Raw genomic sequence first — 124120 nt, forward strand, 5'->3', positions numbered from 1 at the left:
TAGGTTTTTCCCATTTTGTTTCTGTTTAAACATTCTGGCATGCGTCTTTTTTTTTTTTTTCTTTTTCTTTCTTTTTTTTGAGACAGAGTCTCACTCTGCTCCCAGGCTGGAGTGCAGTAGTGTGATCTCGGCTCACTGCAACCTCCGCCTCCCGGATTCAAGTGATTCTCCTGCCTCAGTCTCCCCAGTAGCTGGGACTACAGGCACACACCACCACGCTTGACTAATTTTTTGTATTTTTAGTAAAGACAGGGTTTCATTATATTGGTCAGGCTGGTCTCAAACTCCTTGCTTCAAGTGATCCGTCTGCCTTGGCCTCCCAAAGTGCTGGGATTACTTGCAAGAGCCACCACGCCTGGCCAGAGCTGGCTGTTTCAGAGCCACAAATCCAGTGCAGCCTGGTCCAGGTGTCAGTGCTTGATCTCTACTTGTAGCTTAAATGGAGGGGTCCTGACCTCTACTACATGATGGGAGAAGAGGCTGCACAGAGACAAGGGCTTGAATCCTAGCTCTTCTACCTCCTTGCTCTGTGACCTCAGGCAAATTGCTTCACCTTTCTGAATGTCACTTTCCTCCCCTATGAAACCCTCCAAGGAGGATCACTTGAGGCCAGGAGGTTGAGGCTGCAGTGGGCCATGATTGCACCACTGTACTCCAGCCTGGGCAACACAGCAAGACCCTGTCTCAAAAAAAAAAAGAAAGAAAAAAGGCCAGGCCAGGTGGCTCATATCTGTAATCCCAACCCTTTGGGACACCAAGGCAAGTTGATCACTTGAGCCCAGGAGTTCAAGACCAGACCAGCTGGGGCAACATGGTGAAACCCCATCTGTATAAAAAATACAAAAATTAGCTGGGCATGGTGATGGTGTGCACCTGTAGTACCAGCTACCTGAGAGGCTGAGGTAGGAAGATCACCTGAGACTGGGGAGGTCGAGGCTACAGTGAGCCGTGATTGTGCTACTGCACTCCAGCCTGGGTGACAGAGTAAGGCCTTGTCTCAAAAAAAGAAAGAAAGGGGCCCGGCTTGGTGGCTCATGCCTGTAATCCCAGCACTTTGGGAGACCGAGGTGGGCAGATCACTTGAGGTCAGGAGTTTGAGACCAGCTTGGCCAAAATGGAGAAACGCCATCTCTACTAAAAATACAAAAATTAGCCAAACGTGGTGGTGGGTGCCTGTAATCCCAGCTACTCAGGAGGCTGAGGCAGGAGAATCGCTTGAACCCAGGAGGCAGAGGTTGCAGTGTGCTGAGATTGTGCCACTGCACTCCAATCTGGGCGACAGAGCAAGTCTCCATCTCAAAAAAACAAAAGGAAGATAGGAAGAAAAGGAAGGAAGGAAGAAAAAGGGAAAGAAGGAAGGAGGGAGGGAGGGAGGAAGGACGGAAGGAAAGAGAGAAGGGAAGGGAGGGGAAGGGAAGGGAAGGGAAGGGAAGGAAAGGAAAGCAAGGAATAAAGAAAGAGAAAAAGAAAGAAACCATCTTTGGGAGGCCGGGTGCAGTGGCTCATGCCTGTAATCCCAGCACTTTGGGAGGCCGAGGCAGGCGTATCACCTGAGGTCAGGAGTTGGAGACCAGCCTGACCAACATGGTGAAACCCTGTCTCTACTAAAAATACAAAAATTAGCCGGGCATGGTGGCAGGAGCCTGTAATCCCAGCTACTCGGGTAGCTGAGGCAGGAGAATCGCTTGAACCTGGGAGGTGGAGGTTCCAGTGAGCTGAGATCGCGCCATTGCACTGCAGGCTGGGCAATAAGAGTGAAACTCTGTCTCAGAAAAAAAAAAAGAAAAGAAAAGAAAAAAGAAAAAGAAATCTTCTCCAGGACTATCGCAGGGGTTGAAATGAGCCCCCTGCTGGGCCTGGCTTGGGGCAGACCACTCTGCCTTAGAACAGCTGTGGTTCAGAGCCAAGTTCCGGCCGCATAGCCTTAGATCAGGGCCTTGCTCCTTCCTGCTTTGGTAAGGCTGGGAAGCGTTCCTGGGTCTCCTTGTCCCGCCAGCTCAGGCCTCAATTCCCAGGCCCCTAATAGGAACCACATGAGCTGGATGCCTGCCCTCCCCCTCCTTCCCTCCTCCTCCCCCAGAGAGGCCTCCTGAGTCATCCCCTCCACCTCACTCCCTCCTTGCAGCCTCATTCCCACGCTGCCCCGGCCTGGCGTCTGCGTGTCAGAGGGCTGTGTCGTGGGTCCCCGCGGGTCTGTTTGTGTGTGAACTCTGCCTCTACTGTGCCTTTGTGGGCGTGACTCCGTGTCTGAGTTATGGATCAGACACTGTGAGCGTGCTTTGTACAAATCCCGTGCTTCTGTATGCGTGTCTGTGCAAGAGTGTGTTGGCATGTGAACTGTCTGCCTGTTTGTGTGATTGTATTGTGAGTGTTTGAGTAAACGGATGTATAAATATGTCTGTGCTGGAGACCTGTGTGTGAGCTGTGTGTCTGAATTGTGGGTTTTGTGGAGTTGTGTGTGTGTCTATTTTCTTTCTCTCTCTTTCCTTCCTTCCTTCCCTCCCTCCCTCCCTTCCTTCCTCCCTTCCTTCCTTCTTTCCTTCCTCCCTTCCTTCCTCTTTCTTTTTCTCCTTCTTTCTTTCCTTCCTTCTTGCTTTCTTCCTTCTTTCTTTCTTTCTGTCTCTCTTTCTTTCTTTCTCTCTCTTTCTTTCTTTCTCTCGCTCTTTCTCTCTTTCTCTCTCTTTCTTTCTTTCTTTCTCTCGCTCTTTCTCTCTTTCTCGCTCTCTCTCTTTCTCTCTCTCATCTTATTCTGTCACCCAGGCTGGAGTGCAGTGATCTCAGCTTACTGCAACCTCCACCTCTCGGTTTCAAGCAATTCTCCTGCCTCAGCCTCCTGAGTAGCTGGGATTACAGGCATGCGCCACCATGCCAGGCTAATTTTTGTATTTTTAGTAGAGACGGGGTTTCATCATGTTGGCTCGGCTAGTCTCAAACTTCTGACCTCAAGTAATCCACCCACCTCGGCCTCCCAAAGTGCTGGGATTACAGTTGTGAACCACAGTGCCCGGCCCCTTTCTTTCTTTCCTTTTTGAGACAAGGTCTCACTCTGTTGCCTAGACTGGAGTGCAGTGGTGCAATCAGCTCATTGAAGCCTCAATCTCTCAGGCTCAAGCAATTCTCCTGCTTCATCCTCCAAAGTAGGTGAGACTACAGGCACAAGGCACCATGCTCAGACAACTTTTTTATTTTTAGTAGAGATGGGCTCTCGTTAATTAAAAGAATTACCTGGGCGAGGCTGGGCATGGTGGCTCACTCCTGTAATCCCAGCACTTTGGGAGGCCGAGGTGGGTGGATCACGAGGTCAGGAGATCGAGACCATCCTGGCTAACATGGTGAAACCCGTCTCTACTAAAAATACAAAAAAATTAGCTGGGCATGGTGGCAGGCGCCAGTAGTCCCAGCTACATGGGAGGCTGAGGCAGGAGAATGGCATGAACCCAGGGGGCAGAGCTTGCAGTGAGCCGAGGTCATGCCACTGCACTCCAGCCTGGGCCACTGAGCAAAACTCCATCTCACAAAAAAAAAAAAAAGGAAAAGAATTACCTGGGCGAGACCCCAACTACTTCCTTTTTTTTTTCTTCTTCTTTTGAAAAAATGAAAAGAGACAAGGTCTTACTCTGTCACCCAGGCTGGAGTACAGTGGCACCATCACAGGTCACTGCAGCCTAGAACTCCTGGGCTCAAGTGATCCTCCCACCTTGGTCTCCTAAAGTGCTGAGAATACAGGTGCCAGACACTGCACCCGGTCAACAGGTTGGCTTTGAGTCATATGGAACTGAGTCTGAATCCTATGTCTGCCCTTTATAGCTGGGTGACCTCGGGCAAATTACTTAACTTCTCTGAGCCTCAAACTTTTCATTTATTTGTTTATTAGAGACAGGGTCTCGCTCTGTCACCCAGGCTGGAGTGCAGTGGTGCAATCGCAGCTCACTGCAGCCTCGACCTCCTGGGCTCAAACGATCTTCCCTCCTCAGCCTCCCAAGTAGCTGGTACTACAGGCGCAAGCCACCATGCCTGGCTACTTTTTGTATTTATTGTAGAGATGGGGTTTTGCCATGTTGCCAGGCTGGTCTCAAACTCCTGGGCTCAAGTGATCTGCACTCCTCCGCCTCCCAAAGTGCTGGGATTATAGGTATGAGCCGCTGCACCTGGCCTGAATTTTTAAATGGAGGATAACAGTGCCTACCCTATAGGGCTGTTGTAAGAACTCAAGGAACTAATGTATGGAGAGGATGTATCCTAGTGTTGAGTGCTTCACTGGAGCTCAGTGAGGCAGGAAGGTTTCTGTTAAAGAGATGTTTCCAGCGTGGTCCAGGAGGGAGTACTGAGTAGGTAGGTCATGAATAGCTTGGAGTATTAGGGCTTCGTGAATTATGAGGTTCTCTTCAGACAGATAAAGGGAATGAATCTTCCAAGCACATATCAATCAAGGTTTAGTTGCAGGAAATGAGAACCAAAACCAGGGAACTTGGTGCTTACAGAACCAAGGCTGGAGAATAGGGATCTAGGGAAAGCCGATAGAATGACTTGCTACAAACCACCACCTCCCGGCTGGGCGCAATGGCTCACCCCTGTAATCCTATCCCTTTGGGAGGCCAAGGCAGGCAGATCACTTAAGGTCAGGAGTTCAAGACCAGCCTGGCCAACATAGTGAAACCCCGTCTCTACTAAAAATACAAAAAACTAGCTGGGCGTGATGGCACGCGCCTGTAATCCCAGTTACTCTGGAGGCTGAAGCAGGAGAATTGCTTGAATCCAGGAGGTGGAGGTTGTAGTGAGCTGAGATTGTACCACTGCACTCCAGCCTGGGCAACAGAGCGAGGCTCCATCTCAAACAAAAACAAAAACAAAACAAAAACCATCACCTCCCAACTCACCCATGCAGGAGCTTCTGCCTCTATTATTAGCAGAGAGGTGGGAAATTATCCCCTAGGGTGGGGATTTTTTACTTTAAGACTACATCACCATAATTAATGAAAAAAATGTGGGATACCCACACAATGGAATATTATTGAACCATAAAAAGGAACAGCATGGCCGGGCATGGTGACTCACGCCTGTAATCCTAGCACTTTGGGAGGCCAATGCGGGTGGATCCCTTGAGCCCAGGAGTTTGAGACAAGCCTAGGCAAATGGAGAGACTCCATCTCTACAGAAAATACAGAAAATTAGCAAGGTGTGATGGCATGCAACTGTAGTCTCACTTACTGGGATGGACTGAGGTGGAAGGATTGCTTGAGTCTGGAAGGTGGAGGTTGCAGTGAGCCAAGATCCCATAACTTCACTCCAGCCTGGGTGACACAGTGAGACTCTATCTCAAAAACAGCAACAACGACAACAACAACAACAACAGCAACAGGAACAGGAACAACAAAACAATGAAAACACCAGCAAAGTTGCAATTCAGAGATACCGAGGCAGTCATTGTTACTGCAACGGACTCTCAACAAAAACGGGTTGTTCTGACAATTGGAAACAGGAACATTCCTGCAGGAAAATCCAGTGTCTCCCAATTGTGCTTAGCAGTTGCCTCTACCAGCATAACAGGAAGATTAATTCCACCTTCTTCCACCACCCACTTCTCATGCTTCTAATGAATGAAACCTAATTGGCATACAGAAGTTTAGCTGCAAGGGAGTCTGAAAGTATTTTCGCTTTGCAGGCTCTATAATAAGGAATGCATGAAATGGTGCGAAGAACCACCCCCCTGCCCCAACACCATATATTTTGGTTTTGCTTGTATTGTGTCCTTTCTCTCTTTTAGTGGTCAACATTCTATATCCCCCTCTACCTCCCACTTCCTATCCAATGTAGGTTGAATAAGGCTAACTGCACTCTCTGGCTCCGTGGGGGTGATCTATGAGTCAGACCTAGCCAAGCCAAATAATGAATTCCTCTGAACACATAATTGGTTCAGAATGGGCACACAACTTGGGATGCATAATAAGAGACATTATTTTGCAAGCTCTCTTTTTGCTGATGCTGCTGAGCTTGGAAGAGAGAAGCTTCTGGAAACCATCTTTGTCATCTCTTGGCTAAAAGTGAATCCTTCCCAGAAGACAGCATGGAATGAGAAATGAGAGATGAGAAATGAGAGATGAGGAATGGAGAGAGACAGAATCCTGATGATGTAACAGAAACCCTGGATCCAGCCATGCCTGAATTCTGCTACCCTCATTTTTGTTTAAGTTATATGAGCCAATAGATTTTTTTTCTTAATCCAGTTCAAGTTGAGTTTCTGCTAAATTCTACCAAAGGACCTCTAAATAATATATTCAGGGATTAGCAAGAGCAAAGGCATGTGTTGGCAGGCATTCACTTCATGATCATTTTCTCTATGAAGGGGGTGGTGCAGGGTGTGAGGAAACAGATGTGGGCTGTGAGAGGGTGACAGAAACCCATGGCTGTCCAAGTGCCAATTAGAAAAACCCAGTGGCCAGATGGCAAGATCCAATGCCCTGCCTCCCTGCTTCCTACATGTCATGGAGAATGACCTGTGCCCAGTGCCAGACCCTGAGTCCCCAGTTCATCCATTTTGCCACAATAGATCCTTGAGAAGCGGATCCTGATGTCTCTTCAATGATGGCCCACAATTCTGACCACTACACCATAGACACTGCACTCTTCTTAACATTAACCCCAGTGCTGACCTTGAAGCTGATATCAGTGCAACTAGGATGCAGCGTGTGACTTTGACCTCAGTATGACTCAATCATAATTTTGACCATAGCTTGGCCAGGTCATTATCCACAGCAAGCTCAGGACAAGGACCATAGCACTAGGACAGAGCACAGCATAACCAGGAAACTGACTGTAGTACTAATCACCACACTGACCACAACACAACCAAGAATGACCAGGAGTGACCACAATGCTGACCACAATGCTGACCCTGGCAGAACCAGGATGTTGATGGCAGCACAGATCCCGGTTCAACAGGACACAAACCACAACGCCATCAGGACACCCAGAGGGCCGCTAGCCATACCAGTCGATGACCAACAGCATTGAATGCATTGGCTAAGGTCCAGTCAGAAAAACAGCCCATCCCTGGAAATTCAATAGAAAGAATTTAATATGGGGACTTTAATTAGCCACACACAGAGATATTAGGTAGGTAGGTAGGTTGGTTGGTTTGTTTGTTTTTGTGGGTTTTTTTGAGACAGGGTCTCACTCTGTTGCCCAGGCTGGAGTGCAGTGGAATAATCAGAGCTCACTGCAGTCTCGACCTTCTCAGGCTCAGGTGATCCTCCAACCTCAGCCTCCTGAGTAGCTGAGACTACAGGTGTGCACAACCATGCCTGGCTTATTTTTGTATTTTTGGTAGAGAATCTCTACGGAGGTGTTGGCCAGGCTGGTCTTGAACTCCTTGGCTCAAACAATCCACCCGCCTCAGCCTCCCAAAGTGTTGGGATTAGAAGTGTTAGCCATGGCACCCAGCCGATAGGTAGGTTTTGTTTTTGTTTTTGTTTTTTTCTTTTTTGAGACAGAGTTTCACTATTGTTGCCAGGCTGGAGTGCAGTGGCATGATCTCGGCTCACTGCAATCTCTACCTCCTGCCTCAGCCTCCTCAGTAGCTGGCATTACAGACACTCGCTATCATGCCTGGCTAATTTTTTGTATTTTTAGTAGAGACAGGGTTTTGCCATGTTGGGCAGGCCGGTCTCAAACACCTGACCTCAGGTGATCCACCCGCTTCGGCCTCCCAAAGTGCTGGGATTACAGGCATGAGCCACTGCACCTGGCCCTATTAGGTAGGTTTTAAGAGCAAACTGGAGAAGGTGAATCAACTCTAGTTGCTAGCTATCATCTTTGCAAGGACTGAAACAACAAAGGGAGGTGGTAGTTACCTGAATCCAGGAGCTGCAGTCACCTGGCCAGTCACCTGCCCCCACCCCCTACCATGGTGGGGAATACCTAATGGGACTGAGACCACAGAGGAGGCACAGCAGCCATGGCTAGAGACACTCAAAGTGGATGGGGGGAAATTCTCTGGCTTCTCCTTTCTTGGCACCCTCCAATCTCCCTGTAGACCTCCCATTGGCTGAGCCTAACCAGATGCAAAGAAGCCTGGGAAATGTAGTGTGTGGAGAACCTGAGAAAGATAATTTGCAGAAGCCATTGCCCCAATACAGAGGAGAGCAGGGGAAAAGTGGGGAATAGATCTAAGTGCATATTGACTAAATTCGAACCATATAACACAGGCTGTAGCTTAGTTGTAACTGTGATCATCTCAGTGACCAGAGCCCAAGGAGGACACTGTTCATGGTCCTGAAATGCAGCATTCGTGAGTCAAGAGTGCTGACTCTTGACCGTGAGACCCACTCTTGGTCACGAGCTTGTGGGTCCTACCAACCAATGTCCTCCTTTTATGCAATGCCAACTGCAGGCTTGGCCTGAAGGGCCCACAAAGGACCGTCTCCCATTTGGGAAAAGGAGATAGAAGAATAGGCTGGGTGCGGTGGCTCATGCCTGTAATCCCAGCACTTTGGGAAGCTGAGGCAGGTGGATCACGTAAGGTCGAGAGTTCGTGACCAGCCTGGCCAATATGGTGAAACCCCATCTCTACTAAAAATATGAAAAATTAGACAGGTGTGGTGGCAGGCGCCTGTAATCCCAGATACTTGGAAGGCTGAGGTGGGAGAAACCCTTGAACTCGGAAGGCAGAGGTTGTAAGCCGAGATCAAGCCACTGCACTCCAGCCTGGGTGTGACAGAGTGAGACTCCATCTCAAAAAAAAAAAAAAAAAAAAAAAAAAATAGATAGAAGAATAAACGGGATGTCTTCCCAGGCTCAGACTCTATTTTGTGTCCACATCCCATGATGAGTGTCCTCAACCCAGCACGTGGTTGGTTGTTGCAAGGCGTGCTGGGGAGTGAGCGCTAGCTAGGTGCTCTCTTTGCTTAGAGTCACAGATTTCTCCCAATAACTCTGCAAAAAACGGGTCTTCTAAGAGAGGGAAAGCTTTTTCCCTAAGGTCACATGGCCAAGAAGTGGCAGCACCAGGGTTGAACCCAGGTCTGTGGGTCACCAAGCTCTTTCTCATTGACCTGACAAAACCATCATCGACATGTTTTATCCCCAGTAGGGTTGAGACAGGAATGATCCAGGGTGGTCACAGGCAGCCGTTTCACGTGACTAGAGGCTATGGGCTGCTAAGATCCTGAAAACCAGGGTGTGGACCAATCTGGCTAAGACCTACTGGACCCAACATGGTGTTATGCTCTACCTAGGTTTCACCTAGGATCTCATTATGCACTCATTAAAATACTAAAATTACCCACCCACCAGCGCCCGTGACAGTTCCAGGGACACCCAAATTTGGTGTAAAAATGGGTGGCACCACAGTCCACCTTTTTCCAGTTTTCATGAATATTCCATCCCTTGGTTAAAGAGACACATAGTGGCCTGGTGTGGTGGCTCACGCCTGTAATCTCAGCACTTTGGGGGGCCAAGGTGGGTGGATCACGAGGTCAGGAGTTCGAAACCAGCCTGGCCAATATGGTGAAACCCCATCTCTACTAAAAACACAAAAAATTAGCTGGCTGTGATGGCGCACACCTGTAATCCCAGCTACTCAAGAGGCTGAGGCAGGAGAATCGCTTGAATCCGGGAGGCGGAGGTTGCAGTGAGCTGAGATCACACCACTGCACTCCAGCCTGGGTGACAGAGCAAGACTTCATCTCAAAAAAAAAAAAGAGACACATAAAGGTAGCAGTCCCAAACCACCTTGCCTATCTCTCTCTTAAGTACGCCCACTCCCTTTTCTGAAGTGTGGACTTTTCCCTTAACAAAAAAATCTCCAAACTTTTCATTATTTTCTGATTCATCCTTGAATTCATTCTTGCGATGGTGTTAACAGCCTGGACACCAGCTGGGGTCGAGGCCCCACCAGCGTCTGGGGAGACCCCTCCTAGCCCATCAGTATCAGGGTCACAAAAATGACAGACTTCCTGGCCTCGCATATTTTATGCCCGATTTCTTTCTAATCTGACTTATTTGCCCACCCCCCTCCTCCACCTCTCCCTACATATATCCGAATCCCTGGAGGGGCTGTGGGGAGGAAAGACCACTAGGGGCACTTTTTTTTTTTTGAGACAAGTTTTGCTCCTGTTGCCCAGGCTGGAGTGCAATGGCACGATCTCGCTCACTGCAACCTTTGCCTCCTGGGTTCAAGCGATTCTCCTGTCTCAGCCTCCCGAGTAGCTGGGATTCCAGGCATGCACCACCACGCCCGGCTAATTTTTGTATGTTTTAGTAGAGTTGGGGTTTTTGCCATGTTGGCCAGGCTGGTCTTGAACTCCTGACCTCAGATGATCCGCCCTCCTCAGCCTCCCAAAGTGCTGGGATTACAGGCGTGAGCCACCGCGCCCGGCCTAGGGACACTTTTGGAGGAGTGAGAGGCAGAGAAAGGCTGGAAAGCCACCCGAAAGTGAGGCTAGACAAGGACGCCCTTCATATGCAAATGGTTGCGCGTGGAGGCGGTGTTAATATTTTGATTCTCTCGGGGGATGTGGTCTTTCATCTTGGGCTATTGAAACAGGAACGAAGAGAAACTCTTCCAGGTGTGGCGGAGGCGGGGAGGCTTCCAGCGGGAGGACTGGTGGGGAAATGGGGCGCCCGGGAAGAGTGAAAACGAGACGCCCCTTTTTGAGGCCAAGCCCACCCACGTGGCCATTTCCACTGGCCTCTTGCCTGATTCTCTGTCTCCTGTCCCCCCAGCCCCAATTTTTTCCTCTTATTCCCCGTCTCCATCTGTGCCTCACCCCTCTTGTCCTGGCATTGACCCCTCCTCCAACTTCCAATTTCAGACTCTGCCTCAGTTTCCCTGTTGACTCGAGTTTTTAGGGAGGGGGCGTTCATCATTTCTCTTCTCTGCTACCAGGCCTTCCTCCTACTCCTCTCCCCCAACCATTCATCCCCCTCCCACCTGCAACGTGGGAAATGCCCCCTGGAGGGTGAAATTTACAAACACGTGACGGGCACCCCTCCCCCACCTCCGCGACCCGCTCCCGGAATGGCCTGGGGGTTGGGGGGCGCTGCCGAGTCCTGTCCTCAGGTCCCCTCGCCGGTCTTGGCTCCCCCACTTCCTCGCCCCCCACCCGACCCTGCTCGAGCTGCTCCCGAAGAGGAGCTGGGGGCGGGGCGGGGGGCGGAGCCCGCAACAAAGACTCGGAGCGAGCGAGGGGGCGGGGGTGGGGCGGAATCCCGGCCGCCGACGAGGCGGGGGAGGCGGCGGCGCAGGGTCGCCCCGGCCGGGCGGGCGGGGTCGCCCCTGGTGGCGGTCCCCGCGCCGAGGCGCCGCTAGGGCGGGCGGGGGTCTGGACGCCGGGCTGGGGGCGCGTCATGTGGCCGCTCACGGTCCCGCCGCCGCTGCTGCTGCTGCTGCTGCTGTGCTCAGGCCTGGCCGGACAGGTAGGGGCCCGGCGGGCAGGTGCGGGCGCGGGTGGCTCCGGGAGAGGAGGGGGGCGCGGAGGGTTCCCGGAGAAACGGGGTTGGGAGGCTCCACAAGCCCCCCAAGCTGCAGGGCGGCGAGGGGCGGGGGTCGCAGCGGGGGAGGGGCCGGGACGTGCACTCTCTGGCTTGGGAGAGGACAAGGGGGGCTTCAAATCCAGCCTCAAGCCGGGCTGGTTTGGGGGGTGGCGTCTTTGGGGTTCTCAACCCCTCCGTGGCACCGAGCCCCCACCCCGCCATCTCGCCGGAGCTGAGTGGGGTTGGGAGGGAAACTTCAGGGGGCATTGGAGGGGGGTGGTTGCTTACCCTTGACTTCCTCTTCGGGGCCGAGATGCCCAGTTTCTGAAGCCCCCCACTCCTCGCCTGCAGCCCCCAGTGTGGGGCAGGGGGCGGGACTCACGTGAGAGTGACTGACGGGGACGCGTGTGAAATGCTGTGGGGGTGCAGGGTAAACGTGTGTGTCTTTGTGTCGTGGTTGGGTGTGACCGGGGGGAGTTTGTGTGTGTGGCGGTTGGGGGGCTTGTCCAACTAGTGCCTGAGTTGGGGTGTGATCGGTACGTGAGATAGAGTCTGTGTGTGACCGTGTCCTCATTACTGGCTCCAGATGACTGGGTGTTGTACAATACGTGTGTGGCCAGGTGTGTGGCCGTGTGAGAGCCTTGGAGTGAGCGTGTGCTATTCTGTACCTTTGGGTAAATCACTCTAAAAGGGTGTGTGTGTGTGTGTGTGTGTGTGTGTGTGCAAGCGCAGTGTGTGCAAACGTGCCCATCCATGCACGTGTGTGTGTGTGTGTGTCTTTGGTGCGTTGCTCACAACCGCACACGCCATTCATGCCCTTACAGAAGCAGGTCTCCCTCCCCATGGCACCCTTCTCTTGGGCAGGCTCAGGGAGCCTTGCAAAATGTGGGGCGTCCATGCCCTCTTTTGCTATTGGAAAGCCCCTCTCTTCCTCCATCTTGGGGGTGAGAGCACCCCCAAGTTCTCAGATCTGTAGGATTTCACAGGGAAGCTCGGATCAAAAATAATAAAATAGTCATTATAACAGTGATCATTCATTACGTGCTAATTTGAGAGGTGCTCTTTCAATCACACAGCACAGATTAAGGCATTTAACCCCCTCTGCCTCCTCCCTACTAGGGCATGGTATTGTTACATTTTATGGATGGGGAAACTGAGGCACAGAAAAGTTAAATCACTTGCTCAAGCTCGAGAGTGACAGAGGTGGGACTGAACCGAGGCAGTCTGGCTCCTGAGCCCACACGGTTACCCTCTTGTTAAATAATCCGCCCCATGGGTGTGGACAGCGTCCGTGAAGACATTGCTAGGTGGGTTTTTTAGGTAGATACGCAGGGGAGAAAAAATTTGGGCACCTTCCCCTTCCTCATCAAGAAAAGAATCAGACCCTTGTACTCACCCCGAGGGGGGTGTTGGGAGGAATGGAGGTTAGACTCCAGATAGAAGGATTTCCAGGCCACGAGGAGAGGTTGTGGGGTCCCCTCCCTCGCTCCTCCATTTCCCCACGCATCTCAGCACCCACGCGCTGGGTGGGATAGGGAGTGTGCCCAGCGCCAGGCATCAGGCCATACACAATAGGTACTCAGTGGATGTGTGAGCCGGAGAGAAGCAAAGAGACACACCTGGGAGAGACAAGAGACCAAAAGAGGCACACGCTTGAGAAACCGGTGGAAATAAAATGAGCCAGGAATCAAGTTGAATTATCCTTGACCTAGCGGAGGAGACAGAGAGCCACCCCCTGTGGCTTCTCCTCCACCCCGTGCTAGGGGAGGACCCTAGATTTTCTGGCTTCTCACCAAGATTGGCTAGGATGCCAGAGTTTGCTGCCAGAGTTGCAATTGGAGGGTGACTCCTACAGCCCCCAGGGCTGGGAGGGAGTTGCTTTGGGGGCGGGACTAACGAGGTCAGTGGAGGCGGGGCTAAAGGACAACGGGGGCGTGGCCAAATGAGGTAATCAGTTAGGGCGGGGCTGGTGGAATCCTGCCGCGGGCTGCAGTGCCCCCAGGCGGCCACTGCGGGAACTACATGGTTGTGAAACAGTCTTCGGCCCCCCATACACCCCCTTGGCGTTGGCCCACCCAGCCTGGCACCCCAGGGAAGGGAGGGGTCTGCAGAGAGGATGCTCTACCCACTCTTCGCTCTCTCCATCACTTTCCAAAGACTTCTTCCCTGTCCCTGATGGGCCCGGGGGTCCTTCCTAGAAATCATTGGTTAATCCATTCAATGATCAGATATGATTATGCACCGGGGGTACAGCCACCAACTGAGTCATCAAATCCCTGCTCTCCTGGAGTTGACCTAGCAGAGGAGACAGAAAAGAACCGAATAACCATGTAATACAGTGTCGGCAACTAAATATACATATAATACAATGCAAGTAGCATAAAGAATAACAGATAAAGTATAGAAGATTAGAGTGGAGCCGGGTGCAGTGGCTCATGCCTGTAATCCCAGCACTTTGGGAAGCTGAGGCAAGTGGATCGCCTGTGGTCAGGAGTTCGAGACCAGCCTGGCCAACATAGTGAAACCCTGTCTCTACTAAAAATACAAAAAATTATCTGGGTGTGGTGGCGAGTGCCTGTAATCCCAGCTACTAGGGAGGCTGAGGCAGGAGAATTGCTCGAATCCGGGAGGCAGAGGTTGCGGTGAGCTGAGATCACCATTGCACTCCAGCCTGGACAACAAGAGTGAAACTCTGTCTCAAAAAAAAAAAAAAAAAAAAAGATTAGAGTGATAGCAGTCGGGCACAGAGGCTCGTGCCTGTAATCGCAGCATGTTGGGAGGCCAGGGTGAGTGGATCACTTGAGGTCAGGAGTTTGAGACCAGCCCAGCCAACATGGTGAAACCCCGTCTCTACTAAAAATACAAAAAATTAGCCAGGTGTGGTGGTGCACACCTGTAGTCCCAGCTATTAAGGAGGCTGAGGCAGAATTGCTTGAACCTGGGAGGCGGAGGTTGCAGTGAGCCAAGGTCATGCCACTGCACTCCAGCCTAGGCAACAGAACAAGACTGTCTCAAAGCAAAAAACAAAAAAAGATGAGAAGGTGGGGGCTATTTGAGCCAGTATGGTCAGGGAAGGTGTCTCTAAGGAGGTAGCATTTCAGGTGACATCTGAAGGAGGTGAGAGAGGGAGCCTTGTGGGTGTCTGGGGGAAGAGCATTCAAGGTGGGAGGAACAGAAGGTGCAAAGGCCCTGGGGTAAGAACAAGCTTGGTGAGTTTCAGAAGCAGTGTGGACGCTGGTGTGGCTGGAGAGGAGTGAGTAATGGGGAGGTCGTGGGGACATGAGGCCAGGGAAGCCAGACCACTTAGGAACTTGTAAGCTGTGGGCAGAAGTTTGGATTTGACCCAGAGAGCAGGAGAACAGGAAAGCAGGGCCTGTCAGAGGCATTGTCCATTCATCCAGGATCTATCCAAGATGTTCTGGGTTCTGGCCTGGGAGTGACTACCAGAAAGCTTGATAGTTCTGAGCCCCACTATTTTCCTTGTGGAAAAGATGCCTTCCTGATCCCTGCAAAGGCCTCCCTAAGATCTAGCTACATCGTTGGCACTATCTGGGTTTGGGACCAACTCTTTCCTGGGGCTTCCAGAGGATGGGGAGAAGGAATAATTCAGTTTAGATCACATGCCTCAGGGACTTCACACTTGCTGTTCCCTCTGCCTGTGACACTGTTCCCCCCAGTAGCTATTTATCTCTGATTTCTGCTTAAATGTCACCTCCTCCAAGAGGCCTTCCCTGAACAGCTAAGTGAAATAGCCCCCTGCTGCCACTCTCTGAGTGCTTACTCCGTGTTCTCTTTCTTTCTTTCTTTCTTTCTTTTTCTTTCTTTCTTTCTTTCTTTCTTTCTTTCTTTCTTTCTTTCTTTCTTTCTTTCCTTCCTTCCTTCCTTCCTTCCTTCCTTCCTTCCTTCCTTCCTTCCTTCCTTCTTTCTTTCTTCCTTTCTTTCTGTCTCTCTCTCTCTTTTTTGAGATTGAGTCTCGCTCTGCTGCCTGGGCTGGAGTGCACTGGTGTGATCTCGGCTGACTGCAACCTTTGCCTCACAGGCTCAAGTGATTCTCGTGCCTCAGCCTCCCGAGTAGCTGGGACTACAGGCATGTGCCACCTGACGCCCAGCTAGTTTTCGTTGTATTTTTAGTAGAGACAGGGTTTCACCATGTTGGCCAGGCTGGTCTTGAACTCCTGAACTCAGGTGATCTGCCGCCTAAAGTGCTGGGATTATAGGCGTGAGCCACCACGCCCGGCCATATTTTTCTTTATAGCCCTCTTTTCCACATTTCTATGATTCTTCTATTCATTCATTCTCTATTTCCCCACTAGAGCGGCAGTTTATCAGGGTTCAGCTAGCTTTGTTGTTTCTCCAGTGTCTAGAGCAGAGCCTGACACACAATAGGTGCTCAAGAAATATCTGCTGAATGGTTGGATGGATGGATATACCCCCTCACACACAGAGAGTGTCTTTCTTTCTCAAACCACAGGATTCTTGTATCAAGAGAGTGTCAGGGGAACACTCGCTCCTGGATGGAAGGCACCAAGAAAACCCATTCTTCAGGCTAGGTGTGATGGCTGACACCTATGATCCCAGCATTTTGGGAGACCAAAGCCAGAGGGTCTCTTGAGGCCAGGAATTTGAGACCAGCCTGGGCAATACAGCAAGATCCCATCTCTACAATAACTTTTTCTTTTTATTTCTTTTTTTTTATTTTTGAGATGGAGTCTTGTTCTGTCACCCAGGCTGGAGTACAGTGTTGTGATGATCTCAGCTCACTGCAATCTCTGCTTCCAGGACTCAAGAGATTCTTGTGCCTCAGCCTCCCGAGTAGCGGGACTACAGGGGCGTGCCACCACGCCCAGCTAATTTTTTTATTTTTAGTAGAGATGGGGTTTCACCATGTAGGCCAGGCTGGTCTCGAACTCCTGACCTCTTGATTTGTCTGCCTCGGCCTCCCAAACTGCTGCGATTACAGGCGTGAGCCACCATGACCGGCCTCTACAGTAACTTAAAAAAAAATTGGCCAGGCTTGTAGTTCTACTTAGGAGGCTGAGGTGTGAGGATCACTTGAGCCCGGGAGTTTGAGGCTGCGGTGAGCTATCTTGCACCACAGCACTCCAGCTTGGCCGGCAGACTGAGACCCCGTCTCCACAAAAAAGAAAGAAAACCCGTCTTCTTTACCTGTGCCTGACATTCCACCGATAGGGCACTGCTATTTAGGGGTAAGATGATGTTCTCTTGGGGCTCCTTTAGAACATGTAAATGTCCCAGTGGAGGGAAGTAAAAGGAAATTTAAAGACTCCGAGTTAGTGTTGGAAAGAGCCTCTTGGGGCTGGATTTAAGATTATGGAGCTTGGGCGACATCTAGTGGTCGAGTGAGGTTTGTGCAGGGACTGTGTGCGTCTGTGTGACTGGTGGGTGAATGTGTGTGGTTTTGCACCTGTGCGTGTGCGTGTGTATGTGCATATGTGGGATGGGGGTGCCCAGGTCAGGGTAAAACAGGTGAGATACTCGCCGCGGGTGCAAAAAGTTGATGATGATGATGATGATGATGATGATGATTTGAGACGGAGTCTTGCTGTGTCGCCCACACCGGAGTGCAGTGGCGCGATTTCGGCTCACTGCAATCTCCGCCTCCCGGGATCAAGCGATTCTCCTGCTCAGCCTTTTGAGTGGCTGAGATTACAAACGCGCGTCACCATAGCTGGCTAATTTTTTTTTTTCGTATTTTTGTATTTTTAGTAGAGACAAGGTTTCACCACGACCTCCAGACCTCAGATGATCCGCCCCCCTTGGCCTCCCAAAGTGCTGAGATTACAGGCGTGAGCCACGGTGCCGGGCTTATTTCTAAGACGGGGTCTTGTTCTGTCACCCATGCTGGAGTGCAGTGGTGCAGTCATAGCTCACTGAAGCCTCCAACTCCTGAGCTCAAGTGATTCTTCTGCGTCATCCTCCTGAGTAGCTAGGGTTACAGGTACATGGTACAGAGTTCAGCTATAGTGCAAAATTTAAGGGTATGCCCCCACAAAAAATAAAAACCAGTAACCAAGATAAATAATATTTTAATGGAACATTTTAGGAAAATCTAAATTGATGCAAGAAAAATCTATGATGAACAAAAACAAATTTTTAAATAAGTATGGGCTCCACTTCTGCACTTGCATAACTTGCCTCACTCTAATTTTGGCCCCATAGACATGTGTCTCTGGTGTCATGTGTGTATGTGTATGTTTGGTGACTGTGTGCATGTTCAGGGACCATGAGCACAGGGACATGCTTGTATCATCATCACACCAGTGACTGTATCCATGTAGGTCAACCATATGGTATGTGTGGATTTCTTTCTTTCTTTTCTTTTCTTTCTTTTTTTTTTTTTGAGATGGAGTTTCGCTCTTGTTGCCCAGGCTGGAGGTCAGTGGCGCGATCTCGGCTCACCACAACCTCCGCCTCCCGGGTTCAAGTGATTCTCCTGCCTCAACCTCCCGAGTGGCTGGGATTACGGGCATGTGCCACCACATCCGGCTAATTTTGTATTTTTAGTAGAGACGGGGGTTCTCCATGTTGGTCAGGTTGGTCTCGAACTCCTGACCTCAGGTGATCTGCCCGCCTCGGCCTCCCAAAATGCTGGGATTACAGGTGTGAGCCACCACACCTGGCCTGGTATGTGTGGGTTTCTGATGAGCCCAGTGGCTGGTGTGGGCAATGACTTTGTAGCCCCAGGATTCAGTGTTAGTGCCTGGGAGACAGTAATGTGCTGTTTTCATTTGTTCCTGCATGCATGTATTCATTTATTTTATTTTATTTTATTTTATTATTTTATTTTGAGATGGGGTCTCACTCTGTCGCCCAGGCTGGTGTGAAGTGGTGCAATCTCAGCTCACTGCAACCTCCACTTCCCGAGTTCAAGCTCTTCTCCTGCCTCAGCCTCCCAAGTAGCTGGGACTACAGGCACACACCACCACACCCACCTAATGTTCATATTTTTAGTAGAGACAGGGTTTCTCTATATTGTTGTTCAGGCTGGTCTCAAACTCCTGACCTCAGGTGATCCACCTGCCTCAGCCTCCCAAAGTGCTGGGATTACAGGTGTGAGCCACTGCGCCCGGCCCATGTATTCATTTAGAGAGCATTCATTAAGAGCCTTCTGTATCTCAAGCGTTATACTATGCAACAAGCACTGGGTGGTAGTTTGTGCTTTCAAGAGGTGGAGTAGAAGATTTAACTTCTGGAGGAGTTGAGCCTGGCTGTGTTGGGAAAAAAGTTATCATGACAGGAGCACTTTATTCCCGTATCTAGGGAACTCTTGTCTGAGAACATTGACGTGTCTTCACTGCCAAGGCGGAAACCCATTCTATCTCTTTTTTTCTTTTTGAGATGGGGTCTTGCCATGGTGCCCAGGCAGGCCTTGAACTCTTGGACTTAAGCAATTCTCCTGCCTCAGCCTCCCAAGTAGTTGGGATTATAGGTGCACACTACCTCAGTGTGTCTTGCAACTTCTTCCATCCAGAGCGCAGCCACAAACCAAGAAGTAACCAGGAAAGAGCAGAGAGCAGGGAGAATAGATTCCATGAAGACTGTATACAAAAGCTTATTCTCTTTCTCTCTCTCTCTCTCTCTCTCTCTCTTTTTTTTTTTTTTTTTAGACAGAGTCTCGCTCTGTCGCCCAGTCTGGAGTGCAGTGGCACGATCTCAACTCACTGCAACCTCCGCCTCCTGGGTTCAAGCAATTCTCATGCCTCAGCCACCCAAGTAGCTGGGACTACAGGCGTGCACCACCATGCCTGGCTAGTTTTTGTATTTTTAACAGAGATGGGGTTTTGCCATGTTGCCCAGGCTGGTCTTGAACTCCTGGCCTCAAGTGATCCACCCACCTTGGCCTCCCTAAGTGCTGGGATTACAGGCATGAGCCACCACTCCCAGCCTGGAAAAGGTTGTTCTTGTTGCTCCTGGGGACCCGGTAGACTCTCGGTCCCTGTTTACTCTTACTTTACACGTAGTTCCAACAATCCTGGGCAGCTAGTAACTTGCCTTGCTTAATAGACGAGAAGGCCGGGCGCGGTGGCTCACGCTTGTAATCCCAGCACTTTGGGAGGCCGAGGCGGGCGGATCACGAGGTCAGGAGATCGAGACCACGGTGAAACCCCGTCTCTACTAAAAATACAAAAAATTAGCTGGGCGTGGTGGCAGGCGCCTGTAGTCCCAGCTACTCGGAGAGGCTGAGGCAGGAGAATGGCGTGAACCCGGGAGGCGGAGCTTGCAGTGAGCCGAGATCGCGCCACTGCACTCCAGCCTGGGCGACAGAGCGAGACTCCGTCTCAAAAAAAAAAAAAAAAATAGACGAGAAGACAGGTGTCATTGCACAAGAAGAAAGAAACCAAAAGGCAAAGCCAGTTCAGCCATCAAATGAAATGGCAAATAGCTTCTCACTTTTTAGGCTCTAAGAGAGTCCTGGTGAATCCCAAGAAAAATACATAATAAGCACATGGTGAGCCGGGTTCTTTTTAAATTTTATTTTGTTTCTTTTTTTTTTAAGAGGCAGGGTCTTGCTCTGTTGACCAGGCTAGAGTGGAGTGGTGTGAGCACAGCCCACTGTAGCCTCAACCTCCTTGGCCCAAGTGATCCTCCTACCTTGGCCTCTCAAATAGTTAGGACTACAGGTGTGTACCACTACATCCAGCTAATTTTTCTTTTTCTTTTTCTCTTTTTTTTTTTTTGGTAGAGATGGGGGTCTCACTATGTTGCCCAGGCTGGTCTTGAACTCTTGGCCTCAAGTGATCCTCTTGCCTCAGCCTCCCAAGGTGCTGGGATTACAGGTGTGAGCCACCGGGCCCAGCTAATTTTTGTTTTAGTAGAGACAGGGTTTCACAATATTGTTCAGGCTGGTCTCGAACTCCTGAACTCAAGTGATCCGCCTCGGCCTCCCAAGGTGCTGGGATTACAGGCATGAGTCACTGCACCCAGCCCAGATTGTTTCTGTTCCTAATTTCTCTAGTAATTTCTATGAAAAAGACACTGATAGAGGCACTCACCCACTCAGGAGGGACGTGACACAGTCCGCTCTGAATGGCTGTCAGTTGCCAAATTTGGGAGACAGATGCAGCAGACACATGGTACAAAGTGCCAGATGTCAAGAGTCAAGTGGACTTCCTGGGGGAGGTGGCATTTGAGATGCGCCTTGAAGGATGAGCAAGTGAAGACTGGAGGGTGGACACAGAAGAAAGTCATTGGTCATGCTGACAAGACCTGGTGGGTTTACCCTTATTTTACACATGATTCTAACCATGTTTAAAGGAGGGGAAGGTTCTGGAAATGGGAACTAGGGTAAGTGTGTGGTTGATGCCTATGGTGGGTACAGATAGGAGAAGGGAAGTGAGCTTGAAAAGGTTGTGATCTGACTGTAAAGGCTTCGAAAGCTGGGTTAAGGATTTTAGAATTTATTTATTCATTTATTTATTTATATTTTTTCGAGACAGAGCCTCGCTCTGTCGCCCAGGCTGGAGTGCAGTGGTGCGATCTCAGCTCACTGCAACCTTCCCCTCCCAGGTTCAAGCAATTCTCCTACCTCAGCCTCCCGAGTAACTGGGATAACAGGCGCGTGCTACCACGCCTGGCTAATTTTTGTATTTTTAGTAGAGACAGGATTTCACCATGTTGGCCAGGCTGGTCTCAAACTCCTGACCTCGTGATCCACCTGCCTCGGCCTCCCAAAGTGCTGGGATTACAGGCGTCAGCCACTGCGCTGGACCTTATTTATTTATTTTTAGAGATAGAGTCTTGCTCTGTCGCCCAGGCTGGAGCGTAGTGATGCAATCATAGCTCACTGCAGCCTCAAACTCCTGTGCTCAGGCAGTCCTCCCACCTCAGCCACCTGAGTCACTGGGACCACAGGCGTGTGCCACCATGCCCACATAATTTTTTTTTTTTTTGTAGCGACAGGGTCTCACTATATTGTCCAGGCTGGTCTTGAACTCCTGGGCTCATAAGATCTTCCTGCCTCAGCCTCCCAAACTGCTGGGATTATAGGCGTGAGCCACTGCACTTGGCCTAGAATTTAGTGAGCTGGTCATAGTGACTCATAGCAGAGGTTGTGCATGTTTAAATGGAAGACTTTAAAAATTTTTAATTGCTGTAAAATACACATAATATAAAATTTATCTCTTTAGTCATTTATTTATTTATTTATTTATTTATTTATTTATTTATTTATTTTATTTTATTTTTTTTTGAGATGGAGTCTCGCTCTCTGTCCCAGGCTGGAGTACAGAGGTGTGCTCTCAGCTCACTGCAAGCTCTGCCTCCCAGGTTCAAGCGCTTCTCCTGTTTCAGCCTCCGGAGTAGCTGGGACTACAGGCGCCCACCACCACACCTGGCTAACTTTTTTGTATTTTCATTAGGGACAGGGTTTCACCATGTTAGCCAGGATGGTCTCAATCTCCTGACCTCATGATCCACCTGCCTCAGCCTCCCAAAGTGCTGGAATTACAGGCGTGAGCCACCGTGCCCGGCCTAGAATTTCCATCCTTTTAAAGGCTGAATCATATTCCATGTATGGATATATCACATTTTGTTTATCCATTGGTTCATCAATAAATAGACACTGGGTTGTTTCCAGCTTTTTAAAAAAAGTCTTAATTTTAGAGAGGAGGTCTCTCTCTATCACTCAGGCTGAAGTGCAGTGGCACCATCATAGCTCACTGCAATCTCTATCTCCTGGGCTCAAGGGATCCTTCCACCTCAGCCTCACGAGTAGCTGGTACTACAGGTGCATGCCACATGGCTGGCTAATTCTTAAATTTTTTTTGTAGAGATGGCGTCTTGTCATCTTGCTCAAGCTGGTCTTCAACTCCTGGCCTAAAGCAATCCTCTCACCTCAGCCTCCCAAAATGCTGGGATTACAGGTGTGAGCCACTGTGCCCGGCCTGGTTGTTTTCACCTTTGAGCTTTTTTGAATAATACTGCTATGATCATGGGTGTACCAATGTCTCTTTGAGACACTGAGTTCAGTTCTTTTGTGTATGTATTCAGAAGTGGCATTGCTGGGCCAAGCACGGCGGCTTACATCTGTAATCCCAGCAATTGGGAGGCTGAGGTGGGTGGATTGCTTGAGCCCAGGAGTTTGAGACCAACCTCAGCAACATGGTGAAACCCTGTCTCTATAACAAATACAAAAATTAGCTGTGCCTGTGGTCCCAGCTACTCGGGAGGCTGAGGTGGGAGGATTACTAGAGCCCGGGAGGTCAAGGCTGCAGTGAGCCATGATTGTACCACTGCCTGGGTGACAGGGTAAGATCCTGTCTCAAAAAAAAAAAAAAAAAAAAAGTATTGCTGGGTCATATGGTAGCTATGTTTTAAGTTTTTGAAGAACTACAATAATGTTTTCTACGGCGACTGCACTATTTTACATTCCCACAAAGGGTTCCTATTTTTCCACTTCCTCACCAACACTTGTTATTTTTGTCAAAAGCCTCTGACCACAACGTTTTTGTCAACTGAATAATATATAACTTTTTTTTGTTTTGTTTTGTTTAGACAGGGTCTCACTCTGTCCCCCAGGCTAGAGTGCAGTGGTGTGATCTTGGCTCACTGCAGCCTCCGCCTTCTGGACTCAAGCCATTCTCCCGCCTCAGCCTCCCAACACCCTGAGTAGCCGGGACTACGCACCACCAGACCTGGCTAATTTTTTGTAGAGCTAGGATTTCAGCGTGTTGCCCAGGCTGGTCTCCAACTCCTGGGCTCAAACGATCTGCCTGCCTCAGCCTCCCAAAATGCTGGGATTACAGGCATGAGCCACGGCGCCCAGCCATAACTTTGTTTTATGTGTGTTTCTGTTTTAGAATATCATATATATATATATATCAATCGTATCTATATATATACACATATATATATATCACATATATATTTATTTTTTGATTCATTAACATTGAACTCCCGGCCAATAGCACTAGATCTGATGCCTGAATGAAGCTTCTCTAACACATGTCTTTTCTCCGTGAGACACATCACAGCCTTCTTGCACTTAGAAACACTAGACTACACTTCAGCACGGTGCGTGGGGGCCACTGAAGATAGCGAAGTCATCAACAAACAGCACAAAAATATGAAAAGCTTGGCACTAAATGGACCATAAAAAAGACACTTGCATGTAGTATCAGAGCTGAAGGAAGAAAGCAGCGTGTCTCCTTATTAGACCTCAACAGGGTTGGGCGACTTGAGTATGTTGTCAGGCCGGAAGCAATGGCTCACGCCTATAATCCCAGTGCTTTGGGTGGCCAAGGTGGAAGGATGGCTTCAGCCCAGGAGTTCCAGACCAGCCTGGGCAACAGAGCGAGACCTCCATTTCAAAAACAATTTTTTAAAATTATACTTTAAGTTTTAGGGTACATGTGCACAACGTGCAGGTTTGTTACATATGTATACATGTGCCATGTTGGTGTGCTGCACCCATCAACTCCTCATTTAACATTAGGTATATCTCCTAATGCTTTCCCTGCTCCCTCCCCCCACTTTTTTTTGTTTTGAGGTGGAATCTCGCTCTGTCACCCAGGCTGGAGTGCAGTGGCGTGATCTTGACTCACTGCAAGCTCTGCCTCCCGGGTTCACACCATTCTGCCTCAGCCTCCCGAATAGCTGGGACTACAGGTGCCCGCCACCATGCCCGGGTAATTTTTTTGTATTTTTGTAGAGATGGGGTTTCACCGTCTTAGCCAGGATGGTCTCAATCTCCTGACCTCGTGATCTGCCTGCCTCGGCCTCCCAAAGTGCTGGGATTGCAGGCGTGAGCCACCGCGCCCGGCCTTTTTTTTTTTTTTTTTTTTTTTTTTTGTAGAGACAGGGTTATTGTTGTGTTGCCCAGGCTGAAATGATGCAGTGGTACGATCTCGTCTCACTGCAACCTCCACCTCATGGGTTCAAGTGATTCTTGTGCCTCAGCCTCCCGAGTAGCTGGGATTACAGGCGTGAGGCACCACGCCCAGCTCTACAAAAAAATTTTTTTTAATTAGCTAAGTGTGGTGCTGCATGCCTGAAGTCCCATCTACTTGGGAGGATTGCTTGAGCCCAGGAGGTAAAGGCAATCCCACCACTGCACTCTTAATTTTCTTTTCTTTTCTTTTCTTTCTTTCTCTCCCTTTCTTTCTTTCTCTTTCTTTCTTTCTTTCTCTTTCTTTTCTTTCTTTCTTTCTTTCTTTCTTTCTCTTTCTTTCTTTCTCTCTCTCTCTTTCCTTCTTTCCTTTCCTTCCTTTCTTTCTCTCTCTCTCTCTCTCTTTCTTTCTTTTCTTTTCTTTCTTTTTTTTTTTTTTTTTGCCTGAGACAGTCTCACTTTGTCACCCAGGCTGGAGTGCAGTAGCAATGATCTTGGCTCACTGCAACCTCTGCCTCCCGGGTTCAAGCAATTCTTGTGCATCAGCTTCCCAAGCATCTGGGATTACAGGTGTGCACCCACCGTACCTGGCTAATTTTTGTATTTTTAGTAGAGACAGGATTTCACCATGTTGGCCAGGCTGGTATTGAACTCCTGACCTCAAGTGATCGGCCCACCTCGGCCTCCCAAAGTGCTGGGATTACAGGCGTGAGCCACCGTGCCTGGCTACTCCACCCTGTTTCTAAACAAGAAAAAAAAAATTATCACTGTGCATGTCCACAAATGACTACAAATGCCCCAGCGAGTATTGATCTTAGAGTATAAACAAATTGCAAAAAGTAGGCGAATTTGCCAATCTGGAATTTTCGAATCATGAAGCTCAACTGTATACATAGGAGTGGAATTGCTGAGTCATGGGGAGAAACTGCTGTATAGTCTTCCAAAGTTTCAGAGACTCTTCCAAAAAGTCAACAATGTACTTTTCCACCAGTAGTGTATGAAGTGTTCCAGTTGCTCCATATCCTCCCCAACAGTTGGTGTTGTCTTTCTTTTTCTTTTCTTTTTTTTCTTTCTTTCTTTCTTTTTTTTTTTTTGAGATAGGGTGTCACTCTGTCACCCTGGCTGGAGCGCAGTGGCACAATCTCTGCTCACTGCAACCTCAACCTCCCAAGTTCAAGTGATCCTCCCACCTCAGCCTCCCAAGTAGCTAGAACCACAGGCATGCAGCACCATGCCTGGCTAACTTTTTTGTAGAAACGGGGTTTTGCCCTGTTGCCCTGGCTAATCTGGAACTCCTGAGCTCAAGCAATCCACCCACCTTGGCCTCCCAAAGTACTGGGATTACAGGTATGAGCCACCATGCCTGGACTTTTTTTAGTTTTAGACATTCTGATGGGTGCCAAATAGTATTGCATTGTGGGTTTATTTATAAATTTATTTTTGTTTTTTTGAGTCAGGGTCTGGTTATGTTGCCTAGGCTGGTCTCCAACTCCTGGGCTCAAGTGATCCTCCTACCTCAGCTTCCCAAAGTGCTGGAAACCTTGTGGGTTTCATTTACATTTCCTGATGATGAGTGATGTGCCTGATGATGAATTAAGCGCCTTTCCATATGTTTATTGACAACTTGGATATCCACTTTTGTGAAATGTCTAAGTCTTTTGCCCACTTCTCTGTTCAGATGTCTGCTTTTTTTCTTACTGATTTGTAGGAATGTGTGTGTGTGTGTGTGTGTGTGTGTGTGTGTGTGTATCCAGATTTTACATAGATACATATACATATTTTACATAACTATAAAATCAGGATATGAGATTTTTATTGGACATAATGATTGCAAATATCTTCTCCTCTGTAGCTTTTCTTTTCATTCTCTTAGTGGTGTCTTTTAATCAATAGCATTCCTTAATTTCATTTCATCTCTTTTTCTTTCCTTTTTTTTTTTGAGACAGGGTCTCACTCTGTTGCCCAGGCCGGAGTGCAGTGGTGCAATTACGGCTCACTGCAGCCTCGATCTCCTGGGCTCAAGTGATCTTCCCACCTCAGCCTGCTGAGTTGCTGGAGCTATAGGTGCACACCACCACACCCAGTTAATTTTTGTAGTTTTTTTAGAGACGAGGTTTCACCGTGTTGCCCAGGCTGGTCTCAAATTCCTGGGCTCAAACCATCCTCCCGCCCTGGCCTCCCAAAGTGCTGGGATGACAGGCGTGAGCCACTACACTCAGCCAGGATTTCTTAATTTTAATGTAGTTCAGGCTGGGCGTGGTGGCTCATGCCTGTAATCCCAGCACTTTGGGAGGCCGAGGTGGGCGGATCATGAGGTCAGGAGATCAAGACCGTCCTGGCTAACAAGGTGAAACCCCATCTCTACTAAAAATACAAAATAGCCGGGCGTGGTGGCGGGCGCCTGTAGTCCCAGCTACTTGGGAAGCTGAGGCAGGAGAATGCCATGAACCTGGGAGGCAGAGCTTGCAGCGAGCCAAGATCATGCCACTGCACTCCAGCCTGGGCGACAGAGTGAGACTCCGTCTCAAAAAAAAATTTTAATGTAGTTCAAATAATTTTTTCTTTCATGGCTGGTGCTTGTTAGGGTTCTATTTTAAAAACCTTTGCCTAGCTGGGTGCAGTGGCTCATGCCTGTCTTCCCAGCATTTTGAAAAGCTGAGGCAAGGGGATTGCTTGAGCCCAGGAGTTTGAGACCAGCCTGGGCAGCATGGCAAGACCCTGTCTCTACCAAAAATAAAAAAAAATTAGCCAAGCATGGTGGCATGTGACTGTAGTCCCAGCTACTCGGAAGGTTGAGGCAGGAGGATTGCTTGAGCCAGGGAGGTCGAGGCTGCAGTGAAGTATGATCACGTGACTGCACTCCAGCCTGGGTGACAGGGTAGGCAAAACCCTGTCTCAAAACAACAACAACAAAATCCCAAAACAAAGAAAAGAAAATTATAATTCTGTCTGTTGCACATGGGTATTCTGAGGGTTAAATGAGTTATTACACGTACTTTGCTGCAAATGGTGTCTGGAACATGATAGTACTAAATAAACCTCAGCAATTATTGATATTTTTCCAACAGTTATGAATTTTTTACCACCCAGAAATTTCAAGGGAAAAAAACTTTTTTTTTTTTTTGAGATGGAGTCTCACTCTGTTGCCCAGGCTGGAGTACGGTGGTGTGATCTCTGCTCACAGCAACCTCTGCCTCCCAGGTTCAAATAACTTACCTGCCTCGGCCTCCCAAGTAGCTGGGATTGCAGGTCTGTGCCACCACGCCCAGCTCATTTTTTTTTTTTTTTTTTGTATTTTTAGTAGAGACAGAGTTTTGCCATGTTGGCCAGGCTGGTCTCGAACTCCTGGCCTCAAGTGATCTGCCCACCTCAACCTTCGAAAGTGCTGGGATTACAGGCATGAGCCACCACACCTGGCCCTGGAAGAAACATTTTTTTCAGTGGCTCACCAGCGCGATGTTCACAGTGATGATGATGGGGAAGAGGGGGCACTTTCTTGAGATATTTCTGTATCAGGATTAGCTGGCTGTGGTGCTGGTTTGAATAGAGGAGGAGGGATGGAGAAGGAGGGGTAAAAAGTAAATAATCTCTCATTTCTGACCGTGAGTACATCATTGCCAGGACCAGGGTGATGCAAGCAAGGAATCTTGGGCTCAAAATTTAAGGAGACATTTATTCTTGTGTTAGTACAGTGCAGGACACCTCAAAGAGGGAGCTTGCAAGTAAAGTTTAAAAATGCCTCCCCCTTTTGTACAGGCAGGGTCTTGCTCTGTTGCCCAGGCTGGAGTGCAGAGGTGCCATCATAGCTCACTGAAGCCTCAAACACTTGGGCTTAAGTGATCCTCCCACCTCAGCCTCCCAAGTAGCTGGTACTACAGGGACATGCCACCATGCCCAGCTACTTAAAAAATTTTTTTTGATGGGGAGGGGCCAGGTGCGGTGGCTTACAGCTGTAATCCTAGCACTTTGGGAGGCCGAGGTGGGCAGACCACCTGAGGTCAGGAGTTCGAGACCAGCCGGCCAACATGGTGAAACCCATCTCTACTAAAAAAAAAAAATACAAAAATTAGCTGGGCATGGTGGCGCACCCCTGTAATCCCAGCTACTCAGGAGGCTGAGGCACGACTATCACTTGAACCCTGGAGGCACAGATTGCAGTGAGCCGAGATCTCACCACTGCACTCCAGCCTGGGCAACAGAGCAAGACTCTGTCTCAAAAAAAAATGGCAGGGGTCCAGGTGTGGTGGTTCATGCCTGTAATCCCAGCACTTTGGGAGGCCAAGGCAGGAGGATCACCTGAGGTCAGGAGTTTGAGGCCAGCCTGGCCAACATGGCAAAATGCTGTCTCTACGAAAAATACAAAAATTAGCCAGGCGTGGTGGCACGCACCTGTAATCCCAGCTACTCCGGAGGCTGAGGTAAGGGAATTGCTTGAACCCCGAGGGGAAGGTTGCAGTGAGCCAAGATCGGGCCACTGCACTCCAGCCTGAGCGACAGAGCGAGACTATCTCAAATAAATAAATAGGAAGAAATGAAGTCTCAGCCGGGCGCGGTGGCTCACGCCTGTAATCCCAGCACTTTGGGAGGCCGAGGCGGGCAGATTACGAGGTCAGGAGATTGAGACCATCCTGGCTAAGACGGTGAAACCCTGTCTCCACTAAAAATACAAAAAATTCTCCGGGCGTGGTGTCCCAGCTACTCCGGAGGCTGAGGCAGGAGAATGGCGTGAGCCTGGGAGGCGGAACTTGCAGTGAGCCGAGATCGCCCCATTGCACTCCAGCCTGGGCGACAGAGCAAGACTCCATCTCAAAAAAAAAAAAAAAAAAAAAAAGAGAAATGAAGTCTCACTACGTTGCGCAGGCTGGTCTCGAACTCCTGGCTTCGAGCAATTCTCCTGCTTCAGATTCCCAAGGTGTTGGGATTACAGGCGTGAGCCACCATGCCTGGTGGATCTTCCCTTTTCAGCAGTTTGATGGAGGTATAATTTACAGACCATAAAATTCACCTGTGTAAGCGTGTAGTTCAATGACTTTTCGTAAATTTAGAGTTGTGCGGCCATCACCCCGATCCAATTTTAGGACATTTTCATCACCCCCAAAACAGCCCCCGTGCCCATTTGCATTCTGTCTCCACTCCCACCCCCAGTTCCAGGCAATCTCTCATCTACTTTCTGTCTGTATTGATTTGCTCTCCCTGGACATTATGTATAAATAGAATCATAAACTATGTGGCCTTTCGCGTCTGGCTCCTTTTACTTAGCAAAATGTTTTTGAGGATCATCCACATTGTAGCATATATCAGGAGTGTGTTCCTTTTTATGGCAGAATGGCATTCCATTGTATGGATGTACCGCAATTTGTTTATTCACTCACCAGTTGATGGGTATTTGGATTGTTTCATTCATTATGACCAATGCTGCTATGAATATTCATGTGTAGGTCTTTTCATGGACATATGCTTTGGTTTCTCTTGGGTAGATGGAATTGTTGGGTCTTTAAAAAGACTTTTAGGGTCTGGCGTGGTGGCTTACGCCTACAATCCCAGCATTTTGGGAGGCTGAGGCAGGTGGATTGCCTGAGCCCAAGAGTTTGAGACCAGCCCGGGCAACATAGTGAGACCCCACCTCTACAGAAAACTTAAAAAATAAGCTGGGCACGTTGGTGTGCCTCTGTAGTCTCACCTATTCAGGAGGCTGAGGTTACAGTGAGCTATGATTGCACCACTGCACTCCAGCCTGGGCAAGAGTGCCCAGCCCCTCTCCTTAAAAAAAAAGATAAAAGAACTAAAGTGGCCAGGCATGGTGGCTCATGCCTGTAATCCCAGCACTTTGGGAGGCCGAGGCAGGTGGATCTCTAGAGGTCAGGAGTTCAAAACCAGCCTGGTCAACATGGTGAAACCCCATCTCTACTAAAAATACAAAAATTACCCGGGCATGGTGGCATGCACCTGTAAACCCAGCTACTCGGGAGGCTGAGGCACGAGAATTACTCGAACCCAGAAGATGGAGGTTGCAGTGAGCAGAGATTTCGCCACTGCACTCCAACCTGGGCAACAGAGTGAGACTCCATCTCAAAACAAAACAAAACAAAAAACAACTAAAGTAGGGTAAGTGGCAGAGAGTGGTGGGGGGCTCAGATTATAGATGAGGTGGCCAGGGAAGGTCCTTTGGATAAGATCACCGTATCACTGAGGGTCTTGTTAGGGAAACAAACCACTCTACGTGTTTCAGAGAGGGGAAATTTAATACAGGGAATTGGTTAAGTGGGAGAAGAAAGAGTTGAGAAGCCACATGGGATGATGAGGAAATCCGGAATAAGCTACAGGAGAAAGCTACTGGAGGGACATGGCAAAGAGGGGATGTGATGAGGAAGGGACCCTTGGAGAGGAACTGGGACTATGGAGGAGGCGTAGCCACTATCAGAAAACACCCTCCACCCCAAGCGGACACAGGAGAGAAACACGCTGGCTTCTGCCTTCCTCTCCAATCTCCCATCTCCCTCCAGTGGCTCCCATTGGATAAACCGAACAGGAAGCCAGTATGCAATGGAATCTGGGAAATGTAGTTTTATGGGGGGAAGGGCAGGGCATGGCTCTGACCCACACAATGACAGAGCAGAGATACAAATTAAATAAAGGATCAGGAATGGTGGCTCACATCCGTAGTCCCAGCTACTTGGGAGGCTGAGGCAGGAGGATAGCTTGAGCCTAGGAGTTAGAGGCTGCAGTGAGCTATGATTGAACCACTGCACTCCAGCCTGGGTGACAGAGCAAGACCCTGTCTCTAAAAAAATACATTAATTAAGTAAAGGAACAAGCCATGGGGGGCATCCTTGGTAACAGTATTTTGTGTAGAGGGAACAGGAAGTTCAAAGGTCCTGAGGTAGCAGTGTCCCAGATGGAGCCAAAACCTTGAGAATGTGTGGGATGGTCCAGGCAGAATGAGAGCAGCAGGGAACCCAGGACAAAGCCCTGAAAGATACAGAGTTTTAGGGAGTACCAGGAGACAGCGACGGCACAGCCAGAGAGGTGGGTGCAGAACTAGGAAGTGATACCGTGTCTCTGAAGTCAAGGGAAAAAGGAGTTTCAAGAAGGTGATGGTGAGTGGGGACTGACTGTGAGAATGATCTAATGAGGACTGGCATGAGGGTATGGACCTGGCAAATTGGCACCTTTGGTAAGAGGAGTTTTGGAAATGTTGGGGAGATGGGAGGCGAGGAATTAAATGCAAGCAAGTGCAAACTCGAGCACAGACCATTCCTTGGAGAAGCCTGGATGCACTGAACTAAGGCAGTTTCCCACAGCACCCATGGCCAGAGAGTGAGAAAGTTTGTTTGGGTTCCAAATTGTCTAAGCCAGGAGGCCTGGAGCACGGTTGGTCTTAGGGTCTGAAATCAGACAGACCTGGTTTCAAAACCTGGGCCCCCACTTCCCTGCTGGGTTCCCCTGATCTGGGTCCCTCTCCTCTCTGAGCTCAGTTTCCTCACCTGGAAATAGGGGTGTCACTGTACTGTTCACAGATGTTGCAGCAACTGTTAACATTGCATCTGCAAAGTGTTCAGCACTCATCAATGAAAGCTTTAGAACAAGCTGGCAAGAACTCTTTTTTTTTTTTTTTTTTTTAGACAGGGTCTCACTCTGTCTGTCGCCCAGGCTGGAGTGCAATGGCTCCATCTTGGCTCACTGCAACCTCTGCTTCCCGGGTTCAAGTGATTCTCCCATCTCAACCTCCCAAGTAGCTGGGATTACAGGTGTGCACCACCATACCCAGCCAACTTTTGTATTTTTAGTAGAGACAGGGTTTTACCATGTTGGCCAGGCTGGTCTCGAACTCCTGGCCTCAAGTGATCCACCCTCCTTGGCCTCCCAAAGTGCTGGGATTACAGGCATGAGCCACAGTGCCCGGCCTTAAATAATAACAACAATGGTAGCTACTATTCGAAAAACTTACCATGTCGCAGACACTCGTAAAGTATTTTACAAACAGCATCATTCCTTGTTCTCCCCCTGGCTCACTCCAACTACACTGGCCTCCTTCCTGGTCCTCGAACACTCCTGCCCCAGGGCCTTTGCACTTGCTGTTCCTGTTGCGTGGAACTCTCTTCCCCCAGATATCCAGGTGGTTCCCTTCCTCAATTTCTTCAGGTCTCTGCTTAAACGTCCCTTTCTCACCAGGCACGGTGGCTCACGCCTGTAATCCCAGCACTTTGGGAGGCCAAGGCGGGCAGATCACGAGGTCAGGAGATTGAGACCATCCTGGCTAACACGGTGAAACTAAAAAATACAAAAAATTAGCCAGGCATGGTGGCAGGCGCCTGTAGTCCCAGCTACTCGGGAGGCTAAGGCAGGAGAATGGCGTGAACCCAGGAGGCGGAGCTTGCAGTGAGCCGAGATCACGCCACTGCACTCCAGCCTGAGCGACAGAGCGAGACTCCGTCTCAGATAAATAAATAAATAAATAAGTCCCTTTCTCCAATCACACTGTTTAAAGTTTACTTCCACTTCCTCCTAATATCCTATGTACTTTACTTTTTTCCCCTATTTCTTGACTGTCTCACCCCATAGAATATTCATCTTCACATCCAACCCGGAGGCTCACTCCTGGAATCCCAACACTTTGGGAGGCCAAGGTGGGAGGATCGATTGAGGCCAGGGGTTCGAGACCAGCCTGGGCAACATAGCGAGATGCCCATCTCTACCAAAAAAAAAAAAAAAAGAGAGAAAAGAAAAAGAATATTCAATTTCACACAGGCAGGCATTTTTGTCTGTTGTTCACAGTGCCTGGGACATAGTAGATGCTCAGTAAATTACCTGATTCTCAGGATGACCAAGCCCTTTACACGTGTTAGGTCTCCACCACCCACTTTGCAGATGGGGAAATTGAGGCAGAGAGGAACAGTCATCCCTACAGGTCACACTTGCATCTTGGTGTTGTCCAGCTCAGAAAAAAAGACGGTTCGAGACCCCCAGCCCCCCTCCCCGCTCATGCTTGGCGCTCCTCCTCAGCCAGAGCCCTCAGCCCCAGGCCGCCGCCTGGAAAGGCCTGAGTCATCGCCGCCTCCAGACGGCGGCGGCCGCGGGCTGAGGGCGACGGCGGCGGCGGCGGCGGCGGCGGAGCGAGGTGATGCGGGGACGCCAGGAGGGGGCGTGAGTGCAGGCAAAACAGAGGAAATTAAAACCGGCCCGGCGCTCCTCTCCGCGGCACCGCGGCCGCCGCCGGCTGGTGCGTGGGCGGACGGGTGGGCGGCGAGGGCACTGCGCTTCCCGCTCCCCCGAGGGAGCGGGCCGGGAGCGGGGTCCCCGGGACCGCGCGGAAGGTCCGAGGCGTGAGTGCCCCGCCTACACCCCAAGTTAAAGTTGCAAGTCGACACCCGCCCGGGACTCGCCTCCTAAAAGCTGCGTGCTGGGTCTCCGCGGTCCCTGGGTAGGAAGCTGCCCTTGGTAGTCGTGGGAACTCCTCCCGTGGCCGAAGTGACCCCAGGACCGTACCTGCACCCAAGCAATTTCGTCTGCTGGCCCTGGATCACGCCACCCTGGGGGCACGAAATGACCGAAGGATCCCTAGAGTGGTCTCAGTGCCCGGGAAGGAAGCCCCTTCCCCCAGCTAAAGGAGACCCTTGGTGACCCGATTCATGGGAGCGCACGAGCGTGTCACCCCCGACGCCCCCCAATGCCCGCTGTCCGAGGTTTTAGGGCGCCAGGGTGGGTGTCCCAACAGTAAGTGGGTGGGGACTTGCGACTCCGGCACCCTGCCCGCTTTGGGTGGCTGGGGTGGGCCAAGGGCGCCTTTACGCGTGGGGTCCTGCAGCTGGGGCTCGGAGAGGGGCTGCGCGCGGGAGGCGGTCCGGGAACACCGCCTAGGGGGAGGGGGGCCGGGAATACCGCTGGTGGGCGGGGCTGGGGAATGCCACCGCGGTGGGAGTGGGGCGCTTGGGGAATGCCATCAGGGGGAGGTCCGCCACCCCATGGAGAAGTCCCCGGCAGGGGGCGGGCGAGAGCGTGGGGTGGGGGGGTGGGGGCAGTCTGGGCGCCCCCCGCCCCCCGCCGGGCTCCGGGCCGGAGCCGTGACGTCACGGCGGCTGGAAGTGCCCGGCGCGGAGGCGCGGGAGGGGGCGGGGGGCCGAGCCGGCGCTTTATAAGAGGAGCCCGCCAGGCGCGCTGAGCCGCAGCCTGCGTCCCCGAATCCCCCCTCACCCCGTCCCGGACCCCCTGCCCCGCAGCTCGCGCTCGTGCCCCCTCCACCACGCCCCCCGGGGCGCCTGGGTGTCGAGGGACCGAGCGCCCCGCGGCGGGCCAGAGAAGGGAGGCGCGGCGGGCGGCCGCGGGGCATGAGGCGGGGGCGCGATGTCGGTGCCTCTGCTCAAGATCGGGGCCGTGCTGAGCACCATGGCTATGGTCACCAACTGGATGTCGCAGACGCTGCCCTCGCTCGTGGGGCTCAACGGCACCGTGTCCCGTGCGGGCGCCTCCGAGAAAATCGTGAGTGGCTGCCGTGCGGGGGGCGCTCCCGGGGGCGTGGTGCCCGCGCCACAGCCGCTGCCGCCGCCGCAGCCCCCGGGGGCCCCCACCTGTCCCCCTCTACCCCCGTGCTCCCCACGACCCTGCCCGGCGCGCCTGGGTAGGGGACGCCCTCTCGGGGTTCCAGGGTCGGACATGGAGGCAGAAGGAGCCCCGGGACCCCTAGCCACCTCCGCGCCATTTAGGATGGTTCTTGCTGTTATTATTGATTATTATGATTATTACTGAGCAATGTCTGAGCGCCAATAGCGTACCAGGCTCGCTCTGGCCCCAGGGCGGAGGCGACAAGGGCTGCGGAATTGAGCTGAGTCCGGGCTGAGTGGGGTGCAGCGGGAGGAGGGTAAGACTCGGGGGTTTAGAAGGACCCTGTCTCTGAAAGAGGGGAGGATCGAGGGGTTTCCGAGTGTCTCCACCTTCAAGGTCTCTGCCTGGTTGCGTCTCGGCGTCTCTGAGTAGTTCTGAGTCTCTATTCATTTCCGCTGCTTTGCGTCTCTGGGTCTCTTTCTATTAATATTTCTATCTTAACCTGCCTCTGTCTCCGTGGCGCTGAGAATTTGTATCTCTTTTTTTCTCTTTCTCTCCCCAGCACCCCTTCCGCCATTCTTGCCTCGCCATGTGCTGAATATTTATCCCCATAACTCACCCCCCCGGGAGGTAGACGGGGCGCAGACTGGGGCCAGAGCTGACACTGCCTCCAGGAGCTCCGGGATTGCGCCTTGCCATCCCATCCCCCTTTGAGGCTTTATCCTCCAGCTTCCCCACTACAGACCTTCCCTGGATCGGGGAAGAAGGAGAGAACTCAGTGGGGTTCTCCCCGTGGTGTCCTGGGGAGAGAAGGGAGGGGTTTCCTTCACTGCAAACTTCCCTGGGCCTCCTCCAGATATGCCCCTCCCCTCCCACTCCTCAACCTCTGGTAGCCCCACCCCTGTTCCATCTGTTTGGGGGGCTCCTCCCAAATCGTCCCCCAAACCCAGGCTGCGATGCCTGGGACTCCCTTTCTTTAGCCCCAACTTCACCAATCCTCCCTTGCTTAGCCCCAAAATGGTCATCCCGCAGCTTGCTGTGGGGGCAAAGAAGAATTTGCTCCCTAGGGTGGAAGGCAAGGGTGTGTGGTGGTGGTGGGGACACCTGAGAAGGCTTTGTTCAGCCCCTGGTGGGGGTGGTATTGGGCTTGACACAGGTGAGAGCTTTCAGGCTAGATTCTTAGACTTGGCAGCCAATGTGTGAGACGGTGTGTTTCTGTGTATCTGTCATATCAAGTGTTTATTATTTGGGTATGTCCTGGTGTGTCTGTATGTGTGTGTTTTGGTGTGTATATGGGGGAATGGGAGTGGAGAAAGTTTCTGTGCACTGCCGGCATGGGGTCCGGTGTGTCTTCCTTTGTGTGAGGGTGCATCCCAGAATGAGTGTGGGTGTGTCCCTGAGTGACTGTGCTTGGGTGTGGACGTATCTGCATGTGTATCTGCAATTGCCTGTCCCTGACTGTGGGTTTGCCTGTGTTACAAGATTGCGTGTGTGCATATGAGTTTGTTATACACGAGTATGACACAGGCTTCTTGTCGTTGCCATCTGAGAAGGGAGAGAGATGGTATCTCATTGAAAACAGAAGCCAAATTTCCCTCCACCACCATTGAAAGCAAGTGAGTCTGTGTGCATGTGTTCTATGCAGGTGTGTGTAAATGTGTGCATATGGTGTGTCTGCAGAATGTATACATAAGTATGTAAGAGCATGTCTATGAGTTATGATTTCGTGTGTGCATATGTATCTGTGCAAACGTGTGTGCAAGTATCTTTGTACACATATGTGTGGACAGGTATGTCTTTGTAAGTGTGTGCATATAAGTGCAAGTGTGTATTTATGAAAGTGTGTGTGTGTGCCTGCCTTGTATGCATGTGGGTAGGATGCCCTGTGTGCTGTGTGTTTTCTGTAAGTGTGTATGTGTGTGTGCCCAAACAGACCTGATCTCCACTCTGGCCCATTTGTAGCTAACAGCATCTTCATCCAATGCTTCCATGAATTCACCTGCTCAAAGCTAATGGCCCTCCTGTCCCTGACACCATCCCATCCCTCAGTCTCATTAGACTTTGTCAAAAGGGATCTGAGAAGTGAGATGTTAAGGTACTCAGGGTGAGGGCTGGGAGAGGACTGTGACATGAGGGTGTCCATTTTGGGAGTCTGAAAGACCTATGTTGGAATCTAGATTTTGTCCCCAACTTGCTCTGTGACTCTGGCCAGTGCCTTTGTCACTCTGAGCTACTGTTTTCTCATCTATAAAATGGGAATGATGTCTTACCTCACAGAATTGTTGTGGGTAACAGAGATCTGCTGTTCAAATTCCCATCCTTCCACCCTTCCATATATCTCTTCATCTATCCATCCATCCATCTATTATTTCATTTATCCATCTATTTTTACATCCATCCTTCCATCTGTCTTGGTATCCATATCTCCATTCATTCATTCATCCAACCACCTGTTATTCCATCAGTCTATCCATCTATCCATCAATTATTTCATCTACCCATCCATTTTCTCTCCATCCATTCACTCATACACCCACCCACTATTCCATCTGTCCATCCATCTGTCCATCCATCCTTTCACACATCCATCACTTTATCCTTCCACCCATCTCTTTTCATCTATCCATGATGCGTCATTTGTCTCTTTGTCCTTTCATGGATCCATTCTTCTATCCGTCCATCTCTATCCATGCATTCACCAATCCCTCCATCCATCCATTATCCATCATCCAACTGTCTCTTTTTCTATCCTCTGTGCATCCATCCTTCCACCATCCATCTGCCTCTCCATCTGTTCATCTATCCTTCCATCCATTGTATTTATTCCACAAAACTATTTTTTTAAAGATGGAGTCTCACCATGTTGCCCAAGCTGATATTGAACTCCTGGGCTCAAGGGATCCTCCCGCCTTGGCCTACCAAAATGCTGGGATTACAGGCATGAGCCACCAGCACCCAGCCTATTCCACAAGACTATCAAGTGCCTCTTCTATGTCAAGAATGTTTATGTTTGAAAACCTCCAGCTCAGTGCCTTAAGATAGCAGATGCTCAGTTAGTAATAAGATTTTCGAGTCAAACATATCTGGGTTTGAATTCTGGCCCTGTGACTTTGGGGGAAATTATTTAATTTCCCTAAGCCCCAACTTCCTTATTGTTATTATTAATATTATTATTTTTAGAGAAAGAGTCTCACTCTGTCACCCAGGCTGGAGTGTAGTGGTGCCATCATAGCTCACTGACATCTGGAACTCCTAGGCTCAAGTCATTCTCCCGTCTTAGCCTCCTGAGAAGCTGGGATTCGATTTCCTTATTAGTCAGGGGAAATTTAGAGTCTTTATGAGATGGTAAGATCCTTGAAGACGTCTGTGTTTTGCTCACTACTGAACCCTAAGGTGTGACGCACAGTAGGCCTACAATAAATATTTGTCCAATGACTGAATCCACAATCACACCTTCATAAGGATTTGTGGATTCCTCCTTCAAACAAAAACAAATAAATAACGGGCACATAGTAGTTGTTTAGGAATAAACATTTCTCAAGTGTCTAAATCCATTTCACCTTCCTCAGGACTGGGGAGAACAAATGGAAAGTGACCAGGCACGTAGTAGGTGTTCAGTTAGGAGGAGATGTCGGAAGGTTTAGCATCCCAACGTGGGGGAGGCTGAGGGGTTCAGGAAACGAAGCAGTATGGATTCCCAAAGTCAGGAGGCGGAAGGTTGGATGCTGGTGTTTGGCTTTAAAAAGGAACTCAGTGGTGTGGTGGCGGTGAACCTAGAGCCTTGGGGGTCCTGCTTCTCTCTGGCTTCCTCCGCCTGAATTGCAGAAGCAGCTTAGCATTCCTGTGGTTATAGACCATCTCTGGGAAGACATGGGGAGGAAGCTACCACTACTACCTTTGGCCAACTCCCAGCCATAAACCATCCCTGTGGGACGGGAGCCTTCGGCGGAATGGCTCCTCACCTGGGGATCATAAATCCAGGACCAGACTAAGAGCTGTCAGCTGTATTGCCAGCTGCAGCCATCATTTCGGGGCCTGAAGTGAAATACCTGAATCTTGTATGTTATACCCTTAACCATCCCCTCCTCCTAGGGGGCTGGAGAGAAGGAAGGGGAGAGGGAGGAGGGGTGTGCTATTTGAGGGGGACCTTTTGCTTTATGGGACGAATAAGGAGGAGCTGAGCAGCTCTCAGCAAAAGGCTCTTAGAGTGGCACTGTGGCTTATGCCTATAATTCTCAAGCTTTGGAAGGCAGGGGTGGGAAGATTGCTTGAGGCCAAGAGTTCAAGACTAGCCTGGGCAACACAGCAAGATCCTGTCTCTACAAAAAATTAAAATAGGCTGACCATAGTGGCTCACATGTGTAATCTCAGCACTTTGGGAGCTTGAGGTGGGAAGATTGCTTGAGGCCAGGAGTTCGAGACTGGCCTGGACAACATAGCAAAACCCCAAAAGAAAATACATTTTTAGCCAGGCACGGTGGCTCGCACCTGTAATCCCAGCACTTTGGGAGGCCAAGGTGGGTGGATCACCTGAGGTCAGGAGTTCATGACCAGCCTGGCCAACATGGTGAAACCCGGTGGCTCACACCTGTAATCCCAGTGCTTTGGGAGGCTGACGCAGGCAGATCACGAGGTCAGGAGATGGAGACCATCCTGGCTAACACGGTGTAACCCCGTCTCCACCAAAAATACATTAGCTGGGCATGGTGGCGGGTGCCTGCAGTCCCAGCTACTTGGGAAGCTGAGGCAGGAGAATGGCGTGAACCCGGGAGGTGGAGCTTGCAGTGAGCCGAGATTGCGTCACTGCACTTCCAGCCTGGGTGACAGAGCGAGACTCTGTCTCAAAAAAAAAAAAAAAAAAAAAAATTAGCCAGGTATGATGGCAGGTGCCTGTAATCCCAGCTACTTAGCAGGCTGAGGCAGGAGAACCCAGGAGGCAGAGGTTGCAGTGAGCCGAGATCACGCCATTGCACTCCAGCCTGGGTGACAAGAGCAAAACTCCATCTCAAAGAAAAAGAAGAAAAATAAAAAGAATTAGCTGGGCATGGTGGTGCACACCTGTAGTACCAGCTACTTAGGAGGCTGAAGCATGAGGACTGCTTGAGCCCAGGAGTTGGAGGCTACAGTGAGCTATGATCGCACCACTGCACTCCAGCCTGGGTGACAGAGTGAAACCCTGTCTCAACAACAACAACAACAAGGAAGAATAAGGGAGGAATTATTTTAGATCGAGTGGCCTCTCTGAGGAGGTAACACATATGCAGAGATCAGAAGGATGTGAAGGGTGGAAGAGGAAGATTTCGGGAGGCAGAGAGTTATAGGTAGAGGGAACAGCCCCTGCAAAGAGCCTGAGGCAAGACCTTGCCTGGCGTGTTGGGGGAACAGGGAGGAGGCCCATGTCTGGAACATAGTGAGCAAGGGGAAGAGGGAGAGGAAGTGAGGGAGCCATATCATGTTGTGGGGAGGGGGATCTTTCAGGGGCTTTAGATTTTTTTAATTTTTAAATTTTATTTTATTTTTTTGAGATCGAGTCTCACCCTGTTGCCCAAGGTGGAGTGCAGTGGCACGATCTTTACTCACTGCAACCTCCGCCTCCTGGGTTCAAGCAATTCTCCTGCCTCAGCCTCCCAAGTAGCTGGGATTACAGGAGTGCACCCCCAAGCCCGGCTAATTTTTTGTATTTTTAGTAGAGACGGGGTTTTGCTATGTTGGCCAGGCTGGTCTCCAACGCCCGACCTCAAGTGATCCACCCACCTCGGCCTCCCAAAGTGTTGGGATTACAGGCGTAAGCCACCATGCCTGACCTATATCTGTTCCTTTGTCTCATTCATGTCTGTCTCTCCATGTCTCTCTGTGTCTATCTCTGGGATTCTACCTCCATCTCACCATAGGACCCTGACGGGGACCCTGGGAAACAGACTAGAATTCTTAGATGAGAGAGGCTTCTAGGGCCAGGACCTGTGTTGGATGTTAGGAAGGATTTGGTGACAGAGGGCAGGATGACCCAGACCACCTCTCTTATTTGTTTGTTTGTTTGTTTGTTTTATTCTTTTATTTTGAGATGGAATCTCGCTCTCACCCAGGCTGGAGTGCAGTGGCATGATCTTGGCTCACTGCAACCTCCCTCAGTCACCTCCTGGGTTCAAGCGATTCTCATGCCTCAGCCTCCTGAGTAGCTGGTACTATGGGAGTGTACCACCACGCCCAGCTAATTTTTGTATTTTTAGTAGAGATGGGGTTTCAGCATGTTGGCCAGGCTGGTCTCAAACTCCTGACCTCAAGTGATCCACCCGCCTCAGCTACCCAAAGCGCTAGGATTACAGGCGTGAACCACCACGCCCGGCCCCAGACCACCTCTCTTGAGGGCCCCAAAGAGAGGCGTTGGGAGTGTCTGGAGCCCCGGGGTATGCTGGTGATGGGGCCAAGCGTTGACTGGAGATGGAGGTGGACTTCCAAGCTCCGGGTGACCCCTTGCCCCCTCTGCCCCCCAGCACCATTACCCCTCCCCTGCTGCCACTCGGGAGGGCGTCCCTCTAGGACCCAGCCACCAGGCCCAGTACTGACTCCAAGATGGAACAGCTGTCTGGGCTGCAGCTGCAGAAGCTCATTTTGAACAAGGGAGATGATTACAGGAGTGATTGGGGGAGGGAGAGGGAAGGGGAGGGTAGCTAGGGCCAAAAGGAATCAGGCCTGATTGTTACCGCTGCCTGCCGCTGCAGAGAGTGGATTGCCCAGGAGATGGGGGAGGCCAAGCCAGGCGGGAAAAGGCAGAGGGGAGGTTTGTCTGCCCAGCCGCGTGTCCATCTGTCCCCACTCTGGTCCTCCCAGTTGCAAAGTTTCTCTGCCTGCGTCTCTCTCTTCCTGTATTTCAGAGTCTGTATCTCTGACTCTGCAGCTCGGTTTGTATTTGAGTTCCTGCATCTCCCCTTGCCTAATTTCTCTGCCCCTCCGCCTGGATCTCTGAATCTCTGAGCCTTCCCTCCTGTCCCTCAGTGCTGCTGCCATGATCAGAAACACAGCTAAGGTTCGAGCAGCTCTTAGGAGCGCTCTTTCTTGTCTTGTCATTTCTGCCATACTCAGGGGCCAGGGACACATAGAGGCAACAAATTCCCAGGAAACGGATGGAATGGTGTCCTTCAATAAAGGAATATTTGCAAAGATATCTCAATTAGGACTAATTAATTAAGCAAGCCACTTCCCCTGCCCTCTCCCCCACCCTGCATGCCCACAGCCTCCTGGGAGGGAACCAGCCAATGAATGGATGGCAGAGCCTGGTGTTCAGACAGTGTCTCAATGTTTAATTTATAACAGCCTTCTCCCTGCCGCCCCATCAATCCATCTGGAAGGGCAAGGTGGCCACGGGCGTGTAGACTCTGGCAGATCCTGGAGACCTGCCTGGCCCCCATGAAAGCATGTTTGGGTGTGTGTGTGCCCCTGCGTGTCAGAGCGTGTCATAGCATGTTTGAGCGTGTCTTCATGGCAAGCACGCCCCTTCGTGTAAGGGGAATCTGATGGCCATCAGTTGTTTCTGAACCCAAGGGACACGTTGGAGTAGATGAGAGCGTGTCTTGTGTGCGGAATGTCTGAGTGTGGCAAAGGCATGCCTGACTGTGTTGAGGTGTGATGGGGCGTGTGGAGCACATCTGAGGATGTGGCACATGTTGGGGCTGCTCAGGGTATAGCTCCTGTGCCAGGCTGCCAAGGCCTGTACTTGCAGGTAAAGCATCTCTTCTCAACGGCATGGCAAGATAGGTTTTTGGCAGGGGCTTCTGGTAGGAATAGCAGAGACAGGACAAGGATCCACAGCTCTCAAGAGGAACCAATCTGAATCTTTCCGGCCCCTTCAGCACTAGTGGCTCAGGAAGGTTGAATTCCAACTTTTTTTTTTTTTTTTTTGAGACGGAGTCTCACTCTGTCGCCCATGCTGGAGTGCAGTGGTGCAACCTTCGCCTCCCGGGTTCAAGTGATTCTCCTGCCTCAGCCTCCCGAGTAGCTGGGACTACAGGCACCTGCCACCATGCCTGGATAATTTGTTTTGTATTTTATTTTATTTTACTTTTGAGATGGAGTCTCGCTCTGTCACCCAGGCTGGAGTGCAGTGGTGTGATCTCGGCTCACTGCAAGCTCTGCCTCCCGAGTTCATGCCATTCTCCTGCCTCAGCCTCCCAAGTAGCTGGGACCACAGGTGCCCACCACCACGCCCGGCTAATTTTTTGTATTTTTCGTAGAGACGGAGTTTCACTGTGTTAGCCAGGATGCTCTTGATCTCCTGACCTCGTGATCCGCCTGCCTCAGCCTCCCAAGGTGCTGGGATTACAGGCATGAGCCACCACACCCGGCATTTTTTTTGTATTTTTAGTAGAGATGAGGTTTCAACATATTGGCCAGGCTGGTCTTGAACTCTTGAGCTCAGGCAATCCACCCGCCTTGGCCTCCCAAAGTGCTGGGATTACAGGCATGAGCTACCGCGCCTGGCCCCAACTATTTTTTTTTTCCTCCCAAGACAGGGTCTCACTCTATCACCCAGACTGGAGTGCAATGGCATGATCATAGCTCACTGCAGCCTCGACGTCCTGTGCTCAAGCGATCCTCCTGCCTGAGCCTCCCAAATAGCTGGGACTACAGGTACGCACCACCACACCTGGCTAAGTTTTAAATTTTGTGTAGAGACGGAGCTTACTATATGGCCCAGGCTGGTCTCAAACTCCTGTCCTCAAGTGATCCTCCCTCCTTGGCCTCCCAAAGTGTTGGAATTACAGGCGTGAGCCACCACGCCTGGCCAGAATTCCAACTCTTGATATAATAGTTGCTTTTCTGTCCTCTGGCTTCCCACCCCCAGTGTGTGGCTTCAGAGTCCCTAGTTTTCCTCATCTCTCTAGTCCTACCAGGCCCCTCAGAGTCACTTCTCAACCCCACTTCTGCTTGCTCCTTCACACCCCACACAGAGGAGCTACCACTGCTGAGGGAAAGTGTTGCCTGTTAAGTTTAGCTTTCTAGTTATGAAGCTCTCAGTATAATGCTCAGACTGGGCTGGGCATGGTGGCTTATGCCTGTAATCCCAACTCTTTGGGAGGCAGACGTGGGTGGATCATCTGAGATCAGGGGTTCGAGACTAGTCTGGCCAACATGGTGAAACCCCGTCTCTACTAAAAATACAAAAATTAGCTGGGCGTGGTGGTACTTGCCTATAATCCCAGCTACATGGGAGGCTGAGGCAGGAGAATCGCTTGAACCTGGGAGGCGGAGGTTGCATAGAGTCGAGATCCTGCCACTGCACTCCAGCCTGGGCGACAGAGTGAGACTCCGTCTCAAAACACACACACACACACACACACACACACACACACACACAGACACACAAACAATACTCAGCCTGGGATTGGAGGCCTTAAGGGCAAGACTAACTAGGTGGTTCAGACAGGTCTGATGATGCAACCCTCAGTGTAATGCCCAACCAGGTAATGCAGCCTTCAGTATAATGACAAGTCTGGTGATGCAGCCCTCAGTGTAGTGCCCATGATAGTGATGTGGCCTTCAGGATAATGACAAGTCTGGTAATGCAGCTCCCAGTGTAGTGCCCATCAGAGTAATGCAACCTTCAGTAGAATAACAAGTAGATGTAGCCTTTAGTGTGATGCCAGGATAGTATCAGGGCCAAAAATGTATCTTAAATATGACTTTGGTTCTGCAGATAGATACTGGCTGGGGCACTTGGTGCAGTAAGAAGGAAAGGAAATTTGTTTATTCTTGGGAGTAAATAGCCAGACATTCTGTGGCTATTCCAGGAGTCCAGGGTTTCCTAACCTTGCTGGCCAAGGCTGGCTCCGTTAGCCCTCGTAAGTGCCATGTGACCTCAGCAGGACATCAGGCTTATTAGTAGAGCAGAAGTTCTGCAGGAATATTTCAGATTTCACCGCAATGCTAATGAGTTCGTTGGGGAGACCTAAGATGGCAGCTGACAGATATATACAGATGCCAGTTCCTCCTGAAAGGAGCGTAGGAATGTTCGTGGATACAGGCGGCTGAACAAATGGGTATGGAGAGTTAATCACGGAAGGGCACAGTTGTTACTTGAATGGATGCAAGTCTGTGGCTTCTGTGTGGATAACATGTTAGTGAATAACATGTTTTTGGCTCCTGGTGAGCATACATGTGTGTACCTGGCTGTTCAGGACAGCACACAGAAGGCCATGGGTGTTCACAGGGAGGCGTTCACCTGTGTAATGGGCTCTCACGCTGGCACATGTGGCAGAGCTATTTGTGAGTATGGGTATATGCACTTCTGTCCATGGCTGCAGAATTATCAAGGATAAAAGCAATGGCCAGGTGCAGTGCCTTATACCTGTTATCTCAGCGCTTTAAGAGGCCAAAGTGGGAGGATTGCTTGAGCCCAGGAGTTCAAGACCAGCCTGGGCAACATCATGAGATCCTGTCTCTACAACAAAATATGTAAAAATTAGCCAGGCATGGTGGTGCATGCCTGTAATCTCAGCTACTCAGGAAATCGAGGCTGTCTGTACAAAAAGTACAAAAATTAGCTGGGCATGGTGGTACCCGCCTGTGGGCCCAGCTACTTGGGAGGCCAAAGCAGGAGGATCACTTGAGCTCAGGAGTTCAAGACCAGTCTGGGCAACATAGGGAGATCCTGTCTCTACAACAAAAAGTATAAAAAATTAGCCAGGCATGGTGGTACATGCCTGTAATCCCAGCTACTCAGGGAGTCGAGGCTCCAGTGAGCTATGATCGCACCAGCACTCCAGCCTAGGTGACACAGTGAGACCTTGTCTCTAAAAAGAAACCAAAAAAGGCTGGGTGATCTTCCCACCTGGTCTTGAACTCCTGGGCTCTCACCTGTAATCCCAGCACTTTGGGAGGCCAAGGCAGGCGGATCATTTGAGTGGAGTTCAAGACCAGCCTGGCCAACATGGTAAAACCCCATCTCTACTAAATACAAAATATAAAAATTAGCCAGGCACAGTGGTGGGTTCCTATAATCCCAGCTACTCGGGAGGCTGAGGCAGGAGAATCGCTTGAACCCAGAAGGCAGAGGTTGCAGTGAGCCGAGATCACGCCATTGCACTCCAGCCTGGGTGACAGAGCAAGACTCCATCTCAAAAAAACAAAAAAAAGATAAAGGCAAGTAAACACAGATATATCTAGTGTCCTCAATATCAATATAGAGTCTGCTGGGCGTGGTGGCTCATGCCCAGCATTTTGGGAGGCTGAAGTGGGCAAATCACGAGGTCAAGAGATTGAGACCCTCCTGGTTAACACGGTGAAATCCCGTCTCTACTAAAAATACAAAAAATTAGCCAGGCTTGGTGGCGGGCGCCTGTAGTCCCAGCTACTCGGGAGGCTGAGGCAGGAGAATGGCGTAAACCTAGGAGGCAGAGCTTGCAGTGAGCTGAGATCACGCCACTGCACTCCAGCTGGGTGACAAAGCAAGACTCTGTCTCGAAAAAAAAAAAAAAAAATATATATATATATATATATATATATCTCAATATACAGTCAGTATATAAAGTCATTACACAGGTTGACTTGTGGGCTCATGAATTGTACACAGAATCTATGGAAATAGAATGTTTGTGAACATGTGTGAACAAAAGGAATGTTTATTGCCATCGGCAACAGCACACAGACATACATATCCTCTAATGCACAATGGCATTTCCCTGGATTTCCACTGATGTGCATGTATGTGATGGCTAGTCACAGGCACGTCCAGATACCCCATATGTGCCCTAAACGTGGGAATTCACAGGTGCCTGTGGATAAACAACACAGGCGTCCACATCTGGTTGCAGAATCCCCGTGCACTCCAATGCCTACATGTTGCTCTTTTGGAACACGAATAACCAAATCTCCAGAAATTCTCTGAACTCTTGGCAAAGTGAGATCTCAAAGCCAACAAAGGTGGCCTCAGAAGTGCCCTCAGGCTCTTTTCAAAGGAGCACAGAGGGAAGTTTAGAGTCAGGTAGGTGTCTGAGTTCTCCGCCATCCTGGATAGTGAGCCAGGAATACGGAGTCCTGAGCACAGCCCTGCTCACCACACCAACCTTTCTTTTATTACGTTTTTTTGTTTGTTTGTTTGTTTGTTGTTGAGACAGAGACTCACTCTGTCGCCCAGGCTGGAGTGCAGTGACGCGGTCTCAGCTTACTGCAACCTCTGCCTTCCAGGCTCAAGCAAGTCTAATTCCTCAGCCTCCCAAGTAGCTGGAATTACAGGCACAGGCCACTGTATCCAGCTTCCTTCCTTCCCTCCCTCCCTCCCTCCCTTCCTTTCTTTCTCCTTTCCTTCCTTTTTTTGTTTTTATCCTTTCTTTCTTTCCCTCCTCTTTCCTTCTTTCCTTCTCTCCTTTATTTTCTTTTCTTTTCTCTTTTTCTTTCTTTCTTTTCTTTCTTTCTTCCTCTTTCTTTCTTCCTTCCTTCCCTTCTTCCTTCCTTCCTTCCTTCTTTCCTTCCTTCCTTTCTTTCTTTCTTTCCTTCCTTCCTTCCTTTTTCCTTCCTTCCTTCCTCTCTCTCTTCCTCTCTTTCTTTCTTTCTTTCTTTCTTTCTTTTTTTCTCTCTCTCTCTCCCTCTTTCTTTCTTTCCCTCCCCTCTCTCCCTCCCTTCCTTCCTTCCCCTTCCCTCCCCACTCCTCTCTTGAAACAAGGTCTTGCTCTGTCACTCAGGCTGGAGTGCAGTGCTGCAATCATAGCTCACTGCAGCCTCAACCTCCTGGGCTCAAGTCATCCTCCCACCTCAGCCTCCTGAGTAGCTGGGACTACAGGCATGCGTCACTATGCTCAGCTAATTTTTAATTTTTTTGTAGAGGCAGGGTTTTACGATGTTGTCCAAGCTGGTCTCAAACTCCTAGGTTCAAGCGATCCTCCTGCCTCAGCCACGCAAAATGCTTCACCAGCCTTTCTTAGCTGGGATTCCCCCCCCCCCACCTCCCATCACGTTTCACACCTTTCCCCCATCAGAGCTAAGTATGGGGGGCGATGCACAGAAAAGTGCCCAGCACAAGGAAGGGCGTGGTGCATGGTAGAGACCGTGGTTTTTATTGAGTTGAATCATGATTACTATCATGAATATTCTCCACCAGTGCGGTGCAGAGAGATCCCGGCCCTTTTCTGTCTAATTTTCCAGCCTTTTCTCACACCTCCTGCGTGTGCTTGCGTCGACCGTGATGTTGCTCCATCATCCACTGATGCAGCTCCGTCAGTTTCTCTCCTTCCCTGCTCCAGCTGGAGACGGTCCATCCTTTCAAGTCATCCCCCTCCTCCCCTTCCCAGGTTTCCTCTCTTGGCAGTTAGCTCTTCCCTGACACCTCTCTTCATTTTCATTTGCCTCCTGTTGGCCAGGGGGTGGGTGGGAGTCAGAGAGTCTGTTTGGAATTGAAAGCCTCTTAACCGGCCCAGGGAAGTAGGAGCTTTATGTAAGGAATGCAGGGGATCTCACAAAACCCAATAGCTGGGGCTCCAGGGACCCAGAAAGTCATGATTAGCTCATTTGTCAATTCAGTCAGCAGATATTTATTATGCACCTACTGTGTCAGGGGGACACGTGAGACAAGGCACTTGCTCTTGTGGAACTGATATTGTGGTGGGAGGAGATCAATAACGAACAAATACACAAGAAATTATCATCTGGCCATAAGCGCAGTACAGAGGGTTAAACAGTGTCCGGCGGGGGTGGGGCGGGTGCAGTGGCTCACATATATATGTCATCCCAGCACTTTGGGAAGCTGAGGTGGGAGGATTGCTTGATCCCAGAAGTTCAAGACCAGACTGGGCAACATAGTGAGACCCTATCTCTACAAAACAAATACAGAAATTAGCCAGGCATGGTGGCATGCACCTGTAGTCCCAGCTACTTGGGAGGCTGAAATGGGAGGATCGCTGGAGCCCAGAGGTCGAGGCTGCAGTGAGCCATGGTTACACCACTGTACTCCAGTCTGGGTGACAGAGCAAGACTCTGTCTCAAAAAAGAAAAGAGAAGAACACAATAGGTAGATGGAAGAGAGTATGAGTGGGTGAGCCCCATTATGTCAGGTCACTGGGGTAAGCTCTTTGGGGAGCTGATTGAGAAGGAGCCAGGGAGAAGGGCATTATGGGAAAGAGAGCTGCACCTGCAGAGGCCGTGAGATTGAAACAAGCATGGTGCACTCTGGAAAGAGAAGGCTGGCGAGGGAGAGAGAATGGAGTTGCAGAGATTGGCAGGGAACACTGCATTCGAGGCTTCTGGTCATAGTGAACTGTTGGCTTTTATTTATTTATTTATTTTTTTATTGAGATGGAATCTCATTCTGTCGCCCAGGCCAGAGTGCAGTGGCGCAAACTTGGCTTACTGCAACCTCCATCTCCCGGGTTCAAGTGATTCTCCTGCCTCAGCCTCCCGAGTAGCTGGGATTACAGGTGGCTGCCACCACGCCCGGCTAATTTTTGTATTTTTAGTAGAGAGGGGGTTTTGCCATGTTGGCTGGCTGGTCTTGAACTCCTGACCTCAAGAGACCCACCCACCTCGGCCTCCCAAAGTTGTTGGCTTTTATTCTAAATGCAGTGAGAAGCTGCTGGACGATTTGCAGTGGGGCAGAGGGACTTGATCTGATTCACATTATTTAAAGATCTCTCTAGCTGCTGGGTTGGGTAATGGATTCCCGGGAGTGAGAGTAGAAGCAGATGGACTGAGCAAGCCCAGTGTTGTCTGAACCAGAACAGTGGTAGCTGGAATGGTAAGCAGTGGGCAGACTGGTACATCTTAGAAGCAGAGCCGTCAGCACTTGCTGATGGATCAGATGTGACGAAATGGGGAAAGAGAGGAACACAGAAATGGCGTGGTGGCTGGAGAGACTTATAAGGCCCAGGGAGAATTTCTTAAAGATAAGGAGGGGGCCAGGCACAGTGGCTCATGCCTGTAATCCCAGAACTTTGGGAGGTTGAGGCGGGAGGATCGCATGAGCCCAGGAGTTTGAGACCACCCTGGGCAACATAGCAAGACCCAGTCTCCACACACACAATTTTTTTTTTTTTTGAGATGGAGTCTCATTGTCACTCAGGCTGGAGTGCATGGCACGATCTCAGTTCACTGCAACCTCCACCTCCCGGGTTCAAGCAATTCTCCTGCCTCAGCCTCCTAAGTAGCTGGGATTACAGGCACCTGCCACCACACCCAGCTAATATTTGTATTTTTAGTAGAGAAGAGGTTTCACCATGTTGGCCAGGCTGGTCTCAAACTCCTGACCTCAGGTGATCTGCCTGCCTTGGCCTCCCAAAGTATTGAGATTACAAGCGTGAGCCACCACTCCTAGCACAAAAAAAAATTTTTTTAAATTAGCTGGGGCCAGTTGCCATGGCTCACGCCTGTAATCCCAGCACTTTGGGAGGCCGAGGCGGGTGTATCACCTGAGGTTAGGAGTTCGAGATCACCCTGACCAACATGGTGAAACCCTGTGTCTGTCTCAAAAAAAAGAAAAAAAAATTAGCTGGGCATAATAGCATGCATCTATAGTCCCAGCTACTTGGAAGGCTGAGGTGTGGGAGGATTGCTTGAGTCCAGGAGGTCGAGGTTGCAGTGAGCTATGATCATGCCACTGCACTCCAGCCTGGATGACAGAGGGAGACCCTGTCTAAAAGTAAAAATAAAATAAAAGACAAGGAGAATCAAGGCAGAACAGACATCAGACAGGTCACTCCGCGTGTTAATAGCCAGGAAGTAACAATGATCTGAACCCCCTTCCATGCTCCATGGAAAGAAAGCCAGTGTCTTCCCCAAGATTTTTGTGACTCTGTGGAGGAGCCTGAATTGTCTTGGTCACTGTGCTTCTGACTTCCTGCTTCTGCTGAATTATTATTCCCCACATGGCATCTCGTGCCCTTGGGTTTTTGCTCTGACCTTTACTGAGACCGGGAGGGAGCTCAGACCCTGAGGTCATGGAGAGCCTCAAATGCCAGGCCAAGTCACTCAGACTAGATCCTGAAAACAGCAGAGCCATTTATCCATCCATGTATTTATTTATTCAACAAGTATTTTGTTTTTATTTTATTTTATTTTTGAGACAGGGTCTCATTCTGTCGTCCAGGCTGGAGTGCAGTGGTGTGATCCCAGCTCACTGCAGCCTTGACCTCCCTAGGCTCAGGCGATCCACCTACCTCAGCCTCCCAAGTAGCTGGGACTACAGGCTCACACCACCATGCCTTCTAATTTTTTTTTTTTTTTTTTTTTTTAAGACGAAGTCTCACTCTGTTGCCCAGGCTGGAGTGTAGTGGTGGGATCTCGGCTCACTGCATCCTCTGTCTCTGGGTTCAAGTGATTCTTCTACCTCAGCCTCCCAAGTAGCTGGGATTACAGGCATGCACCACCATGCCTGGCTAATTTTTGTATTTTTAGTAGAGATGGGGTTTCACCATGTTGGCCAGGCTGGTCTTGAATTCCTGACCTCAGGTGATCTGCCCACCTTGGCCTCCCAAAGTGCTGGGGTTACAGGTGTGAGCCACCACACCTGGCCCACATCCTCTAATTTTTTGTAGAGACAGGGTCTTGCTATGTTTCCCAGGCTGGTCTTGAACTCCTGGGCTCAAGCGATCCACCCGTCTCAGCCTCTCAAACTGCTGGGATTAGAGGTGTGAGCCACTGCACCCTCAACAAGTATTTTTGAGGACTTACGTGCTTTTAAGGGAGAAATTATATTCAACCAAACAGACGTGGATGTGTGGCGCTTCCTGCAAAACAGGGAGGTAGGTGATGATTATGTACTTGCAAATAAATATAATTGGCAGCTGTGATAACAGCTTTGAGGGAAAGATTCTTGGTGCTCTAGGAGCTTCTAATAAGGAGATTTGGTGTAATTTGGAAGTCGGAGGAAGCAAGAGCTGAGATCTGAAGCAGAGAGGAAAGGATGCTCTAGGCAGAGAGAATAGCTTATGCAAAGGCCCTGGGGTGAGAGGAAGGATGGAAAATATGATGGACTAAAGAAGGCCTTGCAAGGCCAGGTGAGGTGGCTTACACCTATAATCCCAGCACTTTGGGAGGCCGGGGTGGGAGGATGGCTTGAGCCAGGAGTTCCAGGCTGCAGTAAGCTACGATTGTGCCACTGCATTCCAGCCTGGGTAACAGAGCAAGACTCTGTCTCTAAAAAAAATTAAAAAGGCCGGGCGCAGTGGCTCACGCCTGTAATCCCAGCACTTTGGGAGGCCGAGGCGGGCAGATCACAAGGTCAGGAGATTGAGACCATCCTGGCTAACACAGTGAAACCCTGTCTCTACTAAAAATACAAAAATTAGTCGGGCGTGGTGGCGGGTGCCTGTAGTCCCAGCTACTCGGGAGGCTGAGGCAGGAGAATGGCATGAACCCAGGATGCGGAGCCTGCAGTGAGCCAAGATCGTGCCACTGCACTCCATCCAGCCTGGGCGACAGGGCGAGACTCCATCTCAAAAATAAAATAAAATAAAATAAAATAAAATAAAATAAAATAAAATAAAATATAAAAGGCCTGGGAGCGAGGAGACCAGATGAAAGCAGAGAAGTAAGTAAAGTGCAGACCCACAGGCTCTTGTGGCGATGTTAAGAAGTTTTATCTCTATCCTAAGAATGAAAGGAATCCACCAATGTGGTTTTGGCTGGGAGGATAATATGATCACATGTGCGTTGTAAAGTTTCCCAGCTTTCAGAGGCCAAGGCGGGTGAATCACTTGAGGTCAGGAGTTTGAGACCAGCCTGGCCAACATGGCGAAACCCTGTATCTACTAAAAATACAAAAATTAGCCAGGTGTGGTGGCGCGGGCCTGTAATCCCAGCTACTCGGGAGGCTGGGGCAGGAGAATCACTTGAACCCTGGAGATGGAGGTTGCAGTGAGCTGAGATGGCGCCACTGCACCCCAGCCTGGATGACAGAGCAAGACTCGGTCTAAAAAAATAAATAAATAATAAAAATAAATAAAGTTTCCTGGAAGCTCCCATGTGTAGACTTACTAGCAAGAAAAAAGGTAGATTGAGGTAGACCAAATAGACTTTCTTTATTTTTATTTAAATGTTTTGTCATATTTTACAATTATTTATTTATTTATTTATTTTTGAGACAGGGTCTCACTCTGTCACCCAGGCTGGAGTGTAGTGGTATGATCACAGCTCACTGAAGCCTTGACTTCTCAGGCTCAAGTGTTCCCCCCACCTCAGCCTCCCGAGTAGCTGGGACTACAGGCGTGTGCCACCACACCCCACTAATTAAAAAAAAATTTTTTTTTTGGTACAGTTAGGGTCCTAGTATGTTGCCCAGGCTGGTCTCAAACTCCTAGGATCAAGCAATCCTCCCACCTTGGCCTCCCAAAGTGCTGGGATTACAGGCATAAGCCACCGCACACAGCCTAGACTTGCTGAGTTGTGAAAGTGGCTTGGACCATTGCATGGTGATAGAGATGAAGAACGATGCATGAATTCTAAAGCTATCTAGGAGTTAACATCAGTAGGATTTGGTGAGGGAGTAAAATGAGGGTGAGGATAATGCCTGGGTGTCTGACCCACTGGCCCAGGGGTGGGGAGGATGGAGATGGTGACATAAGGAATGTTGGATAAGAACTAGGTTAGGGAGGGAAGGCTGTGCACTTCAGTTTAGCATGTTGGGCTTGAGATGCCTTAGAGATATCTGGGGCAGGGGGAGCAGTCAAGGAGTCAGATGATGAATATATGCATTGGAGCTCTGAGGACATATATACAGGCAGGTGTTGATGGACGCTTTGGTAAGGGTAAAACTCCTTAGAGAAAGATAAAGAGAAAATGCAAGGCTAAGTCTAGAGCTGTGGTTCTCAACCGAGGAGCGGTAAGGTATTTTATTTATCTATTTATTTATTTTTTTGAGACGGAGTTTTGCTCTTGTTGCCCAGGCTGGAGTGCAGTGGCGCAATCTTGGCTCACTGCAACCTCCGCCTCCCGGGTTCAAGCCATTCTCGTGGCTCAGCCTCCCGAGTAGCTGGGATTACAAGCATGTACCACCACACGCAGCTAATTTTGTATTTTTAGTAGAGACAGGGTTACTCCATGTTGGTCAGGCTGGTCTCGAAATCCTGACCTCAGGTGATCTGCCCGCCTTGGCCTCCCAAAGTGTTGGGATTACAGGCATGAACCACCGCACCTGGCTTTATTTTATTATTATTATTATTATTATTATTATTATTGAGAGAGAGTCTCACTCTGTTGCCCAGGCTGGAGCGCAGTGACACCATCCCGGTTTCACTGCAGCCTCGACTTACCTGGGCTCAGGTGACAGTAGGTTTTGAGCCTTCCTGTTTAGCGCATGTTGCCATGATCTCTGCTCATTGCAACCTCCCCCTCCTGGGTTCAAGCAGTTCTCCTGCCTCAGCCTCCCGAGTAACTGGGATTACAGGCGTGCGCCACCATGCCCGGCTAATTTTTGTATTTTTAGTAGATATGGGGTTTCACCATGTTGGTCAGGCTGGTCTCAAACTCCTGGCCTCAAGTGATCCGCCCGCCTTGGCCTCCCAAAGTTGCTGGGATTACAGGAGTGAGCCACCGTGCCTGACCGAGAAAACCCTCTTGAATGCTGTCTCCTGAACTCCTGACCTGAGGTTTGGTGTCTGAGGCTGGGGAGAGCTCAGATAGTGGGATGTTCAACTCTAGTATCCATGATGTGAGACTCCGGATGGTTCTTGTAAAGTCTTGAAACCTCTTGAAGATTTATGCTGTGTGTAATAGCTCATCAAGAAACCCTGGTAATAATCCTTGAAATAGACCTGCGAACTCTGCTTTAATGAATTTTACATGATGGCGTTGGAGAAATGAAATCCCCTTACCCTCATTAATCCTGAGACACAGCAATCATTTGCAGTAGACGTTCACCCAAGAGGCCCCAAACACTTTAAGAGAAGTGCTCCACACGTGAGAAGGTGCCCAGGAAGGGGAAATTTCTGCCATGAAATCCTCACCTGATTGTGAATGTTCTACTAGGGCAAGGTGCACCCAGGTACTGAGATAGACCAGGCTCAGCTCAGGTTCCAAGACGGGGGGTTCATTCAAGTCCCGGAACAGAACACAGATACATCCCCAAGCTGTTAAGATGCTCTATGGTTGGCCGGGTGCGGTGGCTCACGCCTGTAATCCCAGCACTTTGGGAGGTGGAGGCGAGTGGATCACCTGAGGTCGGGAGTTCGAGATCACCCTGGCTAACATGGCGAAACCCCGTCTCTACTAAAAATACAAAAATTAGCTGGGCATGGTGGTAGGCGCCTGTAATCCCAGCTATTTGGGAGGCTTAGGCGGGAGAATTGCTTGAACCCGGGAGGTGGAGGCTGCAGTGAGCCGAAATTGTGCCATTGCACTCCAGCCTGGGCGACAGAGCGAGACTCTGTCTCAAAAAAAAAAAAAAAAAAATAGAAAAAGAAAAAATAAAAGATGCCTCATGGTTTGACTCTATGACAGACTAGAGTCAAGCCCAAGCCTTGGACAAACAAAGGCTTAACTGGGAGAGACCAAAGAGAAACCTGGTTCTAGGAGAGGAAGGAGGCCAGGACCAAATCCGAGTCCTGGGTAGATCAGGGCTACGCTGTGGACTTGAGATAGACAAGGCCAGGCCCAAGTACTGAGATAGACCGGAGTTTAACTTGAATCCTGAGATGGACCAGGGCTGAACCCACATCCTGAGACAGATCAGACCAGAACCTTGTGAGGACAGAACCAGAAAATGGGCTTATCTTAGAGAAGTTGTGGGAGAACAGGTTTGCTCTCCCTACTTGTTGAGCCGCGTCACCCAAACTGTTGAGTGCCTCTGGGATGAACGGCCATTGCAGATGACTTGGAATGTCCCAGGACTCATGAGGGGATGATAATTTTATTTTTATTTGATTTGATTTGACACAGAGTCTTGCTCTGTCACCCAGGCTGGAGTGCAGTGGCGCCATCTGCCTCCTGGGCTCAAGTGATTCTCCCACCTCAGCCTCCTGAGTAGCTGGAACTACAGGCACCCGCCACCAAGCCTAGGTAATTTTCGTATTTTTAGTAGAGACAGGGTTTTGCCATGTTGGCCAGGCTGGTCTCGAACTCCTGGCCTCAAGTGATCTACCCACCTTGGCCTCCCAAAGTGCTGGGATTACAGGTGTGAGCCTCTGCACACAGCCAGAATTTTATTTCCCAATGCCGGGTCATCCTAGGATCCAAGGTTGAGCCAGGTCAGGCCCATGAGCCAACAGCACTAGGGATGCCCAGGGTGGCTGTCCCTCCCTCTGGTGTTGGCTGTGTGTACTCTGATACAGACTTGAGTGATGCCCCCACTCCACATAGGCTGTTACACCCAGGGTATCACATATCCACAAGCAGCAGATATGCACATGTACACACACAGTCACACCAACCCATGCACGTGCCTCAGATACACAGAAACACATGTGGCACAGACATGCACATTGACACCCCAAACCCTAGCACACACACGTACAGACCACATCAGAGTCTTACAAACATAGCCAACTGGCACACTCAGACATAGCCCTCCTCACCACGCCAGTTTCACATCTGCAATAGTGCCCGACTCCAGGGTCATGGGGTTCTCGGAGAACAGTGTCCCTGGAGTTTTCTCACTTATGTATCATCTGACACCATCCTATTTAATACATTCATATGCATAGTTTTGTACACTTGCTGATGCTGACACACATAAACCTATATATAGCTACCTGCTCATGTGTGTTCTTGGTCATGTAGACACAGATGTGCCACACCTCAGTCTCACACACTCACTGGCTCTGTGCCAGTCAGCATAGGCTAGGTTTTGCTGTATAACAAAACAGCCCCCAAGTCTCAGAGGGTTAGTACAACCAAATGAGCTTTTGCTCATGATACATGAGGGTTGGCAGGGTCTCTGCCTAGTCTGGCCACTCAGGGACCCCAGTGATGGAGGCTTCATACCAACATGCACTTTTTTTTTTTTGAGATGGAGTCTTGCTCTGTCACCAGGCTGGAGTACAGTGGTGCCATCTCAGCTCACCTTTGCCTCCCGGTTCGAGCAGTTCTCCTGCCTCAGCCTCCCAAGTAGCTGGGACTACAGGCACGTACCACCACACCTGGCTAATTTTTATATTTTTAGTAGAGACAGGGTTTCACCATGTTGGCCAGGCTGGTCTCGAACTCCTGACCTCAAGTGATTCACCTACCTCAGCCTCCCAAAGTGCTGGGATTACAGGTGTGAGCCACCGTGCCTGGCCCCAACATGCACTTTTTTTTTTTTTTTTTTTTTCTTGAGATGGAGTCTCGCTCTGTTGTCCAGACTGTAGTGCAGTGGTGCAATCTCGGCTCACTGCAACATCTGCCTCCGGGTTCAAGTGATTCTCCTGCCTCAGCCTCCCAAGTAGCTGGGATTACAGGCGCCCACCCGCAGGCCTGGCTAATTTTTGTATTTTTAGTAGAGACTGTGTTTCACCATGTTGGCCAGGCTTGTCTTGAACTCCTGACCTCAGGTGATCTGCATGCTCGGCCTACCAAAGTGCTGGGATTACAAGCGTGAGCCGCTGCACCCAGCCCAACATGCCCTTCTGCACTTGCTGAGGGAAGACTGTGGCATTGCACACTGGCTTGGCTCTTGTTTTCTTCGTTGTTTCAGAGTCAGGGCCTTGCTCTGTGCCCAGGCTGGAGTGCAGTGGGGTGATCACAGCTCACTGCAGCCTCCAACTCCTGGGCTTAAACAATCCTCCTGCCTCAGCCTCCCGAGTAGCTGGGAATATAAGTATGCACCTCCATGCCTGATAAATTTTTAAAATATTTTGTAGAATAGGGGTCTTGCTATGTTGCCCAGGCTGTTCTCAAACTCCTGGCCTCAAGCAATTCTCCTGCCTTGGCCTCCCAAAGTGCTGGGATTACAGGTGTGAGCCACCAAACCTGGTCCACACTGGCAAAGTATTCACCTGGAAGTCACTGCCGCTTAAAAGTCATTGGCTAAAGGAAGTCATGTGGCCACATTGGGGAAGTCCTACAGCCCCATCATGTGCCTAAGAGAAAAGAACTAGAAAATTTGTCAACAATTCTGTTGACTACTGCAGTCTCTTACATGTTCCAACAGTTAACTCACTCCTGTAGATATGTCCACATGCACACACTTTATTCCTTCTCATGGTCACCCATTCTCATGACCTGTTTCCTTCCTTGAGGCAGGACAGGAGGCCACAGTGCCCACCCCTCCCCCCAGAGTCTTCCCTTAGCTTCAGATACATCAGAGGGATCTCCCTGTCTCTGCTGAGCTGGGGGTCCCAGGGGTAATGAGTTTCTGAGCCGCAGCTAGAGCTGGAGCTGAGAAAACAGTGCAGACACCTTCTCTGCCCCCGGAGTGGGTGGTATTTTTCCACAGACACTGGGGAAGAATAATAATAGGTGCTGGTAGATCTCTCTATCAGCCGAGTGCCTTCCCCATCTTGCCAGCTGCAGCTTGGAAGAGGGGAGCCCAGAGGGAAGAGAACGCAAAACCAGAGAGACCCCTGTCCTCCCGACCTGCATGATCTCCCAGCGCCACCGGGGACCCTTCATTGTCCCCTCTCCTCCCCACTCCTCCTTCTGACTACTCAAATATTCCAAGGCAGGAAACTCATGAATATTTATAGGGGCCTGGCAGTGAGGGAGATATAAAAAAAAATTTGGAATTTATGAACCAGGATTCGTCTATAAATAACAGGCCTGTGGCTGGTGGGGTTCTTCCCTCACCCACAACATTGCTTCAACTGCGGCTCCAGCCCCATCCAAGGCTTACAGAGCCTCCCCTTCACACACATACACACAGCTTCACTGTGGATGCACAATTTCCCGTCCACCAGTGCATTGGCACACACACACGCATTCATACCCAGCCGAACACAGACACGTGTTCACACCTGCCTGGGTCTGGCCTACTGCCTCCCTTCCACTCACAGACACCCCGATGCAAAGTGAGCCTGAATGCATCCTCTGTCCACATTTGGGCTGATGCAGCCACTCACGCTGCATCTGCACAAAACACACAGCTGGGCTAGGTATGGTGGCTTATGCCTGTAATCCCAATACTTTGAGAGGCCGAGGCAGGAGGATCGCTTGAGCCCAGGAGTTTGAGACCAGCCTGGGCAACATAGTGAGACCCCATCTTTACAAAAGAAGACAGACATTTGCTAGGCATGGTGGCATGCACCTGTAGTCCCAGCTACTTGGGAGGCTGAGGTGGGAGGATCGCTTGAGCCTGGGAGATCGATGCTGTGTGTGTGCTGCTGTGATCACGCCACTGCACTCCAGCCTGGGCAACAGGGCAAGAGCCTATCTCAAAAACAAAAAACAAAATACAAAAAACACACAGTTGCATACATACACACCATGGAGAGACACGTGGCCACAGCTCACTCCCTAACCCATGACCCAAGCACAGCCCCTCCCCTCTCTGGGCCTCAGTTTCCTCACCCACATAAGGGGCACACTGAGAGTTCCTACCTCATATGGTTGTTGTGCAGAGTTTGTTTTTTGTTTTTTGTTTTTGTTTTTTTTTGAGACGGAGTCTCGTTCTGTCGCCCAGGCTAGAGTGCAGTGGCACAATCTCGGTTCACTGCAACCTCTGCCTCCCGGATTCAAGCCATTCTCCTGCCTCAGCCTCCTGAGTAGCTGGGACTACAGGCACCCGCCACCATGCCTGGCTAATTTTTTATATTTTTAGTAGAGATGGGGTTTCACCGTGTTAGCCAGGATGGTCTCGATCTCCTGACCTTGTGATCTGCCTGCCTGGGCCTCCCAAAGTGCTGGGATTACAGGCGTGAGCCACCGTGCCCGGCAAAGTTTTAAAAATAACAAATGGATACCAGGTGCCTGTTGTGTGCAAGATGATCTATTTTAAGTGCTAGCAACACAGCAGTGAACAAAAACAGGTAAAAACTCCTGCCTGACATTCTGGAAGGGAAGAAAGATAATTTGCAAAATTAATGCATAAATGATGTGGCGGAAGCAGATGGAGTAGGGAAGTGGATGAGGGGTGCTGGGGCACTTGTAGTTCTGGCCAGGAGAGATCAGGGAAGGTTTTTTTTTTTTTTTTCTTTTTTGAGATAAGGTCTCACTGTCGCCCAGACTGGAGTGTAGTCGCATGATCTCAGCTCACCGCAACCTCTGCCCCCCAGGCTCAAGTGATTCTCCTGCCTCAGCCTCCCGAGTAGCTGGGATTACAGGCACGCACCACCACACCCAGCTAATTTTTTTATTTTTAGTAGAGACGGGGTTTCACCATGTTAGCCAGGCTGGTCTCGACCTCAAATGATCCACCCGCCTCAGCCTCCCAAAGCGCTGGGATTACAGACGTGAGCCACCGCGCCCGGCCAGCAGGGAGGGTCTTTTGAAACAATGACATTTCAGTAAGGATCTGAAGGAGGTGGAAGGACATTCCAGGCAGAGGGGATAGCGAGTGCAAAGAGGTGATATAGAAGAAATAGGTTTGGGGTTTTGCAGGAACAGTGTGGCTGGAACAGTGTGAGTGAGAGGGAGAGTGGAAGGAAGTGAGGGCAGGCAGGTGATGGGACAGATTGTGAGGGAGTTACGTGCCTTGGGGAGAACTCTACTTTGAGACAAGGAGAGATCATGGCTCACCGCAGCCTCAACCTCCCAGGCTCAAGCGATCCTCCCACTTCAGCCTCCTGTGTAGAAGGGACTACAGACACATGCCACCACGTCCGGCTTATTTTTTAATTTTTTGTAGAGATGGGGTCTCACTATGTTGCCTAGGCTGGTCTCAAACTCCTGGGTTCAAGTGATCCTCTCGCCTCTGTCTCTCAAAATACTGGGATTACAGGTGTAATCACGCTTGGCTGAGGATTTGGGCTTTTAACCCCGGGGGAGATGGGAGCCATGTAGGGTTCTCAGCATGGGAGAGACTCAATGTGATTCAGGTGTTCACAGGTGCTCTCTGGCTGCTGTGGGGGAAGCAGACTGTGGGGGCAAGTAGGGGAAACTGGGAGACCATGGAAGGGATGAACTCTGCTGGTTCAGGTGAGCAATGCCAGGGGCTTGACCACGGAGATGGCCATCAAGAGGGTAGAGCAATGGGTAGATTCTAAAGGTAAGGCTGATGCATTGGTATAGAGAAAGAGAGGGTGGGCCGGGCACAGTGGTTCATGCCTGTAATCCCAACACTTTGGGAGGCCAAGGCAAGTGGATCACTTGAGGTCAGAAGTTTGAGACCAGCCTGGCCAACATGGAGAAACCTCGTCTCTACTAAAAATACAAAAATTAGCCGGGGGTGGTGGTGTGTGCCTGTAATCCCAGCTACTTGGGAGGCTGAGGCAGGAGAATCGCTTTAACCTGGGAGGTGGAGGTTGCTGTAAGCCAAGATCACACCACTGCACTCCAGCCTGGGTGACAAGAGCAAGACTCCGTCTCAAAAAAAAAAATGAAAGAAAAAGAAAAATTGGGTGAATGCTGTTTGCAAGTGAATGTACTTAAATGATTTATTCTTGAATGCCAGAGATGTTTATTGAACACCTGCTGCGTGCCAGGCACTGTCCTGTTTTGAGGACACAGCAACGAACAAAGTGATAAAAATCCCTGCCCTTTGGGGAGTGTACATACGAGAGTGACAGACAAGAAATAATATGAGGCTGGGCACGGTGGCTCACGCCTGTAATCCCAACACTGGGAGGCTGAGGCAGGCGGATCACCTGAGGTCAGGAGTTTGAGACCAGCCTGGCCAACATGGTGAAACCTCATCTCTACTAAAAATACAAAATTAGCCAGGTGTGGTGGCACATGCCTGTAATCCCAGCTACTTGGGAGGCTGAGGCAGGAGAATCGCTTGGACCCAGGAGGCAGAGGTTGCAGTGAGCTGAGATTTAAAAAAAAAAGGAAGAAAGAAAAAGAAACGAGATGAATGTAAGGGGTGGGGAGCGTGGTCAGTCCCATGTGAAAAAATGCATCAGGGCTGGCCCTGGAGCATGACAGGGGCTGCACATGTAGGCAAGGCGGATTGGGCAGAATCGGGGATGCATTTCGAAGTGAGGGCTGCTCTCAGGGTTGTGCAGGATGGATTGCCTATTTAGGTGGGAATGACAGAACTCGGTGCCGGGGTGTGAATGTGAACCTGAAGGGACACTGACATAAATACCCTCTTAGGGGGCCGGGCGCGGTGGCTCACGCTTGTAATCCCAGCACTTTGGGAGGCCGAGGCGGGTGGATCACGAGGTCAGGAGATCGAGACCACGGTGAAACCCCGTCTCTACTAAAAATACAAAAAATTAGCCGGGCGTGGTGGCGGGTGCCTGTAGTCCCAGCTACTCGGAGAGGCTGAGGCAGGAGAATGGCGTGAACCCGGGAGGCAGAGCTTGCAGTGAGCTGAGATTACGCCACTGCACTCCAGCCTGGGCGACAGAGCGAGACTCCGTCTCCAAAAAAATAAATAAATAAATAAATAAATACCCTCTTAGGGCTGGGCACGGTAATACCAACAGGTTGGGAGGCCAAGGTGGGCAGATCACCTGAGGTCAGGAGTTCGAGACCAGCCTGGCCAACATGGTGAAACCCCATTTCTACTAAAAATACAAAAAATTAGCTGGGCATGGTGGCACGCACCTGTAATCCCAGCTACTCGGGAGGCTGAGGCAGTAGAATCACTTGAACCTGGAAGGCAGAGGTTGCAGTGAGCCAAGATCACTCCATTGTACTCCAGCCTGGGCAACAAGAGCAAAACTTTGTCTCAAAAAAAAAAAAAAAAACCCTCTTAGGTTGAATGTTTTTCATTTCCTGCATTTTAGGTTGGGTTCCTGAGAAGCAGAACTAGAGACGTAGGTTTCCAGCACTTTTTTTTTTTTTTTTTTGTGACAGGGTCTTTCTTCGTTGCCCAGGCTGGAGTGCAGGGGTGCAATCATGGCTCACTGCAGCCTCAACCTTCTGAGCTCAAGCGATCCTCCCACCTCAGCTTCCCATGTAGCTGGGACTACAGGTGTACGCCACCACACCTGGTTAATTTTTTAATCTTTTGTAGAGACAGGGTCTTGCTGTGTTGCCCAGCCTGGTCTTAAACTCCTGGGCTCAATGATCCTCCTGCCTCAGCCTACCAAAGTACTGGGCTTACAGGCATGAGCCACCGTGCCCGACCGTGGAGCACATAATTGAAAGTCAGGGCAGGGGTGAGGGGAGCAGGACCTGGAAGGGAATAGATTGAGCAAAGATGAGATCCTAGGTAAAGTCCCGGTTTGGCTTGATCCACAAGGGTGGGGGGACACTGTGGAGTTATCTCACCATGAGAAAACGGGTGGGCTTTTTACCCCTGCATCAGTCATTAGCTGCCTCTGGGGGTAGGTGACACCTCCCAAGCATCTCCAAGGTGTGGTGGTCCCCAAAAGCCATGGGCAGGTCTCCAGAGAAGATCACAGCTGCTAGCAATGAGCCGCCATGCTCAGCAGCTGCAGGGTGGGTACATCTAGGCAGTCAGGAGCTCTGGGCAGAGCCCCAGGAGCATCTCCCGCACTCTCCCAGCCCTAACGAGGGGGGTCATAGGAGCACCAGGCATTTATGCCAATCACCGCGTACATGTCTGACACCAGACCCTGTTCTCAGCTCTCTCGGGATGAAAACCAGGCCAACTTGGCACTGGGGCTCCTCTGACACAGCTGAGATTTTTTCCGGATTCATTAACTGCCAGAGACTCAGCCCTCTGTCTCCCAGTCTGGGAATTGCAGAAGGGACCAAAAGGAAGAGACGCTGCCTCTAAATGGGTCAGAATCACTCACTCAACAGTAAGGCACTACTATCACTCCCATTTTGCAGGTGGGGAAAGTGAGGCACAGAGAGGTTAAGTCACTTTCCCATGGTCACACAGCTAGAAAGAGAAGCCGGGTTTTGAATTTCAAGTTGTCAGCCTCCAGGGTCCATGTGCTTCACAGCTACACTCAACTACCTTTGACCCCATAACCCCTTCAAAACCCAGAGCCCCTGTATCCACCCTGTGATGGGAGAGGAAGGAGGAAGAGAGCAGACAGAGGGAGTTGGGGAGTCAGGGAGGAAGGGGCCACGTGGAAAACTTGGAGTGTACAGTAAGCATTCATTCATTCATGTCTTGATGCCTGTCCAGTGTCTCCAGCATCTGCTGGTGTTGGGACCATAGCAGGGAAGAAGAAAGACTCAGCCCTGCCCTTTTGGAGCTCACATCCTAATGGGGCATGCAGACACCCACCATGCAAGGAAAAGAATAAAATATAAGAACCTTGTGGAGGAGGGGACAGGGAGCTGTGGAGACGTGCACAGGAAGGAACACAGACCTATCTTAGATGATGGAGAAGGCTTCCTGGAGGTGGCGATGTTTGCTGTGAGCCCTGAAGAATGCCTAGAACTGGGGAGTCCTAGCTGTAGAAACACCAGCATCTCTACAGTCCCATAGACCTGGGGCTGGGTGCAGTGGCACAATCTCGGCTCAGTGCAACCTCCACCTCCCGGGTTCAAGTGATTCTCCTGCGAACCATCAGCCTCCTGAGTAGCTGGGACTACAGGCACCTGCCACCACACTCAGCTAATTTTATATATTTTTGGTAGAGATGGGATTTCACCATGTTGGCCAGGCTGGTTTCAAACTCCTGACCTTGTGATCTGCCTGCCTCAGCCTCCCAAAGTGCTGGGATTACAGTCCTGAGCCACTGTGCCTGGGCTTTTTTTTTTTTAATTTTTGAGACAGGGTCTCACTCTTTCGCCCAGGCTGGAGTGCAGTGGCACGATCACAGCTCATTGCAGCCTCAACCTCCCTGGACTCAGGTGATCCTCCTCCATCAGCCTCCCAAGTAGCTGGGACTACAGGTGCGCACCACCACGCCTGGCTAATCTATGTATTTTTAGTAGAGATGGAGGTCTCACTATGTTACCCAGGCTGGTCTTGAACTCCTGGGCTCAAGCCATGCTTTCACCCCAGCCTCCCAATGTGCTGGGATTATAGGTGTGAGCCACCATGCCCAGCTGAGACTACTGTGATTTTAAGCTCTGTGTGCACAGGCATTTGTTCAACCTCCGCAACTGCCCTAAGAGGGGGATGCTGCTGTTCACCTCGTTTTACAGATGGGGAAACTGGTGCACCATGAGGCTCAAGTCACTTGTCTGAGGTCATGGCTAGGAGGTGGTGCGATGAGGTCCCCCGTGCACACATCGTGCATGCAAAATGCCTGTCACACAGGCGGTGCTTGGCTAGACTGTGAAGATGTTATTACTTGCTGGATGCTGCTCTTTGGTGCATGCTATGGCTAGAGGTGATACTGAAGTGCGTGCTCAGCTGGGGATGGATACAGGCGCTGGCGGGTACAATGCAGGCTGATTGAAGGCCCTCTGAGTCCTGCCACCTGGCAGAGCAGTCTTCAGCCTCCGCTGGCTCCACTCCCAGCCCTGGAGAAGCTGGGGGGCCAAGGGCCTCTCTCCGGCAGCTTTGACTGGGAGCAGCTGTTCAGTGCTTAGCCAGGATTGATTTCCCTTTAAGCGGCCCATTCTTGCTAACGAAGGTCTCCGGTGACCCAGGGGGCTGCCACTGCCCCCTCCCCTCCAAGCAGAGGACGTGCCTGCCTCCAGGCTGGAGGTGTTTTCTGCCTCTGAGATTGATTCATTTGAAAGTCTTGGAATTACCCAGAGGGATGGGCTGAGTCAGCCTGGATATGCTTACCTGGAATTTGTTGGATTTCTGCCTGTGTTTTGCCCTGGCCAGTTCACCTTTCATGATCTTCTTGGCCACATCCTTTTTTTTTTTTTTTTTTTTTTTTGAGATGGAGTCTTGCTCTGTCACCCAGGCTGGAGTTCAGTGGTGCGATCTTGGCTCACTGTAACCTCCACCCCCGGATTCAAGTAATTCTCCTGCCTCAGCCTCCCAAGTAGCTGGGACTACAGGCACTTGCCACACTCCCGGCTAATTTTTTTATTTTTTATTTTTTATTTTTTATTTTTTAGTAGAGATGGGGTTTTACCATGCTGGCTAGGCTGGTCTCGACCTCCTAACCTCATGTGATCCACCCGCCTTGGCCTCCCAAAGTGGTGGGATTACAGGTGTGAGCCACCGCACCTGGCTTTTTTTTTTTTTTTTTTTTTTTTTTTTTTAATAGATACAGTCTTGCTCTGTTCCCCAGGCTGGAATGCAGTGGCACAATCATAGCTCACTCCTGAGCTCAAACAATCCTCCCACCTCAGCCTCCCGAGTTGCCGAGGCTACAGGCATGCACCACCATGCCCAGCTAATTTTTAAATTTTTTGTAGAGACAGCGTCTCACTGTGTTGCCCAGGAGTTGTCTCAAACTCCTGTAGGTCAAGTGATCCACCCACCTCGGCCTCCCAAAGTGTTGGGATTACGAGTTTGAGCCACCGCCCAGCCCCTGACCACATTCTTACCCCACTCACACACAGCTATGGGCTGAATTGTGTGTTTCCACCCCCCAAAAATTCATGTGTTTAATTCTTTTTTTTTGAGACGGAATCTCGCTCTGTTGCCCAGGCTGGAGTGCAGTGACACGGTCTTGGCTCCCTGCAAGCTGCAGCTCCCGGGTTCACGCCATTCTCCTGCCTCAACCTCCCGAGTAGCTGGGACTACAGGCGCCCGCCACCTCGCCCGGCTAATTTTTTGTATTTTTAGTAGAGACGGAGTTTCACTGTGTTAGCCAGGATGGTCTCGATCTCCTGGCCTCGTGACCCACCCACCTCAGCCTCCCTAAGAGCTGGGATTACAGGCATGAGCCACCGTGCCTGGCCTCTTTTTTTCTTTTTTGAGACAGGGTCTCACTCTGTCGCCCAGGCTGGAGTGCAGTGGTGTTATCACGGCTCACTGCAGCCTTGACCTCCCTGGGCTGAGGTGATCCTCCCTCCTCAGCCTCCCGAGTAGCTGAGACTATCGGTGCGAGCCACCATACCTGGCTAATTTTTGTATTTTTTGTAGAGATGAGGTTTTGCCATGTTGCCCAGGCTAGTCTCAAGCAATTGCCTGGGCTCAAGCCATCCACCCGCCTCGGCCTCCTCCCACAGTGTTGGGATTACAGGCGTGAGCCACCACGCCCAGCCCATATGTTTAATTCTTAACACCCAGTACCTCACAATGAATGTGACTGTATTTGGAGGTGGGGTTTTTTTTAAGAGGTGATTAAATTAAAATGAGGCCTTTGGAATGGGCCCTAATCCAACATGATTCATGTCTGTATAAGAAAAGGAGATTAGGTCTGGGTGCAGTAGCTCACACCTGTCATCCCAGCACTTTGGGAGGCTGAGGTGGGAGGATCACTTGACACCGGGAGTTCAAGACCAGCCTGGGCCACACAGCAAGACCCCTCAGCTGTTAAAAAAAATATATATATTTATTTTATATATATATATATATATATATATATATATAAATTGGCAGGACATGGTGGCGTGCACATGTAGTCCCAGCTACTCGGGAGGCTGGATCCCTTGAGTCCAAGAGGTTGAGGCTGCAGTGAGGCTTGAAGGAACCAACCCTGCTGACACCTCGACTTCTGACTTCCAGCCGCCAGAACTGTGAGACAATGCATTTTTGTTGCTTATGCTGCCCAGCCTGGGATACTCAGTCAAGGCAGCCCGAGCAAACTCATATGCACGCCCTTGGAAGTTTCCTACCCTTGAGTCCATCTCAGAGTCCATCTCTCAGTAGCCCTGCCTGGCCAGGCTTCTGCATAACATCACTGTATCGGGCAGGGTCCCAGGAAAAAGCATAGTGCCTTCAAAAGGGATTCCAGAGGACAATTCTCTGGAATGAAATGACTATTTTCAGAGATGTGGGCAGGGTTAATAGAAGGAACAAAGGGATGTTGAAAATCCCTGGGGTTGCTGAGCACAGTGGCTCATGCCTGTAATCTCAGCACTTTGGGAGGCCGAGGCAGGCGGATCACTTGAGGTCAGGAGTTTGAGGCCAGCTGGCCAACATGGCGAAACCCCATCTCTACTAATGGGGTTAGCCTACCAAAGTGCTGGGATTACAAGCGTGAGCTGCTGCACCCAGCCCAACATGCCCTTCTGCACTTGCTGAGGGAAGACTGTGGCATTGCACACTGGCTTGGCTCTTTTTTTCTTCATTGTTTCAGAGACAGGGCCTTGCTCTGTGCCCAGGCTGGAGTGCAGTGGTGTGATCACAGCTCACTGCAGCCTCCAACTCCTGGGCTTAAACAATCCTCCTGCCTCAGCCTCCTGAGTAGCTGGGAATATAAGTGTGCACCACCATGCCCGATAAATTTTTAAAATATTTTGTAGAATAGGGGTCTTGCTATGTTGCCCAGGCTGTTCTCAAACTCCTGGCCTCAAGCAATTCTAAAATAAAAAAATATGGTAGCAGGTGCCTGTAAATTCAGCTGCTTGGGAGGCTGAGGCAGGAGAATTGCTTGAACCCAGGAGGCAGAGGCTGCAGTGAGCCTACATCGTGTCACTGTACTCCAGCCTGGGTGACAGAGCCAGACTCTGTCTCAGAAAAATCCCTGGGGTCTGCAGCTGAGAGGAGCTATTGCTACCCCCAGGCCACAGAGAGAGAGAGCGCCAAAGCTGCAGAAATGTGTGTTTGTTTACTAGGTCTGCTGTCATGAAGTGCTTCGGGCTGGGTGGCTTAAACAACAGAAATTTAATTTCTCACAATCCTAGAGGCTTGAAGTCTGAAATCAAAGCGTGGGCAGCATTGGTTTCTTTTGAGGCCTCTAATTGGCTTGCAGGTGGCCATCTTCTTACTGTATCTTCACATGGTCTTTTCCTATGTGTGTGTCTTCATCTCCTCTTTTATTTATTTGTATTATTTATTTATTTTTAGAGATGGGGTCTCGCTCTCTTGCTCAGGCTGGAGTGCAGTGGTGTGATCACAGCTCACTGCAGCCTCAAACACCTGGTCACAAGTGATCCTCCCACCTCAGCCTCCTAAAGTGCTGGGATTACAGGTGCGCCCCATTACACCTGGCCCCAACTCCTCATTAAACAACTTTCAGGTTCCTCCATTTGCCATGCCTCTTCCTACCAGAGCAGAAGCTTTATGAGAGTGGGGATGTCTGCCCATCTCCTGGACAGTAGTGACCCCAGTACCTAGAACAGTGCCTGGCACATAGTGGGTGCTCAGTAAATATTTCTGGGATGAACGGATGCTCTGCCCTCCCTGCCTTTGCCCATGCCGACTCTCGCTCCTATATCCGTAAGCTTAGCTATTGCATCTTCCAGAAGGCTGTTGCTACTCCCTCAAAACTAGGCTCTGGGCCAGGCACAGTGGCTCACATCTGTAATCCTGGCACTTTGGGAGGCCAAGGTGGGAGGATCACTTGAGCTCAACAGTTTAAGACCAGACCAGGCCCAGTGGCTTATGCCTGTAACCCCAGCACTTCAGGAGGCCGAGGTTGGCGGATCACCTGAGGTCAGGAGTTCGAGACCAGCCTGGCCAACATGATGAAACCTTGTCTCTACTAAAAATACAAAAATTAGCCAGGCATAGTGGCGTGCACCTATAGTCCCAGCTATTCAGGAGGCTGAGCTAGGAGAATCCCTTGAACCCAGGAGGCGGAGGTTGCAGTGAGCCGAGATCTTGCCTCTGCACTCTAGCCTGGGTGACAGAGCGAGACTCTACCTCAAAAAACAAAAAAAAAGAGAGTTCAAGACCAGCCTGGGCAACATAGCCCAGGCTCTTAAAATTTAAATTTAATTTTTAAAAATTAAAAAACTTAGCCAGGCATAGTGGTGCGCACCTGGAGTCCCAGTGTGTTAGTTCTCTCTCATACTGCTATAAAGAAATACCTGACACTGGGTAATTTATAAATAAAAGAGGTTTAATTGGCTCACAGCTCCACAGGCTGTACAGGAACCATAGCTGGGGAGGCCTCAGGAAACTGACATTCATGGCAGGTGGTGAAAGGGAAGCAGGCGGGTTTTACATGGCCGGAGCAGGAGCAAGAGAGAGACTGGGGGAGGTGCTACACGCTTTTAAACAACGAGAGCTTGGCTGGGTGCGGCGGCTCACGCCTGTAATCCCAGCACTTTGGGAGGCCGAGGCGGGCAGATCACCTGAGGTCAGGAGTTCATGACCACCCTGACCAACATGGAGAAACCCCGTCTCTACTAAAAATACAAAATTAGCCAGGCGTGGTGGCACATGCCTGTAATCCCAGCTACTTGAGAGGCTGAGGCAGGAGAATCGCTTGAACCCGGGAGGTGGAGGTTGCAATGAGCCGAGATTGCGCCATTGCACTCCAGCCTGGGCAACAAGAGTGAAACTGTCTCAAAATAAATAAACAGAGAGACAGTAAGATCTCATACGAACTCACTCCTTATCAGGAGAACAGCAAGGGGGAAACCTAGCCCCATGATCCAGTCACCTCCCCACCAGGCCCCTGTTCCAGCATTGGGGATTACAATTTGACATGAGATTTGAACGGGACACAAATCCAAACCCTATCACTCAGCCACTCAGGAGGCTGAGGTGGGAGGATCGCTTGAGCCCAGGAGTTTGAGGCTGCAGTGAGCCATGACTGCGCCACTGTGCTCCAGCCTGGGCTACCGAGTCTCAAATAAACAAGCAAACAAAAAACCCAGGCTCTGGAGCCCAGAGCTAGAGCCCAGCTCTTCCAGCGTTCTGTGCTTCCCTGCATCGCGGCACTTATCACACGCTGTTATAATTGCCTCTTCCTTTTTCTTTCTTCCTTGCTTATCTGTGAATGTGGGGAAGCTGTGGAGGGTGCTGTCCTATCTGCCTTTGCAAGGAAAACAGCGGCTGGTACTTCCTGAGCACTCTGTCTGAACCAGTGCTTGAAGCACTTTTGGTGTATTAGCTCGCTGGATCCTCAAAATGCCAACAGGGTCATCTCATCACCTACTGCCAGTTTCCCTGTTTGAGAAATGAAACTGATGCCAGGTGCAGTGGCTCATGTCTGTAATCCCAGCTACTAGGGAGGCTGAGACAGGAGAATTGCTTGAACCCGGGATGTGGAGGCTGCAGTGAGCTGAGATCGTGCCATTATACTCCAGCCCAGGTGACGAGAGTGAAACTCCGTCTCAAAAAAAAAAAAAAAAAAAGAGAAAAAAGAGAAATGAAACTGAGGCTCAGAGTCACTTGTCCAGGGTAACACAGAGCCAAGATTGAAGCTCAGATGGTCCGGTGTTCCCAGTCAGCACCGATTTGCTTATTTTTATTCCATAGGCAATTCTGTCACACTCCCTTGAATATCACATTGCGTATGTGTCCCGGCCTGTTTGCTGTTACTATAACAGACTACCACAGATTGGGTAATTTATAAAGGGCCGGGTGTGGTGGCTCACGCCTGTAATCCCAGCACCTAGGCAGCCAAAGTGGGAGGGTTGCTTGAGCCCAGGAGTTCAAGACCTGCCTGGGCAATGTGGCCAGACCCCATGTCTACACAGATTTTTTAAATTAGCCAGATGTGGTGGCACATATGTAGTCCCAGCTACTCCGGAGGCTAACGCAGGGGGATCGATTGAGCCTGGAATGTTGAGATTGCGATGAGTCAGGATCACATCATTGCACTCCAGCCTGAGCAACAAAGCCAGACTTCATCTGTAAAATAATCAATTAATTAGTCTTTCTTAAAAAGAAAAGAAATTTATTTTTCCAGTTCTGGAGACTGGGAAGTCCAAGGGCATAGCGCCAGCCTCTGGCAAAGGTTATCCCATGGCCAAAGGGCTGAAGGCAAAAGTGACACAGAGAGAGGAAATTGGACCAAAATCATTCTTGTTGTCAATAGCCCACTCCCATGATAACTAACCCACTTCCCTGATAATGGCATTAATTCATCCTAACCTCATCTTTAAAGGTGCTACCTCTCAATACTGTTACTTTTTTATTTTTTTATTTTTATTTTATTGTATTTATTTATTTATTTATTTTTGAGACAGAGTTTCTCTCTTGTTGCCCAGGCTGGAGTGCAATGGCACAATCTTGGCTCACCACAACCTCTGCCTCCTGAGTTCAAGCCATTCTCCTGCCTCAGCCTCCAGAGTAGCTGGGATTACAGGCATGCGCCAACACGCCTGGCTAATTTCGTATTTTTAGTAGAGACAGGGTTTCTCCATGTTGGTCAGGCTGGTCTCAAACTCTGGACCTCAGGTGATCTGCCCGCCTTGGCCTCCCAAAGTGCTGGGATTACAAGTGTGAGCCACCACGCCCGGCCATATTTTTTAATTTTTATTTTTTGAGTCAGAGTCTCGCTCTGTCGCCAAGGCTGGAGTGCAGTGGCACGATTTCGGCTCATCGCAACCTTCACCTACCTGGTTCAAGCGATTCTCATCCCTCAGCCTCCCGAGTAGCTGGGATTACAGGCGCCTGCCATCATGCCCAGCTAATTTTTGTATTTTTACTAGAGGCAGGATTTCGCCATGTTGGCCAGGCTGGTCTCAAACTCCTGGCCTTAAGTGATCTGCCCCTCCTTGACCTCCTAAAGTGTTGGGATTACAGGCGTGAGCCACCGCACCCAGCCTCTCAAGTAGCTATTCTTCTGTTTCTTTACTTCTCTAATAAACTTGCTTTCACTTTAAATAAATAAATAAATAAAATGGATTATGTTTCCAACACATGAATTTTGCGGGGACACATTCAAACCATAACATTATGTTAAGCCATTCTGATATATTAACAACCACCTCATGACATCAGTACTATTCTTAGCTATATATTCTAACTGGGGGAACAGAGGCACAGGATGGTTAAGTCACTAGCCCAAGGTCACACAGCAGACCTGAGGCTTGAACCTAGGAGACCCTTAATGACCACGTCCTCCCACCTCCACTGGGGGAACTGAATGCCTTTGAGACTCATTTCTTTGAAACCGTGGAATGTGTGTTGGAGGTGTAGCCAAGGGATAAAGGGTTTGGATCCAGAGTGGACTTGCCACCCCCAGGGGCACATGGGGAACCTAGCAGGAAGGAGCCCTTGGAGGTGGGTTTTCAGGAGTCCCGGTACCTAGCTGTCTGTTATTAGGCAGGTTGATCAATGTCACCTCCTGGCTGTGCTGTCCAGCCTTCGAGGCCTCCCTCCAGCCGCCGCCTGGGGAACTCGCAGCAAACACTTCCATTTTGTACAGGGGTGTCACTGGCTATCGGTGTGAAATGCCTCAGCCAGCCATGGAAGATAAATGTCCCCCGTGACGACCTTTTCCACGTGCTGACGGATTGATTTCAGAAATCCATCCCTGGCCAACGCGCCCGGCCCCAGCCCCTACCGCGGGCGCTGATGGCTGCAAATTTATATCCAGGCCAGAAATTGAATTCCTGTAAGTTGAAGGAACTATCTGAAAAGCTCACCCTGGCTCATTTTTACGTCTGAAAAACTTCAGGCAAGAGATTAAATCGGGGCCAGTGTCTCCCAGCAGTAGGGATCTCGGTGGTGGGGAGATGACCTCGCTGAGGACAGCTTCTTTAGATTCTCTGCCTTCAGCTTGGCCTCCTGGGGCTGAGAAATAAAAAGCAGTGAGACCTGCAGGCCTGCATGGCTAAAGGGATTCCGACTTCTGACCAGCTAATGTTAGAAAAGGGACGTGCTCTGTGTACCCAAGGCAGGCTTTTGGTCCCCATGGTAGCTATTGAGCTATACAGAGGGACAGGAAATAAAACCGCTAATTCGAGCCAGGTGCAGTGGCTCATACCTGTAATCCCAGCACCTTGGGGAGGCCGAGGTGGGAGGATTGCTTGAGCTCAGGAGTTCGAAACAGGGCAATACCCTGTGTCTGTGGGGCGGGGGGAAAAAGAAAAGAAAAACAACAACAACAACAAAAAAAACAACCAGATGTGGTGATAAGTGCCTGTGGTCCCAGCTACCCGCGAGGCTGAGGTAGGAGGATCACCTGAGCCAGGGAAGTGAGTCGTGATCGTGCCACTGCACTCCAGCCTGTCTCAAAAAAAAAAAAAAAAAAAAAAAGCTGCTAATTCATCTTCATCCCCGGCCAGGCGCCTGCACCAGCTCCTAAGGCCACCTCAGTCCCGGCAAATTGGTGAGGTTCTAATTAAGCTTCCTTGGGCTGTAGCAGAGAGGACATCAGAGTCTGTGGATCATTCCAGAACCCTCGCTCTTCCCTGCCCCCTGCCAGAGGCATGAAGGCTGGGGAAGGAGAAGCAGATAAATCAAGTGACAGCTCCATGAAGGAAGAAACCCCATCTTGCTAGAAAGATCTCTCTCGCCTGCCTTGAAAAAATGAGACTGATGCAAATGCGGCTGCTTCTCTTTGGTACAAAAGCCCTTAAATATTAAAGAAATGAATCCTTGATGTCTACAAAGAAAGGATCAAAAACAAATCTTTCTGAAAGGAGAAAAGCTTTTATTTCGCCGTGAACTCTTCTAGATCTAGCCTCTGGCGGGGATGCCTGCGGAACAGGGAGCACAGGAAGAGAAAGCTCTCAGTGATGGCCATTCAATATTTGTTCATTTAGGAAGTGTCTGAAGCAGCTACTGCATTGGGTTACAGGCTGGGGAAATGGCCAGCAAAGTGAGGCCACAGTTCCTGCCCTCAAAAGCCAGTAGGGGACGGGTGCAGTGTCTCATGCCTGTAATCCCAGCACTTTGTGAGGCCGAGGCAGGAGGATCACTTGAGCTCAGGAGTTCAAGACCAGTCCGGGCAACACAGCAAGACCCTCTCTCTAAAAAATAAAATAAAAGGCTGGGTGTGGTGGCTCATGCCTGTAATCCCAGCACTTTGGGAGGCCAAGGTGGGTGGATCACTTGAGGTCAGCAGTTCGAGACCAGCCGGGCCAACATGGTGAAACCCCGTCTCTGCTAAAAATAGAAAAATTAGCCAGGCATGGTGGTGCACACCTGTAGTCCCAACTACTTGGGACGCTGAGGCAGGAGAATCGCTTGAACCCAGGAGGTAGAGGTTGCAGTGAGCCGAGATGGCACCACTACACCCCAGCCTGGGCGACAGAGGGAGATTCTATCTCAAAAATAAATAAATAAATAAAAGCCGGTGGTGGCTGGGCATGATGGCTCATGTCTGTAATGCCACCACTTTGGGAGGCTTAGGTGGGAGGGTCACTTAAGGTCAGGAGTTTGAGTCTAGCCTGGGCAACATAGTGAGACCCCATCTCTCTTAAAAAAAAAAAAAAAAAGGCCAGTGGGGTATTCTCTAAAACTCCCTGGCCAGTAATCCTCAAAACTGTCAAGGTCAGAAAAAACAAGACAGAGAAACTGTCATAGACCAGAGACATCTAAAGACATGTGATAACTCAGTGCAACGTGGGAGCCTGCATTAGATTCTGGACCAGAAAAAGCACTCAGGTGGGAAAACTGGGGAATTTGGATAAAGTCTAGAGTTTAGTTAATAGTAATGGATGCATGGATGTTGATTTCTTAGTTGTGACAAGTGTACTGTGGTTATGTAAGGTGTAATAACAGGGAAGGCAGGATGAGGGGTATACAGGAGCTCTCTGTATTATTGTTGTAACTTTCCTGTAAACCTAAAATAATTCCAAAAGTAAAAGTTGATTAGGTAGGCGTGGTGGCCCACACCTGTAATTTCAGCGCTTTGGGAGACCGAGATGGGAAGATCGCTTGAGGTCAGGAGTTTGAGACTAGCTTGGGAAACATAGTGAGATCCTGTCTCTACAAAAAAAAAAAAAATTAGCTGGGCATGATAGTGTACATTGGTAGTCCCAGCTACTTGGGAGGCTAAGGTGGGAGGATTGCTTGAGTCTGGGAGGTTGAGGCTGCAGTGAGCCATGATCACACCAATGTGGGACACGGCCTGGGGGACACAGCAAGACCCTGTCTCAAAACAAAAATAAAAATAAAAAATAAAAAAAGCATCAGGGTGTGGTGGCACACACCTGTGGTCCCAGCTACTCAGGAGGCTGAAGCAAGAGAATTGCTTGAGCCTAGGAGGCTGAAGATGCAGTGAGCTATGATCATGCCCCTGCACTCCAGCCTGGGCAACTGCTTGAGACCCTGTCTCTTAACAAACCAAAAATGTTGGCCAGGTGTGATGGCTCACACCTGTAAACACAATACTCTGGGAGGCTGAGGCAGGTGGATCCCTTCAACCCAGGAGTTCAAGACCAGCCTGGGCAACATGGTGAAACCCCGTCTCTACAAAAAATACAAAAATTAGCCTGGCGTGGTGGTGTGCGCCTGTAGTCCCAGCTACTCAGGGAGCTGAAATGAGAGGATGGCTTGAGCCTGGGAGGTGGAGGTTGCAGTGAGCAGTGATGGCGCCGTGATTACACCACTGCACTCTAGCCTGCGCGGCAGATTGAGACCCTGAAGAAAGTGACTCTTGTCCTCTCAGCATAATGGCTGAGAGTCTGATAGGCTGGCATCCAAATCCCAGCTCTGTGAATTTGGGTAACGACTTTTCTCTGTATCTCAGTTTTCCCATCTGTAGAATGGAGCTAGTGTTAGTACCTACCATGAGATGGGGCTCTAAGGATTGAATTTTGGTAATATTTGTAAAGCAACTGCGAAAGGCGAGCTCTACAAGTGTTAAGTAAAATATGAAATTCAGAATGGGAGTAGAGCTTGGGGAGGGATGGATGGACAGATGAATGAATGGATGGATGGATAGATGGATAGATGTATAAATGGATGGTTGGATGAATGAATATGAGTGAATGGATGGTTGGATGGATGAATGAATGGGTAAATAGATAAATGGATGAGCAGATGAATGAATGGATGGATGGTTGGTTTTATGAATGAATGGATAGATGGATGAATGGGTGGAAAGTTGAATGAATGGATGGATGAATGAATGTGTGGACTCACAATCACTTTCTATCCTGACCCCTCCCCGAGCCACAAGGCTCTTCCAGGCAAAACCCCAGTTCTCAGGCTGAGGGAGGCCCCAGGCGGTTCCCAGGCTTCCAGCATGGCACGGGTGAGCCGATATCTTTTTTTTTTTCTTTTGAGACAGGGTCTTGCTCTGTCACCCAGGTTGGAGTGCAGTGGCGTGATCTCGGCTCACTGCAACCTCTGCCTCCCAGGCTCAGGCGATCCTCCCACCTCAGCCTTCCGAGTAGCTGGGACCACAGGCTCGTGCCACCATGCCTGGCTAAATTATTTTGTATTTTTGGTTGAGACAGGGTCTCACCATATTGCCCAGGCTGGTCCCGAACTCCTAAGCTCAAGCCATCCGCCTGTCTTGGCCTCCCAAAGTGCTGGGAATGCAGGTATGAGCCACAGCTCCTGGCTGATACCTTCTTTAAGGCCTGTCAAGCTTATCACTCAGGGGATATTTGCCCAATACCTCAAGGTTTGACAAGAGCAGGCTGCTATTATCTCAAGCTTTCCAAAGGGACATGGCCCCCTGTCACGGCTCAGACGTAGCAGACAGGCACATTCTCCATCATTCATCACGGCCCTCCTGCCATCCTCGCAGTCAGAGAGAAGCCACAGCCTCTCCCTAGCCTACTGGGCACCTGTCTGCAGCCTAATCTCAGGTGATCCTTCCCCAGGACGAACAACAGAAGCCAGCTCCGTGGCAGAAGGGGAAATTCACAAAGGGGAAATTCGCGGTAGACCTGTGAAGGTGTTTGCTCTCTGTCCCACTGGTTCATCAGCATCCTCATTCAACAAACATACCTTGTGCCAGGTTCTGAGGATCAAGGATGAATTGTTTGCAAAACAAACAAAACTCCCTGTTCCCCTGTCATTTCCTTTCCCAGGGTAGAGGCAGGCCTGGAGCCAGCCTTCCCACCAGTGAGGCCCTCCTAATGGCGACTGTGATCAGGGCTTGGAGGAGGACAGGAGAGGTGCCGCAAGCCAGTGTAGACTGGAACCAGATGGCCTGTGTTCGAATTCCAGCTACACCACTTACAGGCAGTGATGCTTTGGCAAAGAGACTTTTTTTTTTTTTTTTTTTTGAGAGCAGAGTCTTGCTCTGTTGCCCAGGCTGGAGTGCAGTGGTGGGATCTCGGCTCACTGCAACCTCCACCTCCAGGGTTCAAGTGATTCTCTTGCCTCAGCCTCCTGAGTAGTGGGGATTACAGGCACTTGCCACCATGCCTAGCTAATTTTTTGTATTTTTAGTAGAGATGGGGTTTCGCCATCTTGGCCAGGCTGGTCTCGAACTCGTGACCTAGAGTGATCTGCCTGACATGACCTCCCAAAGTGCTGGGATTACAGGCATAAGCCACTGGGCCCAGTCTGGTCTTAAACTCTTGAGCTCAAGTGATCCTCCCACCTTGGCCTCCCAAAGTGCCAGGATTACAGATGCGAGCCACTGTAAACCACAGACATGCATCACCACACCCGGCTAATTATTTATTTATTTTATTTTATTTATTTTGAGACAAAGTTTTGCTCTTGTTGCCCAGGCTGGAGTGCAATGGCGCAACCTCAGCTCACTGCGATCTTGGCTTACAGCAACCTCCACCTCCCGGGTGACTTGAGAGGAGGGTAACGCATGGCAGGGACAGCCAAAACTGCTTTTGGAAGAGACCTGGACGCTTGAGCCCCGGGGATGGGGAAGAGTTAGCCTGGCCCTGAGAAGGGGAGAGTGCGGGGACTGGCAGAGGGCCTGGCCTGTGCAAAGACCTGGAGATGAGAATAAGCATCCTGTGACCTGGGAAGAGAAAGACAATTAGAGAGGATGGGCCAGAGAGAACACAGCAGTGTGCTCCTACATCCTGGTTCATTGCCTGTAAGGATGGAGAAGGACCATGGCTCCCCTGCTGCCAGGTTATAGCAAGGAGATATTCTGGAACAGGAAGCCAGCTGGGCCACGTGGGGACTAGGATGGAGCAAGTGTCCCCTCTCATCCCTCACTCTCCTCTCTCCCTCATTGGACTTTCTTTGCCTCATGATCCCCACAGTCTCAACCCCAACTCCATGAGACTTTGCCAGATCCTTTTTATTGTGTCAAGACTCATACCGTTTGACCTCAGGAAGTTACCAAATTGGCCTTTTGAGTGTTATAAAGATAATAATAGCAGGGCAGGGTGCAATGACTCAGGCCAGTAATCCCAGCACTTTGGGAGGCTGAGATGGGAGGATCTCTTGAGGCCAGGAATCCGAGGCTGCAGTGAGCCATGAGTGTGCTGCTGCAACAGCCTGGGCAAAATAGTGAGACCCCACCTCTACAAAAAAAAAAATTTTTTTTTAAATTAACCAGGTGCAGTGGTGCATGCCTGTAATCCTAGCACTTTGGGAGGCTGAGGCTGGAGGATTGCTTGAGGCCAGGAGTTCAAGAGCAGTCTGGGCAACACAGTAAGATCCTGTCTCTACAAAAATATTTTAAAAAATTAACCAGGTGCAGTGGTGCATGCCTGTAATCTCAGCATCTTGGGAGTCTGAGACTGGAGGAACTGTCTGAGGCCACGAGTTCAAACACAGCTTGGGCAATTATAGCAAGACTCCCATCTCTACAAAAAATAAAAAATTAGCTGGGCATAGTGGAACATGCCTGTAGTCCCAGATGCTCAGGAAGCTGATGGCCAGAGGATTGCCTGAGGTCAGGAGTTCGAGGCTGAAGTGAGCCATGATTGTGCCACTGCACTCCAGCCTGGACGATAGAGTGACACCCTGTCTCTTAAAAAATAAAAATAATAGTATTAGCAGACACTTGTGCAGCTCTTACTACATGCTACTGACTGTTTAATTGCTCTTATATATATTATGAACTAATTTGATCCTCCTAGCAACCCTGAGAAGTAGGTAGTCATCATGTCCATTGTACAAATGAAAAAACTAAGAAAGACACAGAGAGGTTAAGCCACTTGCCGAGATCACACAGCAAGCGAATGGTGAAGCCAGAACTTAAACCCAGGCAGCCTGACTCCAGGACCCTGCTCTTACCAGTTGGCCCTACTCTACCATCCCAGGAGGAATAAGAAACATCTAGAGGAAGCTAGTCACTTCTATCGTAAGGATATTGCCCGGAGAGATGCTGGTGACATCACGTGGAATCCTTTTTGGGAGGACTGTGGGAGAAATCCCTGCCAAAAATAATTGAGCTTTCTCCTGAGCATCTGGTGTACTTTTGTTTCAGGACACTGAGAACCGCATAAATGACCAGCTTTCCCTTTTTGAGTTGGCTGCTAAGGAGCTTGGAGCCAAACTTATGGCCTGGCCATATGCTGATTGTTCAGGTTTTTAAGGGATGAGTTTTTCTTAGCCTCGTTTCTGGCTCTGTTTTATGTCCCTGCTTTTGTTTTTCTTCTTTTTCTCCCTTGCCAAAAAAAAAAAAAAATTTAAGGGACTTTTAAAAATCTTTTTTTTTTCTTTTGAGACAGGGTCTCACTTTGTCACCCAGGCTGGAGTGTAGTGGCACCTTCATAGCTCCCTGCAGCCGTGAACTCCTGGGCTCAAGTGATCCTCCTACTTCAGCTTCCCGAGTAGCTGGGACCGCAGGCATGTGCCACCATGCTTAGCTAATTTTTAAATTTTTTGTAGAGATGGGGTTTTACTATGTTGCCCAGGCTGTTCTCAAACTCCTGGGCTCAAGTGATTCTCCTGCCTTGGCTTCCCAAAGTGTTGGGATTACAAGCGTGAGCCACTGCACCCGGCTCTAAAAATCTTTATAGGACCAATACGTGTTCATTGTAGAAAACTTGGAAAATAAGATAAATTTAAAGATGGTGATTAAAATCTCCATTAATCCCTAATTTTTAATGACTGCATAGTATCTCATTCCGTAGATGCATCTTAAATTTGTAAATTGGCTGGACACAGTGCCTCACGCCTGTAATCCCAATACTTTGGGAGGCTGAGGCGGGATAATTGCTTGAGCCCAGGAATTTGAGACCAGGCTGGGCAACATAGCTAAACCCTGTCTCTACAAAAAATCTTTTTAAAAATTAGCCTGGGCCAGGCGTGGTGGCTCACACCTGTTATCCCAACACTTTGGGAGGGCAAGGCGGGCAGATCACCTGAGGTCAGGAGTTCGAGACTAGCCTGGCCAACATGGTGAAACCTTGTCTCTACAAAAATACAAAGATTAGCCGGGCATAATGGCAGGTGCCTGTAATCCCAGCTACTCCAGAGACTGAGGCAGGAGAATCACTTGAACCCTGGAGGCGGAGATTGCAGTGAACCAAGATCGTACCATTGCACTCCAGCCTGGGCAACAGAGCGAGACTCCATCTCAAAAAAAAAAAAAAATTAGCCTGGTGTAGTGGCTCACACCTGTAGTCCCAGCTACTCAGGAGACAGGAGACAGAGGTGGGAGGATCGCTTGAGCCTTGGGACATCAAGGCTGCGGTGAGCTATGATCACGCCACTGTACTCCAGCCTGGGTGACAGAGCAAGACGCTGTCTCCAAAAAAAAATTTCTAGCATGTGTAATAGCTTTTGATCAAATTAATTTCTAATTGTTCAATTTTAAACAATGCTTAATGAACCTCCTTTGTAGCAATCAGATGCTTGTCCACAAGGTTTCCACGGGCTGAATTCTTAGCTTTGGATTGGCCGAATAAAATGCAAATTGCAGAAACCGTAATGGCTTGGCTGTGGACTGGCAGGCTGTCCTCCAAAAATATCTAATCCCCGCTCTCATATTTAATTGGCGCTATCTTATGGTATTTTACATATCCTTGTAAACCACTTAGAGTCCTCTCTGGAACAAGGCAGGGCACAAATAAATATGTAAGCCCCATATGGGCTTCCTGATTAAATTATCCAGCCACAAACACAACAATAGCCTCATTTTATTAAGAGACAGGCGCTTGCTCTCTTCCTGTTGGCTACTTCCTGATAGCCAATGCTTCTCCTGTCCCCAGGACCCTGTGGCAATGCCTCCGTCCCCAGGGAAACACCAGGAATTGTTTTTTGTTGTCGTTGTTGTTGTTGTTGTTTGAGACAGGGTCTCGCTCTGTCGCCCATGCTGGAGTGCAATGGCACGATCTTGGCTCACTGCAACCTCTGCCTCCCGGGTTCAAGCGATTCTCCTGCCTCAGCCTCCTGAGTAGCTGGGATTACAGGCGCCTGCCACCACGCCTGGCTAATTTTTGTATTTTTAGTAGAGATGGGGTTTCACCATGTTGGCCAGACTGGTCTCGAACTCCTGACCTCAGGTGATCCACCCACCTTCACCTCCCAAAGTGCTGGGATTACAGGCGTGAGCCACTGCGCCTGGCCACCAGGAATTGTTTTTGAACCAAGATATAGGTGATGGAGTAGTAGGAGACGATGATCCCTGGCCCGACAGCAAGAAAAACTTTCCCTGCCTGTGTCCTACTCAGTTAATCCTGGACCTGTTTTAGAGGCTGGTGTTTAATTAGGGCAGCCTCAGCAAAAGTGTTTGAAAGATTTCAGCCAGAAAAGACATTTGAGGAACAGATACTTGAGTGCATAGCTTCACTCTCTTAAAGCCCATTAGCAGGAATATTAAACCCTGAACCAAGAGCTCAGCAAAGAGAGAGTGGGTTGGCAGGGCCGTCGCGGTAGCTCACGCCTATAATCCCAGCACTTTGGGAGGCCAAGGCGGGTGAATTGCTTTAGCCCAGGAGTTCAAGATCAGCCTAGGAAACATAGTGAGATCCCCGTCTCTACCAAAAAGAAAAAATAGCCAGTCGTGGTGGTGCATGCCTGTAGTCCCAGCTGCTTGGGAGGCTGAGGTGGGAGGATTGCTTGAGTCAGGGAAGTTGAGGCTGCAGTGAGCCTAGATCATGCCACCACACTTCAGCCTAGGCAACGGAGCAAGACCTTGTCTCAAAAAAAAAAAAAAAAAAAAGTGGGTTGGCTTCTTTAGTACATCTGCCACATCCGAGGTGAGACAGGCTGCTAGACCACAGATTTCTATGCTGGAGAACGCCTGTGTTCTTGCACCTGCTGTTATAAGCATTTCCCCTAGAGTAGGACACTCTCTGTTCCTCTCTAGTCTTCTGACTCCAAGAACTCTTGACTTTGTTTGCAAGCTAGACCCAGTCTGGGAGAGCTAGCACATGGTACCTTCCAGAACATTCCAGCAGTTCCTAGGGACATGCATTGACTGCATATCTGAACTTAAACCCAATGGACAAAACTCAGGACCTCTGCCTGCTGCGATCTGGCAGCCAAAACCCAGGCATTTAATTACACTGCTGCAGAGAACACTCCAGTGAGATGCGTCCAACGCAGACAATTATTTTAGGAAAACCATGGAGGCCTTCTCTCTGCACCACTTAAATCTTGCTTCTCTTTTACAATTCAATATTTCCTCTGTCGAGAGAAAATGGCTTGTTTGCTTCAAAGGACACGCTAGGCAATGTAGGAAGATGTTAATTATGTTGAACCGGCGGCTTTGTCTCTGCACAAAAGATATTCCTTGGGGGGTTCTATCCAAATTGCTTGGGGACCAGAGCCAGGGGAGGAGGGACAGGGATGCTTGGGCTCCTGTTTGATGTTTTTCTTTGTTTTTTTTTTTTTAAGAATTGGATTTTATTGGGGGACCGCCCCGATAATCACGTAGGTTCTTTTCTATTTTCCTAAGCGTCAGCTGGCTTGAGAAATAAAAGGACAGAGTACAAAAGAGAGAAATTTTAAAGCTCGGCATCTGGGGGAGACATCACACATTGGTAGGATCCGTGATGTCCCCCAGGCCACAAAAACCAGCAAGTTTTCATTAGGGATTTTCAAAAGGGGAGGGAGTGTGCGAATAGGTGTGGGTGACAGACATCAAGTACTTAACAGGGTAATAGAATATCACAAGGCAAGTGGAAGCAGGGCGAGATCACAGGACCACAGGACCAAGGCGAAAGTAAATTTGCTAATGAAGTTTTGGGCACCACTGTCATTGATAACGTCTTATTAGGAGACAGGGTTTTGAGATCAACCGGTCTGACCAAAATTTATTAGGTGGGAATTCCCTCTTCCTACTAAGCCTGGGAGCGCTATGGGAGATAGGAGTTTATTTCACCCCTGCAGTTTCGACCATAAGAGACAGGTACGCCCAGGGGGGCCAGTTCAGAGACCTACCCCTAGGTGCGCATTCTCTTTCTCAGGGATATCCCATGCTGAGAAAAAGAATTCAGCAATATTTCTCCCATTTGCTTTTGAAAGAAGAGAAATATGGCTCTGTTCTGCCCGGCTCACCGGCAGTCAGAGTTTAAGGTTATCTCTCTTATTCCCTGAACAATTGCTGTTATCTTGTTCTTTTTTCAGGGTGCCCACATTTCATATTGCTCAAACACACATTCTGTACAATTTTTGTAGTTAACGCAATTATTACAGGGTCCTGGAACGATATACATCCTCCTCAACTGACAGGATTAAGAGTTTAAAGTAAAGACAGGCATAGGAAATCACAAGGGTATTGATTGGGGAAGTGATAAGTGTCCATGAAATCTTTACTATTTGTTTAGAGATTGCAGTAAAGACAGGCATAAGAAAATACAAAAGTATTAATTTGAGGAACTAATAAATGTCCATAAAATCTTCACAATCCACGTTCTTCTGCCATGGCTTCAGCCAGTCCCTCCGTTTGGGGTCCCTGACTTCCCGCAACAGGATTTATCAAGAAGGGAGAGCCAGGCGCGGTGGCTCATGTCTGTAATCGCAGCATTTTGGGAGGCCAAGGTGGGTGGATCATTTGAGGTCAGGAGTTCAAGACCAGCCTGGCCAACATGGTGAAACCCTGTCTCTACTAAAAATACAAAAATTAGCCAGGCATGGTGGTGCATGCCTGTAATCCCAGCTACTTGGGAGACTGAGGCAGGAGAATTGCTTGAACCTCAAAGGCGGAGGCTGCAGTGAGCTGAGATCCCGCCATTGGGAGGCTGAGGCAGGAGAATTGCTTGAACCTCAAAGGCGGAGGCTGCAGTGAGCTGAGATCCCGCCATTGCACTCCAGCCTAGGCAACAGAGACTCCCTCTCAAAAAAAAAAAAAACACACGAAAAAAACAGAGAGGTAACAGTGACTCATGCCTTGTAATCCCAGTGCTTTGGGAGGCTGAGGAAGGAGGATCGCTTGAGTCCAGGAGTTAAGAGACCATACTGGACAATATAGCAAGACTCCCATCTCTACAAAAAAATTTAAAAATTAATAGGTGTGAGTCCGGGCGTGGTGGCTCACGTCTGTAATCCCAGCACTTTGGGAGGCCGAGGCGGGCGGATCACGAGGTCAGGAGATCAAGACCATCCTGGCTAACACGGTGAAACCCCGTCTCCACTAAAAATACAAAAAAAAATTAGCCAGGCGTGGTGGCGGGCGCCTGTAGTCCCAGCTACTCGGGAGGCTGAGGCAGGAGAATGCCATGAACCTGGGAGGCGGAGGTTGCAGTGAGTGGAGATCGTGCCACTGCACTCCAGCCTGGGTGAGAGTGTGACTCCGTCTCAAAAAAAAAAAAAAAAAAAAATCAGTAGGTGTGGTAGTGAGACTAAAGGCCTTTAGTCTCAGCTACTCGGGAGGCTGAAGTGGGAGGAATCATTATTTTTTTTTTTTTGGAGACGGAGTCTTGCTCTGTCGCCCAGGCTGGAGTGCAGTGGCGCAATCTCGGCTCACTGCAAGCTCCGCCTCCCGGGTTCACGCCATTTTCCTGCCTCAGCCTCTCCAAGTAGCTGGGACTACAGGCGCCAGCCACCACGCCTGGCTAATTTTTTGTATTTTTAGTAGAGACGGGGTTTCACCGTGGTCTTGATCTCCTGACCTCGTGATCCGCCCGCCTCGGCCTCCCAAAGTGCTGGGATTACAAGCGTGAGCCACGGCGCCCGGCCGAGGAATCACTATTTAAGCCCAGGAGGTTGAGGCTGCCAAAAGCCCTGATAGTACCACTGCACACCAGCCTGGGTGACCAAGTGAGACTCTATCTCCAAAAAAAAAAAAGGAGAAGAAGAAGAAGGGAGGTGGGAGAGTAGTTCTGGATCCTCCCAGAACCAAAGGGGCAGGCTTTCTTAGAGTATTCTTCTTGTACTGGGCCATCCTTGTTGTCTTAGGTCAGGCTCCTTCAGGGAGGATTTAAGTGCAAGTATCCACCTAAGATACCCCAGGAAGAACCAGTGGGGGAGCAGTGAAGTGAGAGAGGAGGTGAAGGAAACCCATGCAGGGAGAGTTAATGAGTACACCAGGCGCAGTGGCTCACACCTGTAATCCCAGCACTTTGGGAGGCTGAGGCAGGTGGATTGCTTGAGCCCAGGAGTTCGAGACCAGCCTGGGCAGCAAAGCAAGACTGTCTCTACAAAAGGGAAAAAAAAAAAAAGCTGGGTGTGTTGGTACCTGCCTGTAGGCCCAGCTACTCAGGAGGCAGATGTGGGAGGGGATGGCTTAAATCCAGGGGTTCGAGGCTGCAGTAAGCTAGGGTTGCACCACTGCACTCCAGTGGTGGGCGACAGCAAGACCCAGACCTGAGCGACAGCAAGACCCCATCTTAAAAAAATAAATAAATGTGCCAGGCGCAATGGCTCTTGCCTGCAATCCCAGCACTTTGGGAGGCCAAGGTGGGTGGATCGCTTGAGGCCAGGAGTTCGAGACCAGCCTGGCCAACATGGTGAAACCCTATCTCTACTAAAAATACAAAAATTAGCCAGGCATGGAGGTGGGTGACTGTAATCCTAGCTACTCGGGAGGCTGAGGCATGAAAATAGCTTGAACCCAGGAGGTGGAGGTTGCAGTGAGCCGAGATCGCACCACTGCCCTCCAGCCTGGGCGACACAGCGAGAGTCTGTCTCAAAAATAAAAAATAATAAAATAAATGAATAAATAAAAGAGAAGTAATGAGCAGGTTGCTGCTGTGGACAACTGAGGTGCAAATCTAATGGGTTCCCCTGGAAGATTTCATGGAACATACACCTTCGAGTTCTTTCCCACTGGAGAGGCAAGAGGGGTAGTATTAATCACTAATGCCTGTGGGTCATCTTTGAGGATTGCTGGGTGTATTTTCTGCTGTCCCCATGCAAGGGCAGGGTGGGACCTGACCACCAGAGAAAGCTCTTGGCTGTGGCCAATCCTGGGCGCACCTGCAGTGAATGTTAGCTCCACCCAGCTCCTACCTGAATACAAGGAAGGCGGAGAAAGTGAGTTATTGTGCTCCTCTGCCAGGGCTAAGGATGTGCAACTTACAAAGAGGGGGTTCCCCCCATTTAGGAAGGATGTACAAAGGCTCAAAGAATGACTAACTATAATAGTTTCAGCTGACGTTTATGAATGGTTTGTTTTCCTTATAGATTAGTGGGGGAGTCAAGCTCATCTGTACAATTTGTACAATTATATCATTTGCTCATATTCCAATAAGGCTTAAAAAAAAAAACTTGAGTGGGAGAGAAAAAGGTGGGCTAATAGTTGGAGTCCCCGGGATTGCTCATAATTCACAGCTTGGTTTATCTGCGCTTCAGCTCACGGCACCGATTCTGCTGGGAGATCTAGTAACGGCTGTGCAAATGATCAATGATTGTGGTGCTTTGTTTCTCTGTAAAACACTGGGTTTTTTTTTTTTTTATATCAGAATTTCTTCCATGCCTGTCAGAATGCATCCTGGAATAGGACCAGAATCTTCCATTTACCGCCTCTATGGCCACCATCCATCGTCACCTGTCTGGATCCGTGCAGTCACCCCTGCCCTGGCCTCCCTCCCTTGTCCCCTAGAGCAGCCAGAGGTCACTGTGAACACCCAAGTAAGGTCATGTCCCGCCTCTGCACAGAACCCTCCATGGCTCCCACCTTCCTCAGAGCAGAACCCGAAGCCCTCACTGCTTCCTACAAGGCCTTACCCCATCACCTCCCTTCCCTCATCTGCCTCCACTTACCCCTTACTCAATCTGCTCCAGCCACGTGGGCCTCCTCCTTGTTTCACAAACACACCAGGCATGGTCCTGCCTCAGAGCCTTTCCACTTGTTGTTCTCTCTGCCTGGAACCCCTTCCCCAGACATCCAAATGGCTCCTCCCTCACTTCCTTCAGGTCTTGAACAAAGACTTCAGGTTTTGAACAAATGACACCTACGTGTGCAAGCCCAAGCCAGTCACCCCACAACCCTCACGTCCCCCCACATCCTTTTTTTTTTTTTTTTGAGAGAGTTTCGCCCTTTTGCCCAGGCTGGAGTAAAGTGGTGTGATCTCGGCTCACTGCAACCTCGGCTCGCCGCCCCCACCCCACCAGGTTCAAGCGATTCTCCTGCCTCAGCCTCCCAAGTAGCTGGGATTACAGGCGCCCACCACCACGCCCGGCTAATTTTTGTATTTTTAGTAGAGATGGGGGTTTTACCATGTTGGCTAAGCTGGTCTCAAACTCCTGACTTCAGGTGATCCACCTGCCTCCGCTTCCCAAAGTGCTAGGATTACAGGAATGAGCCACCGCGCCTGGCCTTTCTATTTTTTTTAAGAGATGGGGTCTCACTCTGTCACCCAGGCTGGAATGCAGTGGCACAGCCATAGCTCATTGCAGCCTCAACTTCCTGCACCCAAGCAATCCTCCTGTCTCAGCCTTGTGAGTAGCTGGGACCACAGGTGTGTGCCACCATGCCTGGTTAATTTTTGTATTTTTTGTAGAAACAGGGCTTTGCCATGTTGCCCAGGCTGAAGTGCAGTGGCACAACCATAGCTCACTGCAGCCTCGATCTCCTGGGCTCAAGCAGTCCTCCTGCCTCAGCCTCCTGAGTAGCTGGGACCACAGGTGCATGCCACTACATCCAGCTAATTTTTTTTTTTTTAATTTTTAGTATATTATTGTTATGTTGCCCAGGGTGGCCTTAAACTCCTGGCCTTCAGTGATCCGCCCACTTCAGCCTCCTGAAATTCTGGGATTACAGGCGTGAGCCACCATTCCTGGGTCCCTCCAGACATTGATCAGGATTTGTAATGACAGAAATGTCCCCTGCCTTCTCCTTTTCTTCTGTCTCACTCGTCCCCTCAGGTTCATCTCAAGAGCCCATTCTCTTAGACACCTCCTTAGAGACCCTCAGCCTGAGGGAAGACCCCCTGTTACTCCCTGCACTATTTCTTCAAAGCACTCACTGCAGCATGTGGTTCTAGAAGTATCAATGGCGTTAAGTGATTGATGTCCGTCTCTCCTAGTAGCTCCATGGACAACCACCAGATGTTTTCTTCATTCCTTCTCTTCCTGGATCCTATCCCAGACCCTATCCCTATGCCTGGGACAGAAGAGACTCTCATGGGTATCTTCTTTTTTTTTTTTTTTTTTTTTTTTTTGAGACGGAGTCTTGCTCTGTCGCCCAGGGTGGAGTGCAGTGGCGCGATCTTGGCTCACTGCAACCTCCGCCTCCCAAGTTCAAGCGATTCTCCTGCCTCAGCCTCCCATGTAGCTGGGATTACAGGTGCTGCCATCACACCTGGCTAATGTTTATATTTTTGGTAGAGACAGGGTTTCACCATGTTGGCCAGGCTGGTCTTGAACTCCTGATCTCAGGTGATCCACCTGCCTCATGGGTGTCTTCTAATCAGTTTGGAAGTTTATGATTTGTGTCTAGAGTTCCCTGGTACTTATTAGCATTTCTAAGGCTCTGATAAGTCCCGCAGTAGCAAAACTTGTTTCACCCAGTAAGACACACATGTATTTGACCACAGAGCATCCTTTTCCCAGCACACCTGGTAAGATTACCAGTGTTGCAAGGAGCATGGCTTGGGAAACAAAGCCATAATTGATCACTGGATTATCTGAGCGTTTTGTCTGCCATTACCTTGCCTGGGTGGCTCCAGGTGGGGAGGGGGCACAGCAGGGTTGCACTTAACATTTAGTGGCCCTGATGGCTGAGTGTGGTGGCCCACGCCTGTAATGCCAGCACTTTGGGAGGCTAAGGTGGGTGGATCACCTGAGGTGAGATCCTTTTTTTTTTTTCCTTTTGAGACAGGGTCTCACTCTGTTACCCAGGCTGGAGTGGAGGCCAGGTGTTAGAGACAAGCCTGGCCAACATGATGAAACCCCATCTCTACTAAAAATATAAAAATTAGCCGAGCATGGAGGCACGCACCTGTAATTCCAGCTACTTGGGAGGCTGAGGCAGGAGAATCACTTGAACTTGGGAGGCGGAGGTTGCAGTAAGCCCAGATCGTGCCACTGCACTCCAGCCTGGGCGACAGGGCAAGACTGTGTTGTCTCAAAAACAAACAACAGCAACAACAACAAACAAAAAACAAACAAACAAAAAACATTAAGTGGCCCTCAGATAGCTCCAGAGCCGATATGTCACTGTGGGCTGGGGAAGCAGAGAGGAAGTCCAGGTTTGGGGGTTGAGTGGATCTCTGTTCTAATGGCAGTCACGGAGACAGTGTTGTGTGTGTGTGAATCTGTGTGAGAGAATGAATTCTGGTCTTGGAGAAGATTTGAGTCCAATTCCTTGCCATGTTCCTTAATCCCTCTGCACCTCAGTCGTGCCATCTGTGAAATGAGGCTCCTTAAGGAGGGCCTGAGATCACACACAAGAGGCACTGGCATATGCCTGGAGCCCAGCAAAGGGCATCTGTGGTTTCCTCGGGCCCCCTTCCTGTCCCAGTGAGGGCGAGGCGAGACCCTCACTGGGATCCCAGTCTCTGACCCCCACTTCTTTGCAGACTCTCTTCCAGAGCCCAGAAGAGGGCTGGCAGCTGTACACCTCAGCCCAGGCCCCTGACGGGAAATGCATCTGCACGGCCGTGATCCCAGCGCAGAGTACCTGCTCTCGAGACGGCAGGAGTCGGGAGCTGCGGCAACTGATGGAGAAGGTGAGAACCTTCCAGGTGCTCTGGGGGCAGCTGGGAAAATCTCCCATTTCTCACCCCGCCCTCCAGCCCCATCCAGGTCAGCCAGTGGCCACATCCAGCTATGCAAATTATTCAGAGCTGGCTGATAATCCAGCTCCTCTCCAGGCAGGTCCATTTTTTTTTTCCTTTTCGTTTTGACACAGGGTCTCACTCTGTTACCCAGGCTAGAATGCAGTGACATGATCAGCTCACTGCAGCCTTAAATTCCTGGGTTCAAGCAATCCCCACTCCTCAGCCTCCGAGTAGCTGGGACTATAGGCATGCACCACCATGCCCTGATAATTTTTGTATTTTTTGTAGAGACGGGGGTCTCCCTATGTTGCCCAGGCTGGTCTCAATCTCTTGGGCTCAAGTGATCCTCCTGCCTTGGCCTCCCAAAGTGTTGGGATTACAGGTGTGAGCCACCATGCCCAGATGGATACTTTATCCAGTATCTGTTCAATGCTTTTTTTTTTTTGAGGCAGAGTCTCACTCTGTCGCCCAGGCTGGAGTGCAGGTGCAGTGGCACGCTCTTGGCTCACTGCAACCTCCACCTCCCAGGTTCAAGAGATTCTCTTGCCTCAGCCTCCCAAGTAGCTGGGATTACAGGCGTGTGCCACCACGCCCAGCTAATTTTTGTATTTTTAGCAGAGATGGGGTTTTACCATATTGGTCATGCTGGTCTTGAACTCCTGACTTCAGGTGATTTGCCTGTCTTGGCCTCCCAAAGTGCAGGGATTATAGGTGTGAGCCACTGCGTCCAGCCTGTTCAATGCTTTTTTGGGAGAGAAGCCAAGCACTTATTGGGGTTGGGGTGGGGGGAAGGAAGGAAGACTGGAGGGGCAGCATCTGAGTCTCCTGTGTGTGAGCTCTGGTCCACCAGGCATGTCCCACTCGGCTTTGCAGTTCACCAGACTCACCTGCTAAGAAGGCGTTCTGTGCCCCTTGGGGAGGGTCTCACCCTCCACCCCAAGAGGCTTCTATAAAAGTTTCCTTCTACCTCTGATCATGGTCAATAGAAAATAGTCCTCTGGGCCAGGCATGGTAGCTCATGCCTGTAATCCCAGCACTTTGGGAGGCCAAGGCACGTGGATCACTTGAGGTCAGGAGTTTGAGATCAGCCTCTGCCAAAAATACAAAAATTAGCCGGGCATGGTGGCATGTCCCTGTAGTCCCAGCTACTCGGGAGGCTGAGGCAGGAGAACTGCTTGAACCTGGGAGGTGGAGGCTGCAGTGAGCTGAGATCACGCCACTGCACTCCAGCCTGGGCAACAGAGCAAGACTCCATCTCAAATAAATAAATAAATAAATAAATAAATAAATAAATAAAACTTACAAATTGTTGGTTTCTGGAATTTCCCACTTAATATTTTTGGACTGCGGTTGGTCTCAGGTAGCTGAAACGTGAAACTGTGGAGAAGGGAAGAGTACTGTAAAAATGTTTTGTGGCATTCAGGATGGGTATTAGGCTGCTGGGTTTCTGAGAGTTTCCAAGTGTCATGTGAATAATTGTACAGGAAAGTCTGTATTTCAACAAGCATCCAGTGGTGACTCTGAGTTTACCTTAGCCAGGCGGAGTCCACTTTAGTCAGGTGAAGCTGGTGGGAATCTACCTTAGCCAGGTGAGAGTCTACCTTAGCCAGGTGAGGGTCTACCTTAGCCAGGTGAGGGTCTTCCTTAGCCAGGTGAGAGTCTACTTAAGCCAGAGATGGAGTTCACCTTAACAAGGTGGCTACCTTAGCCAGATGTTCACCTTAGTCGGGTGGGAGTCTACCTTAGCCAGGGGGAGTTCAACTTATCTAGGTGGAGTTCACCATAGCCAGGTGGAGGTGAGAGCTGGGTGCTCTCAGGTTGGGTCAGGAGAGGCCAGGGCAAGGGAACTTTATTTTACTCATTCAGCCAAAAAATACTTATTGAGCCTCTACTCCAGGCCAGTGCTGGGCACTGGAGGTTAAGCTGTGGACAAGCTAGACCCAGCTTCTGTCTCTGAGGGTCCCACCTGAAGGAGGCAGATGGATAAGAATGTTCTACATAGTCACAGCTGGGAAGGAAATGACCAGGCAAGAGGAGAGTGAGTGAGCGGCTACCTGGGACAGGGTGGTCAGGAAAGGATGCTTTGAGTGGGGGACGCTGGAGCTGAACCCTGAAGGATGAGAAGGAGCCAGCCATGGGAATGTGGGGGAAACAGCACTCCAGGTAGAGATATCAGCAAGTGGAAAGACCCTGCAGAGGGAAGGAGCTTACAGTCTGTGAGAACAAAGAGAGAGGAAGTGGGTGGGGCGGGGGGATGGGCAGGACCAGCCAGCGCTGGATCTGTGGAGGAGGAAGGTGATCTAATCTCTGTTTTGAAAGTTCCTTCTGTCTGCTGTGTAAAGAATTGACTACAGGGGATGAAGGTGGAACTGGGAGACTAGGGAGGAGGTGAGAGGTGGTGGTGGGTGGACCAGATGGGAGACAGTGGGTAGTAGGGAGGGAGGGATGGATGGATGGATTGGGCACGCAATTGGGAGGCTGCTGGTAAGCTCAGGGGAGGTGAAGGTGGCCTCGTCGGTGTGGTGTTTGTACAGCCTCTGGCCCTGCCAGCTCTTGTCTGTGGCATCTCTGGGTTGGGATTTGGGGAAGGAGGTCTGGTCCCTTCAGTTGTCCCCATTCCTAGGTCCAGAACGTCTCCCAGTCCATGGAGGTCCTTGAGTTGCGGACGTATCGCGACCTCCAGTATGTACGCGGCATGGAGACCCTCATGCGGAGCCTGGATGCGCGGCTCCGGGCGGCTGATGGGTCCCTCTCGGCCAAGAGCTTCCAGGTGGGTCCTCTTGGGTCCAGACCAGAGGTCAAACGAATGACTGGGATTTGGTATCCATTAGTTCCTACAATGGAGTCATGTCTGGGAAGAATCTAGGGTCCAATCTGAGCCAAATGTCAAGGGCCAGGTGTGCATCAAAGACAACGGGTGAAGTTATGAGTCAGAGGTTGGAGTCATGTCTGGGTCAAAGGCCAGGGGTCAGGCTTGGCCATGGTTCCATCTTGATGCACAGGAGCTGAAGGACAGGATGACAGAACTGTTGCCCCTGAGCTCAGTCCTGGAGCAGTACAAGGCAGACACGCGGACCATTGTACGCTTGCGGGAGGAGGTGAGGAATCTCTCTGGCAGTCTGGCGGCCATTCAGGAGGAGATGGGTGCCTACGGGTACGAGGACCTGCAGCAACGGGTGATGGCCCTGGAGGCCCGGCTCCACGCCTGCGCCCAGAAGCTGGGTATGCCTTGGCCCTTGACCCTGACCCCTGATCTTTGACTGCCACACCCAACTCCAATATCACCTGTTTGTGCCTAGAAACTGGACACAGTTTTGACCTCTAACTTCTAAACCTCAACCCTTGACCTTCCTACCTAAGGCTACACTTGAGTCCAGAAGCTGGAAATGGCCCTGACCCTTGGCCTCTAACCCCTCACTCACAACTGAACAACATATTGGGACCAGATTTTTGAGTCTTCCCTCATCCCTGGTCCCAGCTTTCCCAACTTGATCACAGCACTTCATCTTTGCCCGGCCTCTCTTGGGCTGTTCCCTTCCCCATCCTCATTCCCTGTTCCTGCCTCCCAGGCTGTGGGAAGCTGACTGGGGTCAGTAACCCCATCACCGTTCGGGCCATGGGGTCCCGCTTCGGCTCCTGGATGACTGACACGATGGCCCCCAGTGCGGATAGCCGGGTGAGTGACTGCGCCCACCCCTGGGATCAAGGCCTGGGAGGGACAGAGCCTCTGACTGATCATAGGTGCCCAGGGAGTCCACACTGGTGACTGTCTTGTAGCCCAAAGTGTCCTGGATCCCCCAGGGCCATTGGACTTCCTTGTCCAGTAACCCCCAAGTGATCAAGGGCTTTGCAGCCCCGTGAATCCCACTCCATTGACCTCCAGTGTCTGTATAGTGGCTAATGGTTACTGAGTTCTACTGACCAGTTCTCAGGGACTACTGACGTCCAAGTAACTACTCAATGACCAATGCCTTCCCAAGGACAAGAGACCTCCTCCACCAAGCACTGCTCAGTGACCTTTGGACTTCCAGAAGCTTCCACGGTCATGACTGCCCATCACTTAGACACACAAGAACCATCCATGAGGCTGGGCATGGTGGCTCACGCCTGTAATCCCAACACTTTGGGAGGCCGAGGTGGGCGGATCACCTGAGGTTGGGACGAGACCAGCCTGACCAACATGCAGAAACCCTGTCTCTACTAAAAATACAAAATTAGCCGGGCATGGTGGTGCATGCCTGTAATCCCAGCTATTCGGGAGGCTGAGGCAGGAGAATCACTTGAACCCTGGAGACGGAGATTGCACCATTGCACTCCAGCCTGGGCAACACGAGTGAAACTGTCTCAAAAACAAAACAAAACAAAAACAACAACAAATGCTAGTTAACATGATGACAATGATATGTTGATGACACGCCTGGTCACCTTGTGGTGACAGGGGTTAGTTAACCATGGCAATGAATTCAAGTGATATCTTATCATTCAATGACTGTCCAGTGAACACTAACCACCCAATACCCAATGACCAGGGAATTCCTGGGCCCAGTGAGTCCCCGAGGCTGCAGTTCCCCGGGTCCTTTGGGATGAAGCATTGTCCACTTAGGGTCTGTTTTAAGATCAATAGTGGTCAGGTACAGTGGCTCATGCCTGTAATCCCAGCACTTTAGGAGGCTGAGGCAGGCAGATCACTTGAGCTCAGGAGTTTGAGACTAGCCTGGGCAACATTGTGAGACCTTGTCTCTACTAAAGATACAATAAATAAGCTAGGTGTGGTGACTTGTGCCTGTAGTCCCAGCTATTCAGGGGGCTGAGGTGAGAGGATCGCTTGAGCCTGGGAGGTCGAGGCTGCAGTGAGCCGTGATTGTGCCACTGCACTCCAGCCTGGGAAAAACAGTGAGACCTTGTTTCAAAAGAAAAAAAAAAGGCCAGGCATGGTGGCTCATGCCTGTAATCCTAGCACTTTGGGAGGCCAAGAGGGAGGATCACAAGGTCGGGAGTTCGAGACCAGCCTGACCAACATGGTGAAACCCTGTCTCTACTAAAAATACAAAGATTAGCCAGGCGTGGTGGCACGCGCCTGGAATCCCAGCTACTCAGGAGGCTGAGGCAGGAGAATTGCTTGAACCCGGGAGGCAGAGGTTGCGGTGAGCTGAGATCATGCCACTGTACTCCAGCCTGGGCGACAGAGACAGACTCCATCTCAAAAACAAAAAACAACAAAAAAAAACTACTTAAAAAAAAAAAAGAGACCAATAGCACTCACTGGGATCGTGGTCCTACGGGGCCATGCAGTTCCCCAAGAAATTGCAGCCCCTGGGGACTCACTGGGCCCAGAAATTCCCTGGTCATTGGATATTGGGTGGTTAGTGGTCACTGGACAGCCATTGAGTGATAAGACGCCACTTGAATTCACTGCCCATGGTTAATGCTGTCACCACGAGATGATCATGGTCACACTAGGGCCATAATTGGTAATGAATGGTCAACAGAGTTCCCATGACTAATGAGCACTTAGTGACTGTTGATCTCTAATGGCTGTAGCTGGTGCTAGGACCCTTAGGTCATTGGTGGTGGTCCCCCCCAGTGACCAGTGGCTGCTCCCGTAGGTCTGGTACATGGATGGCTATTACAAAGGCCGCCGGGTCCTGGAGTTCCGTACCCTGGGAGACTTCATCAAAGGCCAGAACTTTATCCAGCACCTGCTGCCCCAGCCATGGGCGGGCACGGGCCACGTGGTGTACAACGGCTCCCTGTTCTATAACAAGTACCAGAGCAACGTGGTAGTCAAATACCACTTCCGCTCGCGCTCCGTGCTGGTGCAGAGGAGCCTCCCGGGCGCTGGTTACAACAACACCTTCCCCTACTCCTGGGGCGGCTTCTCCGACATGGACTTCATGGTGGACGAGAGCGGGCTCTGGGCTGTGTACACCACCAACCAGAACGCGGGCAACATCGTGGTCAGCCGGCTGGACCCGCACACACTCGAGGTCATGCGGTCCTGGGACACCGGCTACCCCAAGCGCAGCGCCGGCGAGGCCTTCATGATCTGCGGTGTGCTCTACGTGACCAACTCCCACCTGGCTGGGGCCAAGGTTTATTTCGCCTATTTCACCAATACGTCCAGTTACGAGTACACGGACGTGCCCTTCCACAATCAGTATTCCCACATCTCAATGCTGGATTACAACCCCCGGGAGCGCGCCCTCTATACCTGGAACAACGGCCACCAGGTGCTCTACAATGTCACCCTGTTTCACGTCATCAGCACCTCTGGGGACCCCTGAGCCAATGCTGTGGCTCGGGCTGCTGCCTGGGGGGCCTCCGGGGGCTGGGGGCCCTTTTCATTCTGCCTGTGTCCCTCAAGGGTGATCTCTCTGTCTCTGTCACGCCCTTTCTCCCCGCCTTTTTGCTGGGCTTTTGTTCTCTGCCTGTGTATTTCTATTTTTTCAATTTCCCCTCTTCTCCTTTATTGATCTCTGCTTTTAATACACCACTTCTTTCTTTCTGCCTTTTTATGGATGTCTTTTTCTTTTTATGGCTCTGGTTCTCCAGTTCTTTCCCTGTCTCTTCCTCTCTCTCTCTCTCTCACTCTCTGTCCTTCCACCCCTCCCTCCTTGCTTCCCACCCATTCCTCATCCCTCACTCCCACCCCCACCCCCACCCCCAGGAGTTGAGTGCATGGATCTGTTACTTTTTTTATTTACACTTTTTCTTTCCGGTTTGCCGGAATAAACAGGACCTTTGACATTTGATGCTTTGGTGACTGTGTGTGTCCAATGGCGACAGAGGTGGGGGTGGCCCCGAAGTCCAAGCCTGGAGACCCATCTCCAGTGAGGATCCCCTTATTCCATGACTTGAGCTTAAGCGAACTGGAGGGAAGGGGTTCCCCAGGGCCAGCCCTTTGGGGAGATGGGTGAGGAGACCCAATCCAAAGTTGTTTTGATCGAAAGCAATTCATTTAAAAGTAGTTTGATCAAAACAACCAAGAATTCTAGCACAACAATGAAAACTGGCCTCAAATGAGTATTCTCCCATCACTGGATTGCCACTCTCCAATCACTGTTGACCCATTACTAAGAGGTCTGGAATTTTTTTTTTTTTTTTTTTTGAGACAGTCTTGCTCTATCACCCAGGCTGGAGTGCAGTGGCATGATCTCAGCTCACTGCAACCTCCACCTCCCGGGTTCAAGCGATTTGCGTGCCTCAGCCTCCTGAGTAGCTGGGATTACAGGCACGCACCACCACGCCAGGCTAATTTTTGTATTTTTAGTAGAGATGGGGGTTTCGCCATGTTGTCCAGGGTGGTCTTGAACTCCTGGGCTCAAGTGATCCACCCCCCTCGGCCTTCCAAAGTGCAGGGATTACAGGCGTGAGCCACTGAGCCCAGCCAGTCTGGCAATTTTTTAATGAGTTTTTAACAATCGAGCTGGCTTTTAAGAAGCTGAGTATGAAAGAGTAGGGCCCAGCTGAATTTTTCCATTTCCTTTTTTCTCTTGTTGCTTTGTAATTTCAAAAATCGTTTTTAAACGAGTCACATTTGTGCCAAGTTAACTAATCCCAAAAAAGCTAGAAACAGCCTACAGGGGCACTCAGGTGCCTTCGATTGAACACTCATACCCCACACCTGGAGCCTGTTTGACTGGAAGAGGGATTGGGCAGGGTTGGAGGGGAAGGAGAGGAAAAGACAAGAAGTTTTGGAGGCAGGAAAGAAGAGTATGAGACAAGAAGGGACTGAACTAGGAGTAGGCTGGATGCAGCAGCTTATGCCTGTAATTTCAGCACTTTGGGAGACTGAGGTGGAAGGATTGCTTGAGCCCAGGAGTTCAAGACCAGCCTGGACAACATAGCAAGACCTCGTCTCTAAAAAAATTTTACAAAATTAGCCAGGCATGGTGGTGTGTGCCTATAGTCCCAGCTACTCGGGAGGCTGAGGTAGGAGGATCTCTTGAACCCAAGAGTTCGAGGCTGCCATGAACCATGAGCGCCACTGCATTGCAGCCTGGGCCACAGAGTGAGACCTTGTCTCAATTTAAAAAATAAAAAAGGAGAAGCTAAGTCCTCAGCAGCCTTAGAGATCTGGCTAAAGGCAGGGGAGGGGAAGTCACAGAAGGGGAAGAACCAGATGAGGGCTTTATGTGAGCCAGGCCTGTCTGAAGGCCTGCGTGAGGCAGACCTAAGGGGTGCAGCGAGGCTAGTTGGAAGCGGTACAAGAAAGGTGAGGAGCGTCACCCTTGGGGCTGAGGGGCCAAGAATGAAGGTAAGGGGTGCTGCCCAGGTGATCCTGCCCCATGTTGACCCCAGTTGTTGGTCCCTATTGAATCCAGAGCAGAAACATCATTTAAAAGGCCCCATTGGCCCAGACCCCCACCCCGCTGAGGCCGAAAAGGGGGCACTCCCACTCCTCTGGGGGGAGGCTCTCCCCATCTCTAATTAATGGTTTCCCTGATTAAATCATCTCCGCTCCGTGCTGGCATCTCCGGGAACTCGGATACCGGGGCCATATTGGGAACGAAACCAATGAATGATAAATGGGACTGCCTAATGTACTCATTTAAAACCAATTTTTAGAGAAATCCTCAAGAAAAGCAATTAATTTCCATTTAAGCGAATATGTTTGACATCGGAAAAAGGATTCATTCCTGGATTAGCACATGGAGAGGCACTTTACTCTGTACCTGCTGAAAAAATGAAAAGCAGCACAAAGCCAGGACACCTAGAACATCTGTATCCCCCCAACTCCCACCCCAATTTACATTTATTTGGAGGCAGAGAGTCTCCACAGTGAGGGGACGAGGTAGTTTATCGGCCTTAGATACTGGATTCTCCCAAAGCAAGGTGGAGAATTGAGGATGCTGAGGTTCACAATCTTTGTCCACAATACGCTGAGTGCTGGGGAGCCACATTCTCACGCCGCGATTAGGGCTGGGTGTGGGTGTGTCCATCACATCTGTACCAGGTCCTCAGAGAGATCACACACACACACACAGGCTCAGAGCTCCTTGAGTTTGTGGCTTTGGTTACAAACAAGGATGGGCAGGCAGACTAACATTTCCCAGGCCAGGATCAATCTGTGTGCGTGTGTGTGTGCGTCTTCGGCTATCCACTGCTAACTCACTGACTTCCCCTCTCATCATGGACGTGGGCACAGCGAAGCCAACTCCTGTCCTGCGGCAGTAATCCCGTTTACCCCAAGGTGACCTGCTCCAGCCCTGCCCAGCGGCCACAGAAGCCAAGGGCACGTAGAGATTGACCCCCTGGGGCGGGTCTGGCCTGGGAGGTGCCTGTAAGTGGCACTAGGGAAGACTACACTGTCACCATCCTAAAGGCCTGGGATTTATGCCCTGGTTCTAGGCAGGAGGGGGTGGGTGGGAGGTGAGGGAATGCGCAGCTGCTTAATAATGAATCACCGGCCCCGAAGTGGGCTCTGGAGGCATGTTTACCTAACAGCGACATTCTCATTTGGGTTTTGGCCACTGCACAGACAGACAAGGGAAGGGGGTACCTGGAGGGGCAGGTGGTCACACCCAGAACCGGAGGACTCCCAAAACGCACAGGACACAGAGAGACAACCAGTCACATGGCCCCACACATTCTTGGGCAAACGCAGACACACACACACACACACACACACACACACACACACACACACACACACACACACGGGTAGGGGGCAGCGGCTCCTACACAATGATGCACAGCCTTCCCTGGGCCCTGCTGCTGACAGTCAGGACACAAAGCCCATTCTTCACCTTGGAGTGGAACTCAGCAAACCCTCTGGGCCCCAGCCACTAATATCCGATCCTTCCAGACCCAGGGCCTCCACTGTTCCAGGAGGGGTGCAGTCACTTCCCCAACCCCACATCCAACTGTTGGTGTGAATGGTGGCACAGCTGCCTCACTCCCAACCCCCCTCCACCAGGCGACGGGAGAACATTCTGCCTGGCGGTGTATCCATGCAGCCGGCTCTCCCCAGCCCTCTGGAGCTGAGAGGAAACCCATTAAACCTTCCTAATGACAAACGCTCCGGCAGGCAGGCAGCAGGCGAATGAGCGATTGCTCCCGAAGCCAGCCAGATGGGAGCGGGTGCAGGTGATTGTTTATGAGGCTTGGCCTTTATTAGAACCTCAGCGCTTGGGGGAGGGGAGGTCCCCTGGGGCCAGGCTTTAGTTGCTCAGGTCCCTAAGCTCTGCCAGCCAGGCACCCCCGCAATCTGGGCTGGTCCCCATCAAGTGGAGGGGGAACAGGGCATGCAGGCATAACCACTTCTCCATTAGACCCACAGCCCCCCCGACTGAACAGGGGATGGGGGTCAGGCAGGCCACATCCACAGCCCCCACACTGGCGGGGGACCCCATCTCCCCGCCACCCGCCCCAGGATTCCCTCTGCTCCACCTTCAGGCACTAGAAGCGGTGTCTGCTCCCATCCCCCTCCCTGCAGGAGCCCCCTCCAGTCCAGGAGGGCCCTGTTGTCATGGTAACCGCAGCTGCAGTGGGTGCTGGGCCAGGTGCCGGGTTGGACCCACGGACCTTCCGGAAGCCCCTGAGATGGTAGGGAAGCAGATCTCAGGGTGCTGGGCAGCTGGACAGTGCTCATGTCCCCGAAAGCCAGCTGCTAGGACTCCCCCTGGCCCAGGGCAAGGGGAAGCCTTGGGGGAGAACTTGCAGCTGGGACCCTTAGGATGGGGGGGGCCGTGATCCCCTCCCCGCGACATCTTCCCCACTATGCTTCCCTGAGGAGAAATGAGACACAGGAGAGCAGAGCAGTGGTTCCGGGTTTAATTGGGGGTGAAAGGGTGCTGCACAGTTGCTCAGAGGGCCCATGGCTGGGCCGCATGGGACCTCATGGTCCGCATGGGTCGCCTTTGCGACTGAACAGAGGAGCATGGCCTAACTAGAAACAATTCGGCCCTCGAGTCTGCCTCCAGCACCTGGGGGGACACGGGGCGGCTCTGCTGACCAGGCCTTCTCTTTGGAACACCCCTCCCACCACACTGCCCTGGGTCTGGGAGCTTACCACCCCTGCTGAAGTCAATTCCTTAAGGGAGAATCTGGCGGTCGCAGTCCCAACTGGGGATGGACAGGGAGTGGGGACCCCAGGACCCCCAATCTGGAAGGGCCCCCCACAGCCATTTTGGGAACAATAAATACTGTGTGACGGTGGCAGGGAGTGGGGGGTTCGGCCACCGGCTGGTGGGCAAGGGGGAGCTGGCTGGCCTAGCCGCCCTGCCCTGCCCCGAGGCCAGGCCTGGGCTCCCCACCCCTACTCAGTGCGGAGGATGATGTGGATGCCGGAATCCGTGAACACGGGCCCGCTCATCTCCCCCGTCCGCAGCGCAAACGAGGCATCTTCAAATGGCTTCTGCATCTGACCTGGGAGCCAGGAGGGGCGGTGGGGGGTGTCAGGGCTGGGCTGGCAGAGGCCAGGATGAGGCAGGGCGGGCGGCAGCCAAGACAGATGGGGCTCCTGCCTGCGCTGAGCCTCACATTCGTCCACACTCATCTGTCACCGCGTTTATTGCTGGTGCTGAGCGTCAGCCCAGCTGGGGGTGGCAGGGCCATTAAGGAGGCCCTGGGAAGCCTGAGGACAGCATGAAGGATGGCACGCAGGGCTGCGGCCACCGCCATGCATTTAGGGGCCACTTCGGTGGTGAACTCGTCTCCCTGGGCCCGGTTCCCAGCCCTGCTACGTCATCTGTCCCATCAGCCTCCTCAGAGCAGATGGGCAGCTGCTGGCCCCATGCTGCTGCCCCGCCCCACTAAGACACCTGCACACCACACCCTGCAACCCATCCTGGCCTCTCGCTGATGTTCTGCAGACCCCGAGGACTGATGAGGAGGAAGAGGAAGAGGCCTAGTCCCCTCTGTCCCTGATTTCCACTGTCCTGGCCAGACAGGCCTAAACTCAGGGCCATCTCCTCTCACCCCTGGTTTCCCCACCTTCGAGAGGGATTCTGGGGGACATGCCCTGGGACTCTCAGGGCCCCCAACCTTAAACCACAAAAAGGAAGAGGCAGAGGACAGGACATACGCGCCTTGGTGGGCCCGGGATGAGGACATCTGTGCATAGACACACAAGAGACCATGCCCCCGGGGTAGAGATGATGCCAGGAAGAAAGTGCTGCAGCCCCCTCCCTGTGTGGCCCTGGCCCTGCCCAGCAGAGCAGCCTCTGAAGCCTGAGGAAGGGGTTGTGCTGCCATCTGCTGGACCCCGAAGGCCGGTGTGGCACCTGGGAGCCCAGTGCCCAGACCCTCCTGGCCTCTACCCCTCAGGGTGGTAAGGGTCCCCCGACCTGGTGGGGCCCATTCCTTGCGCACCTCTGCTGAAGGCACCCAGGTCTCCCCTGGCCTTGGCTGAGCTGCAGTCGCTGAACTGTGAGGCCAGAGACTCAAAGTCCTCCTCTCCCGACTTGATCTTCTGGATGTAGCCTGCGGACATGGAACGGAATGGGAGTGCCAGGTCAGGGGCTGGGGGACCTGACCAGACAGGATGGAGGACTCCAGAGCTGGCCAGCTGGGGAGGCAGCACTTCACTGGGAAAGCCTCCCCCCACAGGCGCACATGCTCCCCACAACCCCTCTCCTCACACATACCTGCATGCGCACTCACACCTGTCCTCATTAACACTCGAGAAGAGGCGCCTTTCATGCGCATGAGCATTCGATGCACCCCGCCAGTCATCCATGAGCCCTGCCACCCTGCAGGTCTCACATCCCTGCTCCCGCTGTCACTCTTGCCAGCACACACACATGCACACACACACACACGTGAGGGAAAATCTACATCCAAGCTGGACAGGCCAGAGGAGAGCAGCAAGCAGGGAGAGGCTGACCCAGGCAGGGGGCTGGGCCCCCAGGGCCCCCTGGGCAGAGATGGGAGAGCTGTCCAGAGAAAGCTCAGCACTGCCACGGCACCCTGTGGCCTCAGCTGTCCCATCTGGGAAGAACAGCCTGGCACTGGGATGGGCCTCCAAGGGACCCTGGTGGGCTCTGCAAGGGACACTCGTGGGCTGTAGCCCCAGGGTCCCAGAGGCAGGCGACATAGCTCTTCTCCCGGCTCCCCACCTATAGTCTGCATGCTGGCAGAACTCAGGGTGGCCCCACCCTGTGTGGCCCAAACCAGCCCATTGGCTCTGACGCTCCAGGAGGCGGGGGAGGCCAGGGCTGGTGGAGTTAGGAGGAACAGGGCTGCTGGCAGAGGGGGCAAGACAGCAGCAGAGTAGCATCTGAGTGACTCATGTTTCGGAAGCCAAGTAGGGAGGGCTGTGTGTGTGTGCATGTGGTGTGTGTGGTGTGACTGTGTGAGCAAGTGTGTGTATGCACTCTTGTGCATGCGCCAGGTCGGGAGGAATGGCCTACCGCCTTCCTGACTGCAGGCCACCCCCAGGAAGGTGCCCATGGGCCAAAGCCTGCCCTACCCCAATCCTCCTCTTGCTCTGACACAAACAGGCGTCCCTTCCAGTGTCCTCCCTAGGCCAGTGATGCAACAGCCCCAGCCAGCCAGGGCAGCCCTCTGGGTGAACTGCACCCGCCCCGTGTACCCTATGGCCTGGCAGCCACTCTCCAGGGACACCAGTTCTTCTCTCCAATGTGAGGGTCACACTGACACACTCAGTAGGGGGTTTCTTAATGTCACCCTGACACTTCTACCCATTGCTCCTTCTGACCTAAACGAGGCCATGACACACCCGCCGGCCAACTTGCCCAGGACATACATAGCTGACACACTGGCCTGGAGCCTGTCGGGGAGCCACGGGAACACTGCTGGGTGACCTAGCCAGTGCTGGGAGGCCTGGACACCCAACCGTGGCAGCTGCTGAACACATTGGACTGATCCAAGTGTCCCCAGGGCCCCTCGGCCTCACACTCTGACCTGCTTGGGACCGCAGTGGAAATGGTACCACCGTGACAGCACAGCCATAGCTCCGTTTGGCTGCACGTCATGGCAGCCACCAGTGTCCTGGTATCTGAGCTGGATGTCACCACGACCTGCTGCCCTGACATCCCTTTGCCTCTCTGTCTGATAGTCTTATGTCAGTGGCTGTGACACGCAGCATAGTGCCTGGCACCGAGCAGGACCCTGACCAACGTCCCTTGCTGTCATCATTCTTCCCCTCCATGGGGACTGCATCCCGGGGATGATGCAGCCTCTACTGCTCTGCTCTCCCTATCCTTGGCCCTGCCGGCCCACGTGTCCTGGTCTGACAGGGACACTGATGCCATACAGGGCCCCAGCTTCTGTTGGGATGGCACATTACAGAGGCTTCTGCCCGTGATGCCCTGGTTTGATCAGAATGCCCCGCTTCCAGGGCTGCCATGGGGTCCTCCTCCGTGCCAGACACATCCACCAGTGACTCCGACTTAAACCAGATGTTGCTAGGACCCCCTCCCACCCCTCCTCTCCCTGAACCTCTAGGTATCTCCTTGGCCTTAGGCACAGAGCATTGGAGTCCCCTGTCCCTCCTTCTGTCTGGACCACTAAGCCAGCCAGGGGATCGCATGGTGCCCCAGGGGTACCCACCTGCTTCGGGGAAGCAGGACTGCCTGCAGGTGCTAAGTGTCTGAGGAGCCAGGCCCAGGCCCTGAACAAGCATCACCTTGCCACAGCCCCCAGTGGCCAGGGCTGGGGACACAGCCACAGGGATCCCTGAAATTGGACAGCCCGCCCAAGTTGTCCTTTCTCACACACATAGTGTGCAAGCCAACCGCTTAAAAACAAAAGCCACACTTTGGCACCCCAATAGCTCATATCACCCAGATCTGCCTCTGACCTGCCAGCTCTCTCGGAAAATCTTCTGCTATGATGGGAGCCTGCAATGACTGTTTTTGTTTTCCTTTCGCAGAGATGGGGTCTCACTATATTGCTCAGGCTGGCCTCAAACCCCTGGGCTGCAGCAATCCTCTTGCCTCAGCCTCGCAAGTAGCTGGAATGATTTTTTTTTTTAAAGCACTTTCTCTTGAACCCAGGAGGTAGAAGGTACAGTGAGCTGAGATCGTTGCCACTGCACTCCAGCGTGGGCAACAAGAGCGAAACTCCATCTCAAAAAAAAAAAACAAAAAAAACAAAAACCACTTTCTTCCTGAGTTCCTGCTCTGTGAGGCTGACCTTGAGGGGTTTGGTCCTGTGTGTCTTGTTAGCTCAGCCTGTACCTGACCCCCCGACAATGACATCCTCTGACTCCCGCCTCAAAGACCTTAGTTTAAGCCTCTTGTCCTGCTTGAAACTCACCAGCTATCCTCTGGTCTCCCCCAGAAGCCTCCCCTAATCCCCCACTGTGTGAGGTGCCTCTCCCTGGGTGCTGCATTTACTACTGTCCTATTGGTGGGTTGCTTGCCCACCTCACAGTGCAGGAATGGAGGCTGCTGGGTTGGCCTTGTTCATTGCTGCACCCTCAGAACCCAGCACTGTGCACAAAACAGGTGTTCACGAATGTTCAAGAAGTTCATGAATAAATGAGACAGAAATAGGCCATGGGGAAGGAGGGAGACAGGGATCTACCACGGGGCTTGAAGCAGAAATGCTGGAATCTCATGCCCTGTCTGCCTGAAACTCAGGCTGCAACCCTAAGGCCAGACTTCCTGGGCCTCCTCCAAGACAATGTGTCAGCCTTGCCTGACAGCACCAAAACCCATGAAATTTGATGGGGACTGTCGGGTGCTGGAGCCCCATCCTGATTCGATGTGGCTCCCGCTTAGAACCACACAGACGCAGGGTGGCCTCTCCAGGAGCTCCCAGTCTGGAGCAGGGGCCTCCACCTGCTTCAAGGTGTTCAGGACCCCTTGAAATTGTATGCAAAACAGAACGGCACCTGTCTGTGCTGGCAGACCCCAGCCAGCCTGCTCACAGTGTATCCCCAAGGTCCAGGAGGACATGTTATGGGTGCTGACTCCAGATTCCATCAGGTTCAGATCGTACCTCTGCTGCTCCTGAACAATGCGAGTCTGGCAGGTGACTTTACCTCTTGGAGCTTCACTCAACTGGCCTGTAAAATGGGGTAACCGCTGCTCCTACATTGGAGCCTGTTCCAAGGAGTGAATCAGTGATCGCTTAAGCAGTGGTTGTTGCAGAGCAGGTCCCTGACAGATCCAAACTGCCCATCCATCAGGGACTCAATGTTTGTGTCACCCCAAATTCATGTGTTAAAGCCCTAACCTCCAGTGTGGCTGCATCTGGAGATGGGGACTTCGGGGAAGTAACTAGGGTTAAATGAGGTCATAAGGGTGGGGCCCTGATCCAACAGGATTAGCGTCCCTTTTTTTTTTTGAGGCAGACTCTGGCTCTGTCACCCAGGCTGGAGTGCAGTGGTATGATCTCGGCTCACTGTGACCTCTGCCTCCTGGGTTCAGGCGATCCTCCTGCCTCAGCCTCCTGAGTAGCTGGTATCACAAGCATGCACCACTACATCTGGCTACTTTTTTTTAAGTATTTTTAGTAGAGATGGAATTTCACCATGTTGGCCAGGCTGGTCTTGAATTCCTGACCTCAGGTGATCCACCCACCTCAGTCTCCCAAAGTGCTGGGATTACAGGCATGAGCCACTGCGCCTGGCCAGGATTAGTGTCCTTATAAGAAGAGACACCAGAGAGCTTGTGCTCCTTCACTCCGGGCACATGCGCCTGGGGAATGCCATGTCAGTGCACAGTGAGAGGGCAGCCGTCTACAAGCCAGGAAGTGGGTTCTCACCAGGAACAGAATCTGAGGGAACCTGGATCATGGACTTCTGGCCTCCAGAACTGTGGAAAGTGATGACTGTTGTTTAAGCCACACAGTCTGTGATTATTTTGTTACAACAGTCCAAGCTAATGCACCTCAGTGACCTAGGTGGGAGTGAGGGAACAAATGGGGTAGTCCTTGACCCCAAAAATGTTTTGAGACGTGCTGTCTCCTCTGCCTTGCCAGATCATTACGCTGCTTCCAGCATACTTCCCCCAGACTGCCCAGGCACCAGAGGGGAAGGGGCCTGGTCGGGGAAAGAGGTGACAGAGAAGACCAAGATCCAGAAGGAGGGGCTAGAGGCCGGCCCAAGGGCAGCAGGCTGGAAGGGTGCCAGTGACCTTGAGGACCCCGGGGCAAAGGGGCTGACCTGGATGCTGGGATGATGGGTATGTGAGTAGGACGGCTGCTCATAGTCTCAGCCTCGCCAGGACCCTCCAGGCCCTGGGCATATGAGGGGTGGCTGTCAACAGTTCTGGGTGGAGAGCAGGCAGGGAGGGCTTCTCCACGGCCCATCATCCTTAGACAAGGACACTGGCAATGACTCCCTCGGATCCCTGACAGCCTCTGGCTGTGGCCCAGCAGCTGCAGAGGAGCCAATGCTGGGAAAAGGAGCCTCAGCAGAAAATGTGGAGGTCCCGGCTCTCTCTGCAGGCAGCCTGTCCCTTCGGGGCAAGGGCAGAGCACCAGATCTAAATGGGCACTGATGAGATTTAGCCTGGCTGCCAGCTGGGGAGTGAGCTGCCCAAATCATGATCTCCTGATCACCCGGCATGAACCCTCGAGGGGAGAACATCCACTTCGTGGAAGAGAAAATGAGGCCCAGGTGCCCAATGCCTGCACCGACACTGCACATGAGGTACCTCGGCTGGGGCCACCTCACTGCACCTTCCTATCTACCTCTGAGGAGATCTATCCCAGCACCGTCTCAGGCAGGAGGATACCAGGAGAGGGAGGTCGTGGGCCAAAGTCATCATCTGTGTGCTGAGCCCACTAGGCCTCCTGTGGTCCTATCCAGAACTCTTTCTATGGGCTGTAGGGTGGCAGCAGGGGCTGCCCATGAGCAGAGGCCTTGACTTGACCTCAGCTCCCCTACCGTCCACACCCGAATGACTGGGGCTGAGGCTCCGCCATGCAGAGCGTGCCAGCCACTAAGCCCATTGCTCCTGGATCCTCAGAGCCACCCCATTCTACAGATGAGGCAACTGAGGCTCAGGAAATGAAGACCACACAGCTGGCACTGAAACCCAGCCCTCTGCGAGCCCAGGGTGGGCCACGCTGTTCTGCCCTGACCCTCCCCCAGACATCCCACCCCTGCCCACCTAATCTATCCCAGTCCTCTCTATCCTGCCTCCTGAATCTCTCTCGGGTCTGCTCCCTCTCACTTCTTCTTCCACTTCCAGCCCCCAAGTTCAAGTCACACCACCTCTCACTGCAATTCCTCCCACAGCTTCCACCAGGTGGGCAGGCGAGGCTCCTGCTGACATTCCAGAATCTGCAGGTACCTACGGTAAGGCCTCAGGGCCTGGCTACTTACCAGGTGCACCTGTCCAACCCAGAGATGGGGGAGACAGCCTCGCCCACCACACCCAGAGCCATGCCCTCCTCACTATCCCCACCGGCCTCAGCCTTCTGCCAGCTCTCACCAGGATTGCTTGGAGCAGTTCTGTCCTGTGCCTGGCTGCTCTGCTGACCCTCAGGAGCCCACCTCATGCTGCTCCATCCCCAAATGCCTGCACCCTCCTGCTCACTCTTATGGGGTCCGGAAGCCTCAGAACAGAGACCACTAGAGCTGGGAGGACCCAAAGGGTCATCTTGCGATTCTCTCCTAGCTTCTCCCTCCACTTCTTCCTCTTGCTCTGGGGCAACCAGAACCTCTGAAGGTTCTGGGCCTTCCAGCTTCCCTGGCCCTTGACATTCTAGCTTCACAGATCTCTGCTGAAAGCAGAGCACTGTGGGTTCCTCTCCTGGTCCCATATGGCCACGTATGTCCTGCTGCCTCCAGGAAAGAACCCAACCTCCTCACCTGACAAGGACCTTCCTCAACCTGGCTGGGACCTGCCCGTGAAGGGTCTCACCATCCCCCAGCTCCCTGCAAAGCCTTCCCCAGAGTCCTGGCTACATCCTAGTCCTAGGCCTTTACTTCTGCCCCGTCCTGTGCCAGGAATCCTTCTTGCTTCCTACTGGCTCATGAAACAAGGCTGTGAGGGCTGACTCTGGGCCAGGCTTTGTGTGGCAGGATGGGAATACAGGGGCAAGAGAGAGATCCAGTCCCTGCCCTCAGAGGTCAGGAGGCTGGCTCTTCAATCAGCCTTCAAGATTCTGTGCAAGAACTCGGCTTCTCTCTACCATGCTTACGTGTAAGACTAACGGGTGGCACTTACTGTGCTAGATGCCATGTTGGGAGTGTGCGTGTGTAATAACATCCTACAGGCCAACTGGACCAAGTGATGAGAGGGTAAAACAACAGCCAATACTGACTGAGTGTGCACTCTGTGCTGGGCCCTGTGCTACCACAACCAACAACAGCAATGACAGTGACCACTAATAATGACAGAACATTTACCGATGCCAGGAGCTGTTACTCCCGCTTTACTGTATTAGCCAGGAGTCCTCACAACTACTCTGTGAGGCGGGTCTTATTATTTTAATACTAATTTTATAAATGAAAAAGACTGACAGCTGGGGGCGGTGGGTCATGCTTGTCATCCCAACACTTCGGGAGGCTGAGGTGGAAGGATCACTTGAGCCCAGGAGTTTGAGACCATCCTGGGCAACATGGTGAAGTCCTGCCTCTACTAAAAATACAAAAATCAGCCAGGTGTGGTGTTATGAGCCTGCAGTCCCAGGTACTTGGGAGGCTGAGGTGGGAGGATCACCTGATCTCAAGGAGGTTGAGGCTGCAGTGAGCTATGAATACTGCACTCCAGCCTGGGTGACAGAGCAAGACCCTGTCTCAAAAGAAGGAGAAAAAGATTGAAGCCCAGAGATGTTAAGTAACTTGCTCAAGATCACATAGCCAGGAACTGGCAGAGCTGCATAGCAACCCAGGCTGTCTGGGCATGGTTGAGAGATGGGTTGTTTGGAGTAGGGACAGCCCAGGAGGTTTGGGGACTCTGAGAAAGGTTGTCAGACACAACTTACTGCAAGAATGGAAATATGTTTTGTTTTGTTTTGAGACTGAGTCTCGCTCTGTTGCCCAGGCTGGAGTGCAGTGGCACGATCTCGGCTCACTGCAAGCTCCGCCTCCCGGGTTCACGCCATTCTCCTGCCTGTCTCCTGAGTAGCTGGGACTACAGGTGCCCGCCACCACGCCAGGCCAATTTTTTTGGATTTTCAGTAAAGACGGGGTTTCACTGTGTTAGCCAGGATGGTCTCGATCTCCTGACCTCGTGCCCGCCCGCCTTGGCCTCCCAAAGTGCTGGGATTACAGGCGTGAGCCATCACACCCGGCCAAGAATGTAAATGTTTTATATTCCCGCTGTTGAAGATGGCAGCCACCAGCTAAAGTATGACCAGTGCAATTGAGAAACCAATTTTTGACATTATCTTATTTATTTTTGAGACAGGGTCTTGCTCTGTCACCCAGGCTGGAGTGCAATAGCATGATCTTGGCTCATTACAACCTCTGCCTCCTGGGCTCAAGGGATCCTCCCACCTCAGTCTTCCAAGTAGCTGACACTATAGGCGTGCACCACCGCGTCCAGCTAACTTTTTTATTTTTTTAGAGACGGGGTTTTGCTATGTTGCCCAAGCTGGTCTCAAACTCCTGGGCTCAAGTGATCCTCCCGCACAGGGTGGGAGTGGCAGCCAAACTGGACAGCTTTAGAGAGGGCTCTGCAAATGATGGCCTGCAGGCCAAATCCTCCCTGATTTTGTAAATAGTAAAGTTTTCTTGGCACACAGCCATCACCATGTGCTTGCTTACATATTGGTTATGACTGCCATCCAGTTACAAAGCAGAGCTGATAGAGACTGCATGGCCCACAAAACCTAAAATATTTACCATCTGGCCTTTAAAGTTTGCCACCCTGGTGCCAGACTGCAGAGGAAACACAGAACAGAGCAGGGAATAGCTTCCTCCCTTAGGTCAGAATTAACTCACTAGCTCTGCTGGCACTCACTACCTCTTTTTTTTTTTTTTTTTGAGACGGAGCCTCGCTTTGCTGCCCAGGCTGGAGTGGAGTGGTGCGATCTCGGCTCACTGCAACCTCTGCCTCCCTGCCTCAGCCTCCTGAGTAGCCGGGATTACAGGCACGTGTCACCACATCTGGCTAATCTTTGTATTTTTAGTAGAGACGGAGTTTCACCATACTGCCCAGGCTAATCTCCAACTCCTGACCTCAGGTGATCTGCCCTCCAAGGGCTCCCAAAGTGCTGGGATTATAGGCGTGAGCCACCGCACCCTGCATGCCCTCACTACCTTTCTGACCACTCTCTCTGGATCCACCTATGTTTGTGACTCAGGCCCCTAGTGGATGATATTACTATTGACAACACTTCCCACAGACTGAGGGCCTACTGTGCAAAATCCATTGCCTTATTCCCTCGAACCTTCACAATGGTCCTCAGAGGATGCCCATTTTACAGAGAAAGCTGAGCCTAGGGGAGGTGACATGAGTCCCCTCCCAAAGGTCACAGAGTTCACAGAGGCACAGCTACTACCTGAACCCATGTTTGCCAGCCCCTAGGCTGGGTCCTCTGCCCCTACCTGGCTCACCCTCAAATGCCAGATGGAAAGAAAAGAGAATGGCTGCTGTCAGCCGGGCGCGGTGGCTCACGCTTGTAATCCCAGCACTTTGGGAGGCCGAGGAGGGCGGATCACGAGGTCAGGAGATCGAGACCACAGTGAAACCCCGTCTCTACTAAAAAATACAAGAAAATTAGCCAGGCGTGGTGGCGGGCGCCTGTAGTCCCAGCTACTCGGAGAGGCTGAGGCAGGAGAATGGCGTGAACCCGGGAGGCGGAGCTTGCAGTGAGCCGAGATTGCGCCACTGCACTCCAGCCTGGGCGACAGAGCGAGACTCCATCTCAAAAAAAAAAAAAAAAAAAAAGGGAATGGCTGCTGTGAAGGTCAGGGTCAGGTCATGCACTGGCATTTTTGTGTTGGCCAACATCACGCCTGGCAGCTGAGCAAGCTGGGGTGAAGGGTCTGATGTGACTTCTACAAAGGCTCACCTGGGAGAAGACCCCCTCCCAAGCCCCTGCCCTCGCCCTGCTCACCGTTGATCAGCTCCAGGGCCTCCTCCTTGGTCCGGGTGATCTTCTCCTGCCGCCAGGATGAGGGCCGCCTTGACTGGCTGTGCTTCACCAGCAGGTGCGAGCAGCGGACCCTGGTGGGCTCCCCCTGCCCGTTTTTGCCACCACTGCTGCTGTTGCCACTGGGCCGCTCCCACTGGCTGGCGTTAGTGATGTGGTTGAAGTAGTACACTCGGCCTGGAGGGGAGGGCAGGCAGGAATTCAGCTAGGGTTGTGCTCCCAGGACACCACCTGGGCCCACAGCCAGAAGCCAGGGTAAGGGCCTGGCTTGCAGGGGGTGCCTTCATTCAACAAATCTATGGTGTATCCACCATGTGCCACAGGCTCTCCAGACATGGGCCAATGTAGCAGGATACAGTCCCTGCCCTTAGAGAGCTAACATTCTAGGTGAGAGCAGACAGGTGCTAAACAAGCAAACGAAACACAGGATAGTATCAATCCCTGATAACTTCAAGGAGGAAAATAACGCAGGGTGATGGAACAGAGGAAGCTGGGGGACAGGGAGTGACTCAAACCATGCACTCAGCAGCCAGGCCACCTGGATTCAAATCTGAATCTGGGTTCAAATGTGATCTATCTTCCATGGGCCTCGGTGTTCTCACCTGTAAAATGGAGATAACAGTTCCTACCTTAAGGTCATTGAAAGGACTAAATTTTTAAAAATTTGAAAAAGGGCTAAGCACAGTGGCTCTCACCTGTAATCCCAGCACTTTGGGGGGCCAAGGTGGGGTGGATCACCTGAGGTCAGGAGGTAGAGACCAGCCTGGCCAACATGGTGTAACCCCATCTCTACTAAAAATACAAACACTGGGCCGGGTGCGGTGGCTCACACCTGTAATCCCAGCACTTTCGGAGGCTGAGGAGGGTGGACCATGAGGTTACGAGATTGAGACCATCCTGGCTAACACGGTGAAACCCCATCTCTACTAAAAATACAAAAAACTAGCTGGGCATGGAGGTACACGCCTGTAGTCCCAGCTACTCAGAAGGCTGAGGCAGGAGAATCGCTTCAACCTGGGAGGCAGAGGGTGCAGTGAGCTGACATCGTGCCCCTGCACTCCAGCCTGGGCGACAGAGCAAGACTCTGTCTCATAAAAAAAAAAAAAAAAATACAAACATTGGCCAGGCACAGTGGCTCACGCCTGCACCAGCACTTTGGGAGGCTGAGGTGGGCGGATCACCTGAGGTCAGGAGTTCGAGACCAGCCTGGCCAACACAGTGAAACCCTATCTCTACTAAAAATATAAAAAATTAGCCCAGCATGGTGGCAGGCGCCTGTAATCCCAGCTACTGGGGAGGCTGAAGCAGCCAGGAGAATCGCTTGAAGCCGGGAGGTGGAGGTTGCAGTGAGCTGAGATTGTGCCACTGCACTCCAGCCTGGGCAACAAGAGCGAAACTCCGTCACAAACCAACCAACCAACCAACATTAGCCGGGTGTTGTGGTGTATGTCTGTAATCCCAGCTACTCGGGAGGCTGAGGCAGGAGAATTGCTTGAATCTGGAAGGTGGAGGTTACAGTGAGCCAAGATCATGCCACTGCACTCCAGCCTGGGCGATAGAGTGAGACTCTCGTCTCAAAACAAAAACAAAAACAAAAACAAAAACAGGCTGGCTGGGCGCAGTGGCTCAGGCCTGTAATCCCAGCACTTTGGGAGACTGAGGCAGGTGGATCACCTGAGGTTAGGAGCTCGAGACCAGCCTGGCCAACATGGTGAAACCTCGTCTCTAATAAAAATACAAAAATTAGCCAGATGTGGTGGCAGGCACCTGTAATCCCCGCTACTCAGGAGGCTGAGGCAGGAGAATCACTTGAACCAGGGAGGTGGAGGTTGCAGTGAGCCAAGATCATGCCACTGCACTCCAGCCTGGGTGACAGAGTGAGACTCTGTCTCAAAATAAATAAATAAATAAACAAACAAAAAATAAAAAATAAAAAATTAGCCATGGGTGGTGGTACACATCTGTGGTCTCAGCTACTTGAAAGGCTGAGGTGGGAGGATTGCTTAAGCCTTGGAGGCAGAGGCTGCACTGCAGCCTGAGCCACACAGTAAGACCATTTCCAAAAATAGAAGAAGAAAGCACTAAATAAGCTCACACATCTGCAAAATGCCTAGGACAGAAACTGGCACACATTAAGAGTGGGATGGCCTTTATTATCTCCATTGTATAGATGACAAAACGGAGGCCTCACCTTTTGCATCTCTGGGAATGGCAGCAATGGGTAACACTTCCTGAGTGTTTACTCTGTTCCAGGCACACACAAGGGAAGGCAGGAACTGTACTCAGGTACTTCACACCCGAAAGCTCTGCTCTTAGCTACTACACCGTGCACGGCGTTGCAGAGCTAGGAACCAGCATTACTGGTGGCCCGATGTTACCCAGGGAGTGAGGGGTATGAAGGAGTGAAGACTGTGAACAAGAAGCTGTAAGTAAAGACCCTACTGGGTGCCACTCCAAAGGCTGACAGTTCGCCTGGGTGACATGGAGTGTCACCCATAAAGGAATCCATAAGGGTTGAACTGAGCAGAAACAGCAGAAATGGGCCCAGAGCTGGGCAGAGCATCCGGTTTATGCTGGAGGTCCCAGCCACAGTCCAGGGCTAGAACAGGGTGGGCGAGAGCGCATGTTCCAGATGCAAATGCAGCTGAGCTACTGACTCACTCTAAAACCTTGGCAATGGGCTCTAATCTCCCTGCACCTCAGTTCTCATCTGAAAAATGGGGAACAGCGAATAAGGAGATCAAACCTCATAGGGTTAATGAGGAGAGTCCATGTATCCAAACCGTTCACCAGAACCTGGCACTCAACCAAGGAGAATTATTACTGCAAATGCAATTGCTATGGGCTCTAGAGGCAGCAGAGTGACTCGGGACCTGCCCACAGATGCTGGGCCTGCTCCTCAGGAGTTTGCAGTGACAAGGGCAGGGGGATTTGGAGGCAAACTGCCTAGGTCCTAATCCAACCCCCGGCCTCTGAAATGAATGATCTTGGACGAGTTCCTTCAGTTTTCTGACCTGTTTCCTTGCTGGTAAGATGGAAGTAATAACGACCTGGCTCCCAGAGTTGCGGCAATTCAGAGAGAACTTAAAGCGCTTGACACAGAGACAAACATGCCCTGTTACTGGCAATATTATCATTGTGGCTAACCCTTAAATCGGGCCTAAGCACAGGGGCCATCGTCTGGCAGAATGTCACCGGCGATGTCGCAGACTCAGCATTAGATGTACACAGTAGGGGTGTTAGCAAGGGTAGGTTGTGGACCCGAGGCCGGGCAACACCCTGCGCCCTTTGCAGGGTACTGGGGTGTCTCCTTCCCAGGGGTGCCCCCGGGCCCAGCAAGGTGCAGAGACGTCCCCCCGAGGCGTCAGGTGCATTAGGCCGAGAGGTATCAGCCGGGCCAGCAGGGCCAGGGCCATCGCCCCGGACTCCTCGGACCCTCACCCGCCCAGCCCCCTGCCTCAGCTTCCTCAGGCTTCCCGGCGGCTCCTGAGGCTTGCAGTCCCCACAACAGGGCGGGCCGGGGCCGTTACCCCGGGGACGACGCGGAGGAGCCAGGACCCCACGGGAGGAAGGCAGCGCTGCCGCCGCGCCCAAGGGGCGAGCTCGAGCCCTGCTTACGCGGGCCCGCGTGGTCCCGCCCCAGCCCCGACCCCCGCGGCACCTGAGCTGCGGCTCATGCGCTTCTCCCAGCCGGGCGGCAGCTTCTCCTCGTCCGCCATCTTCCTTCCTGCCGCAGCGCCTGCTCCGCCTCAGCCGCACCGCCGGTCGCCCGCGCCCGCCCGCCGCCGCTGCCTATTGGCTAGATGCGCTCTGCAACGGGGCCTGGCGGCGACGCCCATTGGGCTCCCCAACGGTCCGGATTGGCTTCTGGCCTTCTATTGGGTAGAAGAGAGGCTAGGCGGCCCTTCCCACATTCTCCCTGCGCCCCGCCCCCGGTCAGCCTCAGCCTGGCCCCGCCCACTCGCTCTCCTCGGCTCCTGAGTGGCCCGAAGCGACGCGGGCCCGCCCTTCTTAACGCCCTTTAGCGAGCGCCAAAAAACTCCCGATCCCTTCTTGGCGCGCGTCGCCGCAGAGCTCACCCAGGCAGGATAGAGCTTATGGATTGGCTAATGCCGCAGCAACTCCCGCCTGCCTGAGCCGTTCCCGGAGGTCCGCAAGCCCCCAGTCCTCCCATGCGGAAGAGTCTGGCTGGTGCGGAGGTAACGGCGGTCGAGGAGGTACTTGGGCGGAGCGGTGCTGCCTCTGCTGTTGCCATAGCAATGCAGTTGCCTTGGAGATGAGCACCTAAGTGCCCGATGCTTAAATTTGGCTCCTCCATCCTCCCTCTTCCCACCTGCTTCCCCCAGATGTCCAAAGCTAACCCAGCCTCTTTTATTTTTTGCAGGGCTCAACTTTTCCCTAGGCTCTGGACCCAAACACCTTCCACGTCCTTTGGAACCTGCTTACTTCCTTTATTCCCTCACAGTCTGGCTCCTTCCTCCATCCTGGGTGACCAGTGGGTGCCGACATTGACATTCATATAAGAACACGGAGGAGGTGCAAGTGGGAGGAGATGAGCTCAGTTTTAGCCAACTTAAAATAGAGTCTGCAGAGCCCGTGGGACACAGGGGAGGTATTTGGGGTCCCAGAGTTGGGGAACTGTGGGTAGATCTGGGAGTTGAAGACACTGACAGCAAAGGGTGCAGCTACAGTTCACCTAGCATAGAACCCTATGTGACCGTTAAAAAGACTGAGGCTTGCCGGGCGCGGTGGCTCACGCTTGTAATCCCAGCACTTTGGGAGGCTGAGGCGCGCGGATCACGAGGTCAGGAGATCGATACCACGGTGAAACTCTGTCTCTACTAAAAAATACAAAAAATTAGCCAGGCGTGGTGGCGGGCGCCTGTAGTCCCAGCTACTCGGAGAGGCTGAGGCAGGAGAATGGCGTGAACCCGGGAGGCGGAGCTTGCAGTGAGCCGAGATTGCGCCACTGCACTCCAGCCTGGGTGAGAGCGCGAGACTCCGTCTCAAAAAAAAAAAAAAAAAAGAATGAGGCTCAGTGAAGTGAACTCATAGGGAAACCTGCCCACAACAAATTAGACGCAGGATGCAGTAGAAGGCTAAGAGAAGTCTGGAGCCAGACTTGAGTTTAAAGCCTGGCACTGACACTTGCTATGTGACCTTGAACTGATTACTTAACGTTACTCTGTACTTTGGTTTCCCAATCTGCAAAGTGGGGATAAGGAATAATACATCCTTCTGTTTGATGTGAAGATTAAATAAATTAATCCACATAAAGCACTCAAGCCAGGCTCGGTGGCTCACACCTGTAATCCCAGCACTTTGGGAGGCCGAGGTGGGTGGATAACCTGAAGTCAGGAGTTCGAGACCAGCCTGGCCAACATGGTGAAACCCTGTCTTTACTAAAAATACAAAAATTAGCCAGGCGTGGTAGCGGCATCTTTAATCCCAGCTATTTGGGAGGTTGAAACAAGAGAATTACTTGAACCTGGGAGGCGGAGGTTGCAGTGAGCCGAGGTCATGCCACTGCACTCCAGCCTAGGTGACAGAGTGAGACTCCATCTCAAAAAACAAAAAAAGTTTGTTTTAATAGAACATTTTGTTTTTTACAAGTATGTATTAGCATAATATTAACAAGATGCTTTTTATAATTTTAGACATGGGCAGTTACAAAAACAGCGGAGTTGTCATGTACCCTTCACCCAAACTTCCCTAATATTAGCGTCTTAAATAAATAATAGAACAGAATTCTCAACCAGTAGCGATTTTGTTTCCCAAGGGACATTTGGCAACATCTTGATACATTTTTGGTTGTTACAACATCTTCAGACATTTTGGAACAGGAGATACTACTGGCTACTGGCATTTAGTATTAGATGCCAAGGATGCTGGTAACATCCTTCAAGGCACAGCCCCCACCAAAAGAATTATCCAACCCAAGGGCTGAGCGTGGTGGCTCACCTGTAATCCAGGGCTTTGGGAGGCCAAGGCAGGAGGATCGCTTGAGCCCACAGTTGGGGACCAGCCTGGGCAACATGGCAAGACCCCATCTCTACAAAAAAAATTCACTGGGTGTGGTGGCACGTGCCTGTAATCCCAGCTACTTGGGAGGCTGAGGTGGGAGGATCTCTTGAGTCTAGGAGTTAAGAGGCTGCAATTAGCCATAATCTTGCCACTGCACTCCAGCCTGGGTGACAGAGTAAGACTCTGTCTCAAAAACAAAATAATAATAATAAAAATAAAAGGCTGGGCGTGGTGGCTCACGCCTGTAATCCCACCACTTTGGGAGGCCAAGGCGGGTGGATCAAGAGGTCAGAAGTTCAAGACCAGCCTGGCCAAGATGGTGAAAACCCATCTCTACTAAAAATACGAAAATTAGTTAGGTGTGGTGGCGGGCGCATGTAATCCCAGCTACTCGGGAGGCTGAGGCGGATAATTGCTTGAACCCCGGGAGTGGAGCTTTCAGTGAGCCAAGATCACGCCACTGCACTCCAGCCTGGGTGACAGAGCAACACTCTCTCTCAAAAAAAAAAAAAAAAATCCAACCCAAAAAGGTCAACAATGCCAAAGCTTAGAAACCCTGCCATAATGTAATTATCAACACTAAGAAACCAATATCAATATAATACTATTAACTAAACCACAAATTCCCCCCAACCCTGTTTTCCCACTAATGTTCTTTTTATGTTCCAGGATGGGTGCTCACTGCTCCTGGAGTGTCACTGTTTCTGGTCCCTCTAAGTAGATAGAGCAAGGAAATATACATATGTATACACACATCTGTATGTATCAATATATCTGTTAAACAAAAACCGTGAATTCAGACTGATGCCTCCAAATCCAGTCCTACAAGGTTCATTTTAAGCACTCCCATCTCCTGTTTTGTTACTTCCTTCTCCACAGTGAGACACCCAGCTCTCATTATCTACAAGTTTACTTACTTGTTCAACCCTGTTTGTATTACATGGGCCCATGTGCCCACACCCACACACACAAAAGTAGTTTCAAAATTGCTAAATCATGGCTGGCCCAACGGCTCACACCTGTAATCCCAGCACCTTGGGAGGCTGAGGCGGGCGGATCACTGGAGCTCAGGCGTTTGAGACCAGCCTGGACAACATGGTGAAACCTCGTCTCTGCTGGAAATAAAAAAATTAGCCAGGTGTGGTGGCTCGTGCCTGTAGTCCCAGCTACTTGGGAAGCTGAGGCAGGAGAATCGCTTGAACCCAGGAGGCAGAGGTTGCAGTGAGCCGAGATTGCACCATTGCACTCTAGCCTGGGCAAAAAGAGCAAAACTCCATCTCAAAAAATAATAATAAAAAATAATAATTAAAAAAAAGCATAGAAAAGCAAACTATGGAATGGCATATAAATATTATAGGACATATAATTATCCCTGTATGATAAAACCTCTAGGCTATTCCAGAAAGTTTCTAGAGTCAATCAAATGTATTAATGCCCACCACTGGTGGGAGGAGTGGTATAAGAAATAAGAAATTCAGGGCCAGGCGCAGTGGCTGATGCTTGTAATCCCAGCACTTTGGAAGTCTGAGGTGAACGGATCACGAGGTCAGGAGATCAAGACCATCATGGGTAACATGGTGAAACCCCGTCTCTACTAAAAAAAATTAGCTGGGTGTGGTGGCGTGCACCTGTAATTCCAGCTACTCAAGAGGCTAAGGCAAAAAAATCACATGAACCCGGGAGGCGGGGTTTACAGTGAGCTGAGATCGCGCCATTGCACTCCAGCCTGGGCAACAAGTGTGAAACTCCATCTCCAAAAAAAAATTTTTTTTAATTTAAAAAATAAATAGGACAGGAGCAAGGTTGACACAAAGAACTGTGGCCAGGCGAACAGAGGGACAGTTGGTCTCCTGTCTACTCACACCTAGAGGAAGAATACAGCGAATAACATTATGTGCCAGGCATCCTGCTATTCTAATTGCATGATCTCATTGAGATGTGGGTGCCACTGTAGTGCTCATTTTTAGAGGATGAAACTGAGGGTCGCAGATGCTGAAATCCCACTGCTAAGGATCAATCAAAATTCAAATCTAGTCAGTCTGACTCTTGAGGCTGGGCTCATGTAGCCACACTTATAGTGCCACACTGCCTCACTGTCTACTATCACGTTATTTTTGTCTTGAAAAGAAGTGCCAGGGCCAGGCATGATGGCTCGCGCCTATGATCTCAGTACTTTGGGAGGCCAAGGCTGGAGGATCGTCTGAGGTCAGGCGTTCAAGACTATTTTGGGCAACACAGGGGAGACCCTGTCTCTACAAAAAATTTAAAATGCCAGACACGGTGGTTCACGCCTGTAATCCCAGCACTTTGGGAGGCCGAGGAGGGTGGATCACTTGAGGTCAGCAGTTTGAGACCAGCCTGGCCAACATGGTGAAACCCCATCTCTACTAAAAATACAAAAATTAACCGGCGTCATGGGGCACGCCTGTAGTCCCAGTCTCCTGCCTATTGCTTGAACCCAGGAGGCAGAGGTTGCAGTGAGCTGAGATCGTGCCACTGCACTCCAGCCTGGGTGACAGAGCGAGATTGTCTCAAAAAAAATAAATAATAATTTAAAAATTAGCCGGTGTGGTGGTACATACTGCCCAGCTACTTGGGAGGCTGATGCAGGAGGACTGTGTGAGTCCAGTTCAGGGCTGCAGTGGGCTATGAACGTACCACTGCATCCCATTCTGGGTGACAGAGCAAGATCCTGTCTCAGAAAAAGAAAAAACAAAGTGCCAGGAACTGTGGATGTTTAAACATGCTTTAAACTCATCTATACCTCCTCACAATATGCCAGTTGAAAGCAGACATGAAGTAAACACAATTATTTCCAGTGGATAAGGAAGTAAAGGCGTACGGAGGTTAAAAAATTTTGCCTAGTGTCACTCAGCTGCTTGGTGGCAGAGCTGACATTCCACACATGGTCTGTGTGATTTCAGAATCTGAATTCCTAACAATTATATCTACTGTCATTACCCGGAGGTTCTTTGGTCTATTAGGGTGACAATAACCCCAGGGTCTCTTGACCTTCAGACACCCACAGCAAACCCCAGAGTTCTCTCTGGGCTCCCACACAGACTCCCAGCCTCCTGGTCTACTCAGCCCTCATGGATCCAGTTGATCGGAGCTCTTATTTTAGCAGCTGCATACTGACGGTGTAGTGATGACCAAACAGCGACTGATCCACCCATCACTAGACAGCTCTCATACAAAGAGACAACAACAAAGCAACATCTAAGTGTTTATTAAGGTGAGTTTTTACAAACAAGCATCTATCCCAGTGTGGGGGATGAGGATGGGAGAGCAAAGCGGGGCAGGAAGATGAGGATTCTCATCTATTGATAATAAAGCTCCAGGTTCATCCCATCGTGGATTTCATCTGAAGGAAAGGTGTTAAGGAATCTTGACTCTGGCTTCCGTCCCCACCCCTCTCATTCATTCACAGCTGGGTCAGGGTGGCCTGAGGTCTCAGCCCAGGGCTAAGGAAGCCCATTTTGGACCAGGCCATTTTTATTTGGAGAGAACCGAAACTTTACAAAAGAATTTCTGGCTGGGCGCAGTGGCTCACACCTGTAATCCCAGCACTTTGAGAGGCCGAAGCAGGTGGATCACTTGACGTCAGGAGTTTGAGACCAGCCTGGCCAACACGGTGAAACCCCGTCTCTACTAAAAATACAAAAAGTTAGCTGGGTGTGGTGGTGGGCACCTGTAATCCCAGCTACTTGGAAGGCTGAGACAGGAAAATCGCTTAAACCTGGGAGGTAGAGGCTGCAGTGAGCCAAGATTGTACCACTGCACTCCAGCCTGGGCAACAAGAGCAAAACTCCATCAAAAAAAAAAAAAAAAAAAAAGTTTCTGTTCCTTCTAGGCCAGGCGCAGTGGCTCACCGCTATAATCCCAGCACTTTGGGAGGCAGACGCGGGAGGATCACTTGAGGCCAGGAGTTTGAGACTAGCCTGGCATACATGGTGGAACCCCATCTCTACTAAAAATACAAAAACTAGCAGGGAGTGGTGGCACACACCTGTAATCCCAGCTACTTGGGAAGCTGAGGCAGAATTGCTTGAACCCGGGAGGTGGAGGTTGCAGTGGGTCAAGATCGTGCCACTGCACTCCAGCCTGGGCGACAGAGCCAGACTGTCTCAAAAAAATAAATAAAATAAAAATTTTAAAAAGTTTCTGTTCCTTCTGCACAACAGATATGCCTGAGTCTCACCCCACCCTGACCTACTGTCCAGCACTCAGGTGGAGGTCAGTAATAAGTATTTTGAACTTGACGTCAAATTATTTCACCAACCACCCTCCTCCCCAACCAAATAATTACCTAGCTCCCATTTTCTAAGTGCTCACCATGTGCCACGTATTAAGTTAAACACTTAATATGCATAAGCTCATGCAGACTTTAGTTTTGAACAAAGATAACGGAGGCTGGGTATGTAGATGCTTCCTCAAAAAGTCACACAAAGGATACAGTCCCCCAGAGACACGTGGTCCTTAAAAATCGTGTACCTAAGAAAAAGAGACATTTCAAAGATGAGGCTAAGGAGGCTCTTCAGTCTGAAGGCCGAATGAGGTAGCCAAGCCTAAGTAAAGGGCTGCCTGCAGCGCTCCCCCAACCAAAACCTTCCAGCCTAGTCCAGTCCACCCAGTGGCTCTACCGCTGCACTCACCACTTCTTCAGGACAATCTTGTTCCAACGGGTGCCAGTTTGGGCTGCAATCAGCTTCTTAAGGTCCCCGATGGTATCATCCGTGCTGGGCGCATAGCAGTTAAGGCAAATGGAAGCGGTAGAACGAGGAAGAGGACATTCCAGGGCAGACTACCATCTGCCAGGACCCCATCCGCCCCCTCTCCCGGGTTTAACTAAAACCATCCGACAACACAGATTGAGTTGCCTGCCTCACGCCAAGCACCCCTGCGGGTACCACTGCCTCTCGGCTGCCAGTGGATACTTGCATTTAACGCGGACCTTCTTCCCCAGACGGTCGTTGCAAACAACCTCGATCATCCTAGCTGGACCTACACAAAGCGAGGGGTGGGTGGGAGGCAGCAGAGTCAGAGCTTCAGGCGTCTCCCAGACCCAGAAACCCCAGCCTACAAGTCTCCCAGTCCCAGGCCCTAAAATTCCCGGTTACTGAGCCTTCCGTTCTGCCCCCGCCCCCCCGGACTCGAATACTCCCCGGCCCCAAGTCCCCTGTCCCAGGGCCGCGAACCCCAGGCGGCCGCGCCTCCGCCCCTTCTCGCCGCCTGAAGGCCCTGCCACAAAACTCCCTGGCCTCACCTCCCACCGACCCCAGACCCTGGGTGGCTGGGTCGCGCCAGCTTTCTCCGACTCCGAGCCTCTCCGCTTGACCCCCTCACCTCGAATCGCCTGGAACCTGCCGACGCCACCAGCTCCTCACCCGAGCGCTGAACCCCGGCAACAGTTATCGCTAGGAACCGGAAGCGGAAGTAAAAGTTCGAGGCCGGAAGCCCTGCCCCTAGCCAGGGGGTGTGGTCAACACTGGGACAGGTTCTTCCGGGTCTGCAGTGTGTTGTGTGTTTGCGGTTCCCAGGTACAGTTTCGGTGTCTCAAGGCTTGGCAGGAGGACTCCTGTGGTAGGCGCGCGGGGTAGAGAGCGGGGCCTCGGCGGGTTTGGGGCCAGGGAAGGGGCGTGGAGCGAAAGCCAGAGGTCAGGCGCAGGCGCCCAGCTCGTTTGAAGTCATTGTCTGTTGCAGGGAGACTCGGTCACTTGGTGGGGACGCCGGAGGGTCCCGGAGTGGGGGTAAGCTCCT

The 124120-nt window shown here is 51.0% G+C and overlaps 3 protein-coding genes across 6 annotated transcripts; 1 reads left to right on the forward strand and 2 right to left on the reverse strand.

The window, feature by feature from the left end:
• The first annotated feature begins 11166 nt into the window (after positions 1 to 11166).
• OLFM2 (olfactomedin 2) lies at positions 11167 to 97119 on the forward strand. Of its 4 annotated transcripts, none has more exons than XM_030820913.1 (6): positions 11167 to 11415; positions 90167 to 90316; positions 92991 to 93137; positions 93370 to 93589; positions 93937 to 94043; positions 95974 to 97119. In XM_030820913.1, exons 1-6 carry the CDS (start codon positions 11347 to 11349, stop codon positions 96649 to 96651), a joined length of 1371 nt encoding a protein of 456 aa, XP_030676773.1. In that variant the 5' UTR covers positions 11167 to 11346; the 3' UTR covers positions 96652 to 97119. The 4 variants fall into 4 exon arrangements, with proteins under 4 accessions (XP_030676773.1, XP_003275678.3, XP_030676772.1 ...); XM_003275630.3 differs by lacking the exon at positions 11167 to 11415 and adding an exon at positions 34483 to 34795; XM_030820912.1 differs by lacking the exon at positions 11167 to 11415 and adding an exon at positions 34485 to 34795 and having other exon boundaries at positions 92997 to 93137.
• A 4003-nt stretch (positions 97120 to 101122) lies between these two features.
• PIN1 (peptidylprolyl cis/trans isomerase, NIMA-interacting 1) lies at positions 101123 to 116189 on the reverse strand. The gene is made up of 4 exons (XM_003275717.4): positions 115998 to 116189; positions 112301 to 112513; positions 102683 to 102793; positions 101123 to 101737 (listed from the first exon to the last, which is right to left on the reverse strand). Exons 1-4 carry the CDS (start codon positions 116053 to 116055, stop codon positions 101628 to 101630), a joined length of 492 nt encoding a protein of 163 aa, XP_003275765.1. The 5' UTR covers positions 116056 to 116189; the 3' UTR covers positions 101123 to 101627.
• A 5381-nt stretch (positions 116190 to 121570) lies between these two features.
• Positions 121571 to 123807, reverse strand: UBL5 (ubiquitin like 5). Its single transcript, XM_003275718.4, has 5 exons — positions 123707 to 123807; positions 123298 to 123364; positions 123016 to 123099; positions 122817 to 122854; positions 121571 to 121724 (listed from the first exon to the last, which is right to left on the reverse strand). Exons 2-5 carry the CDS (start codon positions 123351 to 123353, stop codon positions 121681 to 121683), a joined length of 222 nt encoding a protein of 73 aa, XP_003275766.1. The 5' UTR covers positions 123354 to 123364; positions 123707 to 123807; the 3' UTR covers positions 121571 to 121680.
• Between the last annotated feature and the right edge of the window lie 313 nt (positions 123808 to 124120).

The sequence above is a fragment of the Nomascus leucogenys genome, chromosome 10, assembly GCF_006542625.1.
Source record: "Nomascus leucogenys isolate Asia chromosome 10, Asia_NLE_v1, whole genome shotgun sequence".
Lineage (NCBI taxonomy): Eukaryota > Metazoa > Chordata > Mammalia > Primates > Hylobatidae > Nomascus > Nomascus leucogenys.

What these genes read in the sequence shown, in the direction of transcription:
- OLFM2 (XM_003275630.3), top strand. Translation starts at nt 34,661, where the DNA reads ATGTCGGTGCCTCTGCTCAAGATCGGGGCCGTGCTGAGCACCATGGCT. An exon ending in TCTCGGCCAAGAGCTTCCAG is followed by an intron (nt 93,138 to 93,369) that starts GTGGGTCCTCTT and finishes CTTGATGCACAG; the next exon opens with GAGCTGAAGGACAGGATGAC. An exon ending in CCCCCAGTGCGGATAGCCGG is followed by an intron (nt 94,044 to 95,973) that starts GTGAGTGACTGC and finishes CTGCTCCCGTAG; the next exon opens with GTCTGGTACATGGATGGCTA.
- PIN1 (XM_003275717.4), bottom strand. Translation starts at nt 116,055, where the DNA reads ATGGCGGACGAGGAGAAGCTGCCGCCCGGCTGGGAGAAGCGCATGAGC. An exon ending in GGCCCTGGAGCTGATCAACG is followed by an intron (nt 102,794 to 112,300) that starts GTGAGCAGGGCG and finishes CCATGTCCGCAG; the next exon opens with GCTACATCCAGAAGATCAAG. An exon ending in CCTGGGTGCCTTCAGCAGAG is followed by an intron (nt 101,738 to 102,682) that starts GTGCGCAAGGAA and finishes CCTGGCTCCCAG; the next exon opens with GTCAGATGCAGAAGCCATTT.
- UBL5 (XM_003275718.4), bottom strand. Translation starts at nt 123,353, where the DNA reads ATGATCGAGGTTGTTTGCAACGACCGTCTGGGGAAGAAGGTCCGCGTT. An exon ending in AAGATTGTCCTGAAGAAGTG is followed by an intron (nt 122,855 to 123,015) that starts GTGAGTGCAGCG and finishes TCTTTTTCTTAG; the next exon opens with GTACACGATTTTTAAGGACC. An exon ending in CCACGTGTCTCTGGGGGACT is followed by an intron (nt 121,725 to 122,816) that starts GTATCCTTTGTG and finishes CCTTTCCTTCAG; the next exon opens with ATGAAATCCACGATGGGATG.